Here is a 144179-nt window from a genome sequence, read left to right on the forward strand (position 1 = left end):
GGAAACAGTGGGTGCTCATTTTTACTTGGATGCAGTGAAAATGCAAATGGAGGCCTTTAGGTCTGCTTCAATGCCTGCGGCCATGAAGGATCCAAGCCAGAAACAATGCAAAGGAAGGCAAATATATGTATATGATTTGCCCAAAAGATTCAATGCAGAGCTTGTAGAGTAATGCCACAGCCTGATTCCATGGCTCAGTCTTTGTGATTATCCATGCAATGAAGGAATGAGGAAGCCCATAGAAAATTTTTATAAGCACTGGTTTTATACTGTGGATTCTCCGGTCAATGATTCAAAAAATTGGTGGTGGTGCAGAGGCTGGTACTTGTGGCCTTGGACTATGATAGGAGTTTAGGCTTGGATAGTCTATTCCATAAGTTGTCTGCATTTGTGGAGATACTACAGGTTATGATGATAAATTGTCCTTTTGACCATCAACTGCAAGTTTCACAGTAACAATCCTTCCATCAATGGTTTTGTTTGGTTCCTTACGGGCTCACTTAGTAGCCTCCACAGTCTTGAAAGTCACAAATGCAAATCCCTGTTTGGTGAAAAATACATACAACATTAACCAAGACAAATACAGCCAAACAATCTAGGCCTCGGAAAAGCATGCATAAATCTCTAAGAATAGAGGCATTTTAAACTGCCCATCATAAAGAAATCTGATGTATCTTAGATTTGTAACCTAGATTTGTTGGTATTCTTATCGTATGCAACTGAACCTTCTTCCATCTCTCCATATTTGGAAAAAAACTTCTAGAATATTATCATTGGCCATGTCATATGAAATACGACCAATGTAAAGTTTCCTTTGAGCTTGATTTGGACTTTGACCAGGACCTGTTCTCACCACTGACTAATTTCTTACAGTAATCCCTCTCTTTCTTCAAGCTTTGAACTGGATGAAGAAAAAAACTTGGGCTTCTCTGCTTTTGAAAAGACTCCGCTGCACTTTCCTGTAGAAGACCCCATCCGTTTCCTGTAGAATGTGATTCTGCCTTTGAGTGAGCCCGATGCACAAGTGAAATTCGAGAACAAGTAGGAAACTAGTGGAGGATGACTTAGTTAATCATGTTGTGCAAACCTCAGTTGACGATGTGGCAAGTGCAGATGAACAGCAGTTCGTGAGTTTCAGCCGAGCCTTCTTTAGTTGCTGCGTGATTTGTGGTGAGCTGGCAAAAAAACGTGTGTTGTCTTCATTCGAACTACAGTGATGTTATAAACTGTATGTTCTCCTCTATCTGTTAATTATTTGACGTCCTGTGCACTGGAGTTCAACTGATCTACCACTAACTATGTTTTTCAACTTCCACGTGAATGACTTACCCATGCATGCTGCGTGATTTTTGCCTGGATGAGTGCAATCGAATATGGCTACCTTCCTAACTGAATCTCACCATCTCATTCATTCATGCAATGCTTTAGATTAGATCTATGCAAATAGATGAACAAGGTTTAGTCACGTACCTGAAGTCAAACGGCTGCCTGTGAAGCTTTTTGCTGCTGCATGCTCTGATTCTGCTGCTGCATGCTTGGATCCTTTGATTGCATGAGGCTTGGCTGATGATTTTGATTGCTTTTCCTTGTGCAGGTGTCCTCTGGCCGGATCTGAGCTGCATGCAATTGTTTTCACGTTCAGATCTGCACCTTCAAGCTGCTGCTGCTGCATGGTCACAAAATCAGAACTTGTTTTCGCCATTGCTCTCAAACGGTAAAGCGGATTGATCTGAAACTTGGTGAGCATGTTCCTATCATCATTATGCATCTCCCATAGAAAAATCGTGATCAATGGATGCACGGATTTCGAGAAAAATGGAAAATGGCTGAAGATTTCAAAGCTCGATTTCTCGGAAACCGTGCATCGGAATCGGCTGAAACTGCTTGGGTAGGTTACCATTACTCCCATTCATATCCCCATGAAATAGATTTTGAAATGGATGCACGGATATGGAGAAAATGCAAAAATGGCTGATGGTGATGGAGGCTGATTTCTTCGAAACCGTGCACCGGAATTGGCTGAAACTGCTCAAGCATGTTGCCATCACCCTTGTACAATTCCCCATAAAATGGTTTGTCAAATGGATGCATGGCTTTCAAGTTATGGCAAAAACAAATTTTGTTCTATGTCTTTTTTGCTTCAAGGCTTCTTGCAAATTTTTGCATGGTGAAAAATAATGAGCTTGGGTTGTGATGCAGGCATGGAGATGATGCAGGGGGAGTTGGAAGATTACATGAGGACTTCTGAACCCTCGAGGAAGCTACCATGTTCGCCAAACCACTTTTTGAAATGCATGCCTAGTTTCCCACAATTTCTACAGGAAGTTCCTGTAGAAGCACAATGAGAAGCACAATGAGGTGGAAAGAATGATGGAGAAAGGCAAGGGATGGACACACAAGTGCTTGTAGGCCTAATCAACAGATTTCCACCATTAGATTCACTTTTGAAATTGGGTTTGGCTCGTCCAAAGGTTCTACAGGATGTTTCTTGTAGAAATACAGAGCTTCCTGTAGAAGGCACAAGAAAAATTCCTTTGACCTTGATTTGAGTGCTCCTCCTATCATGAAACGTCCTTCTTGCAACCTGCAATGTCATTGCTGCAACATGAAATTATTCAATGGAGATTAGCTTTATTTTTCTTTTTCTTTTTCTCTTTTTTTTTTTTTGAAAAACAACTAGGGCGCCTCATGGAGGTTTTCACCCTAATTGCCTGCCTTGGGCGCCTCCAAGGGAGGTTTTCACCCAAAGATCTTATTCCCTTTTATGTTCTCCCTTTTTCCAACCCATTGACCGCCTCATGGAGGTTTTCAATCAATGAGCCAATCTAAGGCGCCTCCGAGGAGGTTTTCACCTTAGATTTCTATTTTCCTCTTATTTTCATTTTTTTCATTTCTTTACTTTTTTTCCTTTTTTTTCTTTTTTTCTTTTTTTCTACCCTACCCTACTTGAAAAACAAAATCATTTTCAAGTATAAGAATACTTCCAATGGAGCCATGTGCACATCGAGATTAGAGACAAAATGATGTGAAGGCTCGAAATGCATGCTTTGATAGGTATCCAGATCTCAGAGACCAAATGATCTGACTTTGAAGGGATCAAACATAGCTGAGGAAGAGAGTACTGCTGCAACTTAGTGACTGTCTGGAACCATGTCTCAATATAGCTTTGATATCTTTGGTCCTTTTGCTGATCTGGATCATTCTTCATGTCACCTTCTATCATGACCTTCTCATCTTCCTCTTTTTGCTGATCTTTCTCTTGAATACATGGAAGATTTGATGGTAACCATGAGGAAGCTTTCTCAATCTCTGATTCTGATCTCTTCTCTTCATCAAGTGCAGCCCATGGTTCTTTGATCTCCTCTTTTGAATCTTCTTTTGCTGGATGTGATCCTTCAATGCTTTCAAGATGATCTCTTTTTTGCAATGCTTTTCCTGAGCTATGGTGAAGATCATTGAGCTCAAGAGGAGTCATTTGGATATGTTGTGCCTCAGCTTTGCAATTGGGTTGAGCTGCTCCATGGTATGGTTTTGGAAATGGTGGTACGGGTAGTTGAGTGGAGCTGTGTATTTGAGATGGATGCGGATGAGGTTGTGGTTGGGCAGGCATTTGGGGTTGCCTTGGTGGAGCAGGAGGTGATGGTTGTGGATGAACAGGTGGTGGAGGAAAATGAGCGGGATGAGAGTTGTACTGGGGCCTCCACTCCTGATAAGGTGCATTCCACTGAGGCTGTGGCTGAGCATAAGAGTGAAATGAATGAGCAACTGGTTGGGCATAATATGGATCTGTGAAGGAACAAGGAGAGTATGACCAAGGAGGAGGTGTAGACCAGGAAGGATGAGCAGGGGGACCCCAAGAAGGCATGAAAGTGGCTTGATAAGGGTCATAATAGGTCTCGGGTGTCCCTTGCAGTTCCTGTTGGTAAGATCTAGGTCCATGCGGCCAATTTTGGTTCATGTAATAGAGTGATTCAGTGGCTCCTTTGGCTCTCTGATATGCAGCTTTGAATCTGGGTAAGGAAGGGCACTGATCTGTAGGATGGTATTCTTTACAGACAAAACACACTTCTATGGAGTACAATGGACATTCGTTCCTAGGATGCTTTCTAGTGCACCTAGGACAAAAAATGACCAAAGCCCTCTTGGCTTCCTCTTGCTTCTGTTGGATCCGCAAGGTATCCAGTTGCATGGCAAGAAACTGCCTCATATCACTCTTGAAATCTTTGATCTGATTTTCAAATTCATCTTTGGACAAGATGTTGCTCCCAACATTTCGACTTGTAGCCATTTGCTCCAGAGGAATGTTTTCTTCTTCTTCTCCCCTAGAGGTTCTTTAAATATGCCTTGATGTCCACCCAGGGGTTCTTTAATCACAGCCATCGAAGAAGAGAGAACGTTGGCTGTGTGAAGCAGTGGGGGTGTTGTGCAATCATTTTTCTAACTTATCTCTACTCCTACAAGGCGTGAAATGAAATCTTTTTGGTTGATTTTTTTTTTTTTTTCTACTTCTACTTGCAAAACTGAAATAGATTGAACTGCGACTAACTATCTTGCTAAAATGAAAATGCGGAATTGAAATGAAAGCAGGAAAGGACTAATCTATTTTTCTCAAATGAAATTGCAGGAATGAAATGCTAATCTACGCTTGCATAATTGAAATGCTAATCTACGCTTGCAGAAATGAAATTGCGGAATTGAAATGCTAATCTATGAAAGCGGGAAATGCTAATCTATGAAAGCAGGAAATGCTAATTTATGAAAGCAGGAAATGTCTATGCTACTTTTGTAGAATGGAAATGAAATAAACTACTTAGCAGAAGGTTGTAGTAGAAAATAGAAGAATAGCAACAATCACCAATACTCTACCACTTCCCCAGCAACGGCGCCAAAAAGATGGTGGGCTCCAGTATTGTAGCAATAATGCTACAACTCCTGGGGCTTCCTATCTCTAATTTTATCAACCCGGTAGTTCGTACAAACTTGGAAGCGACGGTGCTGTATGCACAAGTACTAGCTCTTGTCGCAGCTGTCACTTGGTCAGCTGGCACAAGTCCGCTAGGGCTCAAGCCAACTTCTATATGTTCTCAGAAGAAGCTTTCTAAATGATGGACGAAGGCTATCTCAACGGAAAGCAATCTACTTTGCAAAAATGAACTGAAAGCCAACCAAAACATGGAAACCCTAGTAAACCCTAATCTGACTAGTTTAACCTCTATGATGCAATAGTGAGAGTGCAAATGTCTAAAAATGATGCCATTACTTCTAGTGATGTGAAATGCATGGACTCAAACTACTTCCATTAAAAAGAACATTGTTTTTGTATTTTTGCTTGAGTGGATGGAGTGATTATGATTTTGTTTCTTATTAGGGTTTGGCTGTGCAGAGGTGGTGCGAAGGGAGAGAAAGCTTGGGAAAGGTCAGGAGGGCTAGGAGAGGTCCCAGAGGATCCCTAGCATCAGTCCATAGAAGTCCACAACATTCAGGTGCTCGGCAACCAAGTTTGCAGGCTTCTACAGGATGTCTGCAGGGGATCCTACAGGAAACTCAGGGATTCTACAGGAAGTCTGCTAACTTCTACAAGATGTTCTACCGTGGCAGTTTTGGGTGATGGTGAAGTGATGGAGCAGTATGGGTGGATAGGTAAGATGGAGATGGAGCTTGTGATGGCTTAGGGACAGAGATATGAGATGAGGAAAGAGTGGGTACGGTGGGTTGGTGAATAGAAGGGTGGAAGCAAGGAAAAGTTGAAAAGATGGAGCTACGTGAGAAGTAGATGGGTTGGAAGGCTAATGAGCTGAACAGAGGTCGAGCAAGTGGCTTCAGGTGTGGTGGAGAAGAAAAAGAACACGATAAAGTGATGCTATGCAGTGTAAAAGAAACAAATCCTCTATATCTTGCACAAAACCGAGAATTCCATCAACCTATTCTAACTGTGTTATTAAACCAATGAACAACAATGTAAAGTGTGGAGAAAAATCGTGCATGGTGTTGGAACGAAGCAGCAGTGCTCAAGAGCAGAATGCATGGATGGATATACAATTGAAATGACTGTGTGGCAGCTTGCATGAAAGCATAAGACTGCGTTTTTTGGTGGTTGGTACAGCCCACACCCCCAATCTCTAGATAGAGATGGCAGCGAGTGCACTATCAACCTTTTTTGGAGCTCTAATGGATTACAATCCTCCTACTCTAATCTAAACAACTAAAAGCACTTGAACTGTAAACTAATCCTACTCAATCACATAAAAGAAATCAAATCAGCAGACTGTAAATGCTAAAGGCATGTCAAAACAGAGGAATAAAGTGCTGAAAGGAAAGTTAAATAACAATACAAGGAAGAGGAGGTCTATTGCTCTCAGGTTGGGCCCTAACCTGAGAGCTATAGCTCCCTTAAAAACTCAGAATTGAATCCAAATCTGCCTGCCTTTATTAAATAATCATGAGTCTAACATCATGCCAAAACTGGCTTACAAAGAGCAAAAACCAAATTGACTAACTACTAGCTACAAAAATGACTACCAACTAGCTAACCAAAATGAGGCCCTAAGCCTTCTTATTTATACAATTTGAGGACCCAACAGTCCTCCTAAAATTTAGGGACTTGGCTGCCCAAGACTTGTAGTTAACAACAATCCTACTTGACTTGCTTGGCTGCCCTTGTGCTCATTGATTTAGTGGCCTTTGAACTCCGAGCTGATGGTGGAGAATTTGAGGTAAGGGCCCATAAATGAGGGGGACACCTTCCTACAAATCCTCTAGCTTGTTCTCCCACGAATTTGGTTGCCAAGTGCTCATTAAGACCTTCATTTTTGTCTCCAAGTTGACCAAAAAGGCTACACAAAGCACCCATTAGACTTGTTGGCATAATGACTAACCAAATTCACTCTATTAACATAAATATAATCAAAAACATGCAATAAACTAATGAGAATGGTGGATTAAGTCAAATTAGGAGGTTGAATGAGCCCAAATAATTGTCCATTTTTGGGGCTCATCAGGTATTGGTAATTTCCAAATTGAATTTGACCATATCCACTAGGAATAGTGGATTGAATAAGCTGGACATAAGCTCCTTCTTATGGAGTACAAAGTGGATTGACCAAGGCTTGTGAACCATATGGGACATAAACCTGTTGGAGTGGAATCTGAGCCATATAAGGCTACTGATACTGGATGTTACTTGACTCAGATGAACCAACAAGGTTAAGAATACCACCAGAAAAGGTTAGATTAACTCCAAACATGTGAGTTTGTAATCCACTCACATTGGTTTCACCTGACACAAGAGGAATATTTGGATTTCTCCCCAGCCGGTGGCACATTCTGTCCACTTGACGGGGTGGTGGAAGAACTAACTGAAGCCTGACCTGAAATAGTCGGTTGTACTGGAAGGGTTAGTTGAAATGATGATACAGATTGCGATGGAATCGTAGGTTGAATGAGAACTGACGTGACATCAATTTGTACAAAAATTTGAGAGGTCGCATTTGGAATGAATGGACCAGAAGGAGGCATGGAATTTGAAGACAAAATGGGATTTTTATACAAAGATGAAGCACTAGGAGTTCCTGAAACTAACTGGGCTAGGGTTGTATAACTAGATGGAAACATGGGTCTAATGGTTTTAGGAAGTGTGTGAGATGGGACTCTTCCTGTAAAAGGAAAGCCTTCTAGAGGAAATTCATACCCTTGTTCATCATCCACACGAGGAGAATGAGTATAAGAAACTTCTGAATGAACTAGAGAAGAGGTTGGTATCTCACCTTTTGAATCCATGGGTGGAAAAAACTAGTGACAAGGAATCTGAGATGTGTGAGGAGATAACTCTAAAGGAATACTAGGTTGATCGTAAGGGCTGTAAGGACGCTGAGGAGATATCACAATAGAATCAAATAATAGATTCGATGGATGAATAACAAGCCTCTACAAACTCTCAAGGGTCTATATAGGATTGTTAGGGGTCTCAGGATCAGATTGTTGAGGTGACTAGGAAGCTGATGGTGGTGGATGAGAAGACAGGGGTTGGATACTTGGAATAATCCCAAGTTCAAAACCTTGATCTTCAAGTGACTGAGGAAGCTCCAAATGAACTCCTTGGGAAGGCCCTTTAGTATCAGACAATGAAGAGGAACTTTGGGGTGAACTCAATGGTTCAGCCATGATGACTTTCTCTCAAGAGCAGAAAAGGAAAGGAGATTCATTGAGGGATGATTAAATATAAATTTACAATGATTTACTCAAAATTGGGCCAATAAGAAACTACATGGGTTTGACATGTTTATCGTGGGCATTTATTTTTAGAATTTGAAACAAAAGATTTTCCTTTTCATCTTTTAAGAGTCAAGAAAAGGATGGAAAGGTGACTCTAGTCACTTTTGCTGGTTTAGCGAACTTGAAAGGACAAGTGCTCAATGATCTTTTCAAATTTAAGGAGTCAAAAAAGATCAAAATGACCACTCAGTTAACTCTAGGAAAAAAGGAGTACCAAGTAACTGTGAACTGCAATATACACCTTAGAAAATAAATTTACCAAGGACTTGATGTACATGCAAGTAATCTCCCTAAATGCTTTGTTCTGTGTATCACATTTTCATGGCGGTAGACTCAGCTTCCTATGGATAAATTTTTGCAACCTATGAGGGTTTCCCTTTATATACTTGATGGTACAAGGAGAATAAGTTTGTGCTAGCACTATCTAATGCAATAACGAATGACAGATGCTGAGTTTTATAGACACCGAAACACATCTCTAGCCTAGACCACTTAGTATGAACGTTAATGTTTCAAATGCGCCTTAGATTAATTGATATATTTTAAAGTTAATCTTGAAATTGTTTTTTGATTTCAAGGCCTTAAGGATGTCACTTGTTCCTAAAATGCAGCTAAATGATGAAATTGAAATCCTTTCATTTGATGAAGGGTACCTATTTAGGGAAGAGAAACACCCAAATCATCCATCAATGACAACTTTCAAATTCTAAATGAAAAACATGAAATATAATCTTTCATTTCATAAGCAAATTCAATGCCAAAATAAAATCTTAAAGCGATCTACCTTAAGATACAATGATAATTTCCTTTTCACTTTAATGCAATCAATGTAATCTAGTGCAAAAGAGAAAAAGAGAATGAAAACAACTCAATAATCATGAAAATATTTTCACATTAATGATTTTGAATGCAACAAATGCTTCGTAAACTACTTAAAAGATAAACACTTTCGCTTTCGATTTTCAAAACATAAAATTCAAAGCAAAATTTCTATCAATTCAATCGAAACAAACAATTTTGTAATCTATTTCTTCCCAAGTGGAACTAAAGTGACTTTTAAAGCATCTAATCAATTTGACACTAATGAAAACAACTTAATACCCAATAACCAAAATTTATTTTCAAAAGACGTCCAAACACAGAAAGACTCTTTGAAAAACGTGTTGTAGTGGCTACAAACACCCTCCAAAATTTTACTTTGGCTTTGTTTTGGAGCCTCCCTACCAACCATCCTCAGTAGAATGTCATATAGGCTTCAACTGTTTCTCAATGACTTGTCAGCGTATGCATGTTAGTTTTCTTCACTCCCATCACAGGTTGTCTCTCCAGACCTAGATCGTGTGCTGGCCAAGCAAAGCCCCCATAAAATTAAGCAATTTTGGAGGGGAACCAGCCATCCAGACCTAGATCGTGTGCTGGCCAAGCAGCTCCCCCATAAAATTAAGCAATTCTAGAGGGAAACCAGCCTTCCCTCCAAAAATTGCACAAATCAACTGGCCAGCCTGCTGAACTCAAGAATTGCGCAAATCAGTCTGTCAGGTTTTGCTCAAAAAATTGTGCAATTTTAGAGGGGAACCATCCTTCCCTCCATAAATTTCACAAATCAACCTGGCAACCTGCTGGGCTCCAGAATTGTGCAGAGAAGTCAAGCAGTCTTCCTCCATAAAACTACACAATCTGACCTAGCACTGTTGCTCAGCCCAATAATTGTGCAATTGTGGGAGGCAGTCACTTGCTGACCCTAGAAATTGCACAATCCCTCTGGGACAGCTAGCCTAGCTCAACCTAGGAACTGCGTAAATTTTCATCCTAGGCTCATAGACCGATGCATGTGCCTTTAGGTTCACCGGTTCCCTCTGGGATCAAGGAAAAATGAATTGCATGCATGGACTACTTTTCCCAAGACAACAACAAAGGCATCCCTAGATTTAGGGATCCAATTTTAGTAGCTGGAGGTTACATAAAATTCTCATTTTAGAAACCTCTTGCCAAGTGTTGCTTTTCCTAGATTTGTGGAAGGTGCATCATAACCTCGATTTTATCAAAACTTATGAACCAGATGTTGTAGAGCTCATTCCTCACATCGATCTTGTAGCTCTGACATCCCACATCGCATCTAGGAGTCATCAGCACATTCAACTTTGCTGTTTCGGGGTAAGCCTACTTTGCATGACTTGCACTGCGTTTGTGTCACTTTTTGTGTTTCAGCTTGTGTGAATGTTGTCTATGTGATTTTAGTGAGCACCTACTGTCATTTTGATGTATTGTTAGCTTGTAGATGCACCATTTCATTTTTTGTTCGCATCTCACTGCTATCACATGCATGACACTGTTTTTGCACTGATAGTCGTCATTGCGACGACTCGCTTTACATGCATGCATGTTTTACCATTTTCTGAATCCTACACTTGCTGTTTGTATGCATGATCATTCACTCTTATTTACACCGAGTATCACCATGCATTCATACTTCTCATGTTTTCAGTGGCCCATAAGCGAGTCTGGGCTACCTTAGCCTGGACCTTGCCTTGCACGGCTAGCATTGTTCATTTCTGGAAGTGAAGGCTCTACCTTCCCTCCATAAATTATATGAGTCTGGCCCAACACTGACCTCCAGGCTTGCATTGCACAATTCTGGGAGGAAGTGCCTTGTTGGCCCCAAAAACTGTGCAATGCAGTTTGCTGGTATGCATGTCACTGCTGACTGAAATTGTGAATTGTGCAGTTTTAGTCCTCAGTAGGCTAGGCTAGATTGTGCATTGTGTAGTTCCAATAGTCAGTCAACCTCCCAACAACCTAGACTTTTCCTTGCACAATTTTGGTAGTCGGTCTCTCAGCCTCCCGGTGAAAATTGCGCAATCTTCACAGACAATCACAAAGGTATGTTTCATGTCATTCCTCCAGTTTGTTTTGGTTTTCAAATGATAGATTACATGTCATGATTATTGCTAGGTCTCCATGTATCATAGGTGTTCATCTTCTTCTCAGTAGCACAGGTCCAAGAGAGCAAAGTCGATGACACCATTTAGAGCACAACTAGGGATGCAATCGATTGCGTGTCTATGAACTTGCCTATCTATGAAGATGTTATGAAACCAGCTCAAGAAAAGATAGAAAAGATAGATCAACGCCTTAGAATTCAGCCTCTTTGAGGGGGCAACCTCCTTTACACTACATAAATGAACAATTCTTGGATGATTCAAATGACAAAGCCTCCTTTCTATATATAGGAGTCTAAGGAGTCACAATATAATCCAGCCGACCTAACAATAATAATATAAAGCCACAAAAATAACAATAGAGTGATTCTATGGGGCACATTAATAACAATATGGGGGCAATAGGGGCACAACAATATTAATAATGGGTATAACTACAATAGTAATGAGGTAATCACTAGTATTATAGGGACCCAACATGCCCCTCTCCTTCAAAAAAGTGTTGTCCTCAACGCTTGAGTAGTTATGGATACTTCTGCATAAAATTCTCATCCTCCCATGTGGAATCTTCAGCGGATAAGTTCTTCCACTTGATAAGATACTCTAAAATTGATCGATTTCGTAGCTGTCAAGTTCTTGTTTCTGTGACTGCTTCCTATTCCAATATAATTTTTCCTTCCTCGTTAAGTTCTGGCAATATTGTTTGAACTGGGAGCTTGTCGCCTATAACCTTTTTTAAACATGAAACATGGAAAACTGGGTGCAATTGAGAAGCTGCAAGAAGCTCCAATTTGTATGCCATAGTACCAATCTTTTGCAACACCTTGTACGGACCATAATAATTTGGTGATAATTTATTATCCTTCTTAGCTTGCTTGAGGGACATTTGCTTATATGGTTGTAGCCGTAGGAATACCCAATCACCCACATCAAAACTTCATTCACTGCGATGTTGATCTGCCTGTTGTTTCATTCTATTTTGTGCCAACATGAGGCTATCCTTTAAGAGTTGGAGGACTTGTTGTTTATGTTCGATGTGATGTTCCACTGCCTGAACCTTAGAATTTTCTCTTAAATATGATGTGATGGATGGTGGTTTATACCCATAAAGTGCCATAAATGGGGTCATTTTTGTTGTTGTATGGAAGGAAGTGTTATACCACCATTCAGCTAGAGGCAACCATTTGACCCATTGTGTCTGTTTATCAGATACAAAGCAACGAAGATATCCTTCCAAACATTTATTTACTATCTCAGTTTGCCCATTAGATTGAGGATGATAAGATGAGCTATGAGCTAACTGAGTACCAAGACAAGAAAATAATTCTGTCCAAAAATTTCCTATGAAAATGGGATCTCTGTCACTTACAATAATCTTTGGGTTTCCATGTAGCTTTTGAATTGTTTCCATAAATGCAGTAGAAACTGTACTGGCTTTAAATCGATGTGATAATGCACAAAAGTGTGCATACTTGGTAAGTCTGTCAACTACCACCATGATGACACTCTTTCCCTCAGACTTGGGTAAACCTGTGATAAAATCCATTGAAACCTCCTCCCAACATTGGCTTGGAATGGATAAAGGTTGTAATAGACCCGGTGTCTTAATTGTTTCAACTTTATTTTGTTGGCAAACCAAACATTCCGCCACAAACTTTTGAATATCTGATTTAAGGCCATCCCAAAAAAATTCCTTCTTAACCCTGTGGTAAGTTTTTAAAAATCTTGAGTACCCTCATAAGGGAGAAGTGTGCAATTCCATAAGAATATTTTGTTTTAGCTGGGAATTCTTACATAGGTATAAGCGATCTTTGTACCATAACGAATCATTTTTCCAGCTAAATGTATCGGACGTACTGGAATCTTGTTGTAACTTTCGAATAAGTGCCCACACTTCTTCATCATTCTTCCATTCCTCCCTTGCTTCGTTTATCCAATCTGGCTGGATAATAGAAATGGCGCACAACAATGCTTCCACATCCTCATCCTTTCTTGAGAGTGCATCTGCCACCACATTTTTCTTCCCTTTTTTGTAGATGATTTCAAAGTCATAACCCAACATCTTTGTGACCCACTTTTGTTTCTCTCCAGAGGATAGTCTTTGTTCTAAAATGTATTTAAGGCCATCATGATCCGTTTTTACCTTGAAGTGTCTTCCCATTAGGTAGGGGCGCCATTTCTTAAGTGCATGGAGCATTGCCAACATTTCCTTCTCATAAATAGCTTTGCTTAAAAACTTTCCCTTGATTGGACGACTTCAAAAGCAATGGGTCTTTCATCTTGCATTAGAACAGCACCAATTCCATTTCCTGAAGCATCACATTCCACAATAAAGGTTTTTGTGAAGTTCGGTGTAGCTAAGACCGGTGCTTGGCACATTACCTCTTTAAGATGTTCAAAGGCCTTTGTTGCTTCCGGAGTCCATGAAAATGCATCTTTCTTCAATAATTTTGTTAGAGGTGCTGCTATTCTCCCATAATTCTTAACAAACTTGCGATAATACCCTGTCAACCTGAGAAATCCTCGTAGATGCTTTATGGATGTGGGGATTTTCCATTCCTTAATGGATTTAATTTTGCTAGGGTCTACCTTAACTCCTTCATGAGATACAATATGACCCAGATATTCCACCTCCTGGACTCCAAAGAAACATTTGGATATTTTTGCATATAATTGTTTCTCCTCCAATAGTTGTAGCACCATGTCAACATGTTCAACATGATCCTTCCAAGACTTGTTGTAGATTAGTATATCATCAAAAGATACTAACAAAAATTTTCTAAGGAATGGTTTGAAAATTGAATTCATCAAACCTTGAAATGTTGAAGGTGCATTGGTAAGGCCAAAAGGAATGACAAAAAATTCATAATGACCCTCATGAGTTCTAAATGCTTTGTCATACCATTAGAGCTGATTATCTTTCCTGGTTTCCCTTCAATACCCCTTAATTCAACTTCCTTTCCTTCCATAGAAAATTTGATGAAAATTTCTTGCAAATTAAAAGCTATTGTACCCAAGGATTGTAGCCATTGGACTCCTAGTACAACATCAGCACCTCCCATTGGAATGGAAAGCATTGGGCTAGTCAATACATATTCTCCGATGGATAGCTTGATATTATGGCACTTTCCAGAGCAATTTATTGTTCCTCCATTTTCAATCATCACTTGACACTCTGGTGCTGGATATAGGAAGCAATTTAATTCTTTTGCTACCTTACAATGAATAAAATTGTGGGTGCTTCCTGAATCAATCAACACTATTACCTTTTTCTTCTTGATTTGTCCTTCTATCTTGATGGTTTGAGGAGTGGTAATTCTCGCCAATGCATTACAAGATATGGTCAAATTTATTTTTTCTTCATCTAGGCTTTGTTCCTGGAGTATATCCTCTTCTTTTGACCTTTCTTGCTCCTTTTCTTCTTCCTCTTCACAATCTATGTAGAATAATTTCTTCTCAGCACACTTATGACCTTTAGTGTACTTGCTATCACAACTGTAACAAAGCCCTTTTGCTCTTTTTTCTTCCAATTGTTGTGGTGTCAGCCTTATAGGTTGTGGAAGATTGGGGGAAACAACACTTCTGTCTTTATAGTTGTGAGTGGTATGCTTCCTGGTTGCCATAATTTTGCTTTCCATTTTTCTTGCTAACCTGAATGCCTTCTCTAATGAATCATGTTCCCAAAGGCGAACATCATGTTGGATATTATCCTTTAAAGACCCTATGAACACATCAATCCTATGATCCTCTGGAATATCTTTTACCCTTATGTTCAATTTTTGGAATTCCTCAATGTGCTCCATTATTGAACCCTTTTGTTTGAGACTTATCAATTGGCTAAAAAAAGTGTTGCTTTTTGTATCCTTATAATGTGCTATCAATTCTTCCGTAAAAATTGCCCAAGTGATAAATTGTTTATGAGAGCAAAGCCATTGATACCATACAAACTGATTTGGTTCCAAACATAAATTTGCCATACGTACCTTTTGTATGTTTTTCACATTATTGAGATCAAAGAATTGCTCCATCTGTAATATCCATGTGGCGGGATCCTTGCCATCAAACTTTCTCATATCGATTTTTGGAATATGGTGGGTCTTCGATCCAACATTAGAGTCTATGGAATCATGATTAACATTTATTTTGTTCACATCATGAGTTTCCTTTACAACATTTTCACCATTAGTAAGTATTTATTGTAGAAAGTTTGTTAAATCTGTCTTCAAATCTGCCATGTCTGTCTTCAAATCTGCCATGTCTCTCTTCAAATCTGTCTTCGAATCATCCATCTTAGGTTCCATGCCCTTTATCTTAGATTCCACGCCATTTATCTTAGATTCCACGCCATTTATCTTAGCTTCTATTAGCTTTCGTGAGTGTGACATTTGTTGCACTTGTTCTTGTAATTTTGATATATCATGTAGCATTTCTTCCTCTTCTTCATGAGTCATGCTAGAGATTTCAGTTTCCTTACTAGGTGTTTTCATTTTTTTTCCTTGGGGCATCAGTTACCGATAATAATTCTTTACTATGCCCTTTGAATTCCTTCAAACCAAGCTTACGCAAAAATAAAAATAAAAACTACACACCTTTTTTCACTTTGTAGAAGCCTGATATTGAATCTGATGTATCTTTGTAAATTCAGATCCTCCAGTTCTAAAATTGTGACTTATAGTAGCCTTCTACATCCTCTTTCCAATGCCACAAGTCTGACTCAAATTGGATTCTCCAAGGAAGAGTTATGCAAAATCTCCCATAGTGACTTGATTATATACTAGTTCAGTAGAGCGAACTTGTACGACATGCCATGAGTCAATGTTTCGACCTTTGGATCTAAAAAATGCATACACAAAACTACAGTCCGTCCTCTTTCTATACCTTCTTATGAAATTTCAATCCGATCCCCAGAGAGAAAGTTATGGCGATTTTCCCCAGGTCACCTGTTTGGAATGTAATTCAGGAGTCTGCAAAAAGACCAACTTCCTCAGATCATATCTCCGCAAATATAGCGCGAAAAGCTCTGAAATTTGGACCCAAGGTTTAGCGCGATTTCTTATCAAATGGGTTCTTTTTGCAACTTCTGAAACGTCGTAGAAAAAAAATTTATAGCAAAAATTCCACGATGACCTGTTTGGAGCAGCGAAACCCTAGAATCCAAAGCTCTAATACCAAATGTTATGAAACCAGCTCAAGAAAATATAGAAAAGATAGATCAACGCCTTAGAATTTAGCCTCTTCGAGGGGGCAACCTCCTTTACATTACATAAATGAACAATTCTTGGATGATTCAAATGACAGAACCTCCTTTCTATATATAGGAGTCTAAGGAGTCACAATATAATCCAGCCGACCTAACAATAATAATATAAAGCCACAAAAATAACAATAGAGGGATTCTATGGGGCACAGTAATAACAATATGGGGGCAATAGGGGCACAACAATATTAATAAGGGGTATAACTATAATAGTAATGAGGTAATCACTAGTATTATAGGGACCCAACAGAAGACATCAAGTTGTTCATGGAAAAGGATATCAAGATGAAATAACATCGACATCATAGTGAGAAGCACCATCAATAGTAGAAGGAGGTAGCACACCTGCATGAAGCAAATGCAAGAGTAGGTTTGTTGACAGTGCAAAGGAGGAACAAAGTTGCAAGCTCAAGCAGATCTACCTGTGATGAAAGTAGCCTTGAAGATTGAGGCTATGAGGCGATGGTGTGATAAGAGGATCACGTGAAGGAAAAGAGAGAAATAAAGGAGTTACAAGTGCTGAAGTGTCAACTCAAAGAAGAACAGGAACTACACAGACAACAAAAGGATTTGCAGTGGGAAAGGGAACAATAGGAGGCACAACATACACAAATTGATTAAACTATGCTCATACAGGTTATGGATCCACCCACCAGCTAGCATGGAGTAAACAGGGTGAGCACTGTTGATGATCACATGCAAGGGTATTCAGGAACATGGATGTCATTTTACACATACATGCAATCCCACCCATTTAGCACACTCACTGAGGCAAAGACAAGAAGCAAGTCCAACTCGAGCTGAACATGTATTTCAACAAGTTGATGCACATGGTCACCAGCACACACTTGGAGATCCGCATAGACACTATGCATTAGTATGTTGTTGGTCTAGCTGCACTCAAGATGATGATGCACATGTTACCAGACAAGTTGGACAGAGGAGCCATATCAGTGTACCTGGATGCAACAGAGGCAAGAGTTCGCTTTCAGCAAGATGTCACCATTGAGCGCACGGACACCATCATGGATGAACAAGCTTGGCATTAGTTTTCCATCATCAATCATCGCAAGGATGTCGAATACTTGGCCTTACCAAACCTATCCAAGTGTTAATGTTGTCTTATGTTGGTGCACTAAGATGACTATTAAAAGCAACCTTAATACTTACATTAGTTATCAAACTAGGGCAAGTCTGTTTATTTCAAGAGTGTTCAACATTTTCTATGCAAGTGAATTCATAGGCTAATTCATAATGAAATGATTTAGAATTGTTGCAATAATATCTAATTCTTGAAGTTCAATCCAAGCAATCCTAAAAGAAATCTTTAAAGCGTTTTCGAATCTACTTTAATCTATTATGCATAGAACTGAATCAAAATGCAAGTAAAAGGAATCAATCTTAGCAAATCTAACTGGTATAAACAATAATTCGTTCAATATGAAGGAAAGCTACAACAAATGAACAACAAGTAACTATTCAAATATCTCACGGAAAGCAATCAACTATAAGCTTGAGATCTCTGGTAACACTACTTTAGAATGAACAACAATCAAATACTTAAATTAACCTGATCAATTTGGTAAAGATTAACATGTAGATCTAAAATATGGCAAGATCTAGAATCTAGTTTGAACAGCAAAAGAAAATCATAATAATCAATACTCACAACAATCGGAATAATTCTAATTTCATGAACTAAAAGTAATAAACAATTATAAGAATAAGATGAAATAAATATGACACAATTAAAGTAGTAAGTCTCCTATCAACCAGGCCCAAAGTCTCCATATGTCACTATCGAAAGACACTCAGAATGTGATTATAGCTAAAACACAATCTTCTCCATTAAACTTGATAATAGAGTTACATCGTAACAGTAATGGTTTCCAAAATGAATAGTTACAATCTAAAAACTTCTAACTAGCTATTCATTTCACTAGATGGCTTTATATAACCTTAGAAAGATAAATTGATAAAATGAAATCCTCAAGATTAGGACATCCTTAGGATTTCACAACCGACAATCAGATTTCATCATAGAATAGAATTAATCCTCCTAGTCTTCTATTGTCTTTCATAATCAAGACGTTGTCCTTTTCTTTTCTTGGTCGCTACTGTTTTATCGTTTGAACAACAATATTTCAATTTATGTTCCTGCATATAAATATAGCATAAGTAAGTTTTTCATGTCCAAATTTACCCAATTCATTAATGATCGATTTTATCCAGCTTCTACAATTATTTATTCTTAAAACGAAGATAAACACATAAAGACAAATGAATGATTTATGCTATTATGAGGATAAAACATACCTTTTCCATGGCCTAAAATACTCCCCTTCTTACATTTTTTCATGTCCTCATGCAATAAGATGATTGGGGTGCATTTTTTTCTAGGAATAAGCATGATAAACTTCCTCCTTATATAGCCTAAAACCATTTTTTTGTTTAAGTGCTACAAAAGCCTAGTTTACATGGTAATCTAGAAAATTATAATCACTATAATACCCATTAGGAGGGTACTAGATAATTAGATGCCTGTAACGGCACCCTATTCAATTAGGGCCCATGATTAGGACCATATTGTTGTATTTGTGTAGGTGAGTACAGGCAGCGTTGAAATTTCTATACCCAAATGGCTCCTTATTCCTCACATTATTAGGGGAAGCTTCCCATCTTTGTCTTGCTGCTAACAAATCTTCCTCCATAATTTCCTAAAAATATTCTTTTCCTACTTGTATGATATCTGTATGGAGTGGTCCTAATTGAGCCACAACTCCTGTTCGTTTCATGAATTGTTTATGTTGGACAGAAAGATGTAGGGGTTTTGTGGTTTCTCCCATGACCCATAATTCTATACCATATTATCTTTTCCGAAAAGTGTTATAGGCTTTAGCCCATTTAATTTGATTGCTGGAAAAAGAAAGAAAAGCTTGAAATTTAATATCCCCAATTAAGGGGCCAGAATTACTATCTAGTTCGTCCTCCAAATAAACATTGTCCATGTATAACTCACATAAAAGGCGTTTTACCTGTTCATTTTGTTCCTTGAAACATTTGACAAAGTCTAGAGTTGTCTTGAATTTTGTTGACTTACTAGCCCTAACGGATTTAAACTTCAGTAAGAGGCATCTCTCTAACAATAATAATGCATAATTGATGGCAGGTGATCGATAAGACAAAGCATCAAAGTAGAGAGAGTAAATAGTTGCAATTTTCTCCTTGGCCTTTTGCAACTTGGATTGTGGTTTTTCTACTTTCTTCTACCCATCTTTGAAATTGGTGAAAGTCTCATCTTCTGTTATAGTAAGTGCCTCAAGTTTCTTCTGCAATTCCTAGTGTACTTGTAACGACACTACTTCTTCCTTATGTCGAGCCAACTCCTGCTGAGTCTTGGCTAGTTCATTCTGCAATTTTATGATAACAACTTCCCTTACCATAGGAACGTAATAAGGTGTCTCCTTTGTCTAATTTTCATCATCTTGTGTTATCCTTGAATCAATTTGAACAAAAACCTCAACCACTTCTCAGGACATACAAAAATCTACTTGGGCATTTCCTTCAAAATATGTTTTAACAACAACTTCAACTGTTGCTTGGGGCATACATAAGTTTTCCTGAGTATTCTCCTTAGAATTAGTTTGGACAGTAGCATCTGTAGTGGGAAAGTCTGTTTGGGTTTCCATTGAGCAAACACAAGGACCTTCAGTCTGAATCTCAATATTCTTCAAAGGAAATTGCTCTATTTGGATTCCTTTTGAATAAACAAAAGGACTCTCATATAGGCTTCAATATCCTCCCAAGAACAGTGTTTTTTTTGGGTTCCTATGGTCTCCAATTCTACTTTTAGTTTCTGGACCCTAACTACTTCTTTCAACCATTCTCTCAGTTGCTTAACTATTTTCTTCCGCTTCCTACACTTCTTAAGAAAATTTCACTATCTATCCTTATACGTTTTCTTCGTCACAGGGTTTTTGATCGGCGGTGGCACAACTGTGTCTATTTTAGGTTCAGGTGGAGTTGTGCCAATATCAGGATGAGGTTCGAATGGAACTGTGTCTCCCGATGGATTCTCGTCTTCCAGGTCTTTTTCTTCATAGGCTTCTCTCTCAAGAGACTCTAATGGAATAGTGTCTCCTAAGTGATTATCATTTTCAAGGTCTTTTTCTGTATGGGCCTTATCCTCTAGGGACTTCATTAAGACAGTATCCCCATTTTCATCCTCCAGGGTTTCTTCTATAGGGTTTTCCTTCGTTGGGGGTTCCAATGGAATAGTAACCTCTGTTTGATTTCCATCCCTGAGGGTTTCCTCTACATGGGCCTATTTCTCAAGGGGCTCATTCATAGAGGGAATTGGTTCCCTCTGTGTTATAGACATTTTTGGGAACTGCAACCCCAATCAAACATGTCCATAAACCAAGGACTCCTAAGTCCTAAAAGTTTTGTTCCATCCCCTAAAAGAACAAGGTCAGCTGATTACATCATCTCCCAGAAGTTCTCCATGAAAAAGTACTCAGAACTGGTCAAAACTAGACCATCTCACCTGCTCCATGGTCAAAGTGCGCTGCATCCCACATAAATTCACACGAGAGTTGCGATGCATACTAGAAAGCCCTTCTATGGGGTGTGATGGGCGAGAATGGATAAATGGTAGAGTCAATTCGTGAGGTGGAGGATCATGGAATCTTCTAGAAACTTTTCTTGTGACACTTGCCTCTCTGCATTCACCCAGGGATGAGTAAGAGATCATCAATCTCCAAGTGGAATCAAGAACTATCAGAGAGAGGACACTAATCAAATCTCAAAAGCTAACTCACCTCCCTGCAATCATCTATATATGGATCCCTCATCCCAGAGATCTAGAGGTTGGAATTTTGTATCTTGTAAGGAAGTGTTGTTGGTTTCTTGGTGTAACATCATATTGTTGGGTGATCTAAGCTTTTCATGAGGTGAATAAGGGCTTTCTTACTGAGAGGATGATGCTGGGTCAGAACAATTGGTTGTAATCCTCTTTGCTATTCTTGATATTAATAAAGCTATTCAAGTTTTCCTCCACATTCTTGTATGATTGATGATATATGCATTTGTGTGGTCAATATATATCTGGTCCTATATTGTTTATGATAGTAGATCTCTATTCTTGGATAGTGTTATGCTGCTTTGATTCCACAGGTGCTCTTTGAAGCTGGGTAGACGAGGAAGCGAGTGGCAAAGATCTATCGGAAGGGAGAGGAATCAAGCAAGGAACCAAGTGTAAGACAGAGGTTGGTCTCCTTAGTTCCCCTCTTATCTACTTCTCATAAAGGAAAACGAAGGTAGTTTTAGTTTGTTTGTTTTTAAGATAGCTACCAGTCTTAGTGGGACTATCAGCTCTGCATAGACACTAGATTTCCTGATAACACTCTGAACCTCCAAATTATCAATAAATGGCAAAGTTTCGGCATGGCTAAAACTTTTGGCAGAGGCAGACTGGTTAAGGGCATGATTTTTCCCTTCAGAGATTCCAAGCGGTTCCCTTTCCTCACATAATGTCCCCATATTCTCCAATACTCAAGCCGCTTCTTCCTCATATTCCTGCAAAAAGCCATCTTGTGGACTTGGAGAGGTCATGTGGGATAGCCCTACCTCTTCTATTGGAATTAGGGTGTGTTGCTACAATTTGGTCCTCGCAGAGCACCTATGCTTTACTCAGCCCAAGACTAAAGAAGGATCCCTTATTTTTCTTGTCCTTTTCAGACCTGTTATGCTTACCCCCTGCTTTTTAGTCTCTGGGTTTTCTTCTAGTGGGGTCAAAGCAATATTTACAAGGTTATCCTAGGTCAATTATTGTCGGGCTAGTCCATGAATGATGATTAATTAAATCAGCCCATGATGGCTGATGACAAAATGTTGGTCCTTAGCGTTTCTAACTCGACTAGCAACATCATGCAATAAAGAATTTAAATAAAATGGAAAATTAGCTGTAATTTCCTGCTTCAAAATAGCTAACCATTTGAGTTGTCAAGGTTTTACCATGTCTTGACATCGATCACAAGTGATATACATCTGAATAATGGTTTCCAATTCCTTCCATGGTTTCCTTAAAGCTGGAGGGTGAATCCCTTTTCCTTTGCATACCAATTGTTCATATGAGTCTTGGAATATTGCAACTGCGTCCTGTAGAAGAACGTGCTTATCTGTCCATCTCATGCCTTTTCCTGGAAGTCCAAAGAGTTCAGCTATAACTTCTTTAGAAACTATTATGTTTCTGCCTTTCACCATCTTACGTCCATTATGTAGATTCTGCAAAAATTCAAGTGTTATTTCCTCATGGAACCCTTGTAATTTGGTCACATATTAAACCTAGCTGGCCTGCTTAAGAATTTCATGAGCCTGTTCTGATACTTGGAGCACTGTAGGTTCACTACAAATGGATTTTCCTCCCATGGTTGTTGTTTCTTAGTAGCTGGTTCACTTGCACTTTTGCATGCACTCTTCTCACAATTTTATAGTTTGGAACATCACCGTAAAACATTAAAGCTATTAATGGAGCAGTGACAATGTTTTAGAGTTAATATAAAAGGCAATTATGTTGGTTGTCTCATCAGTAGTATTCGACAGAGCTCCATAATTAATTCACATGTTATCCATAACTCTTGACTTCCCCCCTCCAATTAAAAAATAGTTTAATAATTATTACACACGCGCATTCATAATGCAGTCCTTCCCCCCTCCAACCAGAAAGAAGTTTAATAATCATCACACATGCTATCCATAATGCAGACCATCCCCCCTCCAATCAGAAAAGGGCGTCCACACCCACAAAGCATGGGAAAAAGGGAAAGGGCATCAGAAGTCATAAATGTAGCCAGACAATCAATCAAAGTAGCGTAAATACGACAAAAACAGTCAGAGAAATACAGGTTAGAAGATTTGAAATGCCCGTAAAAGGAATAAAACAGATATTAGATCATTATGCGAAGAGATATTTACCTTAGGTGGAAAAAGTGATGACGCATGACCGACAATAAATGTTAATGACTGTTGGTATCGATTGATTGGACAATAACAATATAATGCATATAAAGATATAGTTTACCATGCATGTTGGTTAATTTAGTTATAAATGTTGTTCAAATGGTAAGTTCACCTTTAGAAATGAATCAATAAGGGATGATAGGGTAAGGAATATTTGGAAATGTAACATAGTACTTCAATACCACAAGCAGAGCCACTACTTCCAGTAGGCATTCATAGCCTCGACAGGGGTTTTTTTTAACCCAAAGATGAGCTAGAGTCTCCCTTTCAGTATTTAAATGATTTTCCTTTTCCTTGTTATATAGATATGACTATGCTTCCATGGTAACCAGATAATCATAGTGCCATTCACCAGGATATAAAAAAATGATCAAGCCGACTCGTGATGAGACCTCTTGTCCTTCTAACAGTTTTAACCATCAATAGGGTCATTACCCTGGTATGGTGGCCATAATGGAATGTCACTTGTTACATCCTTATGATCATGGTAGGTTGGCTCGTGATGAGACACCCTATCCTCTTTAAGAAGATGTGTGTTGCATTTTTATATTATCATTGTAAAGGAAGGGAGGCTCATTAAATTCTTAAGAGTTGGGGATTGTGTGAGAAGTAAAAAAATGCCAATGAAAGTTATGCTTTTATCCCTATATCATCACACCAAAGAGAATTATCAATTGAAATTGTGAAAGATAAACCAGCATGGTATTAAGATAGTAAATCATTTTATGATGTGCCCAAAGAGAGGATATTCAACCAGTCATTATATAGATGAAGCAGGTAAGTTTCAGAATAAAGATGACCATCAAAGGTTTTAAAGATCATAATGGTATTAATATTACTATTTTTCTTTTATCTCAAGTACAAATTCCAAATCCAAATTGTTGGTTTCACTAAACATGGAAGAGAGATAAAATGGCACAAAGAATGACTGATGATGAACAGGAAAAAGAAATCACAGCTATTTGTTCTATCGAACAACAACTGTTAAATCGATTGAACAACAACTTTTCAATTGACTAAACAACAAACACACAAAAAGAAATCGGTGATGTTCAATTGATTGAACATCATCTGTTCAATTGATTGAGCAATAGTTGTTCAATTGATTGAACAACAAAACACACAAAAAGAATCAGTGTTGTTCAATTAATTAAACAAAACACACAAAAAGAAATTGGTGTTATTTAATTGATTGAAAAACAACTATTCAATTGATTGAACAACAATTATTAAACACACACCAAAAACAAGATAAATCCTCATATTTACATAGTGATCCCTAAACTAAATTGCAACCAACCGTAAAGAAAATATATACATTATTTATATTTGAAGAAAGATATATTTTTATGAAAGTAAAGCTACTGGGTCACCACTCCCTGCAACTAAAATTTGCATAGTGGGATCATCACGTGCTTTTTGGAAAAAATACTCTCTGGTGAGTGGTTTATGATAAACACACACCCGATGTCCATTCACCTTGAAAGAATGGCCAGACTCATCAATGGTAGTCATAGTGAGATTGCCATTGTTGTGTACCTCTTGAATTTCATAAGGGCCAAGCCACCTTGTCTGTAACTTGCTTGGAAAGTCTTGGAATTTGGAATCATAGAGGAGTGCCCAATCTCCTTTTTGAAATGTCTTATTTTTAATAACATTGTCATGCCACATTTTCCTTTGCTGCTAAATAATTGTGGTGTGTTGTAGAGCAAGTAGTCGAGCCTCATCCAATTCATTTATTTGTTGAAGTCGTTTATTTTGGGCCTCCATCAGATCCAATCCCACTTCCTGGGTTGTTCTGAGAGTCTTTATTTCAAATTCAATAGGAAATATAGGTTCTTTGTTGAAACAAGTTGGTATGGAGAAGATCTAGTAGTATTTTTCCAAGTTGTGTGATAGACCGACAAGGCCTCTAGCAGTCTACCAGCCCAGTCTTTCCGATGTGTCGAAACTGTCTTGGTCAGAATTGCTTCGATGACTTTATTGGTGCTTTCAACTTGCCTGTTCATGTGCGAGTGATGTGGGGAAGTGACTCTATGTGTGATGTGGTGGTTCCATAGAGTGGCTATAATATTATGTCCTAAAAATTTCCCTCCTCCATCTGTTATCACTTCCCTAGGTAAACCATACCGCACAAACAACCCAAAAAGGAAATTAATTATAGCTTCTTCTATGGCTCTTGGCAAATCTAGTGTTCCTACCCACTTTGTTACATAGTCTATAAAAACCAGTATGTAGGCCTTTTGGTTTGATGATAGACAAAATGGGCCAACAAAATCCAATGCCCAGTGTTCAAAAGGTTCTATTACCAATTGGGTCTGCAATGCATTTCAACAGATTGACCAGGACGACCCATCCTTTGGCAACTATCACAAGCCTAGATATTTTTCTTAGTGCCTTTAAAAATAGTGGGCCAATAATAGCCCATCTATAGTACCTTATACCCCATTCTATGATCTACGATGTGTCCTCCACAGAGCTCATCATGGCAAGTCTTCAGGATGTCGTAAATTTCATCTTCATGAATGCATATGCGTATGCACATATCAGACCATGTATGAAAAAGGTATCTGCTAATCCAAGAAATTTAGGCATTGCACTGGACAATCTGTTTCCTTTCACTTGCTGTCAAGTGTCTGGGCAACTTTCCTACCACCAGATAGTTTTCTACATCTGCATACCATGGTGTTTTCACTACTATGGCAAATAAATGTTCATCTGGAAACTGGTCATCTACTACTAATGGATCATTTATCTTTGGAACCCGAGACATAAAATCCACGACTGGGTTTTCCTTCCTTGGACGGTCTTTAATGGTGATTTCAAACTCCCGTAAAAGTAACAAACAATGAGTCACTCGACCATTTGTGATGGGTTTGTTAGATAAGTATCTAATGGCAAAATGATTAGTATACAGAAAAACTTGACAGTCAATTATATAATGTCTAAATTTGTTTATGGCGTAAATGACAACTAAGAACTCCTTTTCTGTTAATGTATAATTAAGTTCAGCAACAGTAAGATTTTTGTTGATATAATAAATAGCATAAGGCTTTTTGTCCTCCTCTTGGCTGAGGACATCACCTAATGCTACATCTGATGCGTTTGTAGAGATGTGAAAGGGCATCTCCCAGTTGGGTCCACGTAATACTGGTCTCGTTGAAACTAATTTCTTCAAATCTGTAAACGTCGTGTCACATTTATCAGACCATTTAAAGTCAACATTTCGAGTTAAAGCATACAAGGTGCAACAATTTGTGATTTTATTTTTATAAGCCTGCGACAATAACCTAAATATCCAAGGAAGCTACGTACCTCCGTCTAAGTATAGGGTGTACGTAGTAGGAGAATTACCTATATCTTTTCTCGATCTATCTATATCCCATCTGCAAAAATGTAGTGTCCTAGGATTACGCCTTCTGCCATTATCACGTGACACTTGACATTGCTTAAACATAGCCTCGTGGCAATGCATCATTCAAAGACCACCTCTAATGTCTATAGCACTTGATCAAATTCATCCCCACATGGGGTAAAGTCATCCATGTAAAATTGAAGTCCTTCATTTATCATATCAGCGAAAATACTGAGTATGGCCCTCTGAAACATAGCTGGGGCATTGCATAAGCCAAACGGTAACATTCTGTAAGCGAATGTACCCCACGGGTAGGTAAAGGTGTTTTTATGTTGGTCTTCACAGGTAATCTGGATCTGATTGTAGCCATTGAAGCCATCCAGAAAGGAAAAGAACTATTTTTCTACCAGTGTATCAAGGACTTGATCAATAAATGGAAGAGGGAAGTGATATTTCTGTGTGGCCTTGTTTAATTCCTGATAATCCACACAAATGTGCCACTTCCCATTTTTCTTGGGAACAACTACCAACAGAGAGACCCACTTTCTATCCGAAATGGGATAAATGAAATTCACATCCAACAACTTTTGTAACTCTTCTTTTATAATATCTTTGAGATGTGGATTCAATCTCCGTTGAGGTTGCCGGGTAGGACAAGCATCCTTTTTGGTGTATATATGATGCGTAAATAACTATGGGTCTATGCCCTTCATGTCTGGATAATCCCAAGCAAAATCCAATTTATATTTTTGCAGAACATGTATGATATTTTGTTGTTTTCCACTATCGAGACTATTATTAATGTTTAAAATCTTTCCTGGTTCAATTTCAATAGGCTTGTTGTTATGAACAACAATTGTCTAGATATGTTGATCATCAATATCTTTCAAAGGGTCTTCCAAGGCTTCATCGTCAAAAATTTCTTTTAACATTTTACAGTTTACATCATTCGTAGTGGCTGGTTGATTGATGAAGTTATATATTCCATCATCTTCAGTCTAATTCATGAACTCAAGTGCCTCTGCTATTGTAAGCGACAAACGAATTCTTTCTTCCAGGTATGAGGGTGTTTGTTTATGTATTTTTACAACGAGCGGACTTGGTTTGGTAGGAGGATATAAAACAAGATTTTTTACAATTTCCACCTTAGCAATGGTCATGCTGCCCTCTTGACAACCTATGTAAGCATCAGCTATTGCCAGCCAAGGTCGGCCCAAAATTAAAGGGTGCCCATCTAATCAAATTTATGGGTTTATGACAAGAAAATATACTAGATACTCCCATGAATCAATAGAAACTTTAATATCCTATAAATTTCCCTCTAGTCTTACCACCAAACGATTAGCAAGTTCTAGCAAGGTGCTGGTTGGTTCCAGAGCTATGATACCAAGTGTCTTACAAGTTTCTGTTTTTAATATGTTAATGGTTGCACCCAAGTCAACTAATGTGTTTGGGAAGCAGTGGCCATATATTTGGACTATAAATATGGGATTCCCAAGATATTCATATTTTATCAGTGTTTCCCTACCCAAGAGAAAATCAGACAAGGGTCTACAACATGAATAGTGGGTGTATCTTTTACATTCCTCATAGTATTTTTCACACATAGTTCTTTAATTTTTTTAGCATAAATAGGAATATCTTGGATGGCCTAGAGGAGAGGAACTTTAATGAAAATATTTTTCAATTCCCCTACAAGATCAAAGTATGGATAAATAACTAGTTTAGGTATTGTTAATCTTTCAGGGAACGAGGGAGAAGTAACTATGAATTTTTCAGGATCGTTATGCTCAACTATATTTCCTACTTGTTTTATTTCTGTGTCTGTCACAGTTGATGGTGTATGTACAGGTGGGGTTTCTAACTCGATTGGTTGCTAGTATCTGTCTTCCTTAGGAGTGATAATGCATCCTTACCTTAGTCTGATTTCATTGCATTCTTTTTGTTCAATCTCATAGTCTGAGTTTTCCACAATTAGTATCAGCTGAACCAACCTGTTATTGGGGTTTGGATTTGGTTGAGCTGGTAGTTGGGGATGCATAAGGGGCTGAGGATTTTTTTGTAATGGGAAGGGGCTGATAATGTAGGTTGAGGTTGAGGACCTATCCCCATAGGCATATTATTTATCCCTAAAGATCATTGCCAATCCGGAGACCAGTTCAAATTTTGTGAAGTAGAGGGAGGCCACTGGGATGGGTATGGATTACCTTGCCAAAAAGGAGTAAAAGGAGAATTTGGCCAACCATTACCCAGAAAGGACTGAGTTGGCCAAGGTGACATACGAAATGGTTGGGACTACTAATTCAAGAAAGGTGATTGACCTTCCCACATTGCTTCAGAATTCTGCTATTGATTAAATGACAAAGAAGGAAAGAACTAAGATGTGTCTTGCGACATACCTATGGGTCAGCCTTTTAACTGTCAATGCAAATTCATTAGGTATATAAGTTCTGTCTCTTCTTCTGCTTCTTTAAAAGCTTCTTTCAGCCCTGGAAGTGATGGACACTACTCAGTGGCATGGCCTTGGTGCAGATAGAGCATGTCTAGACCAAGTCCAATGGACACTCACGTTGGATGTGCTTCTTTCGGTAGCGTGGGAAAAAAATGGCCAGGTTATGTTCTGCTAAGGCTTTTTTTTGTTTTTCCTGTAGGATGTCCAACTACGTTGTAAGGGTGCTTCGGATGTCCGTCTTGAAGTCCTCTGGGAGGTTACCAGTTTCCATTCTTGTTACGCCTCCACTGTGCAGTTTTCTTCCTCTAGTCACAAGATCTCAACTTCCTGACTCGATGCATGTACTTCCCATGAGGGATTCACTCTGTGAGCCTCTGACATATCACATGCTTTCATGGAATATTAAACAATACCCTCAATTCGACTACATATTGGAAAATACCTCTAAACATCACAGTATTTAAACCCCCTACCAATATGAACCCAATAAAAATTCTCAATTTAAAAACCCCCTACTTTCACTAGATATTGTAGGTATCCATTTTTTCATTAACATTTTTTATACCCGTTTATATTTTTTCATTAACTTTAAGCTCCATTTTTTATATTTTCCAATATAAAACCCCTTTACCACCTATATATCCTTGAATATATTATGTCATTTTTTCCTCAATATATATCCCCCAATATGAACCCACGTGGTATGATATTGCACCCTGAGTGAAGCCCCCGTGGTACTTCTTTGTGAACACCTGATACACAAGCGAATGATTTCATCATAATCCTCTTGAGAAATGTGTCCCTTCCCCATCAAATTTACAGTTTCTATCCATTATTCTTTCATTCCTTTAATTAATATGACTTTTAGGTCTTCTTTTGGTAATGTGGAGTGAGGGTATCTCTGCAAATTCTAGTGAAACCATTCGACATATTCTTCTAGAGTTTCATTATCCTTTGCAGACATCTTAAATATTTCATCTTTTAATTCCCTAGTCCTAAAATAGTCCTAATATTTTGTGAGAAAAGAAGTTTTCATGTCATCCCAAGAGTTAATAGTGTGTCCACCTAAACCCATCAACCACCTCAAAGCCACTCCTTTTAGGGTAGAAGGGAACAAATTCAATTTTTGAGGGTCTCTGGTATAATCGTATCCTCTGTAGAGGGCGTCAAACTAGAATAAGAAGGCATCTGGATCCTCTGTGGTCATCCCATGAAAGGTTGGGAGATTTTGCAATGGAATAGCTTTCATCGGGGCATTGGCTACTGGGTTGACTATGGGATATTCCAATGTTGAGGTCTGACCTTGAGGTTGATTTTCCATTTGGTTGAAAATGTGCCAATATCCTTTAGGGACTTCGGGGGATTCTATTTGAGTAAGTGGAGTATTATCAATTTGAGATGGTTTTGCAGCACAACCTAGATCTGGGATCACAGGAGATCCTAATTCAGACAATTGTGGCTCTACCTTAGCAGTTCCACTAGTTTCTCCCTCTCCTTTTCTTAAATTACATGATTTTCCCTCTTGTAAAGGATCATAATGTAACTTTTCTTTAACCTGAAAGCTTTGTTCAGATCCTCCAATTTGGCTATGAATCTTATCATAGGCCGTAGATGGTGAGCCTAGTGCCTAAGGGATTACAGTAGGGATTTTTCCAAATATAATCTAGGGTCGCATTGATGCCTGAGAATCTTCTTTTCTTACGGTTTCATCTATAAAAGTTCATCTCCCAAGGTTCACCGATCCTTGGGTTTTGTGGATTTATGTGGAGGGTTCTGATCTTTTTCTATCTTTTTATTCCTAGTCATTCATAAAACATAAAATAGAAACCCTACTCCTATTTAACCTCTATGCATTTGCTGAAAATCAGGCTGATGAGCAAGCACTTTACTTGTTGGTTACGTAGGTTCTTACCTCCCATTTTAGAAACCCAATTATTTTACAACAAAATAAAAAGAAATCACTTTGAAACACTCTCCCCAACAACGATGCCAAAATGTTGGTGCACTAAGATGACTATTAAAAGAAACCTTAATACTTACATTAGTTATCAAACCAGGGCAAGTCTGTTTATTTCAAGAATTTTCCACATTTTATATGCAAGTGAAGTCAGAGGCTAATTCATAATGAAATGAATTAGAATCGTTGCAATAATATATAATTCTCGAAGCTCAATCCAAACAATCCTGAAAGAAATCTTTAAAGTGTTTTCAAATCTACATTAATCTATTATGCAAAGAACTGAATCATAATGCAAGTAAAAGGAGTCACTCTTAGAAAATCTAACTAGTATAGACAATAATTCATTCAACACAAAGAAAGCTACAACAAATGAACACCAATTAACTATTCAAACATTTGACGGAAAGCAACGAACTATAAGATTGAGATCTCTGGTAACACTACTTCAGAATGAACAACAATCGAATACTAAAATTAACCTGATCAATTCGGTAAAGATTAACATGCAGATGTAAAACATGGAAAGATCTAGAATCTAGTTTGAATGGCAAAAGAAAATTGTAATAATCAATACTCACAAAAATCAGAATAATTCTAATTTCATGAACTAACAGTAATAAACAATTATAAGAATAAGTCGAAATAAATATGACACAATTAAAGCAGTAAATCTCCTATCGACTAGGCCCAAAGTCTCTAGAAGTCGCTGCCGAAAGACACTTAGAATGCGATTATAGGTAAAACACAATCTTTTTCATTAAACTTGATAATATAGTTACATCGTCACAGTAATGAAAGTTCTCTATGTCCAAAATGAATAGTTACAATCTTAAAACTTCTAACTGGCTATTCATTTTTCCAGATGGCTTTATATAACCTTGGAAAGATAAATGGATAAAAGTGAATCCTCAGGATCAGGAGATCCTGAGGATTTCGCAACCGACAATCTGATTTCATCACAGAATAGAATTAATCCTTCTGGTCTTTCGATGTCCTTCATAATCGAGATGTTGTCCTTTTCCTTTCTTGGTCACTGTTTTTCTATTGTTTGAACAACAATTGTTCAATTTATGTTCTTGCATATAAAGATATTAAAAGTTAGTTTTTCATGCTCAGATTTATCCAATTAGTTAATGATTGATTTTATCTAGCTTCTGTGATTATTTCTTCTATATTTATTCCTAAAACAAAGATAAAAACATAAAGACAAATGAATGATTTAAGCTATTATGAGGATAAAAAATACCTTTTCCATGACCCAACATCTTGCATGGCTTGCTCAAGCCTATTTTGTCTCACATGGGTACATGTGCATATTGTACATAACATCTTGTCAAGTGGAAGTTCAAGTGTTGGTAGTTGAATGTAACAATCATAGAGTAGTTGAAGAGTCATGAGGGTAGGTGAACAGTCACAAAGGGGAATGTCAAGGGTCACCCCACCCTTTTCTATTTATAATACCTCATAACCCATTGTAGAGGCTTTTGGTCAGCCAAGCTTCTGATAAGAATATCTTAGAGAAATCTTGGAGAGTATTGTAATGATCCTTGGCTTCTCCATAGTGCAGAGATAGTACATCTCTTTGGAGGAGTAGGCGGAAGTGGCTGTAAATTTCTGCTATCGAGACTAGTCATCGGTCATGGTTATACCGTATGATTGGAACTTTCACTTCTTAATATAATAGAGCCAACACCTTTCATGCATATGTCATTATTGTATTTCAGTTATCTTGCTTACTCCAAATGATATAAGTATATGTTTGCCTATGCATGTGTGTATAGACTCTTTCTGTATATGTATGTATGAATCCTACTAAAATGTGTTGTTGGTTAACCATCACTTTGGATTGTCAACTTACTTGCCTTCCAGTTTTTGATGCATCCTTGATCGTGTGTTCCCTTCTTAACCACGTTCTTTCACAGGTTTCCAAGGGGTGCACTCACCTCAGTCTCCATGTGATATAACTGTTCATACACCTTCCTCGGCTTGTTATGCATGTCACACCCTTGCTACCAGTAGGGACATTTTACTTTCCTCTATGTGTAACCCCAGTCAAGGTGATACTGTACGACCCATTGCTGGACTCCTACACAAAATGGTCTGAGGTCTAGTTGGGACTTCTTATCTGGGAGATCCCCTCACATGTTGGTGGGTCTAACACCATCAACGTTTTGGTGCTAGAAGGACTGCAAGATGACAAATTGTGTACTCTCGTCTTGTTTTGATCCTTTGCACATCTATCATGGATTTGATCACACTCATCCCTCCATGATGTCTTTCGCATGTTGAACCTCTCAACATCACGAGGGATTTTTTTGATCTCTTATCTCAATTCACGTATGATGGTGAAGGTGAAGTAGCCTGGACTGATTACTTAAAATACTTTTATGTATTCCTTGAGAATGTAGATGAGTTCTATGAAAAACAGGTCAATCTGCTACTATCATACACACTTCACGAATCCCCACAATGGTGGTGCTGCAGTCTACCTCCTGGCAGCGTGCACTCACTTAACCAGTTCTGTGATATCATTGAATCTACTTTCCATCATTTTGATCCAAAAAATCTTGAAAAAAAATGGTTACAACAACGAAAGGCCTCGCATGAATCACCTATGTATTTTTGGCAATGCTTCTGTGATTTGCAGTTTGAAGCTCCAAAAATCCAAATGAAATTTCCATATCTTTGGGATATATTTAAATACTATCTTACCAAATCAGTTAATCCCAAGAAGATGTTCAAGATCATGCCCTGATCAACATACTTCGATGATGAAGCTATGCAATCATGGTCATTGTCATAAGTGATTGTCCGTCGTCCCCTCATCAAATACCTCCACCATTGCAGAGTCATGTGGGAGAGCATACACACACATCTGTTAACCCATCACATCCTCCTGACATCGCTCCTTCCAATTTTCATGCAAGATTAGTGGTGAATCCATTGGGTTATCACATGCATTTTGTACCTCAAGCTCCTTCTTTGTACTCAGATGATCCTCCGGATGACATTGTCTTGTGTTCTTCCATTCTGGATTCTACACTTGTTGTGAATGAGGATCAAGCCATCGACATAGTTGGTGTTGTAGGACCAACATGCATTGTCATTCATGAAGAGTATTACTAGGATATTAAACATCTAATGATAGTAGAGGGCCATCCCTATCTGTCTATACCTCCTCCATTTTTTCTTGATGTTATTGATGATCCCGCCATACCTGAATTTTTATGTGTATCTCCATCCATGGATGCACCTATTGTTGATCATTCCCAGGACACACCATATGTCAGCCCATCATCTGACAACAGAGAGGACCAATCATTCATTAAAAATCCACTTGATTTTTCATCTGATTTTTTTGGAAACGAAGAGTGTGCACATCCTTTCTTCTCACATCCTTTCTTCTCATCTACCCCTCTGTGTGATTCATCTAATCATGAGGATGCCGACAAACATCCTAAATTTTCTAATCTTGATTTTCATGATTTCTCTACTTCCTGATCTGATCACAATATTGATTCAATTGTTGTTAATTTGTCTAAGACACTGGTCTGATCTATCCATCGACAAAGTCGAAACCCCCCAAAATTTTGAGGCACTTCAGCCCAAGCTGATGGTTATATTAGGCCCTCGTTCTCCTGAGGTTGGTTTCACTTCCAATCAGGAAATTGTTGAAAACCCCGAGACTCCTCATCACTCATTTGTATGCACTAAATATCAAGCTGACACACAGATTATGCTTCTTCCACTCTAACTACACAATCCCATCGCTCATGCGTTGGAGGAATCTTAGAGAACAAGCATACATGCACAATGTAAGTGGTCCACCTTTCTCACGTTTTCTTGCATGTCATAGTCAAGACAATGCATACACTTAACATCTACACACATTATAGCACAACAATGTGGTAAGTCCACAAAGTGCATGTCATGCACTTTGACTCACTTATGTTCTGTGGATGCTTTTAAACTCGGAGTGTGTTTGTCTTCATTGTTATATCTTTCTTGTTTGCTAGTTCACACAATTGTCTTGTTCACAAACCATGCCTTCACCAACATGGGTTGACCAATACACAATGGTTGCATTGGAAGTACCACTTCACATGAGTAGGCCCATGCACTGTTAGCTTAGGAGTAGGAGTAGTGCTTTCTTTTGGTTTGTTTACTTGCATGCATGTTTGCTTACTTGCTTTTCATGTTTGTTTTTTCCTTCTTGTTTTCTTACTCGCTTTTCTTACGCATTTACTTCTACTTTTTGATTCATTTTCTGGTTTGTTTTCTTGTTTGCATTCATAGGTTAGTTTCACATGGACCATGTGTGACTCTTCAATCAAGCAAGGAAAGGTACAAGAGGACTTGTGAAGTTATCAATACTTGGCTATTTGTCATCCTGCCTCTATATGAAGAACTTTTTATCTTCAGTCCATGATACGCCAATGGAAAATATGTACTGTTCGAAGTTAACCTTGGTGAAAATACAACACTTGCATGCTAACTAGTGTCAACTACTCTAGTCGGTTTTCTTTGGGTTAATCCTTGTCAGCTCAGTTGAAAGGTGGCCCTATTTTGATGGTTCCAGTTGCTGAGTCAACCCAAAACTGTGTTGCGTTGCTGAACTAACTGCCATGCTGGCTAATGTGTTGGCCATTGTCTTACTGCTACCAAATTACCTTTTTAATCTAGTAAATCCACCAATTCTTCCCATATATTTTCATTTGGTATGGTCAGTTTTGTTACCCTACGGTGAATTTCATCTACCTCTGTGTATTTGGAAAAACTTGGCTTCACAGTAAAAATATGTTTTACCTCATTCTGTATGTAGAAATCATTTGACATGGTTTCCAAAAATGTGCTTGATGTCATACTACCCTTTATTACACTGACCTTGATATTACTTCTCGCCATTTCTTTCATCTTCAGGACATAGTCTTCCTAAGTGATTAATTTTTCATTTATTACATAAATGTTGGGCAATCCCTTTTGGATCAATGTGTTAGGATATTTCGACACATAGGATATAGTTAAGTTCAACTCAGTCTAGTATAGAGTTAGGTTAGAGTTAGGTAAAGTGTGTTTCTTTACCATTGTACATTTTGTAACTTACAATCCGACGGTCACGATATGTAGTGATCCGACGGTTCACTCTCACCTCGGTATTACCGACACTTGATCCGTGGCTTGACACCCGATTGGTCCATGAGTTCTATTTAAAGCGCATGGAGGGTCATTGTTTGGGCAATCCATGCATGAGAGAAGCTTATGTAAATTTTCATTCTTTGATTAATAAATTGCCTGTAGTACCCACGTTGGGACAGGCCGTGGACTGTTTCCCTCCTTGCACTTTGAGGGTTTTAACCACGTCAAAAATACTGGTGTATTGATTCGAGATTTGGTTGTGAGCGGTGTCCTTTTGGTGTTCTTTCTGAGGAACTTACCCTGTAAATTCCTACATGGTATCAGATCTATTTGAGGGCCGCGTCCGTTGGTGATCCAAATCTGAAGCCGGTAGAACTGCATGCGGCTGTCGTTTCCTAGATCTGTTGTTTCTGACCGCTTTCAGGCCGAGAGGACTGCTCTGTTGCGTTCGGAGCATCTGTTCTAGTGAGGAACCCCTTTCGTTTCACGCGAAAAGGTTTCCGGTAGCCCTAGCTGCGTCATTTTTCAGATCGGGAGGTATATAGTGTTTTTTTTGCAGTTTACTGTTATTTTCTCTCTACTTATTTCGGTTTCGGTTTATTTAGCCCTTTTTTTAACCGGATCTATACCTTTCATTTCTGCGTATGCTCTTTGCCCTGCGACTCTGTGCGATCTGGGAAAATCAGAAACAGAAAGGAAGGATTTTTCTCATGCGTATGCTCTTTTCCCTGCACCTTAGTGTGATCTCGGAAAATCAGAAACATTGAGAAAAATATTTAGTTTTTCGGCTAAAGCTAACTTTGAGATTTTTTTTAAAAAATTTCTAGTTTTTTGGCTAAAGCTAACTTCGAGCCGCAAGGTTCGTTTTTCTTTGCATATTCGCGTTGGGTTTTGTGTTTTGTGTTTTGTAGGGAAAAAGAGCTTTCTCAAGGCAAGCACGCAAACCAAGGCCCCCCCCCCCCCCCCCCCCCCCCCTCTCTCTCTCTCTCTCTCTCTCTCTCTCTCTCAAATTTTTTGTATAGATCAATTGGTTCAAAGCTATTTTAAGAGAGTAGAGGTCTTGGGTTCAAGTCTCCATTTTGTGGGGGCGGATTTTTTCATTCCCGCACATTCGCGCACTTTGTCGGCAACTTCAACAATTTTTTTTCAAAAAGCCATAACTTCTTCATCCGGAAGCCTTTTTCAGAGCCGTTTTTTTTAAAACCGCCTATTTTTTCGAGATCTATCCATTGGAACACTTACTTTCAGCATCTTCAGCTTCAGTTTTTAAAAAAAAAATGGAAAGTCCATGCCAAGTCATTCTTGACAGCACTAACTACTTCCAATGGGTAGCCTACATGGAAGATTTACTTAGAAGTAAAGGTCTCTTCAGAATAGCCACAGACCAAGAGAAGAAACCAAAAGATGAAGACAAGGTTGCAAAATGGGAAAATAGACAAGATCAAGCACGTGGTTTGATAGGGATGTCTATTTCTCCTGATCTTAGATTCCACATTGCAGACCTTGAGACTCCTCATGAAGCATTAGAAAAACTCGCTAAAGTTTTTGGGATTAAAAATGAAATTAGAGCCCATCAACTTGAAAATGAGTTGCTTACTTTGGATCCTAATAATTTTTCTTGCATTGAAGATTTCTTGTCCAAATTCAAGACCCTTAGATATCTCTTGGAAGGTGTTAAAGTTAAGAAAGAAGATGGTAACCTTATTTATTCCATCCTTACTAAGTTGGGACCAGCCTACTCTGTATTTGTTTCCACTTTCCATTTTACAAGGGAAGCTTTCATTTGTCAAGGAAAAGACTACAAGGCCCCTTCCTTTGACTCCTTTTGTGATTCCTTAATAAGAGAACAAGAAAAACTCTTACACCTTGGTCTTCTTAATCTTGGAAACTCTTCCACGAAAGCGTTAGCCGCCCAGCAGCAACCAAATTCAAAGAATCCTAAGAAGTCATATCCTCAAAAGAATGGTCCTAAACCATCTCAGCCTCAAAATGAAAGATCATTTCAGCAAAATGATAAGACCAATAAAAACAAATGGAAGAAGACTGATAGACATTGTAACTTTTGTAATCGAGATGGCCACTTAGAATCTAAATGCTTTAAGAAGATGGAAGCCTTGGACGCCGCAATGAAGAAACATAACATCCATGTGGAGCCTACTTCAACTTCAACTTCCGGAATGGCACTTTCTGCATGTCATTGTCAATCATCTCAGTCTGGTTATGCATTAAATGTATCTTCTTCTTCTTCTCATTCTCATGAGTGGTTCATTGATTCTGGAGCCTCTTGTCACATGGCCAAAAACCAAGCCATGTTTTCTTCTTTAAATGATTGTAACACCAAAAATATATATGTTGGTGATGATAGATCTCTTAATGTTGTAGGGACTGGAACTGTTCATCTAGACAATGGTCAGTTTAATGATGTATTATGTGTTCCAACCTTATCCTGCAACCTTCTATCTGTCTATCAGATAACTCATTCAGGTGAAGGTAAAATTGTTGAATTTTCACCTCATGATGTTGTAATCAAGGATCTAAAAGATCCTAAACAGATTCTAGCTACTGGTCTTGCTGATGATTCCAAAAGGTTGTATAAGTTTCACAACTTTGGGTCATCAAATCTTCCCTCAGTATTTATTGCTCATAATGATGAAGTGAGCAAACTTTGGCATGAGCGATTTGGTCACTTAAACTATCGCTCCCTTCAGCATCTATGTAAAGAAAATATGGTGACAGGTCTTCCTATGGTATCTTGCAGAGATGGTGTTTGTTCCGGATGTGTACTCGAAAAACATCATCGGGACATTTTTGACAAACGTGCCTCTTGGCACGCCTCAGCCCCTTTACAGCTTGTGCACAGTGATTTATGTGGTCCTCTTCCTGTTGTTTCATTCTCTGGCTGCAAGTACTTCTTAACTTTCATTGATGATTTCTCCAGACGCACTTGGGTATACTTCTTAAAACTCAAGAGCGAAGTATTTAACACCTTTTTGGCCTTCAAAGCCTTTGTTGAAAAACAATCTGGACATCAAATTCTTAAGCTAAGAACTGATAATGGTGGAGAATATGTTAAAAACACATTCATCAACTTTTGCACCGAAAATGGAATTCAAATGCAACATACTGTTCCATACACTCCACAACAAAATGGTGTAGCTGAAAGGAAAAATCGCACCTTAAAGGAAATGGCTAATTGTATGCTGCAATCTAAAGGACTCAGTCTTAGTTTTTGGGCTGAAGCAATTAATTGTGCAAATTATATAATCAATCGCACTCCTACTAAGGTTCTAGAGAATATCACTCCAGAAGAAGCTTGGAGTTCCATTAAACCAGATGTAAGTCACCTTCGTGTGTTTGGAAGTGAAGCATGGGCCCATATTCTAGATGAAAAGCATAAAGCTTTAGAACCTAAGAGTGAGAAATGTACTTTTGTTGGATATTCTGAAGATGTAAAAGGTTATAGACTTATTCCATTTAAGTCCAAAAATGTTATCATTAGAAGAGATGTAAAGTTTGATGAAAATAAATCGGCCTGCGAGCCTAGTCCGGCGGATGTGCCACCTCTTCCTATCTCTTCTACTTTTGAAAAAATTTCTTCTTCAGATGATGAAAGCGAGGATGATAATCCTCCCCCACCTTCTCAGGATCCTCAACTTCCACGATGGGTCCGTGCTACTCGGGATGCAACAGGTGATCTTGCCGGTGATCCTACAGATCAGCGACGTACACGTTCTCAGTTTGAAAGAGCCTCTTCTTTACTGGCTCAAGCTCCAGTAAATCATGATCCTGACACTTTTGCAGAAGCTTCAGGCCATCCACATTGGGAAGCAGCTATGAATGAAGAATATCATTCATTGATGACAAATGATACATGTGATCTTGTTCCTCTACCAAAGGGACGCAAACTTGTTAGATGTAAATGGGTTTACAGAACCAAGTATGGACCAGATGGGAAAGTTGATAAAAATAAAGCTCGTCTCGTTGCTAAGGGCTTTTCACAGGTTGAAGGCATTGAATACACTAAAACCTTCTCCCCTGTTGCCAAAATGAACTCTATCCGCCTTGTTCTTTCCCTTGCTGCCTCTTTAAAATGGGAAGTCCATCAGATGGATGTTAAATCTGCCTTCTTGCATGGGGACTTGCAGGAAGAAATCTATATGGAACAACCCATTGGCTTCATACAAACAGACTCCAGCCTTGTTTGTCAACTTAATAAATCCCTTTATGGCCTCAAGCAAGCTCCTCGGGCTTGGTATGCCAAAATGGATAGCTTTCTTTTAGAATCTGGCTTTTCTAGGTGTCATTCTGACAATACTGTCTACACCAAGAAAGTGGGCAACTCTCTTATCATCCTTGTTCTTTATGTTGATGATCTTATTCTTACTGGTAGTGATCCCAACCTTATAAACCATGTGAAGTCCAGCCTTAAAAAGAAATTTAAAATGACAGACTTAGGACACTTACACTATTTTCTCGGTCTTCAAGTCTTGCAATCCCAGGAGGGTATTTTCCTTTCCCAGTCCAAGTATGCTTGTGATATTCTTCGTCATTTTCACATGGAAGACTGTAAGCCAGCCCCTTCTCCCTTTCAGTCTGGAGTCAAACTTTCAGTCTCTTGTACTTCTCCTAAAGTTGATGCTACCTTATACCGTCAACTTGTCAGAAAACTCTTGTATTTAACCCATACTCGTCCTGATCTTTCCTTTGCTGTTGGCCTTGTTTCTCGTTTTATGCAAAACCCCCGTGAAATTCATTGGAAAGCAACTAAAAGAATACTTCGTTATGTTCGAGGTACAATACATTTTGGGATTCATTACAGTGCCAAAGCAGCTCCTCTGTTAGTTGGTTTCACTGATTCTGATTGGGCTGGTGACCCTGATGATCAGAAGTCTACTACTGGTTATGTCTTCACTCTTGGTTCAGGACCTATTACATGGGCTTGTAAGAAACAGGCTGCCATTTCTCTTTCGTCAGCAGAAGCAGAGTATCGTGGTGCCGTGGAAGCTAGTAAGGAAGCCTTGTGGCTTCGTCAGATCCTATCAGAGTTTGGCTTTGAGCAGCAGCATCCAACCACACTTTGGTGTGATAATCAAAGTGCCATTCAGCTATGCAAAGATCCAGTCCAGCATCAGCGCAGCAAACACATTGAACTACACATGCACTTCATCAGAAAGCTCATTCATGACCATGTTCTTGAAGTGCAATATTGTCCAACAGATGATCAGGTTGCAGACATCTTCACAAAGGCTCTCATAGAGGCGAAGTTCACTAAACTTCGATATATGCTTGGAGTTCAGGAAGTTGTCACTAAGGGGGGATAGGCTCTAGTGCCTCCTTCCTTCTCCTATTGTGTCATATTTGTAAATCCTTCAATCCTATCCCAAGTTGTTCTTAAGGGGGGATGTTAGGATATTCCGACACATAGGATATAGTTAAGTTCAACTTGGTCTAGTATAGAGTTAGGTTAGAGTTAGGTAAAGTGTGTTTCTTTACCGTTGTACATTTTGTAACTTACAATCCGACGGTCACGATATGTAGTGATCCGACGGTTCACTCTCACCTCGGTATTACCGACACTTGATCCGTGGCTTGACACCCGATTGGTCCATGAGTTCTATTTAAAGCGCATGGAGGGTCATTGTTCGGGCAATCCGTGCATGAGAGAAGCTTATGTAAATTTTCATTCTTTGATTAATAAATTGCCTGTAGTACCCACGTTGGGACATGCCGTGGAATGTTTCCCTCCTTGCACTTTGAGGGTTTTAACCACGTCAAAAATACTGGTGTATTGATTTGAGATCTGGTTGTGAGCGGTGTCCTTTTGGTGTTCTTTCTGAGGAACTTACCCTGTAAATTCCTACACAATGCTTCAATTCTGTTAGTGAACCTATTTACTTGTAGCTCCAAGGTTTCACATCTTTCTTCCAACTGATCAATAAGGTTCCTCTTTATCAACACTTTCTTGACTTCCAAAATAGTGGTAGTTCTATCACTGATCCCCACTTCTTCAAGCTCATACTTGGATTTAGATTTCAAGAACCTAATAATGTTGGAGGCTTCTGTGGGCATCTCTCTAAGTTTCTCTCTTCCCGGCACAATAGTTTCTGTAGCCTTTTCTGTCAGCTCTTTCTACTCAAATATGATTTGGATAGAAGGCTAAATCTCATTCATAGAGTCTATTATATTCATTGAAATGGTTTCCTTAGCTTGGGCCAAGGTTTGACCAATTGAAGTGTCCCTTTCCACCTTGTGTAACTTCTTCAACAGTCTCTAGGATTTCTCCATTTCAGTAACCTAAGCAGCTTCAGCTTTGGCCTTTTTAAGTTCTAAAGCTTTGAGTTGGCCCTACAAAGTCTCAATCTCCTTTCACTGGAGTGACATGTTCTCCAGTGTATTTGTTACTTGTTCAACACTCATAGTCTAAGTGGAAGAAGTGGTTGTAGTGGTTGTTCCTGTTGCTAGAAATTGAGAAATAGGTATGGCATCCAGTGGGGCAATGGCCATATTCTGACTTTCTTCTTTCTCCTTTATCATTTTCTCCATCTCTGCCTCCATCTAACTAATATGTATATTTTTCTCTATGATCAGTTGTTGGTTGTGGAGCTTGACTATCTTCTTTGTTTAGAGCTATCACCACATTGGACCCCAGTTCATAATGTGGCGGCAATGCCGCCCATAATATTTACGCTGCAAGGGGGGTATATGGGGGATGGCTGTGACCTTTAGGAGGGTCCCCCTAGCGAGGGATCAGGGGGAGCGCCCTCGAAGCTAAAATTAGATGTAAATTTTCCTTGTAAAATTTTGTAATTTCGTACTCAATCTCAGTCGTTCATTAGGCAGAGATTTGACAGTATAATTTATGTTTAATTTACAATTTTTTTACCCTCGAAGGCAACCCCTCACTGTTATAGACATTTTTGTGCCTTACAGCATTGAGCATGAAATGTCCATAATCTAAGGGATCCAAAGTCCCTAAACATGTTGTTCCTACCCCTAGAGGAACAAGGCAAACCAACCACAACAATTCACAGAAGTTCTCCACCTGAAAACACTCAAAAACAAGCCAATTCTGGATCATGTCAACTGCTCCACTGAGCATCTGCGCTGAATGTCAACTACTCCACTATCTACCTGCGTTGAATGTCAACTCCAACAAAGGCTACCTACGCTGAGCGTAATTGGACAAGTGGCAGGCTCATTCCTCAATGTGTCAATGCCCAGGAAGCTTCCAAAATGACACTTGCATCAAGGAATTTGACTGGTGATGAGTAAGAGGTTCCAAATCTCCAAGTGGAAGCAAGAACCTCCAAGTGGACTCAAGAACTGAGAGAGGGAGAGGACACTAGTCAGATCTCAAGCTGACTCATCCTCTCTCCAAACATCTATATATGGATCTCACCTCCATGAGATCTGGGGAGGCTGGAATTTTGTTATTGCAAAGAATTGCTGTTGGTTTGGGACTGGAAAAATTGGGTGCTTAATGCTTTGAAGAGAGCTGAAGAAGGAATTCCATTCTGCTGGGAAGGAGATGCTGGATTGGAGCCCTATGGGTTGTATCTCTTCCTGAACCCTGTTACTTATCAATAAAGCTATCTTGGTTTGCTCCTATATGCTGGTGTATTTGTATGATTGCATTAGTGTATTTGATTTACTTCTAATCCTGAATCATTTATGAATATGTATATTTGCCTTTGTGTTGTGTTCTTCTCTTGTCGCAAGTAGCTGTTCTCTTGTCACAGGTAGCTGTTCTCTTGTGATCTCGTGGGAATCAAGTAGTTGTTCTCTTCAGCAAGCGAGGAGGCAAGTAGCTGTGAACACCCAAAGAGAAGAGGATCTAGATCGAGGGACAAATGGAAGACAATGGTAAGTCTATCGATCTCCCCTCTTTTACATTTCATAAAGGAAGAAACCAGTGTAGCTGTATTCGTTTGTTGCTAAGGCACTGTCACACCTTAGGTGGATAGGATCGTCCTGCATAGGCATTTTTCCCCACAACAAATTGGTGACTCCACTGGGGAGAACTTGTTTATTCATTTCTTTTTTGTTTCTGTCATTTGTTTACTTCATAGACTTGACAGCAACAATCGAACTGCATCTTTCCCAGATGCAAAGTAGAAAGTTGTTGCTTTGATCCAGTTGCTGGACTTGTCTATGATCTAAACAATAGATCCACAAATGATTTGATGATCCTTTGTGATAGTCTTTAGTACCCTCTCAAAGCATCCCTCTGTTTATACCTTGCTTTTGTTTCTGATTTGGCCTGAAACAGTTGATTTTTGAGCATTTTGTGACCCAGAACTCAGGGGAAACGAGAGTTTCTCCTTCAGCGCAGGCACTGTGAAGGCAGTCTGCATTTCAACGCAGGTCCTGTGAAGGCTACCTGCGCTGAATGTCAACTCCACAGTGTTGGACTTGCGCTGAACCAGTTTAGCCTTGTGCAGCTGGGGTTCTCTGCTGTCTGTTGCCCTGTTTTGATCTCTGTTTTTTGCAGCCTTTAACCAGCATAGGTACCAGTCTGATAACCTCTTTTCTTTGCTTAGATTCCGCCTCCTTTTGTACAAAAAGACTGTGAATGTTTTTATGTGTTTGTGGCGTCATTTACAGTTTTCCTTTGCATGAGTAAAGTAGTCATCCTGTAGCCTTTGATTCAGATCTGATTGATTCTGATCTTAGAAGAGAGTTCATTGGCTGTTTGTAGATTGATTATAGGTTTACTTTTGCTTATTGGTTTGAATTTGTCTCTTTTGAAGTGTCAAAACAAGTCTTTATTTCAAAAATTGTTAAGTAGTGTAATCTCTTCTCTCTTCTCTGATTTCGAAAAAGTGAACTTGTTTGTAATGATCATTTTAAAAGAAAATTCAAAGTTGTGCAAAAAGCTTTCTTTGTAGGCATTTATACTAAGAAAGTGGAAAACAAACACCTGCATTGTGCATTTTGCATTTGATAGTTTGCATGTTGGATTTAGGGAAAGTGCATTAGAGTGTGCTGATTGCTCTTTGAGAAAAGATAGTGTCTTTCTTTTCCCTTAGTAGCTAGGATTTTCAAAGTTGAAAAGATAATAAAGCTTGCTTATCATCTTAGACTACATTCAGGAATTTGTATCATACATCTTATGGTGAACCTTGAAAGGAAAACTTTAAAAAGATCAACCTAAAATAAACTGAATGAACCTAACAACGCTTTGTAACATAACGCACAACATAGAGGTCTAGGCTAGAGACGTGTTCAGGCGTCGTTAAGCCTAGTGACTGTCGATCTCGAAGAAGGTGGGTGATTCCTCCTGAGGGATGGTAGTGCTAGTACGGATTGTGCTCCCACGTACCATCGCGTATATATTGGGAGACCCCTATAGGCATATATCCTTTATCCTTAGGAAGCCGTGTCGGCCGCCCTACTGATCGCAATGCAGTGAACACAGCATTCACGAAGATCGACCACCCGTACCCTAAAAAGTATTCTGCGGTTTTGCAAAAAGTTTGGCACACCCTCTGCCTAGATCTCCAGAGCAGTTCCTTTTGGCCTTTTTCAGACTCTATAACAGAAAAAGTCCATCCGAGCATTTTTCACTTCGGGCTCGTTAAAACATCGAAGGAGACTAGAGTCATCTTTAGCTTTTTCTCGACTCTTTAAAAGTGAAAAAGCAAGTTGTGTCTAAAGCGTCGTTAACAATTTATTTTAAATGGAACAATCACCCTTTAATCCTGCGTTGATCTTTAGGTTGAAAAGATGGAGCACACCAACTAAGGAGTTCCCTTGGGTGGAAATCCTAGTCCCTTCTCCTCTTGGGGAGATGTTGGTGCGCCCCACATGGCCACGTTGTCGCTTCCAGGACTGACAATTGGCCTACCAGTTTGGCTCTTTTCAACCAATGTCGTTCAGAATACCACCATTCCTGAACAGTCGAGTCAACAGTTAGATCAGACAAGAGTTGCCTCCCAGCCTTCCACTTCATCTTCCTCCCCTCCTTCCTCTTTGCTTGACGGAACTGGTCGAACAAAAAACCGGGTTCCTAAGGAGAAGAAGGAGAAGAAGAAGAAAGAAAAGAAGAAGAAGGAGCCTAAGGCGACTGGGGGCAAACAAGTGTCATCTAACAAAAATCCACACACCGCACTCGTAAGGCCTAAATCGCCATGCGTCATATGCAAGGGAGACCATTTCCATAGAGATTGTCCCTGCATCCCCCGGATACTAAGGGACTGGTCCCCCCGTTTGCACAATTCGGTAACATCGACCTCTGATAGCCATGTCGACTGCTCACCGTCAACTAGTGGGAGTGAAGCCCTAGGACAGAGCGGGAAAGATAAATTTCCCTGTAGACTGTGTGAAGGCAATCACGCCATCCACCGTTGTCCCTTCTTAGACGAGGCAAAAAGAGTTCTGGAAGATCGCCCGATTTTACGAGCGCATCTCCCTCCTGGATATCAAAGACTCCTGCCAAGTCCCTCACTAGTTGAGAACCCGGCTGACCCGCCAAGGTGGTCAGCCGAAGCACCTGTCATTGAAGATGAACCGTCTGGATCCATGCCTGATGAAAGTCAAAAGGTTGATATGGCAGTTGACCCGGTTTTGCCTTCAGAGGCTCCATCTTCGAATGACACCATCACAGAAGAGAATAAAGACGACACCGTCCAGATTCTCTTCATCAGCACTGACTCTGATGATCAAGGGGGCAATGCCACCATTCCTTTATCGCAAGAAGGAAGTTCATCAGATCGCTATCCGGCTGTATATTCGGTCCCACCACCAAGCAACCTAGTTGTGTCCTTTGATTGGAACCAACTAGGCAGACCCCGGTTACCAGGCAGTATACCATTCAGAATTATTTGTCAAATATACAGAATGGTAATGGCTGGCACTATCATTGATGAGGGGGCATCTGTGAGTATCCTTTCCTCTATTGCTTGGAAAGCGCTTGGTTCGCCAGTGCTTTTACCTGAGATGAGAAATCTATCAGGTTTTGATAAAGGAACCAGTCGACCTTTAGGGATCCTCCCCAATGTGCCTATAACATTGAAAGGGAAGACCGTTCAAATGAACGTGATGGTTGTTCAAGGACCCTTGGATTATAACCTACTCCTTGGACAAGACTATATATATTGCATTGGAGCTGTAGTCTCCTCACTATTTAGAGTAATGTGTTTTCCGCATGGAGGAAGAGTGGTCAAGCTCGTGGACCAACTTTCATTTCCCGGATCACGCATCGCAAATAGTCATGAACCATCCCTAAATGGTCTGTTCATGCAAGAAGTGTCTCAGCCCACGGTCCGTCCTCCTAATGAGCGCGAGTAATCCGGGAGGATAGGATCGGAACCCAGGGGGCATGCATCCTGGTCTGCTTCGGCAGGAAAAATTTGGGTATAGGGTAGGTTTCCGCGGGAGAATATGACTAGTCCGTACCCCGTCCGTGGTTGGAAGAGGGGTTGTTCTGGAATAGGATTCTTTTTTCAAAGTTACGTGTTTGGCGCCAGAGTCATTCACCCTTGTCTATTTCGGTAGACATTGCCGAGGAAGTGTTTTGTTTGAAAGAGTAACGAGACAATCTTTGGGTAACCTGAAAGAGGTAAGCCTCTCTTGATTAAAACAAATGTTTTGGCGGAAGAGAAGTAGAGGTAACCTTGAAACTCTATTTTATACCTGGGGGCATGCAAACCTTTCGGAGTGCAAGCAAGGGGCAACTATTTATTTTTTTAAATTTTTAGGACCTCTAACCCTTTAAACTCGTAGGATTAGTCGTTTCCAAACTTGCATAAAGAAAGGATGGGGAGCAAAGCTTAGTGAGATGAAGCTCCATAAAAAATAGAATCTTGATGAGACACTCTTATCATATGACTGGGTAAATCGAGCAGTTTTAGCATAAAGTTCATGCTCGTTAAAAAATAAACGCAAGATCCGAGCAGTTTTAATGCGGTCTTCATGCTCGTTAAAAAATAAATATAAGCAGTGAGCAGAGTTTCCTCCAGTGTTTAAGCTCATTTTTAACTAAAAAATGAACCTATCTCGGTAAATAACCACTGTGATCGTAAATTTATCAGCCATAAAAGCCTTGGTCGTGTTTGCACCTGCCACCTCCACTTTTCATTTGGCCGATCGTTCACCTCCATATGATTGTTTACCCATTTTGAGGAACAGCTACGAAGAGTGATTTCGCCTAGCCATCCTTGTGACACTGCCATGATTGGAAAATTCCAACCTGTACCTGGAATCAGCTGCTATCCCTGTTTATCACTCGTTCCTCAAAAGAGGAGTCTTCTTTAAGCTCTTTTTAACTGACTCGTAAAATATGAAAATATTTCCGAGTTTTGGCCTTCCAGCTCGTTAAAGGACAGGAAGAGCTATCCCTCCTCTAGATTTTAATCTTTTTGGACCTGAGGGATTATTGCACAAAAAGATTGAGCGCTTGTTTTGTTCGGCTCGTTAAAACTATCGAAAACTCATCCCTTCTGTATTGTTTTATACTTTTTCGGACTTAAGGGATTAGATGACGAAAAAGGAATTTTGGAGTTGACTTTATGTATCTTTTCAGACTCTCTAAAAATGAAAAGAACCGAGTTATCCTTGTCGTTAGACTCGTTAAAATTATTAAATAGCGACAAACTTGTCTTTAGACGAGAACGAGTTTCACTATCGCTAGGCTCGTTAAAACATAGCGATGGGCTTGCCCGAAGGGCAGGTTATAGAACAAGCATATGCTATCCTGCTCAAGCTTGACAAAAATAAAGAGGTACTGGTCAGCAATGACTGGGGAAAAATTGGGAGAAAATCGGGAAAACTTTGATGGTAGCAGGTCGCTCTTGAACATGACACTTTTCCTCCGTATCACAATCGGGTTGGGTTGTCTCATTCACCGATCACATCACCATGGTCTCGCCATACCATCCATATTCGGGGTAATGCTACCGATCCATCGCATCAGTGTCGCCATATGTTCAAGAGAAGTCGTTCAGAAAGAGTCAACCGGGTCCCATCCACTGCCATACATTATCCTTCATCCATTCATGACCGCCACCCTGAATCATATGTCACAGATCGTTTTCACCTCCATTAAAATCATTAGCTCCGTTCCGTGTCACTGATGTGGGTTTCATCAAGGCCCTCCTTTGACGGATCGCTTCTTGTCGACATCAGCTCATTATCCAAGAAGTTGATCTAGGAACAACCCCTTCAGTACTTTGAAGCTTGCATGCCTCAATGGCAAGTTTCTCACTTCCGGCGACAGGTATATATCAATGACCTTCGACCTGAAGATTTTGCGTGGTGTTCGACACCAAGTCCTTTATTCACACCACGTGAATTGTACTGCAGTACCTTGAGGGTCATTATCATTATCGGTGATTCCTCTCGCACTTGTTAACGGTTTACATCATTGACCGGTAATCAAGTGATGTCTTTCCATGTTTGACTTCAGCGCAATTCTCACATGGATCGACTTGTACTTAGAGTGAAGACCGAACGAGCTTGAAGACCCCGGATCTAGTTTCATCCATTCGGGCTGCGATATATATTCAGGAAAGATAAAGACATTTGACATGTACATCATTGCAGCAGATGATCATCCTACTCAAAGGATGATAATTTCGCCAGAATTATCAGTCTACCATCAGACGATCGTCTGTTCTATGTACAAAAATGAATTTATAAAGCTGAGCATGGGAATGCCCGCCTCAGCTAGATCATGAAAGCAGTATGAATCATAATGTATTGTATTGTATCTTATTACAGGTCTCCTCCCAGCAGATGGATGAACTTCAGACCCTCCTGGATAAAGCATTTCACCCGATAAACGGCCTCATACTTTAGGGGGCAACTGTTATAGACATTTTTGTGCCTTACAGCATTGAGCATGAAATGTCCATAATCTAAGGGATCCAAAGTCCCTAAACATGTTGTCCCTACCCCTAGAGGAACAAGGCAAACCAACCACAGCAATTCACAGAAGTTCTCCACCTGAAAACACTCAAAAACAAGCCAATTCTGGATCATGTCAACTGCTCCACTGTCTACATGCGTTGAATGTCAACTCCAACAAAGTCTACCTGCGCTGAGCGTAATTGGACAAGTGGCAGGCTCATTCCTCAATGTGTCAATGCCCAGGAAGCTTCCAAAATGACACTTGCATCAAGGAATTCGACTGGTGATGAGTAAGAGGTTCCAAATCTCCAAGTGGAAGCAAGAACCTCCAAGTGGACTCAAGAACTGAGAGAGGGAGAGGACACTAGTCAGATCTCAAGCTGACTCATCCTCTCTCCAAACATCTATATATGGATCTCACCTCCATGAGATCTGGGGAGGCTGGAATTTTGTTATTGCAAAGAATTGCTGTTGGTTTGGGACTGGAAACATTGGGTGCTTAATGCTTTGAAGGGAGCTGAAGAAGGAATTCCATTCTGCTGGGAAGGAGATGCTGGATTGGAGCCCTATGGGTTGTATCTCTTCCTGAACCCTGTTACTTATCAACAAAGCTATCTTGGTTTGCTCCTATATGCTGGTGTATTTGTATGATTGCATTAGTGTATTTGATTTACTTCTAATCCTGAATCATTTATGAATATGTATATTTGCCTTTGTGTTGTGTTCTTCTCTTATCGCAAGTAGTTGTTATCTTGTCACATTTAGCTTTTCTCTTGTGATCTCGTGGGAATCAAGTAGCTGTTCTCTTGAGCAAGCGAGGAGGCAAGTAGCTGTGAACACCCAAAGAGAAGAGGAACTAGATCGAGGGACAAACGGAAGACAACGGTAAGTCTATCGATCTCCCCTCTTTTACATTTCATAAAGGAAGAAACCAGTGTAGCTGTATTCGTTTGTTGCTAAGGCACTGTCACACCTTAGGTGGATAGGATCGTCCTGCATAGGCATTTTTCCCCACAACACTCACTATATATGAGGAAATTGTATTGCATCTATGTATATTGGTATTCTAAGCAAGAAAGAGAGAGGATATTCAGGAGAGAGAAGAGGGAATTACGACAGATTTGTTGTAGGTTGTATCTCTTCAGTTTGCTAGATAATATAAAAGGAAGGACTGGCTGTTTCTCCATGGACATAGCCCAAATTGGGTGAACCACGTATATCTACATCTCTCTTGTTTTATGTGTTTTCTGTGTTTGTATTTCTACAATATATTTTATGTGTTTCGTTGCTCTGTAATATATAATTTTCTAACATTAGCTTCATCATGTCTGCTTTCTGTGCTTCACTTTCTTCAATGACCTTGGTCAATGGATCCTTTGTGGCTAGCATCTTGAGTTGTTTTCTCAAGGCTGCAATGTTTAGATTCTTATTTTTAATAATCTCCTCAACAACATTGACATCTTTAGGGTCATACCCTATATTTAGTACCAAGTCTTCCAAAGACTTCATCCTGTTATCCTTGGCTAATGAGGACACTCTCTCAATTTTCAGCTGAGGTTGAACATTAGTAAATGAAACTTGCATAGTACATAGTAGTGTTAGTCAATGTGGAATATATCATTTCATCAGTTTTCTTGTGCATCTCTATTTGATCAATGGGATGAATGTCTTTTGTGTTGAACTCAAAGGTAGTACTCTTGTAGTATGTTGGTAATTTTGGCTATGGAACTTGGGCCTCAAGGAAAGTGATCTGCATTTTTCCATGCTCTCTGTCAAAGACTGACAAAAACCTACTCTGTGAGATGGAAGTATACTTCCAAAACTGATTATAAGTACTGTTTTTTAGAATCTCATTTATGAGCTTAATCTCCCTATACCTGTCAAAAACTATATTCTCTTTTTCTGTTTGGAAATTATGTGGCTTTAGCTCAGTTTCATTCTGACCTTGTGAGGATGAAGGTCTAGTCGGAGATGTTGTGAATTTTATAGTTGCAGGTGGTGAATCTATGATTATGATGGCAACTTGTTCTTTTGTTTCTTTGTCTATATCTACTCTAGGAATCAACTTTGTCCTCTTCCTGTAGCTAATCCTAAACTATTTGGCTTCACTTCCCGTGGTCGAGGATGATCCTTCCTCCCTTTGTCTTGTGCTTGATTTTTCCTGAGGAGTGGGAGTTTGCAAACTAGAAGTGGAAAAGAGTTCTTCTTCAGCTTCCTGCAAAGTGTTTTCTTTCCATTCTAGCTGATTTACATACTGCTCTATTTTAGGCCTTAAAGTATGAATGTGAGGAGTGCTTTTATTCTCCACTCTAAGCTTGGAAATAATTCCACAAGGGTCATAAGACCAAGTAAAGATAAAATTGAACTTCATTTCTTTAAGCATTGTATCTTCTTCTTCCCCTGTTGTCCTTGTGTTACATACAAATGGGCTCACTCGTGTCTTTATTTTGAACTGTGATTTCTCCTTAGCCACTACAAAATCGATGTCATCTAAATTCAACATTTGTCTAATATACTCCAGGGAAAAAATCCTTACGGGGAGGTATTTGGGGAGTTTTTATGGTGCCAATTCACAACCATACACCCTGATCTTTGTATAATTTTGGTATAAATACCAATCCCTAGTCTTTTCCTGATCTGTTGGGTGAAAAGTTCTCTTGATTTCTTCATTGATCCTAGGTTGAATTGCACTGTTAAGGAAGTTCATGGCAGGACGAACAAAATATTCAATGAATTGCTTATAAGAAAACTCATGTTGTTCTTTCATGACCAATGAGGTCCAAAAGATCACTGGCTGCTGATTTCCTGCATCATCAAGCTTTTACATTGCAAAATTGAATTTGTCTACCTAACAGTAGAGGAACATATAAATCAAAATTATGATGTAATTAAACACATGTTATGTGGGAAACTTTATGAATTTTTCATGAATAGTGTCAGCCAAGAATTGAGTGAAATTAAACACAATGGAAGGCTTTCTCTCTATGGAAAATATGGAGAGGAATCCTAAAATGGGTTCATCTACCCACTGATCTGAATAATAACCTAAAATATAGGAAATCATGGATATAATTTATCTAGCTTGATTAGGGAAGATGGAAGAAGGATATGGAGGATTCTTTTTGGGTAACTGGGAATTCTTAGGTAAGAAGATTTCAAAGATTTTAGCTCTAGTAGCGAAATCTAGCATCTAATAAAGCTGGGTGAGGGTCCTGTAATCCTTGTCGGCCAGAGGGGTATGATCTAAGTCTACAGAAGGGGGAATCAAAGGATTAACAAGCTTGTCTTGGGTTTTTCTCTTCGAAGGCATGAATGTAAGAATCTGAAAAACACGCGGAATTGAGCGAAAGACAAGTAGAAATTAATTAGAGGAGTTTATCAAGCAACAATTTGGATGATGAACTATCAGGTGAAAGAAACAGGGAAATGTCAAGAAAAATTATTGTCTGGTCGCAGAATAACTCTAAGAGTGATCATTATGCAAAGCTATTGGTTTATAGAGAAACAGGAGTGAAAAGGGAGGAGAGCGATAGATTTAGAAGCTTTTAAATGCTGCAGCGAACGTTCCGTTGAAAATGGTGCGAGACCATTAGGTCTAAACGGTTACCCGGGAATTACAAATTTAATGCAGAATGATTGTTTGTTAGGAAATCATTTAATTGGCTTAACGGTTATGTGATGTGGCAGGAGGAGAGTGGCAGAGGAATCATGGTGGGACACGGTAGAGTGGGCGAGGGAAAGGTGTTTTTCGGAGGGGGTAGAAAGCGTATGTGGTTTTGGTGGGGGGGGGGTGCAAAATCGCAAGAGGGTGACACATAGGGGATGGGACCTAACGGGAGAAACAACTTCTTGAATCGAGGCTTCTGTGATCCATATTGTTTATGAGAGAATTTTTCGGCGTAAATCACATGATATTTCATTTGTCGACGCGTTTCGAACCAACCAGTGTGGTTCATCGTCAGGACAAGTTGAAGAATTAGATCTAGATTTCATGTTAAATAGTCAGAGCAAAACATCCAACTGCTATAATTTTTGGCTAGGCAACGACTATATTCACTAACTAACGGCTACATTAGACTAGGAAATGGCTAGTTGGATAGGACCTAAGGAAAAGAGGGAAAAACTATATTTTAAATAGAGTTAAGGATTTCAATAATTATTAAATTAATAGTTAGTTATACTATTCTTAAACTAAAAGTAAATGGGAACTATGAATTTACATAAAAGGTATTAAATACTCTATATTTTTTTAATATTTTTTTCTTTTTTATTTTTATTTTTTATTTTTTTATTATAAATATAAGTATAAATATAAATGTTAAAATAAATTAATTTAAGTGTTATATAGTAAGAATAAATATTTAATAATCTAAATTTTAAATATATTAATTGTTTATTTAATTGTTAAAATGTTTAATTATTTTAATAATAAACCAATAAAAACATATTCTCATAGAACGATTTCAATATTAAAGAAATTATTTTCCTTATATTAATTAAGTTAAATTATTAGTATATAGCATGAACTAAATGCTATTAAAATCTTTATATAAACCAATAAAAACATATTCTCGTAGAACGATTACAATATTAAAGAAATTATTTTCCTTATATTATTAGTATATAGCATATTTATATAAACAACCCATCAGAAAACAAAGGCAAAAGAGAGAGGGGATAACAAGGGGAAACTAACTTATAAGAAAAATAGAACAAGCCATAAAAAGAGGGAGGGGAGGAAGTGAAGAACGACTAGGAAGTGAGGGCTGGGATCCAGCAACTATTGATCTTCTAGTTGTCTTCTCGAATGAGATTTCTCGACCTTTTTTCAATCTCAAGGGCTTCCCTAAATTTATGATGATAGAACTGCGAAACTTTAGCAATAACACTGTCCTCCTCGATACAAACATGATGTTTGGTTTTCTCCACATGCTCTGCTAAAGCGGAAGACTTGGTTCTCCTATGTTTAAGGGAGAAAAAACTTTTCAGACCCCCTTCCCGGGTGATAAAGGAAGGATGTAGAGGGGGGGTCAAATGATGATGAGGGTTGTGGATGAGGAGCAGGAGTGGATCTCGAGGCTTCAAAACTATTGTACTTTAACCATAATATGACAAACAAGCTTTGTCACCATGTGCCTTTTACATTTTTCCTATCGGACTTAGGATAAAGGTTAATAATAAAACATATGAAAATACTTTATTCCCTTGTGCCCATTTCTCCTATTTACCTTATCATTTAAAAGTTAGGATAAAAATTACATATGCATATATTCGCAAAATCATCTAATTTACCTATCCATAACTAAAGTAGCATTTTTTTTGTTTTCTAAAGGGTGCACTTAGACTGGCAAACCCACTTTATTTTCTTTTGTACAGAATAAAAAACTATCTAACCTATCCCTTATTTATCCTATTGATTCAGATTAAATAATTGAATCTATGTCATTTTCTATCTAACCACTGATTTACCCATATTAAACTATTGGGCAAATCTTTATTCGCTAACCTGATTTACAGAAATTGAAAGGAGTTTAATCATGATTACACTGTATGACTAAACCAAAAGGTAGTGATTGTGGCATTTTCAACAAGCTGCACACAACCTTTATTTTTCAATGATGAAAAAAAACTCACTATCAGTAGTGCCATTTATACTTGCAACACTTCCAGTAATATTCCTTTTCTTTCTTTCGTTCTTTTGGTTGGGTTCAATCTCTTCTTCTTTTTCAATATTCTTGTATTTTCTCTTTTTTTTCTATTTATTTGGAAATCGTTGGTAGATTGAAAAGTATTTACAAAATAAGATTCCTGAGATACAATACTGAATTACCTTGAGATCCTATAAATTATAGGACCCTAAAAGTTGGCAACGAAGCGATGCTTGTGTTCCTGCTTGACTCAGTCAAGGTACTGTCCAGGCTTGCTGGTAGCAGAGCAACACCAGAGAGGAAACTAAAACTATAATGATAATATGACTTGTGCACCAATATACCCCTCATACCCAATTGAAACAACTGTGTTAACTTAGCTTGGAATGTGTGTCAACTGACCAAGGGCTTGGAAGATGCTACATCTTACAATCAAGCAAGTGTGGAAACCAAGACAAATAGAGAACTGAAGAATACTTCTGGAGGTGTTAGACTTGCTTTTCATGAAAAAGGTGTATTCAGAGAGCTGTAGCTCTGCCAGTGTGTCTCCAAGTGTTGTAATGGGTACAAACATCCTCCAAAATTTTTCCTTAGCTTCGTTTTGGAGCCTCCCTAGCAACCATCCTTAGCAGCATGCCTGGCACGATCAAACATATTTTAGTTGTTTCTCGGTGACTTGCCAACCTATGCATGTCAGTTTGCTTCACTCCCATCACAAGTTGTCTTTCCAAACTTAGACCATGTGCTAGCCAAGTAGCTCCCCCAGAAAATTGTGCAATTTTGGAGGGAAACCATCCTTCCATCCATAAATTATGCAAATTAGCTGGCCAGCCTACTAAACTCAAGAATTACGCAAATAAGTCTATTAAGCTTCCCTCAGAAAATTACACAATTCTAGAGAACTAGCCTTCCCTCCAGAAATTGCGCAAATAAGCTTAGCAGCCTGCTGGGCTCCAGAATTGCGCAGAGCAGTAAGGTAGTCTTCCTCCATAAATTTGTGTAATTTGACCTAACATTATTGCTCAGCCCAGAAATTACGTAATTCTAGGAGGTAGTCACCTGCTGACCCCAGAAATTGTGCAATCAGCTTAGCCTAGGAACTGCACAAATTTTCATCTCAAGCTTGCAGACTAATGCATGTGCCTTCAGGTTGACTGGTTCACTCTGGGACTAAGCAAAAATTATTTGCATGCATGGACTGCTTTTCCCAAGGCAACATGCAAAGGCATCCCTAGATTTATGGATTTATTTTTAATAGTTGGAGGTTACATGCAATGCTCATTTTAGAAGCCTCCCGCCAAGTGTTACTTTTCCTAGATTTGTGGTAAGCATGTCATAACCTTGATTTAATCAAAACTTATGAACCAGATTTTGCGCTCATTCCTCACTTCAATCTTGTAGCTTTCACATCCCACATCGCATCTAGGAGTTGTTGACACATTCATCTCAGTTTTTTCGGGGTAAGCCTGATTTTCATGTCTTGCACTGTGTTTATGTTGCTTTTTGTGTTTTGGATTGTGTGAGTGTCTTCTTCTTGATTTCAATGAGCACTTGTTGTCGTTTCGATGTATGTTATCTTGTAGAAGCAATGTTTCAGTTTTCATTCGCATCTCACTGCTGTCGCAATGTTGTTTTCCCACCGACGGTCACTGTTGCAGCAGCTTGCTTCACATGCATGCATGTTTTCTTGTTTTCTAAATCCTATAGTTTTTTTTTTCATGCATGATCATTCACTCTTATTTACACTGATTGTCACCATGCATTTAGAATTCTCATGTTTTCAGTCACTCGTCGGTAGGCCTGGGATACCTTAGCCTAGACCTTGCCTTGCCTGACTATCATTGCACAATTTTGGAAGTGAAGGATCTACCTTCCCTCCAGAAATTGCATAAATCTGGCCTAGCACTACCCTCCAGGCTTGCATTGTGCAATTTTGGGAGGCAGTGCTTTGTTGGCCCCATAAATTGTGCAATTCAGTTTGTTGGTTTTCATGTCACTGTTGACTGAAATTGCGCATTGTGCAGTTTCAGTCGTGAGCAGGCCAGGATGGACTGTGCATTGTGCAGTTCTAGTAGTCAGTCAGCCTCTTGACAAACTAGAATATGCCTTACATAGTTTTGGAAGTCAATCTCCTAGCCTCTCATTGAAAATTGTGCAATCTTCACAAAAAGTCACACAGGTATGTTGCATGTCAGTCCTCCAGTTTGTTTTGGTTTTTGACTGAAGATTGCATGTCATGAGTGTTGCTATGTATCCAAGTATCACAAGTGTTCATATGCCTCTCAACAACATAGGTACAATGGCTTCCAGGAGAGCACAGTCGATGGCACCGTTCAGAGCACAATTGGGGATGCAGTCAATCGAGTGTCTATGAACTTGCATATGTATGAAGACATCAAGTTTTTCATGGAGAAGGATATCAAGATGAAATAGAAGTAGTGTCACAGCAAGAAACACCATCAAAAGTAGCAGAAGGTAGCACACCTACATGTGACAAATGTAAGAGGAGGGTTGTTGACAGTGCAGAGGCGGAACAAAGTTGAAAGCTCAAGCAGATCCACCTGTGATGAAAGCAGCTTTGGATATTGAGTCTATGAGGCAACAATGCAATAAGAGGATTGTGCGAAGGCAAAGAGAGAAATAGAGAAGGTGTTGCAGGTGATGAAGAGGAAACTCAAAGAAGAATAGGGGTTGCATAGACAAAAAAATGAGTTGCAGCGAGAACAGGGACAACAAGAGGTGCAACATACATGGACTGATTAAACTACGCCCATACAGGTTTTGGATCCACCCAGCAGCTGGCATGTAGTAGACAGGCTAAGCAGTGATAACAATCGCATGCAAAGGTATTTAGGAGAATTGATGTCATTATGTGCATGCATGCGATCCAACCCATTTGGCACACTCATCGAGGCAAAGACAAGAAGCAAGTCTGACGGGAGCTGAACGTGTATTTCAACAAGTTGATGTGCATGGTAAAAAACATAAACTTGGAGATCATCACAGACACTATGCATCAATATGTTTCTATTCCAGCTATACTCAAGGCGATGATGTGCATGTTATCAAACGAGTTGGATAAAGGAGCCATATCAGTGTACCCAGATGCAATGGAGGCAAGAGTTCACTTTCAGCAAGATGTCACCATTGAGTGTATGGACACCATCATGGATGACCAAGCTTGGAATCAGTTCACCACTGTCGATCATTGCAAGGATGTCAAAGAGTTGGTCTTACCAAACCTCCCCGAGTGTTAATGATGTCTTGCATGGCTTGCTCAAGCCTATTTTGTCTCACATGGGTACATCTGTAGATTTTACGTAACATTTTGTCAAGTGGAAGTTCAAATGTCAATAGTTGAATGTAACAATGATAGAGTAGTTGAAGAGTCATGAGGGTAGGTGAACAGTCACAAAGGTGAATGTCAAGGGCCACCCCACTCGTTGCTATTTATAGCACCTCATAACTCATTGTAGAGGCTTTTGGTCAATCAAGCTTCCGATAGGAGTATCTTAGAGAAATCTTGGAGAGTATTGTAATGAGCCTTGGCTTCTACACAGTTTAGAGATAGTACATCTCTTTGGAGGAGAAGGCGGAAGTGACTCTAACGTTCTGCTATCAGGACTAGTGGTCGGTTGTGGTTGTACTGTATGATTGGAAGAGCCAACACGTTTCATGCATATGTCGTTATTGTAATTCAACTATATTGTTTACTCTAAATGATATATGTATATGTTTTCTTACACATGTGTGTATAGACTCTTTCTGTATATGTATGTATGAATCTTACTAAAATGTGTTGTTGGTTTAACCATCACTTTAGATTGTCAGCATACTTTCCTTCTAGTTTGTGATGCATCCTTGCTTGTGTGTTCCCTTTTTAACCATGTGCTTTCACAGGTTTCCAAGGGGCACACTCACCTCACTCTCTATGTGATAGAACCATTCATACACCATCCTTGGATTGTTGCATATGTCAAACCCTTGCTACCAACATGGACATTTTACTTCCCTCTGCGCGCAATCGCGGTCAAGGCAATACCATACGACCCACTGTTGGGAGTCCTACACCAAATGGTTTCAGGTCTAGTTGGGACTTCTTACTGGGGAGATCCCCAGACATGTTGGGGGTCCAACAACATCAACACAAGGGAATTTTGTCTCTAAAGAGAAGACTGATGAATGAATGAGTGGTGACTTAGAATTCCTAGAAGCCTTAGAAGGAAAATCAAGCTCTAAATACACTTAAACCAAATCAAGAAGCAATTGTAATCATAAAAACACGTCAAGAAAGACAAGGACACTAAAATCACATGGGTAAGCCACTGACAGAAGGAAAAATACTGAAAAAAAAAAGAAGACAAACCTTAGTTTTCTTTAACCTCTAAAATCACCGCACCTATTAAAAGAAAAGCAACGATCATCACTACTGTAATCAACATATCTATGATGTCATCATGACTATCAGGGATAAAACCATGATGGTCAATAAAGATAAACAAAAAAGGAAAAATCTTCAAGAGAAACACAAATCAAGAACCTTCAATAAATTACCAGAAAGTGAAAATAGTTAAAGATAGGCAAACAACTTTGAGAATGGACGATTGGTCAAACTCATCACAAAAACAAGGTGAATGATTGAATGGAAAGGATCATAGGCTCCCCAGTGGAGTCACCATTTCGTTGTCTAGGTAAATCCTCTGCTCAGATAGAGACAATCCCTCTATCCCAATGAGTGGGTCTAGCAACCAAAGTGACAATCTACTAGACACTTTCCTATGTTGCAAATGAAAAGAGAGACGAAGAAGATGACCTACCTCATTCTGATGCTATCTCAATCTCCTTTGCTGAAGAGCTTGAATCACTTGCATCATGGGCTTGCTCCTGCTACTCTCAGCATTTATGCACCTGCACAAGAGATCTAGACACAACAAGGCATGCAAATACAAATAGCATATTCAAAATCAACCTACTTAACTAATCAAGGAATGTTAAGCTAAATGATACATGAGCATATACATTTAGGGAAAATGAACGATAAATTGCATATTAATAGAAAATAAAGGGAAGCATACAACCAAGCCTTGATGGTGATAGGCTCTCCTTGAATGAATATCCAAGTCCAAGCTAAGCTCTCCAAGCACTCATTGTCCAAGCCAAATGAGTATCATATAAGCAAAATCTTAGCATAAGGGTGTAAATATATATAGACAAACCATTTGGGAATGGAATAGGATGAATATATAGGCTAGGAAAGGGACTTAAGACCTCTCTAAAGATAAGATTAGATCCTCATCTCAAAGAGGTAGCCCATAGGGATAAGACCAAGAGGCCAAGTTGGGAGAATTCAACCTCATCTATGCCAACCAACCTCCAGCTCGTCGCTTTGGAAGCTTCTAGATCACGAAGCTTTTGATCCTCTGTGGGGAAATTGCCTTTTTGGGATCATCATGGGTATACAAATGAATAGATTGATCCCATCATGGGTCAAGTCCAGTGCAACATGTGATCATTTTTGCTTTTATTCTCATAAGCGTGATGATTCTCAAACTAGGATTTTAAAGCTATTTCTTTCAGGGAAAGCTCAAGGCATTTTCCAATCAATGTCTTAGGAAGGATCTGAGCCACATATATGACTGAGTACATTGCATAATGGTAGGAGGTGTGATAAAATGTTGTGTAACACAAGTGACTGTCCATCGTCCCCTCATCAAATAGCTTCGACACCACAGGGAGATGTGGGAGAACATGCACACACATCTATCAACTATCACCTCCTCCCAGCATCACTTCTCTCAATTTTCGCATAGATTTGGTTACAAAGCCAATGGGTTATCACATGCATTTTTTACTGCAACCTCCTTCTTTGTATTTTTTTGATCCTCTGGATTGTATTGTCTTATGTTCTTCCATTCCGGTCTCTACACTTGTAGGGAACAAGGATCAAGCCATCGACAGAGTTGGTGTTGCACAACCAACCTGTGCTTTCATTCATAATAAGTATGACTAGGAACCTGAACATCAACCTACGACGAAGGATGATCTCCTGTTGTCCGTGCCTCCTTCACTTTTTACTGACCTGTTCGGTGATTATGCTATCTCTGATTTTCCTTGTGTAAATCCACCAATGGATGCACTTATTGTTGATTATTCACAGAACACACTAAATGTTAGTCCATCACTTGACAGAGAAGAGGACAAATTCTTCATTGAAAATCCAATTTATTTTTCATCTACGTTTTCTACAAACGTAGAGAGTGAACATTATTTCTTCTCATCTACCCCTCTGCTTGATTTATCAAGTCATGAGGATGCCGATGAAATCATTGATTTTTCTAATCGTAGTTGTCATGATATCTTTACTCCCATATTCGATCATGATGATGATTCTATCACTATTGATTTTTCAAAGCCACCTATTTATGATGATCTATCTATCGATGAAGTCGAAACCCCACAGACTCTCGAGGCACTTCAGACAGAGCTGATGGTTATGTCAGGCCCTCGCTGTCTTGAGGTTGGTTTCACTTCTGGTTAGGAAATTTTTGAAACACTCAAGGCTCCTCATCACTCATTTTTATGCATTGAAGCTCAATCCCACACATAGATTTCACTTCCTCCACTCGAACTACAAGATCCCATCGCTCATGGATTGGAGGAATATTACATAGCAAGCACACACGCACGACACAAGTTGTCTTTGTTTTTCTCGTTTGCTTACATGTCACAATCAAGAGAATGTGTATACTTAACATATGCATGCAGTTTCACACAACACCATGGTAAGTCCATGGATTGCATGTCATGCGCTTATACTCATCTATGTTCTGTGAATTCATTTAGACTCGTAGTGAGTTTGTCTTCTTTGTTATATCTTTCATGTTTGTTGGTTTACGCAACAACCATGTACGCGAACCATGCCTTCACCAACATGGGTCGACCAATGCACTAGTGGCTGTAATGGAAATATCACTTCACATGAGCAGGCCCATGCAACGTTAGCTTAGGAGTAGGAGTACTGTTTTCTTTTGTCTTGTTTTCTTGCATGCATGTTTTCTTCTTGCCTTGTGTGATTGTTGGCTTGCTTGCTTATTTTCTTACCCACTTTTCTTTCACATTTTGCTTCTGACCTTTACTAGTTTCCCAAGAAATGGTGTGCGACTCTTGAAACAAGAAAGGGTAAAGTCCAAGAGGACTTGTGTAATTACAAATACTTGGTTATTTGTCATCTTATCTCCGTATGTAGAACTTGTTATCTTCAGTCCATGATACACAAATGGAGAATACGTATTGTTTGAAGCTGTTATCACAAAATCTGACCCTGATAGGTTATTGATCAAGTAGACTCTGAGTAACTTTTTCAAACCAATCTTTCGGTTGAGGCTTAGCCTCCTTAGCCTGAGAGGGCTATCTGAAGGGTTAATGATATTGATTAAAGATATGGATAGATGGCTAACTCTATGGTGTATGATTTTATATGTTTATAGGTTGAAAGATGGAGACTTGCTACCATTGGGCTATGGAGTCAGTGACAGAGATAAAGATAACAAATATCTCTTCTTATAAAATTGAGGCTTGTATATACTTCAATGAAAGAGTAACATATTCGGGAAAGTCTCAATAACTTGAAGTTCATAGAAGTTAGAGCATGTGGGCATGAATTATAAGTAATGATACATCAAGGTATTGAAAAGGAAAGTATTAAAAGTGATTCATCAAAGTTTAATACTTAAAGGAAGTCAGAGCATGAATAACCATGAATTCTGAGTAATAAGTATTAAAACATTGAAGAAAAACATCCAAAGATAGGACCCAACAACTCAATTCACCATAGTTTAACACTTAAAGGAAGTCAGAGCATGTTTCTCCATGAATTTTGAGTAATAAGAATTAATACTATGGAAGTAAAACAGGTCAAAGATAAAAGATAAAGCTCACTGAAGTACACTAAGAATTTCAAATTGAGAAAAGTTAAACCGCCTCTGTATATATCAGTCCCTTCACGGCATTTACAAAAGTAGTCCTTTCCTATAACATTTTCCAACCCTAAGGAATTTGATCTCATGCTTCATATATAGTTTTTACAACCTTGGATTATATGATCCATCCTTAGGAGAATTTGAATTTCTAAAATTGACACTTATCTAATCATAGAATGAACTTCTTAATTACAAACTGACAGCTAACTGTCTTTTAGGAGTCCTAATACAAATAGGAGTGAAACTCCTAAAAGATGTTTCAAAAACCTTATCTATGACTTAAATACATTCTTTGAAAGTTTTTAATCCATGTCTTTGACCTTTATGATGTCTCCAGCATTGTTACAAACCTTGCTGATTCATGGCCTAACTGTCATAAAAACAAGGAGACAAAGTTTCTCCTTTTTAGCCCTTAATCCTTTATGCTTATCTTCGAGCAGTTTTGCTGGGATTGATGATTGTTTCATATATGTGACATGTGTTAGAAATCCATTAGAACTTCATTTTCCCCCTGTGCAAAAAGAGAACCCCGAACAATTGGAGAAGAAGATGAAACATGAATGCGCTATGAAAATAGCCTGTTTTCATAGTGCAACTTTTATATCATTGTAAAACACTTCTTTGACCATTATTTCTTCTAATTTTAAATCTGAATCTTCATTTGTGATCTTAATATTTCCATCAGCAACACCAAAATTTGAAAACCAGCAGCCTTTACCTCACAAATACATGCATAAAATGCCCAAAATTCACCTTCAGCAGTTTCATAGCTCACTACAAAACTACTGTGTATGCTCCCTTTAACACAGTTTTCATAAATTTATAGTTTGAAGATATTTAACATTCTTCAAGGATTGGTTTCAACATAAAAAAGCATGACAACTTGACCTTTAAAAGTGCTTTTCCTCAAAATTTGGTCTTCACCTTAATGAAAGACTGACCTATAAATTTATCATTTTCTGCACTGTTTTTATCTGAAAAATAGGTATTGAGATAGAGCTTATACCTTTTGATCCCTGATAGATGCTACAAAACTGGAAGAGCCTTTTTTATATAAGAATAGTTTTAAGAAAAACCTCTCTCATTTTTTTGAAAACCAGCTTCAGTTGTCCGGAATCTGCATTATAAAATCATGTATAAAACAAGAAAAATTCTGAATTATGAAAATAGGTCTCAAAGGAAACTTCGAATCTCCAAATTGGTAGCACTTGGGAGAAATTTGAAAGAGTTTTTTTTTCCTTGTTATGTTATTAGAAAAAGACTCCTTCATATTTTTGAAACTCATCTTCATTTGCCTGAAAATTCCTTTTGAAGCTAACAGCTCAAAACAGTCCAAGAAACACACAAATCCCCTTGCATCTCCTGGTAGAAATACATGTAACCTATCTGGATGAAAGCTTGTGTGAAGCTGAGGTCATCCATGATCAGTTAAATCTCTATAGACTCCTATCCAAACACATAGCCTTCTTTTTATGCTTTCATCTTCATGGCAATTTCCCTTTATAACCCAAACTGCCGTCTTAAAAATATGATAGTTGTAAAGAACTATTTGGACAACAAGTTTTTTTTCACAAAGTTAACTTTTCAAAGGTGATAGTTGACTGACACATGAAAAGGTTGAAAATTAAATTAAAAAGGGGAGCTTGGGTAATTTTTTGAAGAATGATATTCGAATGTGGAGAGAAAGGTGACAAAATGAGGGAATGGAATGACTTCTAAATGGAAAATGTGACCCATTTGACCACAAAGTGAACCTAAAGGACTTTATTTGGAAATGAAAGATCACATTTTAAGACTTAAAACCCTATCACTTACCCTTTTATCAAGACTAAATGACTTTTAGACCTCCTTGAAATCATGACCAAAAGCAGAGTTGACACAATGATGTTTTGAGAATTTTTGGGTGATAACAGTGGCTCCACTAGGGATAGTGTGCCCCAATGGTAGACTAAGAACCGGTAGCTCCAGTGCTACTATCCATCTTTTAGAATAAAACTATGAAATTCTACCCAATCTGCTCCCCAAGCTTTAATGATTTCTGCAAGAGGGACCCAAACTGCACCTACTAAAAAATGCTCAGTCAACCTACCCTGAGCTTATTTGCACATTCCTACCTACCCTATCAACTGCAATTTCCACTTTAGGTCAGGCAACATGATATTTCCAATAAAGCCAATCAATTGTCTTTTCTATTATTTGAGGCTCTTGATTGCATTCAACCTCAAAATAACCATGATAGTGAGATGACCAAATCAACTTATAATGTATCTGATCTTCATAATGCAAATGAAAATGAAATACTGGTGTGCAAAGCTTTGCCATGTATTCAGTTATAGGGTCAAAGAGGACATGGTTAGTTTGATGATCATCATAACATTCTATATCTTCAGACAATTGATTCTCAGCCACACAAGATTACTTTGATATGCTATCCAACTACTTTTCTGAATGATTCCCACAAATAATGTAATTTTCCTCATTATTATGATCATTCTTTGATGTAAGCTGCTACAAAGTATGACATAAAAAATCAACCTTTTCCTCTGCCTGAGGGTTATAAAAGCTATCTTCCAGTATTTCTTCTTGGTGTTTGCAATGATTTTCATACTCTTTATGATCAAAAGACTGGCAAGTTTGCTGCATATTTACATTAATCTCAGAGGATGTAACATGGTTTTCATAGGTAAACCCCTGTTATTTTCATGTTGCATTTTATGGGATGTTATCCTTTCTTCTTGGTGTTGAAATGTATTTTTATGAATAGCCTCTAAAATTTCTTCATCCATGAATTCATCATCATCATAACAATCCTCCAAATATTGAATAAAACTTACAGAATGTTTACAACAATCTTTGACCAACAATAAACGAGCGATGACCAAGAATACATCATGGAAATTAGCAAGAGAATATAATGAACCATTTTCCAAGCCTTTATACCAAGACCATGCTTTTCCTTCTAAAGTGGTCATAAACATCTTCATGAGACAATCTTTAGGGAACTGAACCTTAAGACTGTGTAAATGCATATGGAACCTAACCAAATGAAGAGCAGCATTGTCTTTCTTTTCATCTTTGAATATTGGAAGATCATCTAACCATTCAACCTTTGGCATAGGATTTGGAAAACCAGGGATATGAGACCGATTCATTGGGGCATACCTGGAATTCATTCTTGCAATGGCTCTCATCTTGAAACTTCATCAAGCTACTAATCTTCTAACAATGGAGTCACCTTCCAATTTGTTATTTGATGTGTGGAGTCACCAAGGTAGATGCAGCCTCGAACAACTTCCTAAGCTCCTGCTACCTTCAGAAGTTAGGCTTCTTGATTTTGGGAACACGTAATCTTCAGGCTTCTAGTAGATGCATCAAAATGTTATCACAAAATCTGACCTTGATAGGTTGTTGATCAAGTAGACTCTGAGTAACTCTTTCAAACCAATCTTTCGGCTGAGGCTTAGCCTCCTCAGCTTGAGACGACTCTCTCAAGGGTTAATGATATTGATTAAATATATATATAGATGGCTAACTCTATGGTTTGTGATTTTATATGTTTATAGGTTGAAAGATGGAGACTTTCTACCATTGGGCTATGGATTCACTGACAGAGATAAAGATAACAAATAGCTCTTCTTATAAAACTGAGGCTTGTATATACTTCAATGAAAGAGTAACACATTCAGGAAAGTCTCAATAACTTGAAGTTCATAGAAGTCAGAGCATGTGGGCATGAATTCTGAGTAATGATACATCAAGGTATTGAAAAGGAAAGTATTAAAAGTGATTCATCAAAGTTTAATACTTAAAAGAAATCAGAGCATGAATAACCATGAATTCTGAGTAATAAGTATTAAAACATTGAAGAAAAACATCCAAAGATAGGACCCAAGAACTCAATTCACCATAGTTTAACACTTAAAGGAAGTCATAACATGTTCCTCCATGAATTTTGAGTAATAAGCATTAAGAATATGGAAGTAAAACATATCAATTATAAAAGATAAAGCTCACTGAAGTACACTAAGAATCTCATATTCAGAAAAGCTAAACTGCTTCTGTATATATCAGCCCCTTCATAACATTTACAAAAGTAGTCCTTTTCTATAACATTTTCCAACCCTGAGGAATTCAATCTCATGATTCATATAGATTTTTTACAACCCTGGATTCTATGATCCATCCTTAGGAGAATTCAAATTTCTAAAATTAACACTTATCTACTCATAAAACAAACTTCTTAATTACAAACTGACAACTAACTGTCTTTTACGAGTCGTAATACAAATAGGAGTGGGACTCCTAAAACGTGTTTCAACAACCTTATCTATGACTTAGATACATTATTTGACAGCTGCTAATCCATTTCTGCAACCTTTATGATGTCTCCAGCATTGTTACAAACCCTGTTGATTCGTGACCTAACTGTCCTAAAAACAAGGAGACAGAGTTCCTCCTTTTTAGCCCTTAATCCTTTATGCTTATCTTCGAGCAATTTTGCTGGCATTGATGATTGTTTCATATATGTGACATGTATTAGAAATCCATTAGAGCTTCAGCTTTCCACCTGTGCAAAAGGATAACCTCGAACAAATGGAGAAGAAGATGAAACATGACTCCACTACGAAAATAGCTTGTTTTCGTAGTGCAACTATTATATCACTGTAAAACAATTCATTGACCATTCTTTCTTATGCTTTTCAATCTAAGTCTTCATTTGTTATCTTAATATTTCCATCAGCAACACCAAAATTTGAAAACCACTAGCCTTTACCTCCCAAATACATGCATAAAATGCCCAAAATTCACCTTCAGCAGTTTCGTAGCGCGCTATGAAACTACAGTGTATGCTCCCTTTAACACAGTTTTCAGAAATTTATAGTTTGAAGATATTGAAAATTATTAAAGGATTGGTGTCAACATCAAAAATCATAAGAACTTAACCTTTAAAGGTGTTTTTCCTCAAAATTTGGTCTTCACCTTAATGAAAGACTGACCTATAAATTTATCATTTTCTGCAATGTTTTTATCTAAAAATTAGGTGTTGAGCCAGATATATATCTTTTCATATCTGATATCTTTTACAAAAATGGAGGAGATTTTTGTAGATAAGAATTTTTATAATAAAAACCTCTCTCATTTTTTTGAAAACCAGCTTCAGTTGTCCAGAATTTGCATTATAAAATCATGTATAAAACATGAAAATTTCTGAATTGTGAAAATAGGTCTCAAAGGAAACTTTGAGTCTCCAAATTGGTAGCACCTGGGAGAAATTTTAAAGAGGTTTTGTTTCTTTTTATGTTCTTAGAAAAACCTCCATATTTTTGAAAATCATCTTCATTTGCCTAAAAATTCCTTTTGAAACCAACAACTCAAAACAGTCCAAGAAACACACAAATCCCCTTACAGCTCTTGGTATAAATACATGTAACCTATCTGGAGGAAAGCTTGTGTGAATCTAAGGTTGTCCATTATAAATTAAAGCTCTATAGGCTCCTATACAAACACATAGACTTCTTTTTATGCTTTCATCTTCATGGAAATTTCCCTTTATAACCCAAATTGCCCTCTTAAAAATATGACAGCTGTAAAGAAATATTTGGACAACAAGCTATTTGTCACAAAGTTAAATTTTCAAAGGTGACAACTGAATGATACATGCAAAGGTTGAAATGTAAATGACATAGAGGAGCTTGGGTAACTTGTTAAAGGAATGATATTCTGATGTGGAGAGAAAGGTGACAAAATGAGGGAATGGAATGACTTCTAAATGGAAAATGTGACTTATTTGACCATGAAGTGAACCTAAAGGAATTTATTTAGAAATGAAAGATAACATTTTAAGACTTAAAACCCTATCACTTACCCTTTTATCAAGACTAAATGACTTTTAGACCTCCTTGAAATTATGACCAAAAGCAGAGTTCACACAATGATGTTTTGAGAATTTTTGGGTGATAACAGAAGTGAACCTTGATGAAAACACAACGCTTGGGCACTAACTAGTATCACCTACTCTAGTTGGTTGTTTTGGGTTAACCCTTGTTAGCTCAGTCAAGTAGAGTAAGGTGAGGGGGAAAACCTTAACAAGTATGTCAGAGGTATACACAATATACTTCTCTGATGGAACAACCTCTTCTCCTCTCAATAAGTCAGGATCCCTCTTCGGCCTCTAAAATGAATAAGTGATATGCACAGTTATGAAAAATGAAAATATGAAAAATTTTGAAAAAAATGAAAATGAATAAATTTAAATAAGAGAAAGGCTTCCTATGCAGAGAGGTGATACAAGTAACTCCATCGGGGTACTGAGCAGGCTTGCTAGCAGCAGAGCGATGCTTTTGTTCTCGCATGACTTTGTTGGGGTACTATCGAGGCCTACTAGTAGTGGAGAAACACTAGAGATGAAACTTAAACTTTGACTATCATATTGATTGCGTACCAATATACCCATCATCCCAATCGAAACAACTATTTTGACTAAGCTTGGAATGTGTGTGTCGGGTGGTATAAATGCAAGATTTACACCAACATTTAATTTTTCAATCCAGGTAACTAAACTTAGAGGAATAGCAAAATATGTTCCAGAATACAACATCAGGGATCGTTCAAATAAAAACCAAGGTTTAGGAAGAAATTCAAAAGAAGCATCATTTAGGAAAAATGAACAATACTTTTCGAAAGTAAAGTAAACACACTCCAGGAATATACTTCTGGCTCCTCTTCTTGGTTGAGTTGACTCTTGTAGAAATTTTTCCCGAGTTGTCCAAGGGATAAGGGAATGTAGGCCCCATTAAAATTGACAAACCGTTCAAGAAGTAAAGAATTTGATTCAGGAGATAAAGAATGCAAAACCTCTTAAAAATTATTGCTATGTTGTAAAGATGAAAAAATGAAATAAAACGTAAGGAAACTTCTTTCCAGTTAATCTAATGAAACCATTGAAATCTTTTAAAAGAGATCTAAATTATACTGCTTCTCTGGAAATAATTCAATATTCAAGTTTAAGGAAAGTGTGCATTTGTCTTTGTTACAAGTTTTCCTTCCTGCCCTGAATCATCGTTCCTGCACCGCAACAATGTTCCTGTAATGGAATGTTGTTCCTGTACTAAAACGATTTTCCTGCACCGAAAGTATGTCCTGTTCCTGCACTGAGTATATCATCCTAAAGAAACAGTCAATTATTATGAAGGGATATAACGTTTTAACCTTAAATCATTCCAATAATTCTTGTGAGCAATTCACTTGCCAATAAAACAATATGACAATCTTTCCTTATGTTGATCCTTGCATTTGTTTATTAATATTTCAAAAAAATGAATGTTTTTATTTTAAGTGTAGGAATCAGTTTCACATTTAAAATAATAATTTTAAGGAAATCATGAATACTCAAATGGTATATTCTAAATAAGAATTCTTAATTAGCCATTATATCCTTGTTTTGAAGCAAAAATAACCAGAACAACGAAAAAGAAATTATGGGATGAAATTGAAAATAAAATGTCTGAAAAAAAGTCGTGAATTGAAATTGGAGAGCACACCATGCAACTGAAGTAAAATGCAGAAGAATTCTAAGAGGTTTGGTGCAACAAACTAGCTAGTGGGCTGAACCATCCATCTCGTTTCCCTTGCAACAATTAAATCACAATGCCAGAAGCTTTAGAAAAAAACACTAAAATCATAAATCAATTGACATAGTATATTAATTCTAAGTCCTGTTCAATAATGAATGAACAACCAGCATTGGGCTCTAGTGGTCCCCTCCAAGGATCATCCCACTAGGAAAGCAACTCCTCCCTTCCCTGCATAATGAAATCGATCACTTGTTCTGCAATCAATGTGATTTAAAAAAGATACAATGCCATCCCCTTACATCTACGTGTTGGGTTGTGTTATATTCTTTCCACGACTAGCCCACGTAGTTAACCGAGGGGTTAGAGGGGGGTTAGAGCCCCCCCCCCCATTGCGCCAATTGCGTAGCAGGGGGAGTCACATCAGGTTTGAGGGGTATAGGTAACCCCACTCTATGGGGTCAGAGGCAGCGCCCCGAAATTTTTTGTTTTTGAACCTATATTAGGTTAGGCGGACCTACCTATGGTTTTATGCATGATTTTTGCACATGGTTTTGGGCGTGATGGTTTTCAATCCATGGGTTTGGACATGATGGTTTTCAGTCCATGGTATTGGATGCTTCGGCATGTATAAATATGTATTCTAACATTGAAAGGAACATAATGAAAAATCAAGCTAGTAGTCCCAATTTTGGGATCCAGGGGAAAATATTTGTGTATATGTGTTTTATGTGTTATGTTCTCGCATTGTTAATTTTCTGTGTTTTAGAATTTGTATGCAGGTAATTTCTACATAGGGTTAAAACCTACATTTGGTATCGGAGCTATTTTCTGCTTCAAGGCGACGCCTTTTTTGCTGAGGGGTTTCGCTCAGGCCTGTGGTAAACCTTGTTCAGTGGGAGTTCTGTGAGATCAATTTTGGTGGTGAAAGAAGATGGCAAGTAGTGGAAAGATAGAGATCAAGAAATTTAATGGTCAGAGTTTTGAGTTGTGGAAACTCAAGATAGAGGATCTGTTGGTGGATAAAGATCAGTGGGTTGCGGTAGATCCAGGAATTGAACCAATGGGAGTTTCTGATGAAGAATGGAAGAAGTTGGATAGGAAGGCAAAGAGCACAATATGATTGTGTGTCTCAGATTTAGTATTACTGAATGTATCAAGGGATTCTACGGCGAAGGCTTTGCGGGACAAGTTACAGACTTTGTACCAATCTAAGCCTCTGGTGAATAAACTGTTCCTACGGAAAAAGATGTATAACCTGAGGATGAAAGATGGAGACTCGGTGACAGAGCATCTGAACACATCTAATACTCTGGTAAGTCAGTTATCATCTGTTGCTATTAAAATTTCAGATGAAGATAAGTGCATCAGTTTATTGTGTTCTCTTCCAGATTCGTGGGATATTCTGGTTAATACAATAGGTAGCAATGCAACTACCTTGCAGTTTGATGAAATAGTCTCATCCTTGATGACAGAGGAGATGAGACAGAAAAATATGGAGAACAAAAATGGTGATGCCTTGTCTATACGAAGACGGTCCTAGAACAAAAAAAAAATAATTCATCGAGTAGGAGATCTAAATCTAGAGGGAGGTATAAATCTCCTGGAAAACTTGCAAAGGTGGTGTACTGGAAATGCGGAAAGGAAGGGCACTACAAAAGGGACTGTTAATCTAAAGCTCCTTATAAAAGAAAGGGATCTGATGATGCTCCTTCTGCAGAGGTGAAAACCACCTCAAATGAAGGTGGGGACGTGTACTTGGCTTCTTCAAGTACACATGTAGATCATGAGGCATGGTTGATTGACTCAGGTGCATCCTTTCACTTCACTCCCCATAGAGAGTGCTTCTGCGAGTATGAGAAATATGATGGTGGTGATGTCTTCTTAGGGGTGACAAGAAGGCTAGAATCGTTGGTCACAGAAAAGTAAAATTGAAGTTGCAAGGTGGAAGGGTTAGAACAATTCCAGGTGTTCTGCATATTCCTTCATTAGCCAGAAATATAATTTCTGTAAGCAAGCTGGATGATGTAGGTGTAAAAATAGTGTTCGAGAAGGATACCTGCAAGATGGTTCGGGGAGCACCGGTATTGATGCGGGGAGTTCGGATTAACTCTATACAAGTTGCAAGGTAGCACTGTTGTTGATGGGTGCAACAGCTCTGTGGTTCTTGAAAGTGGAGTAGAAAATCTAGTGGTCTCTGGAGAGAAGACCATGTTGTAGTATCAAAGGCTTGGACATATTAGAGAGAAGGGCCTTCTAATACTTCATGGTAAAGGTATGGTAGAAGGTATGAGTAATAGCTCTCTGGATTTTGATTTTTGTGAAAATTGTGTATATAGGAAGCGGAATCAGTTGAGTTTCCCCTCTGGTGGTAAGAGGGCGAAACATATATTAGAACTTGTGCACAGTGATGTGTTTGGACTTGTGAAGGTTCCATCACTGGGTAAGCCTGTGTACTATGTATCATTTATAGATGACTTCTCAAGGAATACATGGATATATTTCCTTAAGAAGAAATCTGAAGTCTTTGGTAGCTTTAAAGAATTTAAGGCTCCGGTGGAAAACCAGACAGAGAAGAAGATAAAGGTGTTCAGGACAGATAATGGTGGAGAGTTTTGGAGTAAGGAATATGAAGAATTTTGTAATAAGTGTGGTATAGCACGACAAAGGACTACTCCATACACACCTGAGAAAAATGGAGTTGTAGAAAGAATGAACAAGACATTGATGGAAAGGGTAAGAAGCTTTCTCAGTGGCGCTGGATTAGGACAGGAATTCTGGGCAGAGGCGGTGGAGACAACATGTTACTTGGTCAATAGATCACCTTCATCAGCGTTGGAGGATAAAACTCCACAAGAAATATGGACCGGTAAGAAGCTCTCTCTTTCACATCTGAGGGTATTTGGATGTGATGCATATGTACATGCTCCGAAGGAGAAATGAACCAAGTTGGATAGTAAATCTGAAAAGTGCATCTTTATTGGGTATAAGGATGGTTTAAAGGGTTATACGCTTTGGAACCCAGTAACAAGGAAGGTTGTGTACAACGAGATGTGTTGTTTAGAGAGGTAAAATATGTTATTAAAAATGAATTCCAACCAAAGGAACTTGAGAAGATAGAGTTTGAGCTTAAGGAGGAAGAATCAAACTCTGCAACAAAGGAGGAATCAGAAGATGAAGAGCCACAAACTCCGGGTGTGAGAAGATCAGTTCGAGAAAGAAGGCAGCCAGAAAGGTATAGTCCATCTACTTTTTGTTAAAATTTTGCCTTTTCTGTTACTGATGATGATCCTAGAACTATGAAGGAAGTAGTAGATTTAGAGGATGGAAAACTATGGAAAGAGACCATGGTTGATGAAATGGCATCTTTGCAAAAAAATGAGGCTTGGGATCTAGTGGAGTTGTCGGCTGGGAGGAAACCCATTGGCAGCAAATGGGTGTTCAAGAAGAAGACAAATGCAAAAGGAAAGATGGAGAAATACAAACCTCGGTTGGTAGAAAAATGTTATTCCCAGGTGCCAAGAATGGATTTTGGTGATATTTTTTCTCCTGTTGCCAAGGTAGCTTCTATTAGATTACTTTTATCTAGTGTTGCTGCTTTTGATTTTGAGGTAGAATAGATGGATGTAAAGACAAAATTTCTTCATGGAGATCTGGAACAGGAGATCTACATGAAGCAACCTGAAGGCTTTGCGGTGAAGGGTAAGAAAGAACTGGTATGAAGGTTAAAGAAGTCTCTGTATGGGTTAAAACAGTCACCAGGAATGTGGTATTATAAATTTTATACATTTATACGGGGACTTGGCTTCACTAGAAGCAAAGCATATCACTGTGTGTATTTTAAATTAATTGGTGACCATGTTATTTATGTGGTCTTGTATGTGGATGATATGTTGTTGGTTGGAAATGACAAAGAAATTATCCAGGATTTGAAGACCCAATTGTCCTCCAAATTCGACATGAAAGATCTTGGTGCTACAAACTATATTTTGGGCATGGAAATTAAAAAGAGAGCGGGCAAAGAGAAAGCTCTGGTTAAACCAGAGGAAGTATGTTGAGACAATATTACAGAGGTTTAATCTACAGGATAGTAAACTGGTGAAGGTTCCTATTCTTGTAGGTGTGAAGTTATCTGCTGAACAGTGTCCCAAGACATAAGAAGAGGAAGAGGAGATATCTCGTGTTCCATATGCAAGTGCAGTCGGTAGGCTGATGTATGCAATGGTCTATACTAGACAAGACATTTCACATGCAGTGGGAGTATTGAGCAGGTTTATGTCAAAACTAGGGAAGAAGCATTGGACAGTAGTGAAGTAGGTTTTCAGGTATTTCCGTGGCACTAGTGATTATGGTTTGTGCTACCAAGGAAGACTAGGATTGGATAGAGTGTTGGATATTCGTGGCTCTGTTGATGCAGACTGGGCTGGAGATCTGGATTAGAGAATATCTACGAGTGGTTATGTGTTTAACCTATTTGGAGGTGTAGTCAGTTGGATGAGTAAGAAACAATCTATAGTGGCACTATCAACTACAGAGGCAGAATACATGGTAGCCACCGATGCAAGCAAGGAAGCAATTTGGTTGCAGAGATTGTGTTCAAGTATAGGGTTAGTACAGGTAGCCATAAGGATAGACTGTGACAACCAAAGTGCAATTTTCTTAGTAAAGAACCCTGCATATCATTCAAAGATCAAGCACATTTATGTTCAGTATCACTTTGTGAGGGATGTGATAGAAGACAAAAGGGTGTTTCTAGTAAAGATAGACACTTTGAAGAATACTGCAGATGCATTGGCAAAATTTGTGAGCTCTGAGAAGTTCTCTTGGTGTAGAGAAACAATGGGCGTTGCAGGGTTGGATAAATGACTAAGCTCTCTTGTGGCCCCCTATGGAAAGAAAACAACAAGTGGGAGAATGTTGGGTTGTGTTATATTCTTTCCACAACTAGCCCACATAGTTAACTGGGGGTTAGAGTGGGGGCGGAGCCCCCCCCTTCGTTGCGCCAATTGTGTAGCGGGGGGAGTCATAGGAGGTTTGAGGGGTGCAAGTAACCCCACTCTATGGGGTTTGGGGTAGTGCCCCGATTTTTTTTTTTGACCCAATATTAGGTTGGGCAGACCTACCTATGGTTTTGTGCATGATTTTTGCACATGGTTTTGGATGCGATGGTTTTTAGTCTATGGTTTTGGACGCGATGGTTTTCAGTCCATGGGATTGGATGCTTCGGCATGTATAAATATGTACTGTAACATTGAAAGGAACATAATGAAAAATCAAGCTGGTAGTCCCAGATTTGGGATCCAGGGGAAAATATCTATGTATATGTTTTTTATGTGTTATTCTCTTGCATTGTTTATTTTCTGTGTTTTAGAATTCGTATGCAAGTAATTTCTGTACAGGGTTAAAACCTACACTACGTAACTCCTTCCTTTTATAATATTTTTACATGATAATTTCCTTAGAAAACAACTTGTGGATTGAATCGCAACTGATTCTTAGCAAATACAATATCAGCACAACCATTTCCCTATTTAAAGAATGAAGATTTGATACGAATTTCCCAAATCTAGGTGTTTTCTAGAATTCTAGAAAAATTGGTATTTTTAACAAACTACCTCCAAAGAACTCTTTGTATCTCCTTAAGCATTGCAAATTTTAGAAGAAAATTTGAGTCTTAGTTAATTTTTTGTACTGGGACCAAAACCCATGTTCCATAATTTCTCCATTCACCTTCACTTGCACGAAAAATGAGGAGGAATTTGGTAGTTTGGAAACTGCTGTGAATTCAAGGCTGAAGCATTAATTATTCCCTAAATATAAGTCTGTATGACATAGGTGTATCTTGACTTATGTGGAAGTGTTAAAAAAACATTTTTAACAAAAAACTCGTTCATATTTTCCCATAAATGTGTCAATGTATGAAAGCCCCAAATTGGTGCAGGAATGTTGTTCTAGAACTGAATTGGTGCAGGAATGCTGTAAAATATTGGTGCAGGAATTCGATGTGTGGTGCAGGAACATTGTATGATACAGGAAGGTGAATGCAGGACCAAGTCTTGTTGGAATATGCATAAAGACATGATCAACTCAGTTCTAAATAGTAGTTTGAGAAGAATCTTGTGCTGCAATGGATATGGCAATTTCGTGTTACATCTATGGGAAAGTAAATGGTAAGCACGACTTCTCCCGGGGAATTTCAAGGTCCATTCCAAGCTTTCAAATCTAGAAGCATTATTATCTCTTGTACTACTAGTACAAGAACAACTAGTACAAGAACTGCTAGTATAGGAACTGTTGGTACAGGAACTGTTGGTGCAAGAACTGCTGGTATAGGAACTGTTAGTGCAGGAACTGCTGGTACAGGAACTGCTGGTGTAGGAACTGCTATTACAAGAACTGTTAGTGTAGGAACTACTGGTACAAGAACTGTTGGTGCAGGAACTGTTAGTACAGGAACTATTGGTGTAGTAACTACTGGTACATAAACTATTAGTGTAGGAACTACTGGTACAAGAACTATTGGTGCAGGAACTGTCAGTACAAGAACTGTTGGTATAGGAACTGCTCGTATAGGAACTTTTGGTGCAGGAACTGGTAGCACCTGCCACAAAAGAGCCTAACATTCATGACATTTACACATTAAATACTCTTCAAATTAACAAAACAATAAGAGTTCAAAAACCTACAAATGTCAGCTCTAAATGCCTCTAGATAATAACTTAATAATGCGTGAAAAGAATAATTATTATTATAGACACTTAGTACAGGCATAATTTTTTTTAGTAAAATCATGAAAATCTGAAAAAAAAAATGGAGGCTCAACAGTGTGCCGACCGACCAAGAGCATGGCAGATGCTACATCTTTCAATCAAGCTAGTGTGGGAGTCAAGATGATTAGAGAGCTAAACAATACTTCCGGAGGTGTTAGACTTGCTTTTCACGAAACAAGTTCCATGCAGAGAGCTGGAGTTCTACTAGTGTGTCGCCAAGTGTTATAGCGACTACAACCACCCTCCAAAGTTTTACCTTAGCTTTGTTTTCGAGCCTCCCTACCAACCATCCTTAGCAGCATGTCTTGCACTGTCAAGTACATAGGCTTCAGCTGAGTTTCAATGGCTTGCTAGCCTGTGCATGTCAACTTGCTTGTCTCCCATCACAGGCTGCCATTGCAGACTTAGGTAATATTTTGGCTGATATGTTCACTCGGGAAATTGCACAATTTTGGAGGGGAACCAACCTTCCCTCTAGAAATTGCACAATCTTGTTGGGTTCCCTACTAGGCATCAGAATTACGCAATCTAGCCAGGCAACCCTCCCTTCGAAAATTGTGCAATCCAGCCCAACATTAGGCTTCAGCCCAGAAATTGTGCAATTCTAGGAGGTAGTGACCTGCTGACCCTAGAAAATGCGTAATGCCTAAGGGACATCCAGCCTCACTCAGCCCAAAATCTGTGCAAATCCCTCTCCCAAGTTTGCATACTGCTACATGTACCTTCAAGTCGATTAATTCCCTATGGGACTAAGCAATCCTGATTTACATGCATGGGCTGCTTTTTCCCGAAATAGAAAAAAGAAACATGCAAAAAGCATCCCTAAATTTTAGGGATCTATTTTTAGCAGTTGGAGGTTACATGCAAAGATTGTTTCAAAGAATTCCCTCCAAGTGTCACTTTTTCCCAGATTTGTTGCATGCCTGTCATAAGCCTCAAACTTATTTATTCGACACTGCAAATCTCATTCCTCACATCGATCTTGGACCTCTAGCATCCCTCAGCACATCTAGGAGTCTTCTGTACATTCAGCTCAACTGTTTCTAGGTAATTATGCTTTTCTATCACTTTTCATATTTCGCTTTGTATGAATGTTGTATGTTTGCTTTTGTTGAATGCCTGCCGTTGTTTTAATGTATATTAGCTTGTAGAAGAATCATTTCATTTGTTGTTTGCATCCCACTGTTTTCACATGCATGACACTATTTTGAATGGATAGTTGCCGTTGCGGTGACTCGTTTCATACACATGCATGTGTTCCCATTTTCTGAATCCTAAATTCATTATTTGCATGCATGATCATTAACACTTTCTTACACTCAGCCTCACCATGCATCCAAACCTTCTCATGTTTTCACTCGCTCATCGATGGGTCTAGGTTGCCTTGGCCCAGACCTTGCCTTGCTTGGACATAAATGAACATTTATAGAAGTGAAGGCTCTTCCTTCCATCTAGAAATTGCAAAAATCTAGCCTAGCACTGGCCTCCAGGCTTGCATTACACAATTCTGGTAGGTAGTGCCCTATTGACCCAGAACATTGCGTAATGCAGTCTCTAGGAATGCATGTCTTTGCTGACTAAAATTGTGCATTGCACAGTTTTAGTCCTCAGCAGACAGGCTGGACTATGCATTGTGTAGTTCTAGTAGCCAGTCAACCTCCTGATAGCCCAGACTGTGCCTTGCACAATTTTGGTAGTCAGTTTCCTAGCCTCCTGATGAAAATTACACAATCTTTACTACCAGTCACCCAAGTGTGTTTCATGTTATTCCTCAGATTTGTTTTGGCTTTCAAGTGACATATTGCTTGCCATGAGTGTTTCTATGTCTCTAGGTATAGTAAGTGTTCTTTTGTCTCTTAGCAGTACAGGTACAATGGCCTCCAAGAGAGCAGGGTCAAAGGAAATTGTTGGAAGTGGAACTGGAGATGCAGTTGAACATGTGCCTATGAGCTTGCCTATTTATGGAGAGACCAAGTTGGTCATAGACAGAGACATCAAGATGAAATGGCATGAAATCAATGATACATTCTCAGGCACATTTGAGGAAGATCTAGAAGACCGCAGGGTTTATGTCAACATCCAAAAATTTGGCTTGTACCGGATTGCATGCAGATATCCCGTGTTTCCATGCACGGACATGATACATTGGATTGTTTTGCACACTGATCTTGAGACGATGATGTTGAATAGTGTCAGTGGGACAAATATTGCTACCTTCAGGGAAAAGGACTATCACAATATGTATCACTTGTCACAGCTGGTGATCACAATGGAGAAACCCTTCAACACACGTAGCAACACAAATTCTAGAGACATCTTGAAGAGTTGGGTGAATGAGCAAGCTTAGTTTTAGACAAAAGCCAAGATGGTTTACAAGAAAAAGATAATGTGGAAGGCATATTAGTACTTGGTCATATTTTCATGTCACTTATACAATCAAGAGAACGCAAAGACCTTCTTGCAGAGCTGGGTGATTGTGTTGCACCAACTAGCCAGTGAAGGAAGGCCATGCAACTGGTCAGACATGTTTGCTCTCAGGCTGAAGAAACAGGTAACAGAAGCCCAACATCTACCCAAAGTTCAGCAAGAAAATATATACATGCCCACTTACATTCTAGATTCAATCTATGCCCATCAATAGTTCTCATGTTTGAAGTGGGCATGGACACCTTCGTAAACCTCTGTGCATACTTACTTTCTATTGTTCTCCAAATGCAGATTTCATGGAGTCATCACACAATTGTCAGACCATTTTTGACCCTAGTGTACAAAATGATATTTGAGCAGGATCCACCTTGCATGTCACAGGCAACAATGGAGACACTGATTGACATAGCAGATTGGCATGCCTCACCCCTTGACACCTTCTTATGAATGTATAGCACCAAAAAGCATATGTATTTTTTACGGAAGTTTTCCATGGATAAGCTTGTCATGAAAGAAGTGTCATATACCATCTTGATAGGGTTGTTAGCTAGACTACATATGTAGAAGAAGGCACCTTGTCTCGCTCTTCCTTTGTGGATCAAGTTATATGAGATACAAAATCTCAAGCATGTTGATGTTGAGATGGAAGAGTTCAAAAGATTCACTTTCGGTACTAGAAGTTTGAATCCGTATGACCCACATTGCTTTGTCAAGGACCATTGCACGAGAGTGAAATTTCCTTGGATCCACGGGGCATGTCAATGCCCTGAGGAAGACCCATGGAGATATTGTCACAACTTCTCCAAGCTCAATGAATCAGTTGACATAGTTGTGGAATGGTTAGCAAAGCATCACAAAGAAGCATCTCAGAGAGCACAGTCATCAATAGAAACAGAGGGTAATAGACCTGCGCATGGAAAAGGCAAGGGAAAGGTTGATGACAATGCAGAGGTAGAACAAAGCTACAAGTTTAAAGCATATTCACTCGTGATGAAAGTAGCTTTGGAGATTGAGGATGAGTGGTGATAGTGCGACAAGAGGAATGCACAAAGGAAAATAGATAAATGGAGAATGAAGGAAAGAGAAGAAGTTGCAAGAGTTGAAGCAACAACTTTGGGAAGAATAGGAGCTGCACAGAAGGGAGAAGGAAGATGCACCCATATAGGTTATAGACTCATCCAAGTAGATGGCACAGAGAAGATAGGGTGAGCAGTCATAGGAGTAGGACTTAGCTCAAGAGATTGAACAAATGCTAGAATAGATGGACATGGACATGGTGCAGCCAGAGTTAGATTAGGATATATATGCCTAATAACCAAGAGGTCACCCAACCGGCTTCACCAGATTAGGAAGAAGAGAAAGTCCCAAGTGATCAAGGAGACACAGAGATCCTTGAAGATAATCTGGAGGCAGAGATGCATAACATATCTTTTGACGAGTCGCAACATAGAGTTGTGCAGTCACGCATAGTGCCTACTCCAGATGTCCACATATATCTTGCATAGTTTGAAGAATGAGTGATCATATCTGATGTGTGCAAGCATCCAAAAACATTGTCTGATGCTACTAGAGCATATGCTGAAGCCACTAGCTCGAGTGTTCAATTCTTGATAGCATAAAATGAGTGAATGGATAAGGAATTACAAGTGGCTAAGCAGGGAGTAGAACAAGTCACATCATCCACCAAAGTAGAGTTAAAAATAACAATACTGGATGAAGTATCATCCCTCTAAATAGTCATGCAAATGTTGTATTCCAGGTTCAAAACTGTGTGTAAGCATTTGTCCATATCAACGGTTGGTAGCAGCGCTGTGTTAGGAGATCACGCATCTTGTCAAATTTTCACACTGTTGTTGATCACATGTAGACATGGACAATTAGGTATGGAGGAGCCCCATTTCACTTTCCAAAGATGATGAACCCAAAGGTAGAAAGTTGAAGGCATGCATTCGGAGTCATATCCTGAAATATGAGGAATTCCTGCAGCTCATCACCAGTTTGCAGGCTTCACATGCATGGGTGTTTAGAAGCATGGATGTCATTGTGTGCATGCACACAATCCCATCTAATGGCACACTCACTAAGGCAAAATCAAAGAACCAAGTTCGTATGGAGTTGGACATGTACTTTGACAAATTGATGTGTGTAGCCACCAATGCAAACTTGGAGGTTAGCGCAGACACTATGCATCAATATGTTGTTGGTCCAGATGCACTCAAGACTATGATGCACATGTTATTAGACGAGTTGGACAGAGGTGCCAGATCAGTGTACCTAGATGCAACGGAGGCAAGAGTTCGCTTTCAACAAGATGTCACCATTGAGCACATGGACACTATCACAGACTACCAAGCTTGGCATCAGTTCGCCAGTATCGATCATCATGAGGATGTCAAAGAGTTGATCTTCCCACAATTGTCTATGTTTTAGTTATATCTTGCATGGCTTTCTCAAGCCTATTTTGTCTCACATGGGTACATGTACAGATTGTAATGTAACATCTAGTAAAAGTGAAAGACCAAGTGTCGATGGTCGAACTTAATAGTCATGTAGTAGTTGAAAAGTCGTGAGGGTAGTTGAAGAGTCACAAAGGGTAATGTCAAGGGTCACCCCACCCTTTGCTATTTATAAAACCTCATAACTTAGTGTACAGGATTTTGGTGGCCAAGCTTCCTATAGGTGTATCTTAAAGAAAGCTTAGAGTGTACTGTAACAAGCCTTAGCTTCTCCATAGTGCAAAGGCAGTACATCTCTTTGGAGGAGTAGGCTGTAGTGATTGTAGTGTTCCAATGTTGGAACTAGTTTTCGGTCATGGTTGTACTGTATTATTAGATATTTCACTCTTAATATAACAAATCCAGCGCATTTCATGCATATGTTGTTATTGTATTTTAGTTGTCTTGGTTGCTCTAACGATATATTTAGTTGTTTGCTTATGCATGGATGCATGGACTTTTTCTATATATGTATATATGAATCTTATTGAGATGTGTGATTGGTTTAACTATCAATCTAAATTGTTGGTTGACCTGTCTTCCAGCTTGTGATGTATCTCTGCTCGTGTGTTCCCTTCCAAGCTGTGTATTTCCACAGGTTTCCAAGGGGCGCACTCATTCCACCTTACGTGTGTTAGAACCATTCATGCATCTTCCTTGGCTTGTTGTGTTGGTCACATCCTTGCTACGAACAAGGACATCCTTCTTGCCTCTGTGTGCAACTATGGTCAAGGCGGTACCATATGACCCACTTCTGGGAATCCTACACCAAATGGTTTGAGGTCTAGTTTGGAATTCTTATCGGGGAGATCCCTGACATGTTGGCAGGTCCAACACCATCAAATTTCTAGTGCTAGAAGGAGGGCTAGATGACAAGGTGAGTCCTTGCATCCTAGTTTGAATCTTCGCATATTCATCATGGATATTGTTAGACTCATCCCTCCTCGATGTTTCTCTTATGCTAAACATATCGACATCATGAGCGATCTTTTTGATCTCTTGTCAGATTTCACGTATGATGGTGAAGGCGAAGTGGCCTGGCTTGAATACTTATAAGAATTCTATACATTTATTGATGTTGCAAATGACTTCTTAATGAAGATGCCATCTTGCTACTTTCACGCGCACTTCGTGAATCCCCACAACGATGGTGTAGCAGCCTGCCACCTAGTAGTGTGCACTCACTTGACCAATTCTGTGATCTCATTGAATCTACTTTCCATCATTTTGATCTAGAACCTCTTGACAAAAACCTATTAAAACAACAAAAGACTCCGCAAGAATTGCCTATGGATTTTTTGCCAGTGCTTCTGTTTATTTCAGTTTCAAGCTACAAAATTCGAAATGAAGTTTCAATATCTTTGGGATAGATTCAAATATTGTCTTAAAAAATCAGTCAATCCCAAGATGAATTTGAAGTTCAAACCTCACTTAGCATACTTCGGTGATGGAGATGCGTAATCACAAATGGACATAGTTGCTGTCACAAGTGACTTTTCACCATCTGCTCATCAAACAACTTCACCACCCCAGAGTGATGTGGGAGTACATGCAAACACGTATGTTCAACTGTCACATCCTCCCAGCATCACTTCTGCTAATTTTTTCACAGATTTGGCTGCGAAACCCATGGGTTGTCACATGCATTTGTTACCACAACCTCTATCTTTGTATTCTACTGATGCTCAGGATTGCACTGTCTTGTGTTCTTTTGTTCTGGACTCTACACTTGTTGTGAACAAGGATCAAGCCATTGATGGAGTTGGTGTTGCATAACCAACCTGTGTTGTCATCCATAATAAGTATGATTGGGAACCTAAACATCAACCCATGGAAAAGGATGATCTCCTTTTGTCTGCGCCTCCTCTGCTTATTCCTGACCTCTTCTATGATTCTACTATCTCTTATTTTCCTTATGTAAATCCACCAACGGATGCACCTATTATTGATCATTCACAGAACACATCGGATGTCCGTCCATCATTTGACAGTGGAGAGGACAAATGCTTCATGGAAAATCCAATTGATTTTTCATCAGCTTTTTCTAGAAATGTAGAGGGTGAACATTCTTGCTTCTCATCTACCCCTCTATTTGACTTATCAAATCATGAGGATTCTAATGAAATCATTGATTTTTATGATCGTAGCTGTCGTGATATCTTTACTCCCTTATTCAATCATGATGATGATTCTATTGTTGCTGATTTTTCAAAGCCACCTGTTTATGATGATCGATCTATCAACAAAGTTGAAATCCCACAGACTATCGAGGAACTTTAGCTCGAGCTAATGGTTATGTCAGACCCTCGCTGTCCTGAGGTTGGTTTCGCTTCCGGTGAGGAAATTGTTGAAACACCCAAGGCTCCTCATCGTCATCTGTATGCATTGAAGGTCAATCCCACACATATATTTTGCTTCCTCCACTTGAAGTACAAGATCCCATCGCTCATGGATTGGAGGAATCTTATATAGAAAGCACACATGCGCATCATAAGTTGTCCATGTTTCTCTTTTTTCTTACATGTCATGGTCAAGAGAATGTGTATGCTTAACATCTACATGCAGTGTTGCATAGCACCATGGTAAGTCCATGGATTGCATATCATGCACTTATACTCATCCATATTTTGTGGACACATTTAGACCCAGAGTGTGTTTGTCTTCATTGTTATATCTTTCATGTTTACTGGTTTGAACAATTGTGTTGTTTGTGAACCATGCCTTCACAAACATGGGCCAACCAATGCATCGGTGGCTGCATTGGAAATATCACTTCACATGATCAGGCCCATGCACCGTTAGCTTAGGAGTAGGAGGAGTGTTTTCTTTTGTCTTGTTTGCTTGCATGAATGCTTTCTTCTTGCCTTGTGTGATTGTTGGCTTGCTTGCTTATTTTCTTAGTCACTTTTCTTTCACATTTTTCTTCTGATCTTTGCTTTTTTAGTTGTGTGTTTGCTTGTTTACATTTGTAGGTTAGTTTCACATGAAACTATGTGCGACTCTTGAAACAAGCAAGAGTAAAGTGCGAGAGGACTTGTGCAGTTACTAATACTTGGTTATCTGTCATCATGTCTCCATATGTAGAACATGTTATCTTCATTCCATGATATGCCAATGGAAAACACGTATTGTTCAAATTGAACCTTGATGAAAACACAATGCTTGTGCGCTAACTAGTATCACTGACTCTAGTTAGTTGTTTTGGGTTAGCCCTTGTCATCTTAGTCAAGTAGAGTAAGGTGACATGGAAAACCTTAACAAGTATGTCATAGGTATACACAAAATACTTCTTTGAACGAATAACCTCTTCTACTCTAAATAAGTCGGGATCCCTCTTCCACCTTTGAAATGAATAAGTGCTATGCACAATTATGAAAAATGAAAAATGAAAATATGAAAAATTTTGTAGTGGCTACAATCACCCTCCAAAATTTTTCCTTAGCTTCATTTTGGAGCCTCCCAACCAACCATCCTTAGTAGCATGTATTGCACTATCAAGTGCATAGGCTTCAACTGAGTTTCAATGGCTTACGAGCCTGTGCATGTCAACTTGCTTGTCTCCCATCACAGGCTTCCATTCTAGACTAACGCAATTTTCTGGCTGAGATGATCACTCAGAAATTTGCACAATTCTGGAGGGGAACTGGCCTTCCCTCCAGAAATTTCGCAATATTGTTGGGCTCCAAAATTGCGCAATCTAGCCAGGGACCCTCCCTAAGAAAATTGTGCAATCCAACTTGACACTAGGATTCAGCCCAAATATTGCACAATTCTGGGAGGGAGTGACCTGCTGACCCCAGAAATTGTGCAATGCTTGAGGGAATGCCAGCACTGCTCAGCCTAGAAACTGAGCAAATCCCTCTCCTAGGTCTGCAAACTACTACATGTGCCTTCATTTTGACTAGTTCCCTACGAGATTGAGCAATCTTTATTTTCATGCATGGGTTGCTTTTTCTTGAAATAGCAAAAAGCAACATGCAAAAATCATCTATAAATTTTAGGGATGTGTTTTTAGCAGCTGGAAGTTACATACAAATATTGTTTTAGAAAATTCCCTCTAAGTGTCACTTTTCCCAGATTTGTGGCATGCACATCGTAAGCCTCAAACTTATTTATTCAATGTTGTAGAGCTCATTCCTCACATCGATCTTAGAGCTTTGACATCCCACAATACATCTAGGAGTCTTCGGCACATTTATCGCAGTTGTTTTCGGGTAAGTCTGCTTTTCTTGTCATTTTCTGCTTTTATGTCACTTCTCGTATTTCTCTTTGTATGAATGTTGTTTGATTGGTTTTTTTGAACTCTTGTTGTCGTTTTAATGTATATTAGCTTGTAGAAGCACTGTTTCAGTTTTTTTTTTCATCTCACTGCAATCGCATGCATGAAATTGTTTTGCACGGACGGTCTCCGTTGCTGCGAATCATTTCACACACATGCGTACGTTCTTGTTTTTTGAATCCTGCATTCATTGTTTGCATGCATGATCATTCAATCTTGCTTACACTTAGTCTTGCCATGCATCCAAACCTTTTCATGTTTTCAGCCACCTGTTGGCGGGTCTGGGCTACCTTGTCTCGGACCTTTCCTTACCCGGACAAAAATGTGCATTTCTGGAAATGAAGGCTCTGCCCTCCCTCCAGAAATTGTGAAAACCTAGCCCAGTACTGGCCTCTAGGCTTTCATTGTGCAATTCTAGGAGGCAATGCCCCGCTAACCCAGAAAATTATACAATGTAGTCTTTGGGCATGCATATGCTTGCTGACTGAAATTGTGCCTTGCGTCAGTCCTTAGCAGGTAGGCTAGATTGTGCATTGTGCAGTTCCAGTAATCAGTCAGTCTCCTCAAAGCCATGGTTGTGCCTTGTGTAGTTTTGGTAGTCGGTTTCCCAGCCTCCTAGTGAAAATCGTGCAATATTTATTGCCACTCACCCAGGTGTGTTGCATGTCAGTCCGCTAATTTCTTTTGGATTTCAACTAACAAATTGCTTGCCATGAGTGTTGCTATGTCTCCAGGTATAACAGTTGTTTTTCCATCTCTTAACAGTACAGGTATAATGGCCTCCAAGAAATCAGGGTCAAAGGACATTGTTGGAAGTGGAACTGGAGATGTAGTTGAACTAGTGTCTATGAGCTTTCATGTTTATGGAGACACCAATTAGTCATAGACAGAGACATCAAGCTGAAATGGCAGGACATCAACGATTCATTCTCAACCACATTTGAGGAAGATATAAAAGACTACAGGGTCTATGTCAACATCCACAAATCTGGCTTGTACCAGATTGCATGCAGATATCTCATGTTTCCATGCGCTAACATGATACATCGGATTGTTTCGTAGACTGATCCTAAGATGATGATGTTGATCAGTGTGAGTGGGACAGAGCTTGCTACCTTCAGGGTGAAGGACTACCAATAGATGTATCACTTGCCACAACTGGTGATCACAATGGAGAAACCATTTAGCACATGCAGCAACACAAGCTCTAGAGACATCTTGAAGAATTGGGTGAAGGAGCCAGCCAAGTTCTGAAAGACACCTAACCTATTTTTTAGGACAAAGATACTGGGGAAGTCATATCAGTAATTGGTCATCTTTTCATGCCCCTTATATGGCCAAGAGAACACAGAGACCTTCCCACAAAGCTGGGTTATTGCATTGGACCAACTAGACAACGAAGGAAGGCCATGCAACTGGTTAGACGTGTTGGATCTCAGGCTAAAGGAACAAGTAACAAAAGCCCAACATCCACCCAAAGATCAACAACGAGAGATATACATGTCCACTTACATTTTGGATGTAATCTGTGCCTGTAAGTAGTTCCCAGGTTTTAAGTGGGCATGGACACCTTTGGAAACCTATGTGCACACTTATTGTAGATTGTTCTCTGAATGAGTCTTCCACAAAGTCATCACATTGTTGTCAGACCACTTGGTCACCCCAGTGTACAAAATGATATTTGAGTAGGATCCACCTTGCATGTCGCGGGTAGAAATGGAGGCATTGATCAACATAGCATATTGGTATGTCTCGCCCCTTGGCACCTTCATACGAATGTACAATGGAAAATCCCCCATTGATTTATCGAAGTTTTCCATGGATAAGCTTGTCATGCAAGAAGTGTCATATCACATCTCGACAGGGTTGTCAACTAAACTACACAGGAAGAAGAAGGCACCTTGGCCTGCTCTTCCTTTGTAGATAGGGTTGTACGAGATATGAAATCTCAAGTATGTTGATGTCGAGATAGAAGAGTTCAAAAGATTCACTTTCGGCACCAGAAGTTTAAATCCATATGACCCGAATTGCTTTGTAAAGGACCACTGTGCGAGAGTGAAATTTCCTTGGATCCATGTGGCATGTCATTATCCTGAGGAAGACCCATGGAGATACTATCACAACTTCTCCAAGCTCAATGAACCAGTAGGCATAGCTATGGAAAGGTTAGTGAAGTAGTGTGAAGCAACATCTCATAGAGCACCATCATCAACAATAGTAGAGGGTAATAGACCTGCGCATGAAAAAGGAAAGAGAAAGGCTGATGACAATGTAGAGGCAGAACAAAGATACAAGTTCAAAGCAAATCCACTCATGATGAAAGAAGCTGTGGAGATTGAGGCTAAGAGGTGACATCATGACAAGAGGAATGCACAAAGGCAAAGAGATAAATGAAGAATGGAGGAAATATAACAGCATTTGCAAGAGTTGAAGCAGCAACTCCGGGAAGAACAAGAGCTACGCAAAAGGGAGAAGGAAGCGCAGTAGGGACAGACACAGCAGGAGGCATAACATGCACATATTGATGAAACTGTGCCCATACAGGTTATAAACTCATCTGAGCAGCTGGAACAGGGTGAGCAGTCATAGGAGAAGGAATTAGCTCAAGAGATTGAATAGATGCTAGAACAGATGGACATGAACATGGTGCAGCCAGAGTTATATCAGGATATAGACCTCATGCCTCATAACCAAGAGGTCACCCCACTCGCTTCACCATATACGGAACCAAAGCAACTCCCAAAAAATCAAGGAGACACAGATATCCTTGAAGACAATCCTGAGGCAGAGATGCACAACATATCCTTCGAAAAGTCGCAACACAGAGTTGTGCAATCACGCAGAGTGCCTAATCCATATGTACACACATCTCCTTCATAGTTTGAAGAACAAGTGATTGTATCTGATGTGTGCAAGCATCCACAGCATTGGTTGATGCCAGTGTTTTTAAAACCGGAACTGGTGACCAAACTAGTCCACCTAATGAACTAGTTTACCAACCGGAATCAGTCTAACCAGGACTGGTTTGGTCTAAACGAATTGGTTTTAAAAAATACATTAAATAATTAATTTTTAATGAAACAAAACTATTTTTAAGATTTAAAACTATGATTCCAAGCCAATAGAGACAAAATATGCAAATATTGCTCATTTATATACCATGTAAAGGTGAATATATCAAAATGGCACCAAGTGCAATACATATCATCGACAAAATAGCAAAATACATAAGCAATGAGGCTCTAAATGGCCTATAAAGTCCAAAAACAATGCTGCTCAAATTCCCCTCTCCACTGTGTTTTAGTTTGCACAAATTACTAAGTACCTGAAATGAATATGGGTGTATAAAGATTTCTGTGTAATTCCTGAAGTTATATTTCAATGAGATCAGAGAGAGTAGTTACTGACTATCAGTGTGAACATTAGTGTCATTGATATTGGTTGAGTTCAATATAAATGTGAATCTGATATTCTGAAGCGACTTCATTAGCATCTATTTCGGTTTCCAGTGGCTTTATGTAATAAGAACCTAGGAAGGCATCTAGAGCAGTTAGTAGACCAACGGTTTGACGAAAGTATTCACAGAAGTAAACTACAAAAAATCAGAAATTTACAGGGTATATCTGGGAGATTTCCAAGGTGGGATTTATATCAGCAATCTGTGTTATTTCTGAGCATAAGGTGTCATTCTAGTTGCTGGTTACAATCTGATTATACCTTCTTATCCCAATATGCTGATGTATAAATTGAACAAGCAAAAATTTACACCTACAGCAGCATGCCATTGAAGTGCTTGACAAAATAATGCACAAAAAACATACTAAACTCAGAAAATTTAGTGACATTTTGGGCTCACGAAGGGCTTGCCTCCTAACCGGCTGGTTTAGGATGGAACCAGCTGGTTTAATAAAAAATGGCCAGTTCCGTCCTAAACCGGCCAGTTAGTACCGGTTTAGGGCAAAAAAGGAGAAATGGGCTACCTAACTGGGTTTTTTGGCCGGTTTTGACTGGTGGGCTTGCTAACCGCCAGTTAGACCAGTAACTGGTTAGCAAGACTAGTTTTTAAAACTATGGCTGATGCTACCAGAGCATATGTCGAAGCCACCAGCTCAAGTGTTTGATTCTTGATTGCAGGAAACAAGTGAATGCCTGCGGAATTACAAATGACCAAGGAGGGAGGAGAACATGTCACATCATCCACCAGAGGATAGTTGAAGAGAGTGATACTGGATGAAGTATCATCCCTCGAAACAATCATGTAGATGTTGTATTTCAGGTTTGGCATCGTGCATAAGGCAATTGTCCATCTCAACAATTGTGAGTATCATTATGCTAGGAGAGCACGCATCTTATCAAATCTGCACACCGATGCTAACCACATGCATATATGGACGATGAGGTACAAAGGAGCCCCATTGCATTTGCCAAAGATGATGAAGCCGAAGGTGGTAGAGTTGAAGGCACACATCAAGAGTTAGATCTGGAACTATGCGGAACTCCCGCAGCTCATCATCAGTTTGCAGATTTCACATGCACAGGTGTTTAGAAGAATGGATGTCACTATGCACGCGCACACGATCCCATTTATTTGCACACTCCAAGGCAAAATCAAATAACAATTCTAAACAGAGCTAGGCATGTACTTTGACGAGTTGATGCGTGTAGCCACCAACGCAGACTTGGAGATCAGTGTAGACACTATGCATCAGTATGTTGCTAGTCCAGCTACACTCAAGACTATGATGCACATGTTATCAGATGAGTTGGACAGAGGTGCCAGATCAGTGTACTCGGATGCAACAGAGGTGAGAGTTCACTTTCAATGAGATGTCACCATTGAGCACGTGGACACCATCACAAACTACCAAGTTTTGGATCAGTTCACCACCGTCGATCATCATGAGGATGTCGAAGAGTTGGTCTTCCCACAACTGTTCGAATCTTAGTGATATCTTGCATGGCTTTCTCAAGCCTATTTTGTCTCATATGGGTACATGTGTAGATTTTAATGTAACATCTTGTAAAAGTGAAAGACCAAGTGTCGATGGTCGAATGTAACTATCATGTAGTAGTTCAAGATTCGTGGGGGTAGGTGAAGATTCACAAAGGGAATGTCATGGGTCACTTGGCTCTTTGCTATTTATAGAACCTCATAACTCATTGTATAGGCTTTTGGTGACCAAGCTTCCCATAGGTGTATCATAAAGAAATCTTGGAGTGTATTGTAACAAGCATTGGCTTCTCCACAGTGCAGAGCTAGTACATCTCTTTGGAGGAGTAGGAAGCAGTTACCGTAATCTTCCTCTATTAGAACTAGTGGTTGGTCATGGTTGTAAAATATGATTGGATCTTTCACTCTTAATATAATAGAGCCGGTGTGTTTCATGCATACGTTGTTATTATATTTCAGCTCTCTTGGTTGCTCTAATGATATATGTAGTTGTTTGCTTATGCATGGATGTATGGAATCTTTCTATATATGTATGTATGAATCTTATTGAGATTTTCTATTGGTTTAACCATCACTCTAGATTGTTGGTTCACCTATATTCCAGCTTTTGATGTATTTTTTCTCATGTATTCCCTTCCAAGCTGCATGTTTCCACATGTTTCCAAGGGGCGCACTCATTCCACCTTCCATGTGTTAGAACCCTTCATGCACCTTCCTTGGCTTGTTGCGTTGGTCACACCCTTGATACCAACAAGGACATCCTACTTGCGTCTGCATGCAACCGCGGTCAAGGCGATACCATACGACCCACTGCTAGGACTCCTACACCAAACGGTCTGAGGTCTAGTTGGGACTTCTTGCCAGAGAGGTCCCCTAACATGTTGGCGAGTCCAACATCGTCAATAATAACCAATAGTTTTGTCATGTAATTTCATGTTTTGTCTCCTTTGAATATTTTCAACTTAAGCATGTTTCAAAATGTTTTTTTTAGGAAGGATATTTTGGTTACCCTGTTTCAATTAACATTACGAGGAGGAAATGTCATGGTGGTAGAAAATTTGGAAAACATGGAAATATTTTAGTCTTATAGAGTTAATAAAATCTTGGAGGGGAGCACCTAAAAGGGCTATGATACTATAAGTGTGAAGGTGATGAGTCTAAGAGAATAATATATGTCTAAAATCATATTCTACCATATTACTAATTTTTTTATTAACTTTTTAATTGTTGGATTTTAATCTATAGTTAAAATTTGAAGTGCATGCAAGCCTATTGTAAACTCAAACCATCATCTCCTATATTTTTCGAAATATGTTCCCTATATTCTTGGATACTTGCTCCCTATATTCTTGGAACTTAGTTCAAATTGGAAAAAACACTCATTGAACTATTTTCAATTAACAATTCGTTCATTCATTCATTGAAAAAAAATTGAATGAGAGAGGGAAAAGAACTCTTGACAAAGAATAATAAGAACGGATGGCAAAGCATAGTAAGAACTCTTGACAAAGAATAGTAAGAACAGATGGCCAAGAACCAATGTTTTGACCTTTCTATTCACATACTGAAGAGCTTAAGAGAGACAATACTTCTAAGGTAATGTGGAGTAAATAAAGAATATCTCTATGTGTTGTATTTATAGTTATCATGGGCATTAAATAGTTTTTCTATATATAATAAAACTCTTAGTAATTGAAATAATGAAATATATGTTGGATTCTAAATACATCAATTTAGGACTTTGACATACAGAAAATAACTAGAGGGAGAATACTTTTGAGGGATTATTGGGTAGAGAAAGAATTTTTCTTTGTGTTGTATGTGTAAGTATGCTAAGTCACAAATAGTTTATTTCTCTTTAAAAATATTTATAGTAAGATATTGTTTTGATAAATTCTCTTCCCTAAGATAAATATTGGTCCTAATTTGTTCTTATAATACCCTTTCATCCTAGTGATATCATAGCTTGGATGGGGTGGCATGTAGTAGAAGGATTAAATGAAATGGAGTCTATGGTTGGGTGGAAAAATAATTTAATTGTTTGGAATATAGATATTATTTATGAAATTAACATTGTAGTATGATGAGTATGATTAGTTTATTATTATTTTATTTTTTTATAAAATATTGTGGCCAATGATGAGAACATAACCCTTGTTAAAAATTTTCCATTAGAAAACTAACATTTGGAATATTTTTCTTGCAGGTGAATGTTATATTTCCTGAATAATATTTATTGGTGTTTAAAGGTGTAATAATTAGTGTACACTAGTTTTGATGTGTTTGAAGGATTTCTTAACGTAAAATATGTTCCTTTTATAGACCTATTGAGTTGATATAGAATTATCAATATGCTTCTATGGAACATTTATAGATTTTGATTTCCTTATAATTAAACATATGATCTGGGTAAATGTGGTTTTCAGTGCATAGGAACCTTATATCTAGATGGGCATATCCACCAGAAGACTTAGATACAAATATTTTACCTACAATTTTATAGGTTTTTTTAACAAACCTATAGAGTTTATTATGGAACCATTAGGGTTTTGCTATGCAATGCTTCTAAAATTTTATTTTTTTATAATTGAAAATATATGACCTAGGTAAATATAATTTTTAATAAATTACAATCTTATATTTTGATGGATACATCCACCAAAATACCAGCAAAACCATTTAAGTTACTATTGGTTAGCATCAATAGGTATTGGTAATAGAAGCTAAATTGTTTCCATCTAGAGAATATGCAATGTAGCCTCTAAGCATTGTCTGGCTCCACAAGTTGGCCATGCTCAACTCCATCCTTGTGTTTCAACAAAAATAAATGGATTAAATTGACGGCTATATTCCCACTAGAATAATCGGCACTTGGCATTACTTAAATACTTGACACCTCAACCTAAGAACATGTTGGTAAAGCCATGGGAGGGAAATTTTAATCATTGTTAAAGCTATGGAAGGAGGTAAAATTTGGAGTGGTTTTAACTCTTGGGGAAGTTTAACATTGAAAAATGAGGATTAAAATAGAGGATGACAATTGAATGCATCCGCACCATTCAATTTGGAAGTTCCCTTAAAATTGTAAAATATACACTCCAAATGACCCAAAAATACCTAGAATGTACTTTTAGAAATTAGGTTTCTTAATAGAACTGTAAAATTTGATACAAATCTATTAAGATATTTTTGTGAGTATTTTCATATTAAATACCTACATTAATATAGATACATGTGCCAAAACTCTTAAGTACCCAAACTATAATTTCTAAGATACACGTTATTTATGATAGGATACTCGCATATATGTGTGTGTGTGTGTGTGTGTGTGTGTGTGTGTGTGTGTGTGTGTGTGTGTGTGTGTGTGTGTGTGCGTGTGCGTGTGCGTGTGTGTGTGCGTGTGCGCGCGCGTGCGTGCGTGCGTTCGCTCATGTTATTTATGAAAAGTGGAAGAAATTAGATCCATTGCATTTTTTTAGATTAAAGATGATGTACAATGTTTTTTTTTTAAATGTTTTAATTGAAATCAACTTTTGAGACCCTTCTTTTTATTTTATTTTATTTTTCTTTGAAAAATATTTTTAAGCTCTCTTTTTATTATTTTTATTATTTGTAATCATATTAATTTATTGATGTTGAAATGATTTTGGCATGTGAATCGAAAAGTCATGAAACTTGATAAGAACCAATATACTAATATTAAGATAAGAAAAAATTTCCCAACTATAATATATATCATGAGGTTTTAATGTGTAATATCTTAGTGTGGTTTCTTTGAATATATTGAAATTGAATATATTTATATATTTTGTTTCTACTAAGCATATTTTATTACTATGTTTTATTTTGTACCATGAAGAGGAAATGTGATGGTGGCCAGAACATTTGGAATACTTGGAAATATTTCACCTTTTGTGGATTTAATAAAATTATAATATTTACTGAAGAATGAGTGCATAAAGAGGCTATGATAGTTCTAAGGGAATCATATATGACTAAAACCATGTGTTATCTTTCTCCCTATATTCAAAGATATCTTTTCCCCTACCTTATCAGAACCTAATTTGAATTGGGAAAATGACTAATGACATTATTTTATTTATTAATTATTAATTTTTTCATGGAGAAGAATTCAAGTGGGGGAGCAAGGGGGCTTTCTGAGAAAGAATTGTGAACTATGGATGTCCAAGAACTAATATTTCCTTGCTATATCTTGGTAGATATCAGTCTAGACCTTTCTATGAAGATATTGAAGAGTATGAGAAGTAGAGTAATTACAAGGTTAGGTGGATAAAATAAAGAAGATCATTTTTTGATGTGTGTTTTAGTATTATGAGTGTTAGATAGATACTCTATGTATAGTAAAACTTAGTAGTGAAATAATTAAATATTTCTTGGATCTTAGAGATATTAGTCTAGAACTTTCAATGGACATACTATAGTTAGAGGGGGAATCATTTTGAGGGATTGTGAAGTAGAGAATCAAGATCTCCTTGTGTTGTATGTGTAGGTATTATGGGTGTTAGAATGTTGATTTGGCATTAGAAATATTTATAGTAAGATACATGGTTGAGAATTTTTATTTCCTAATTATTTGGATTGGATCATTATATTAATTTTCATCCATATTGATGCTTTTAAAGTGGAAAATTTTGGAAGAATAAACTTATAGATCCATTTTTACTAGTAGGTTCCAATTTGGAGAATTAGTCTTTGAAACCTTCCAAATGAAGTTTTAGGAATTAAATGGAGTTTTTTAATTTCCAAAATATTTTTCTTCCACCAAAACTCCCTTGTGCAATTCTACTCTTAGATATCTCTCCAATAACTTAATAAAGATATCAAACATAGTCGATATGAAAAACTTAATCTTCTGAGAAGTTGACCTTCATATTTTGTATAACATGATTTGAGAGGATGGCATGTAAACCCCAATAGTCATGGAAAAGGGGCTACCCATGTGTATATTGTGAAGAAGACTCTAAAAGGGTTGAATTTTTTACTTTGGTTGAGAATTAATGGAATCAAATTTAACCCCTAGTTGGTTGTTGGGTTGTGTTATAATCATTCCACTAGGAGGAAAAGGGGTTCCATCATATTAGAGTTCATTTTTGTTCCATAGTAGAAAATATTAGATAAGAGTGGATAGGGAGAAAACATAGTAAAGAGGGTTTGTGTGATATAGTATCCCATAATCCATAGCTTTAAGGAAACTCCATAGAGAGATTCTTCTCCTTTAGGTTTACATCATGTTCATTCCAAAAAGAAAAGCATAGTTGCGTAACCCTCCAAATGAATTTTCTCCCATAACGGTTTTCCTGTAGAACATCTTGTTGGAATTATGATTATACTAAGAGGGGTGAGGTGAAATAATATAATCACCAATTAAAAAATTGAATAAATTTATAACTTGAAAGATATGATGCACCAATTAATCAAGCACCACATGAGAACACAAAATATACATGGAAACCCTTACCAAAGAAACCCACAAAATTCTTTTATTTTTATCTATAAATGTAGGCCCCAACATACTGTTACAATAATTTATAGCACTAGCCTATTGTTGCAATAATTTACTGGAACCAACAAGAAGGAGACACATATCCCCTGATTTATAGGCACCAACCTAATTCCCTTCCTAAATTTATAAGAACCCACCTACAAGAGACACCAAATCCTCATATATGAAAGCACCCACTTGTTGGAGGCATTGAAATCCTTATATTTGCAATAAACAAACCTATTGGAGGAACCAACCCCCTATATTTGTAGGTACCAACCTACTGGAGGAACTAGCCCCCTTATATTTGTAGGCACCAACCTGGTAGAGGCACCTACCCCTAATAGTTGCACCATAAACCTCCTTTTCATAACATTTCAAACTAGATCCACCAACATTCTCCTTGACTCTTGATGCAATATGGTCTTCCTCTAGAATCTGGTTCATACCTCTAGTCTCAGCAATTTACCTTACCTTTCTAAATTAATATGTTATATACATCTCTAATAAAAAACTATGATATACTAATCTTATATTTTCAAATCAACATTGGTCAAACAACAACACTTTAGCATTATATCACAAAATATACATGCATGCATACATACATACAAACATACATACATACATACATACATACATATATACATACATGCATACATACATACATACATACATACATACATACATACATACATACATAAATGCATACACACATACATGCATACATACATTATGTATGTAATAAACAACATCAAACATCAAACTTCATAGACTTCATATTTTCTCTACACAAATTACTCATCTTATTCACACTTCATCATTCTTGTCAATCCTTTTTTTCACTTTCTGTGTAATCCTCTCTCTAAGACTAATTGCATATATGGCCCAAAACATAGTCATGTAGACTCAATCCACATCTCCATACTCACTTAGCTCACACACTTTTTTTCTTTGTGCAATTTAGATATGCATGCACACCATCCATGTTTCAATCATCAACTTGCCTATGTATTTATACATTGTGGTTTGATTAGGGATGACAAGGTCTTTTGCTTTTCCACCCATGGTAATTTAATTTCCATGGATGTTTAATTAAACTAATCATCCCTAGTAATTTAATATTATTCTTTGACCTCAAATTTGGTGACCAACACTTTAAAAGCATTATGACTTGGTCTATAGGATCATAGCCCCATGACTAGATATTAACTTCTTTTAACATTCAACCACAACTTCGTAAGCTCTAAGAGATATGATTTGTATCCCTTGCAACTGTGTACTATAACTAAGTGCTAAACTACAATCAGGGAATTATGTATCTAACCTTAACCAACAAATCCGCATGCTTTGATTGTTAAATTCTTGGATAGACTAGATATGACGTCCATCCCTGCCTTGATAATCATGCTATGTTATGGATCTAGAGATCTAGGATTGAGACGATTCTCAACTCTCAAACCACTTGCGTCCATCAACCCTTTGATACCACATCACAACCATGTCATCTCTCTACCACATTTCATTCCCAATAGGGCCACTTAGCCAGAAAAAGTTGAAAAATACGCGTACCACATGGGATGAACACATATTTCCATATCATCCTTCATGTCGCATACCTACCACATAGTCTCTTCCATGTCAACACATTGTCACATCATCTTTGTCATGTCAATGCATCACATTATCAACCTATCACCCTTCTCTCATGTTCATATACCATGTTAGTATTTTGGGTTTCTTCAACCAAAAGTGTTTCCGGTGTGGTTACTTGTCTGTCTTTGGGACCCTTTATTATGTCACATGGATAGGTCAGAGGAAAAACCACTTTAATCCTCCCATGATATTTCTCCCCCCAAGTGGCTTTGGATTTTTAGGAAGTGGGTCTCGTAGTAGACCTATGCCATTTATCTTTAATGAATGGTTTAATATTACCACCGACTACACCTATCTTCCCCACACTAAACATTGACTTGGGGGGGGGGGGGGGGGATGCACACACTCTTTTCCATTATCTTATGCACTCTACAAATTGATGGCACTCTCCACTATTGGATTATACACCAACTAACATGTGGGATAACTTAACTACCGCGCAAATCAAGGGATCTTTTGGCCATTGATATACTGATATTGTGTGATCCATATATGATCACCTTCTAATCTAAACATGTCTTACCATTTTGGGGTTTTCCTTCATGCACCAAAAATTTGGGATTACTCTTCATACATAAGTGATTTGGGGTGGTTTCTATGGCCCAACAAAATTTTGGGTTTGATCCCTTTTTCCTTTCTTTCCTTTGGGACCCATTATGCATATTCTCATTGTTGAAATGTGGCAACAAGAATATTCCAATTTTAATTTGTCCTTGAATTAGAATTCAAATTTAGTCTTAGCAGTTGTTTGAAATATAATTAATTAATTCGTTATGGATTAATTAGTTGGAGAAATTCAAGCTAGAAGTTTTTGTGAAGTCATGCAACAATTATCCCTTTGATTGAGGAAGTTATCCCATAATTAAGGAGATAAGGATGATTTGTATTTGATTTGTAATTAGTTAGCTCAGTTAACTGAGTTAATTCTAGTTAAATTAGTTCCAGACAGTTTGAGGAACTTGTTATCACTTTTGAAAAAATTTCTAAATTTTGAGCATCAGTTTGATTCCAAAGAATTGATGTTAGTCTTGGTCTAGTCCTTCCATGGTTTTTTAGTGTCTAAGTTCTAGAAAAGAGTCTTGTTGGTATGGTCAAATAGGGTCAACACTCCGTTCTTGCCCATCACTAGTCCTACAACACACATAGATTCCATGTATCAAATTTGTTTCAAGGTTCTCATGCGCTATGAAACTGTCTAGGAGTTTTCGTAGCGCAAAACCCAGAATTTTCACTGGCTACGCTATGAAATCAGCGATTCATGCAGATCTGTGTCAAATGTCATCCAATTGTAAAATTTACTAGAATTTATTAGATTTTCATCATCAAGTGTCAGTCCATGAACCTTACCACTTACATTCAACGATTCATATCCATCGTTAGATTCATTAAGGGTCATTTGTCCGTAGTCATTTCAAAATTTCAAAAAAAATGGGAAGGGTTAATTGATCTTGGACATATTCATGTTGATCTTGGTCGTGTTCATGCAATAGACATTTGATAAACTTCTTAGTTTGAGCAAACAACCCCATGGTGAGTAGATATCAGAAATCTTCATCAAATTCAAGCGAGGCAGTTCCTCAATTAAGCAAGGCATTTTCTTCCAGGTTGATTTATCTAAAGAAATTTCAAAGGAGAAAATGTCAAAAGAAGGGAAGATATCACAAGAGATGAAACGGGACTTAGCCCTAGGGCTAAGGAAATAACATCACCAATGCACAAGAATGACAGAAACAAGGCAGTTAGCAGTCAAGAAGAAAGACAGAGCTTTGAGGAGGATAAGGAGAAGTTGAAACTTGCCAAGCATGAAATCACCAGACTTGAGAAAAGGGCAAGAAGACATGCAACTGAAAAGGTCAACTTCAACAAAATGAAGGCTGAGTGGGAACATGAGAAAAATTCAAAACCTCAAGCAGTGAGCAGAAAAGCTCAATATTTCACTTGGACCGTCCCTGCTATTAAGGAGGCAAGATACATCAGATGGATTAATAATAGGCTCAGACCCAACATCAAAGTGATGAAGAGGCAAATTGAAGACTTGGAGATTCAGCTGAGTAAACCTGAAGGGCATCCTTAGCTAAAATAAACCACACAGTAAGTGAGAAGTCTTAATACAATTTTGATGTAGAAATTAAATTTTTTTTTTTGGATGGATGATGTCAGTTTTGTATGGCCTATTAGCATATGGCAAAGCCGTTCAAAAATCCCAAGAAAGACAATTTAAAAAAAAAACTATATGTTTTTGACTCACACAGCAGTTTCTTAGCACGCTACGAAACTGCTGAAGGTGACAGTTTTGGTTTTTGAGGATCTACCTTGAAAGAAAATGTTGAAAATGCAACAAGATGATGGAGCTTGGTGAAAAGGAGTCGCCTTCACTAAGTGGGCACGTAGGGTATTTTTTGCGCAAAGTTTATTTTTAGACTATGTCTATTTTTAGACATATGGATCATGGTCTATGAGTTGCAGGAAGCTATTTATGGATGATTGGTCATGTTGGGAAAAATAGATGGACTTCTATTTTTGGTTCATAGCGGAGTGATCAGAGTCTATTTTTAGACTGCCAGGCTAAAAATAGAAACAGTCAAATATTATTAGCCCTTAGTAATATTTGGACTCTTATCTTATTCTCTTGGAGCACTTCAGTTCGAGCTATGGATGTGGCACATGCAACGGAAAAAAGGAATCACGTGGTTTCTTATGTGTTAGTTGAGCTATTGCATGGAGGACTTCAGTTAGAACTCATGCATGTGAGTTCTGTCGAGTTGGATGTGGGGTTGATGGAGTTGTGTTCAGTTTGACTTAGTCGAACTAGTTGTATTTTAGTCTAACTATAGAATAAACTAGTGATGAGTTGTGTGAATTAAATGTTAATTAATTCACTAATTATTAACTCATAAATCAACTAAATAAAACATCAGTTAACTCAGTGCATGGACAGTTCAACAGAGACAGGTGTTAGAGGTAAGTGAAAGGATGAGTTGTGACTATCAGTTGTGCATGAGATTTGCACATGCATGGATTGAGTAATGCCAATGAGGATTGTGCAGTGTGGGCCAATATCAAGGCAATTGTAGCTTGTGCTCACGTGATTTTCACTTAGTATTGTTCAGTGGAGGCAGGCAAAGCAGCGAAGGAGATTTGAACCTATGATTGATTCAGATCTGAGCTAGTTTTGTGTGTAACAGGTGGAGATAGTACTGAGTACTTGTGAGGAGTATTGTACTATGTATTGTTACATGTTCTCTATCATTAATCTACAGATAGTGTGGGGTTTTCAGCTGTAAGCTTTCCCTGGGTTACATACTGTGTTAATGTGCACATGCGATTGATGTTTCATTGTTTTTAATGCTGCTGAATTGATGAGCAACATAGAGGAGGTTATGTATTATGCATGTATTCCACAATAGTGTATAATCGGGATAATCTATGTGAATAAGTGTTTATTATTCAAAGTTTCTACATGGTATCAGAGCAAAGTTGATCATCAGATCTATTATTCAAAAAGTGATTACATTTTATTTCTTCAGGTAGAGTTTGTAATTGGGCCAGGTAGCCTCTGGATTCATCCTTCTTTTGGAAGGTGAGATATTCGGTGAATGCCCATACAGTCGATCTCTGTATAAGAAATACTTTGTTCTCACGAATTTTAGATTAGATTCGGTTGAGTTTTCTTTTAGCTGTGGAATGGCGCTCAAGGATAAAACTCAGAAACATTAAGTGTGAGAATGGAGATGGTATGCCCCAGTATCTCACGAAGTTCACCCAATGCCGGATGAGCTGGGAGTGTGGGGATGGTTGTTGATGATGAGGACTTGGTGAGCTTGGCTCTCCTTGGTCTTCTGAAGAGTCGGCATTCCTATCAGGACTCTGTTAATAGTCGGGAGAAATTGCCAGGATGGGAGAAACTTTGGTTGGATCTTGTGCAAGAGGAGATCAGGCGAAATACCAGGGACGGATCTTCATCAAAGGCATCCGATGAAGAAAATTGTTCTTTGGCTGCCAAAGAAAAGAAGGGGAAGGAGAAGGGTTCTCTTTCTGAATCCAGTTCTTCGAATGATGGGAAGAAGGTTGACAAGTCGAAGGTGAGATGCTTTTGTTGTCATGAGTTGGGCCATTATGCTACAAATTTCCCAAAGAAGAAGTCCAAGAAGGGATCCTGGGAAGGATCTGAAGGTGAGGCACTTTCTTCACAGTTTGAGTTGGATTTCACACTCTTCACATGCATGGTTTCATCCATGGTGGGAAGTGGTTGGTTTCTTGACAGTGGAGCTTCTTTCCGCATGACCAGTGACAAAATTTTGTTCAGTACTTTGGAGGAGAAAGATCTCCAGATACTCATAGCGATGGGTAATGATGAGAAGTATAGTTTCTCAGGTGTAGGCATGGTTATTTTTTAGAGGGAGCATGGAGCTCGCCTTACCTTGACTGATGTCAAGTATGTACCAGGACTGAAGAGAAACTTGGTGTCGATCGCGATGCTGGAAGATGGAGGCTATGAGGTAGTCTTCAGTAAGGGAAAGGTTTTCCTTAGACACATCATTACTAGACAAGTGAAGCAGACTGGTTCACGGGTCAAGAACCTGTATGCTCTTGAGGTTCAAGATGCACGCAAATCCTTGAGAAGCGAGGCAACTGATGGAGACTTGGTGGTTGAGAGGGAGTGTATATTACCTCTCAACATGCAAAGCCAGAAGAAGTCTCAGACGATTTTGGAGGAGCCACGATTGGTGCAGCAGCTTCAGGAGGTTGTGGAGCAGCCACAACAAGGGAAGCTGAGAGGAGATCAAGTAAAGACATCTACTCATGCAAAGACCTATAGTAGGGGGAAACTTCGAGACAGGTGGGCTGAGGGATCACATGCATCCATACCTCCAGGTAGGAGGTGGGGTGATGTGGATTGATCGTCCCAAGGAGGAGGGGCAGGATCCTTGAGGTACCCAACCTCTTGGATGAGACCTTGCTACGGGAGCCCCAATGTGGAGTAGAAGGAACTGACTGATTGGGTAGAGACAGGTGTGGATGGAGCATCAGAGAGAGCGATAGTGTAGGGAATCCCAAGACAGCGCATAGCTAGCAGGCTGCAGCAATGCGAGAGGCACAAGTGTTTTGAACAGTGCTAGGTGGCACAGAGAGGTGTGCAATGGTGCGAGATGCATGGAGATGTTGCAGTAGCGCAGATGTCAGAGAGGGAGCACTTGTCAGCAACAGGTAGACCTTCAGCATCAGAGTATGTTCCTAGCCCAACAGAGTGGTCAGTTGGGAGTGTTTTTGTTCCAAGTGTTGTTGGAGCAAGTGGACCGGGCAAATGTGTTGCATGAAGAACATACCATCGAGGCAAGATAAGGCTTGCAGATAATCCATATATTTTTGAGAGGGAGTGTTGAAAATGCAACAAGATGATGGAGCTTAGTGAAAAGGAGTCGCCTTCACTAAGTGGGCCCGTAGGGTATTTTTGGCGCAAAGTCTATTTTTAGACTATGTCTATTTTTAGACATATGGATCATGGTCTATGAGTTGTAGGAAGCTATTTATGGATAATTTTTCATGTTGGGAAAAATAGATGGACTTCTATTTTTGGTTCATAGCGGAGTGATCAAAGTCTATTTTTAGACTTCCAGACTAAAAATAGAAACATTCAAATATTATTATCCCTTAGTAATATTTGGACTCTAAACATTATCTTATTCTCTTGGAGCACTTCAGTTCAAGCTACAGATGTGGCACATGCAGCTGACAAAAGGAATCACATGGTTTCTTATGTGTTAGTTGAGCTATTGCATGGAGGACTTCAGTTAGAAGTCATGCATGTGAGTTCTGTTGAGTTGGATGTGGAGTTCATGGAGTTGTTTTCAGTTTGACTTAGTCGAACTAGTTGTATTTTAGTCTAACTAAAGAATAAACTAGTGATGAGTTGTGTGAATTAAATGTTAATTAATTCACTAATTATTAACTCATAAAGCAACTAAAGAAAACATCAGTTAACTCAGTGCATGGATAGTTCAACAGAGACAGGTGTTAGAGGTAAGTGAAAGGATGAGTTGTGACAATCAGCTGTGCATGAGATTTGCACATGCATGGATTGAGTAATGCCAATGAGGATTGTACAGTGTGGGCCAATATCAAGGCAATTGTAGCTTGTGCTCACGTCATTTTCACTTAGTATTGTGCAGTGGAGGTAGGCAAAGCAGCGGAGGAGATTTGAACCTGTGATTGATTTAGATCTGAGCTAGTTTTGTTTGTAACAGGTGGAGATATTACTGAGTACTTGTGAGGAGTATTGTACTATGTATTGTTACATGTCCTCAATCATTAATATACAGATAGTGTGGGGTTTTTAGCTGTAAGCTTTCCCTGGGTTACATATTGTGTTAATGTGCGCATGCGATTGATGTTTCATTGTTTTTAATGCTGCTAAATTGATGATCAACGTAGAGGAGGTTATGTATTATGCATGTATTCCGCAATAGTGTATAATCGAGATAATCTCTGTGAATAAGTGTTTATTATTCAAAGCTTCTACAGAAAAAGAGGATTATTTTGAAGGGGATGTTGCTACAGAGGTGTAAAAAGATCACTTGAGAAGGTTTGAGCCCTAATCAAAAGGTAAATTCAAGAAATGAAGACATACAGACATACCAAACCTTGCGCTACGAAATCACTGAAGTAGCCTTTTAAAAAAAAAAAAAAATTGTTTTAAGTAGTCAACTTACAGGAGGTCTCTAGAACAACTGAAAGCATATTTTTGAAAATTGAAAGAGGTTTTATTCCTAACATAATGAACTAGAAACAACTCTTTTAGTTTCTTCAAATACATTATTATCTTGGAGAAATGGATGACCAAACTTACGCTACGAAACTGTTGTAGGTGCAGTTTTTCACAAACATATTTCTCCTGTTTAACACCTGTTTTTCAAAGATATATTATGGGCAGTAGGAAAGATATTTCAAAAAAACAAGAGTGTTTTTTTCAGCATGGATTGGTTCACAAAAGCCTCCTTCAGTTTTTCAAAATAGAATTCTAATGAGAAGATACGAGCTCTGTCCCAACACCTATTTTTCAGCCAGAACAGTGCAAGGAACTGTCTCCTAGTTTCCAGGAACAATAAAAGGATGAGTCATCAAGGGTCAGATGGAGGGTTATGAGCACCAGAAAATTCAAATTCATGGATTTATAGGTGTCAAAAAGAGTGTTTAATTCGTAGATAAGGTCGTTTTAATCATAATGAGGAGTTACACTCCTAATTGTTTTAGGTCTCTAAAACTACCAGTTAACAGTCAGTTACATTAAATAGTTAGCTTTAAGTGTCAATAGGTGTCAGGTCAGGTAGAATTCAAATTCTCATCATCCTAGAGGAAGGAATCTAAGTCATGCAATAAACTCTATATATGGGAGAAGATGTAAGGCACTAAGGGTTGGAAAAGGTTATAGAAAAAGACTACTTTTGTAAATGTTGTGCAGGGACTGATATATACAGAAGCAGTTGGACTTTTCTAAAGCTGAGATTCTTAGTGTACTTCAGTGAGCTTTATATTTTATCTTTGATATGTTTTACTTCCATATTATTAATGCTTATTACTCAGAATTCATGGAGGAACATGCTTTGACTTCCTTTAAGTGTTAAACTATGGTGAATTGAGTTCTTGGGTCCTATCTTTGGATGTTTTTCTTCAATGTTTTAATACTTATTACTCAAAATTCATGGTTACTCATGCTCAGAATTCCTTTAGGTATTAAATTCTGATCAATCACTTTAAGTTCTTTCCTTTTGAATACATTGATGTATCATTACTCAAAATTCATGCCCACATGCTCTGACTCCTATGAACTTCAAGTTATTGAGACTTTCCTGAATGTGTCACTCTTTTATTGAAGTATATACAAGCCTCAGTTTTATAAGAAGAGTTATTTTTTATCCTTATCTCTGTCACTGACTCCATAGCCCAATGGTAGCAAGTCTCCATCTTTAAACTTATACACATATAAAATCCAAAACCATAGAGTTAGCCATTTATCCATATCTTAAATCAATATCATTAACCCTTTGAGAGAGCCCTCTCAGGCTGAGGAGGCTAAGCCTCAGCCAAAAGTTGGTTTGAAAGAGTTACTCAAGGTCCACCTGATCAATAGCCTATCAGGGGTTGATTTTTAGATAACATTTTGGTGCATTTGCCGGGAGTCTGAAGATTAATCATTCCCGAAATCAAGAAGCTGAAATTCTGAAGGTAGCAGGAGCTCAAAAATCTTTTGAGGTTGAAAAACTACCTTGGCGACTCCATTGTTGAAGAATTCAAAATTCATAGATTCATGGTGATTCCACTGGACTTATGAAGAACTCAGATGCTACCATTCTTATTTCAAGGTATGCATGCATTAATTTTTCAGGAATTCATGGTTTCCCAAATCATTTTCCCAAGGATACATATTTTCTAAGGAATGGTCCAAAATTCAATGGAGAATATTTGAGTTTAACTTTGAAGCATATATCAGATTTTTGTGATTTTACCGAGCTTCTTAGAGTCAAACATGAGGATATTTGCATTATGTTGTTCTATGATTCATTTCAAGGGAAATGTAAACAGTGGATTGAAAGCTTTCTTGCCAAATCTATTAAGTCATTTGAAGACTTTTGGCTTATGTTTTTGGAGGAATGGATAGATAGATCAGATTTGGTGGCAAACTCTCCTTCATTTCAAGGTTTCAAACAATGGAATGATGATCATATTAATGAAGAAATAGATGAATTTTTTTCCTTGTCCTTGTCTTCTTATCTAAAATTATTTGAGTGCAAGATAGAAGATAAGATGAAAATTTTGGATGAAGTTGCTAAGGACATTGAGAAAGACATTGAAGGTTTACAAGGTCAAATTCAATCATATAGTCTTCATGATCATGATCATACTTTTCAAAAGCTTTCTATGGCAGAATACAAAGAGAGGGTGTTGCTTCCTTTCTCTTTTGAGATTGAGGAAGAACACATTATTTTTGAAAATCAATTTGAGGAGTAGTTTGAGAGCACACAGCTAAAGCCTTATGCAGATGATCAAAGTATTGGTGAGTTGTCTAAAGATGCAGAATATCACAAGAAACATCAAACTCACCCTGTGTTTTTTGACCCTATAGCTGACTACATGGAAAAGATTTACTGTTCAGGCTTCCAGTTATATTTTCATCTTGAAGAACAGTTACACCTCATGCTGCCTTGGTTATTCCAGTATCTGGTTTATTTTTGTTTCAAGCACAGTCAAAAGATTCAAGTGTCAGACCAGATTGATGACTGGCTTCATTGGAAGTTTCATGTTCCTTGAGCTACAAGTGGAGATTGCAACTGATAGGGTAGGTAGGTTGATGCAAATAAGCTCAGGGTAGGTTGACTGAGCATATATTCCAGTAGGTGTAGTTTGAATTCTTCTTGCAGCAAATCATTAAAGGCTTGAGGAGCAGATTGGGCAGAAGTTCAAAGTTTTGTTCTAGAGGATGGATAGTGGCGCTGGAGCTACTGGTTCATAGTGTACCACAAGGGCACACTATCCCAAGTGGAGCCACTGTTATCACTTTTGAAATTTTTTCTAAATTATGAGCTTCAGTTTGATTCCAAAGAATTGATTTTAGTCTTGGTCTAGTCCTTCCATGGTTGTTTAGTGTCTAAGTTCTAGAAAATAGTCTTGTTGGTATGGTCAAATAGGGTCAACACTTTGTTCTCTCCTATCATTGGTCTTACAACACACATAGATTCCATGTATCAAATTTGTTTCAAGGTTCTCATGTACTACGAAACTGTCTAGGAGTTTTTATAGTGTAAAACCCAGAATTTGCATTGGCTGCGCTACGAAATCAGGGATTCATGCAGATCCATGTCAAATTTCATCCAACTGTCAAATTTACTAGAATTTGTTAGATTTTCATCATCAGGTGTCTGTCCATGAACCTTACCACTTACATGCAACCATTCATATCCATCATTAGATTCGTTAGGGGTCATTTGTCCGTAGTCATTTCAAAATTTCAAAAAAAAAAGGGGAAGGGTTAATTGATCCTGGACATATTCATGTTGATCTTGGTCGTGTTCATGCAATAGACATTTGATACAATTCTTAGTTTGAGTAAACAAGCCCATGGTGAGCAGAGATCAGAAATCTTCATCAAATTCAAGCGAGGCAGTTCCTCAATTAAGCAAGGCATTTTCTTCCAGGTTGATTTATCTAAAGCGATTTCAAAGGAGAAAATTTCCAAAGAAAGGAAGATATCACAAGAGCTGAAATGGGACTTAGCCCTAGGGCTATGGAAATAACATCACCAATGCATAAGAATGACAGAAATAAGGTAGTTAGCAGTCAAGAAGAAGGGCAGAGCTTTGAGGAGGATAAGGAGAAGCTAAAACTTTCCAAGCGTGAAATCGCCAGACTTGAGAAAAGGACAAGAAGACATGCAACTAAAAAGGTCAAATTCAACAAAATGAAGGCTGAGTGGGAACATGAAAAAAATTCAAAACCTCAAGCAGTGAGAAAAAAAGCTCAATGTTTCACTTGGACCATCCCTACTATTAAGGAGTCAAGATACATAAGATGGATTAATAATAGGCTCAAACCCAACATCAAAGTGATGAAGAGGCAAATTGAAGACTTGGAGATTCAGCTGAGTAAACCTGAAGGGCATCCTTAGCTAAAATAAACCACATAGTAAGTGAGAAGTCTTAATACAATTTTGATGTAGAACTTACCTTTTTGTTTTTGGATGGATGATGTCAGTTTTGTATGGCCTATTAGCATATGGTGAAGCAGTTCAAAAATCCCAAGAAAGACAATTAAAAAAAAAACCATGTGTTTTTGACTCACACAACAGTTTCGTAGTGCGCTACGAAACTGCTGAAGGTGACAGTTTTGGTTTTTGAGGATCTACCTTGAAAGAAGAAGAGGATTATTTGGAAGGGGATGTTGCTGCAAAGGTGTAACAAGATCACTTGAGAAGGTTTGAGTGCTAATCAAAAGGTAAATTCAAGAAATGAAGACATATACACATACCAAACCTTGCGCTATGAAATCACTGAAGTAGCCTTTTCCAAAAAAAAAAAAAATTGTTTTAAGTAGTCATCTTCAAGGAGGTCTCTAGAACAACCGAAAGCATATTTTGGAAAATTGAAAGAGGTTTTTATTCCTAACATACTGATCTAGAAAAACATATTTCCATTTCTTCAAATCCATTATTATCTTGGAGAAATGGATGACCAAACTTGCGCTATGAAACTACTGTAGGTGAAGTTTTTCACAAACATATTTCTCCTGTTTAACACCTGTTTTTCAAAGACATATTCTGGGCAGTAGGAAAGATATTTCAAAACACCAAGAGAGGTTTTTCTTCAGCACAGATTGGTTCACAAAATTCTTCTTCAGTTTTTCAGAATATAATTTTTATGAGAAGATACGAGCTCTGTCCCAACGCCTATTTTTCAGCTAGAACAGAGCAAGGAACAGTCTCCTAGTTTGCAGGAACAATAAAAGGATGAGTCATCAAGGGCTAACTGGAGGGTTATGAGCACCATCAAATTAGAATTCATGGAGTTATAGGTGTCAAAAGGAGTGCTTAATTCTTATATAAGGTCGTTTTAATCACAATGAGGAGTTACACTCCTAATTGTTTTAGGTCTCTAAAACTACCAGTGAACAGTCAGTTACATTAAATAGTTAGTTTTAAGGGTCAATCGGTGTCAGGTCAGGTAGAATTCAAATTCTCCTCATCGTAGAGGAAGGAATCTAAGTCATGGAATAAAATCTATATATGGGAGAAGATGTAAGGCACCAAGGGTTGGAAAAGGTTATAGAAAAAGACTACTTTTGTAAATGTTGTGCAGGGACTGATATATACAGAAGCAGTTGGACTTTTTTGAAGCTGAGATTCTTAGTGTACTTCAGTGAGCTTTATCTTTTATCTTTGATATGTTTTACTTCCATAGTCTTAATGCTTATTACTCATAATTCATGGAGGAACATGCTCTAACTTCCTTTAAGTGTTAAACTATGGTGAATTGAGTTCTTAGGTCCTATCTTTGGCTGTTTTTCTTCAATATTTTAATACTTATTACTCAGAATTCATGGTTACTCATGCTCTGACTTCCTTTAGGCATTAAATTCTGATCAATCACTTTAAGTTCTTTCCTTTTGAATACCTTGATGTATCATTACTTAGAATTCATGCCTACATGCTCTGACTCCTATGAACTTCAAGTTATTGAGACTTTCCTGAATGTGTCACTCTTTCATTGAAATATATACAAGCCTCAGTTTTATAAGAAGAGCTATTTGTTATCCTTATCTCTGTCACTGACTCCATAGCCCAATGGTAGCAAGTCTCCATCTTTCAACCTATACACATATAAAATCCCAAACCATAGAGTTAGCCATCTATCCATATCTTAAATCAATATCATTAACCCTTTGAGAGAGCCCTCTCGGGCTGAGGAGGCTAAGCCTCAGCCAAAAGTTGGTTTGAAAGAGTTACTCAAAGTCCACCTAATCAGCAGCCTATCAGGGGTTGATTTTGAGATAACAGAACTAATTGTGAGTTCAGTCATTTAATGCAGGCATGCACGAAACTAGCGTACTCTAGATAACTGAATATTCTCTCATAAATAACTCATGCATGTCAGTTCAGACAAAGACCCAGTTGAGATTAAAGGCATGGACAGTGTACTATCAGTTGCAACAATTTTCCTATAAGAATATATCTTGCATCCAGAAGTAATTCATTCCTTTAGATTTGCGCATTTTGCAGTATGTTGGAGCAGTGTGTGAGATCAATGTCACACAAGGCTACAGCTAGAACACCCAAGGAAAACAACACAAGGAAATAGGAGGCTTGGAGGGAACAAGAGAAGGCATATGAGTTGTCTAGTCTGTCAATGAGCAGTGTGAGGGATTATACTGAGAGCTAGATAGCTGTGAGAGCTAAAGCTTTGTGTAATCCTGAGATATTTCCACTTGTATGATAGTACAGATAGTGGGGTTTTTAGTTGAGGCTTTCCCTAGAGTATTCTTATGTGTTTCATGTGTATTGATTCTTCTTCTCTATTATATGTGTTATGTTTCATCTTTGTCAAATCGATTAAGCTTCTGAAAGTTTAATTGTAAAAGTAGATTAAGTATTTTACTTTAGTAAATCACATTATCAGGTTAATCTACAATGAGAATTTATACATGGTATTAGAGCAAAGGTGATTAAAGCTATGAACAGTATACTGAGAAGGGAAATTCAAGTGTGAAGTTCTTGATTGTAGGTACAAAATCGAATGCTTATCACACCTCAAAGTTCACCAATGGCATTCAATGGCTTGAGACTCAAGTATGCACTCGATGGCAGCTCAAATTACATAGCATGGAAGGATCACATGGAAGTGGTATTAGAAGACAATGGTTTGAAGGATTTCATTGATCAAGAAATCCCCAAGCCAGCTACAGCTAATGCACAAGAATTGGATAAATGGAAGAAGTGTGTGTGAAGGTGAGAAGAATTCTTCTAGATGGAGTTCAAGACCATATTGTCTTGAGTCTCCATGGGAAGGAGACTTTGTTTTCAATGTGGAAGACATTGAAGGACCTATATCAGAACAATAACGATCAGAGGAAACTGGCACTCAAGGATAAGCTTCGGAAAATCAAGTGTGAGAAGGGTGACACTATTTCTACATATCTAAACAAACTCACCACCTGTAGAGATGAGCTTGGTAGTGTGGGAATAAGGATAGCCGATGATGATATGGTGAGCCTTGCTCTCCTTCGTCTTACAAAGAGCTGGCATAGCTACCAGGACTTTGTGAATGGAAGAGACAAATTGCTGGATTTGGAACGACTGTGGTCGAATCTGATGCAGAACAAGATCAGGAGGAGCACAGGAGATGGTTCTTCATCTAAGAATGATGATGAAGAAAATCTAGCCTTAGAAAGTAAGGCAAGGAAAGGGAAAGGGAAGGCTTCCCATTCCAAATCGAATTCTTCTCATGGAGGGAAGAAGATTGACAAATCTAAAGTGAGATGCTTTAATTATCATGAGGTGGGCTATTATGCAACTAATTTTCCATTGAAGAAATCCAAGAAGGGATCCTCGAAAGGATCAGAAGGTGAGGCACTGGCCTCTCAGTTCGAATTGGATTTTACTCTCATCGCATGCATGCTTTCATCGATGGTGGGTTGTGTTTGGTATCTCGACAGTGGAGCCTCATTCCACATGACCAGCAATAAAAGTTTATTTAGTACCTTGGAGGAGAAATACCTCAAGACGTGCATAGAGATGAGCGATGATGGAAAGTACTATGTTTCAGGAGAAGGCACGATTGCTTTTCAGAGGGAGCATGGAGCTCCTCTCACCCTTACTAATGTAAAGTATGTGCCTAGACTAAAGAAGAACTTGGTATCAGTTGTGATGTTGGAGGACAAAGGCTATGATTTTGTCTTTAGTAAAGGAAATCCGTTCTTGAGATACATTGCCACGGGTCAAACCAAGAGGATTGGGATTCGAGTGAGGAATCTCTATAAGCTAGAGGTAGACGACTATGCTTCATTGAGTTAGAAAGTAGAATTGGTGCAAAGCCAAAACATTGGCAAGTTATGGCATATGCACTTGGGCCACTTGCACCATGGGGCCTTGAAGATAATGCAACAGATCTCTACCAGACTTCCCAAAGGTAAACTTGAGCTAGTGGACATATGCAAAGGTTGTACCTTAGGAAAGTACACCAAGTCTTCCTTTCATGATCGAGACAGTCGAGCTGAAGCAATCATGGAGCAAGTTCATATTGATGTGTGTGGACCATTGTTGATAGAATCCAGTGTGAAACAAAGGTATTATGTGATCTTCATTGATGATTTTTCTCATAAATGTTGGATCTATTTCATGGAGAAGAAGGATAAAACCTTCTCAAATTTTTGTGAGTTCAAGGGTTTGGTTGAGAAAGAATCAGGGAAGAAGATCAAGGCCTTGAGAAGCAAAAATGGTGGAGAGTATGTCTCTCAAGAGTTTAAGGACTTCTATGCAGTGGAAGGAATTAAACGAGAGTTGACAACACCTCATAACCCACAACAGAATGGAGTGGCCAAGAGGAAGAATAGAACGACTGTGGGGGCAGCTCAAGCGATGCTACCTGACCAAGGCCTACCACTTCATTTGTGGGCTGAGGCATGCAACAAAATGGTCTATTTGCATAATAGAAGCCTGCATCACATTCTTGGGATGAAGACACCAGAGGAAGCTTTCTTCGGGAAGAGACCAGATGTGGGTCACTTCAGGATCTTTGGATCATCGGTATATTTCCATGTGACCAAGGATGTCCGAAAGAAACTTGAGCTAAAAACTGAGTTGGACATACTTGTGGGGTACACTGATACACCCCACAACTATCGGGTGTACTTGCCTACAAGTCGGAGGATAGTGGTTCGCAAAGATCTAAAGTTTGATGAGTAGAAGGCCATGCGAGTTTCCCTTGAGAGGGAGCTCCAACTACAGGTTGTGGAGGAAATTTTGGTTCCTAAGGAGGAGGAGCCTCATACTAATGTGAAGCAACCACATGCAGAGGTTCCAGGAGTGGAGACATCCACTCAAGCAAAGTCTCCCACAGAGGGATGGAAGTGCACAAGAGAAGTTGACAAATTGTTGTCAGATACGAGAGAGAATGTGGGAGAGCCATCTTCTTAGCGCAGACAGAGGAGGTCACCTGATAGGTACACTGGATACATGGCCCTTATTGGGAAATGCATTGAGACTAAGCCATCTTCCTTTGAGGAAGCATCCCAGCAGCCGATTTGGGTTGATGCTGTGGTGGAGGAGTATGACTCCATAGTTCGGAACAATGTTTGGCATGTGGTTCCAAGACTGGAGAACAAGTCAGTTGTGAGTTCCCATTGAATTTAAAAGGTAAAGCAAGCTGTTGATGGTAGTGTGAAGAAACATAAGGCAAGATTTGTTGCCTGTGGTTTTTCACAGGTTGAGGGGATCGACTATAATGAGAATTTTTCTCTTGTAGCAAGGTACTCATCTATCAGATCGATGTTGGAACTATTAGCACAGATGGGTTGGAATATCCATCAGATGGATGTGAAGGCTGCCTTCCTCAATAACAAGATTGAGGAAGAGGTGTACATAGAGCAACCGGAAGGTTTTGAGACCTTCGATTGTGAGTTGCATGTTTGCTGACTCAAGAGAGCTTTGAACGAGCTGAAGCGAGCACCTTGTGCTTGGTACACTAGGATTGACAACTACTTCACTAGGTTGGGCTTCAAAAAGAGTGAAGCATATGCGAACCTGTACCACATCATGGTAAAAGGTAAGCAGATGATCATTGTTCTTTATGTTGATGATCTCATATTGACAGGTGATGATCAGTTGATCATGTCTTGCAAGGACGACCTTGTAAGAGAATTCGAGATGAAAGACATGGGTCTCGTGCACTACTTCCTTGGCATGGAAGTGTGGCATTTGGATGGGGAGTTGTTTGTGTCTCAAGGAAAGTATGCCAATGAGATACTCAGGAGATTCCACATCGATAAGTTCAAGCCCATGCAAACTCCTCTAGCAGGTAACTGGAGGAAAGAGGATGCTACTTTAGGAGAAGTAGTAGAGGCTACTATGTATCGGTAGCTTGTGGGTTCACTGATGTATTTAGTGAGCACATGACCAGATTTGTGCTATGCTGTGAACCAGCTGAGTCAAGCTATGGTTCAACCTAGCAAGATGTTTTGGAAGGAAGCTAAGCATGTTTTGAGATACCTTAGAGGCACATCTCAATATGGATTATGGTACAGATGGATAGAGGGAGTGAAGCTATAGGGCTTCACAGATGCAGATTGGGCAGGAAGTCCATCAGATCGGAAGAGCACATCAGGAGGAACTTTCAACCTTGGGTCAGCTGCAGTTTCTTGGTACAGCAGGAAACAGAGGTTGGTTTCACTCAGCTCAGCAGAGGCTGAATACATGGCTGCAAGTCAGGAAGCATGTGAGGCCATTTGGATGTAGAAGATTCTAGTTTGTTTGTTTGATCAGAGGATGGATCCAACTGTAATCTATTGTGATAATCAGAATTATATCAAATTCTCTGAAAATCCAGTATTTCATGACAGGTCCAAGCACATCGACGTTCAGCATCATCATCTCAGAGACTATGTGGTGAGGAGGATCATGTTGTTGTAGTATATTTCAGTTGAGGAGGAAGATGCTGGAATTTTGACTAAGGCATTGTCAAAGTGTAAACTTTTGTTCCATAGAGATAGGATTGGGGTGGCAAATAATCCCTTTCTTGTTGAGAGGGAGTGTTGAAATGTGGCAACAAGGATATTCCAATTTTAATTTTTCCTTTAATTACTGTTTGAAAAATAATTAATTAATTCATTATGGATTAATTAGTTGGAGAAATTCAAGCTAGAAGTTTTTGTGAAGTCATGCAACAATTATCCCTTTGATTGAGGAAGTTATCCCTCAATTGAGGAGATAAGGATGAGTTGTATTTGAGTTTTAATTAGTTATCTCAGTTAACTGAGTTAAGTCCAATTAAATTAGTTCCAAACAGTTCGAGGAACTAATTGTGAGCTCAGTCAGTTAATGCATACATGCGTGAAACTAGTGTACTCTAGATAACTAAATATTCTCTCATAAATAACTCATGCATGTCAGTTTAGACAAAGACCCAGTTGATATTAAAGGCGGGGACAGTATACTATCAGTTACAAGAATTTTCCTATAAAAAAATATCTTGCATGCAGAAGGAATTCATTCCTTGAGATTTGCGTAGTTTTACAGTGTGTTGGAGCAGTGTGTGAGATCATTGTCACACAAGGTTACAGCTAGTTCACCCAGGGAAAACAGCACAAGGAAATACGAGGCTTGGAGGGCAGAGGAGAAGGCATATGAGTTGTCTAGTCTATCTATGAGCAGTGTGAGGGATTGTACTGAGAGTTGGATAGCTGTGAGAGCTGAAGAGCTGTGTAATCCTGAGATATTTCCACTTGTATGATAATACAGATAGTGGGGTTTTTAGCTGAGGCTTTCCCTAGAGTATTCTTCTTTGTTTCATGTTTATTGATTCTTCTTCTCTGTTATGTGTGTTTTTTTTTATCTTGCTCAAATCTATTAAGCTTCTACAAGTTTGATTGTAGAAGTAGATTAAGTATTTTGCTTTAGTATATCGCATTATCAGGTTAATCTACAGTGAGAATTTCTACACTTGTCACTTACAAAATCACATCATTTCCATAAGGAGGGACATTGCATATTCTTAAAAGTCTAATACACCTTTTGAATCAATCAATAATGATAACACATGCACTGATACAATATAAACCCTACAAGATATTCCTTGGACAACAATAACAATAGTTTTCATTAATGAAAACACACTTCCTAACAATTTCCCCCTTTTTCATTGATGGAAATGCTTCCAGACATTGCTAGTAATTAATGGTTGTGGACTGAACTCCCCTTATCAAGTTTTCATAGCTCTAAAGATCCAATGTATGCTCACTCTCCCCCATTTTACATTAAGGGAAAAGGAGTTCTCTCCCTTGCTAACTTCATTCGCCTCCTTTCAAATTTCAACAAAGAGTGATATTTCAACATAATATTACTAATGAGATGTCTAGTGTATTGTACTCCTCTTGAGACTATGATGGTTCTTTTTTCTTTGAGAGGATACCCCTGAGATTAATACTTTTCAAAAAGCCAAGTTATTGACCTATGCATTGATGAATTAAGTTGGGTTACTTCTAAATCTAATGGTTTTTGCTAGCTATGGATCTACCCTCCTCTGGGAATTTATAGGGTAAGTTCCTTAGATAGAACACCAAAGGACACCACTCATAAACAGATCACATATCGATACACTAGTATTCTTGTCATGGTTAAAACCCTCAAAGAGGGAAACAGTCGACATCCTGAGCCAATGCGTCCACTTCGGGAAATTTATTAATATAAAAGAAAGAAAATTTACATAAGCTTGTCTCATGAACGGTCACCTTACAAATGACCCTCCATGCTCTTTAAATAGAGATCATGGACCAATCGGGTGTTAAGCCACATATAAAGTGTCGGTAATACCAAGGAGAGAATGAACCGTCTGATCACTTCATGTCTAGAACATACCGTGACCGTTGGATTGGAAGTTACAAAGGTACATAATAAATAAGCTTATGTAAATTTTCTTTCTTTTATATTAATAAATTTCCTGAAGTGGCCGCATTGGCTCAGGCCATGGATTGTTTCCATCTTTGAGGGTTTTAACCACGTCAAGAATACTGGTGCATTGATTTGTGATCTATTCTGAGCAGTGTCCTTTGGTGTTCTATCTGGGGAACTAACCCTATAAATTCCTACACCTCCCTACTATGTTATGAGGCTCCCCCCTAAGCCCATGCATTTATTTATTATTATGTTAATAATGTGATTTTTTTGTACTTTTGTATCAAGATTCACCAATAATTGTTCAAACTCTCCCCTTGAATATATGCTTCTAAAAATGCTGAAATTAATCATCTTGATTGTAATTTCTTCCAATAAGTTCACGCTTCCACCAGACTTCCATAACCGCTACAATCATACTTCCCATATGAATGGGCTCTAATGTGAATTAGTCTCCATAAGAAAATGTCTCTTGCTTTCCTTCTGTTTTTTTGATGTGCAAAAATATATCAGTTTAATTTTTCCTTACTACATTTGTGCTCCCCCTGTGAAAGTTGTGACATGTTGTTCTTGCATGCATCCATATTATTTCTTGTGCTCTAATTTTGAGGAATGATTCCCTTATGATTTGGGTTCCTTTAATATATACAAAACTCAACAACATAAGTATTCTCATTAATAATATTATCCTTTGATTAGTAACATGATCTTGTCATGGTCAACAAGCATAATATAATTAAACATGATGAACCTTTCACTAGTTTCGTGAATGGACTACTCTCTTGATCTAACTACTTTCTCTTTTGTCTGCAACATCCTTCTAACAACTACTATTTAAGACCTCACTAGTATTATTCCTTGTCTTTAGCCTCACTAGATCAAATTTGATGCAATTTTCCATAAACTTCATCCTGAGATTTTCCAACAATATCATCAATATGTAAATCACAACCTTGTAGAGCAGAGAGTATTTTGATATGTAGGTAGCTCACAAATTTTGATACTTTTTTTTAATGGGCTTCAAAATATTCTTTGGAAATTTCCTTCCTCATGCCAAATTGAGTTTAGATTGCAATTTTATACGACATTCCAACTTTTTCTTACAAATGCACACCCGGTTCACATTGACTCCTAACCTTGCAAACTTCAAGGCTATCAAGGCTATCCTCAGGAACTGTGGATTATTTAACTGGAATGTATCTCTTAAGTAAGTTAGCAAACTCAAAATGGGGAAGACCATTCTCTTGCTATATCATCCAAGCTTCCATATCCTCACCAACATGTCCAATCACCTTAATATTTTGTATATTAAATAAGAGAGTAGTCAAAGTGTAGAACATAACACCTATTATTGTTGTATTCAAATTCCAGCAATAAGTTTTCACAAATTCCAATGATTATGTCATATACAAAACTAGATAAACAATTTTTTACTTCCTAAGGACTAAAATACATTTTAATTCTCACTTCAACAATTACCATTTTCTTATTCTTATAAAAATAGAGACACGATCATCAATATGCATGGTTTTTTCACGCTTGTAATGTAGTTGTTCTCTCTTCCTTAGTTCATTGTCTTTTTCAAGATGACATTATATCAAATTCGAGAAGGCCATTAAAGTGCAGTTTAAAATATTCATAATTGTTTTTTCTTTCATCAAGATACAATTCTAAACTATTGCATGCATGAGTTCCTTTTCCATGCAAATATCTGCCCAGACTAGAAATTTAGTTTGGATTATGCTGATATTTCTACCATTCTAGAAATAATTCATAGTTTCACTCAAGTTTTCTTCATATCTATCTTCCTAGCTAATCCTTAAAGATACCAGATCCTTATACATCTTCAAGTTTGAACTTTTCATCTACATCTTCCGCTTTATATTTTGTATTTGTTGTACTCCTATGATCAGTTATGTAGTAAAAAAAAATACCATATTGTATAGTTCAAACTTCCCTTCTTTATCTGTGTCAAAGAACTCCACCTTGCACTATAATTGAAGAAGATTTCATTAGCATATTATACTCGAGCATTTAGATCCATCTTTAGCTCTTCTTATTTTCTTTTCCACGCCTTGGTTTATTTTTCTTTATTCCCTGTAGAAATATATTCTTCCTTGATTCTTTTATAGGACCATCTCATGTTGCTTCTACAGTCACGTGCTATGTGCCCAAAATTGTGTCATTTGTAGCATTTCATATTGTATTTGAATAGGAGAGTAAATTAATTATGATTTTTGTTGATGTAGCCATTAGGATTTTTAACCTGTTTGCCTACAATTTTTCTTCTAGGGATTTGATAAGGGACTCTTCTACAATAAGCTCTTTTTTGTCCATAATTATTGCAATTGCAGCACTCGATATTATTCAATAATGGAACATATGAGTTATAACTTCTAATACCTCGTTAATGTATACTTCTAGTTTTACTTATTGCATGGTTATTTATTGAGGCTCTAATGAATTATTTTCTTTTAATATTAGTTCTAACCTAAGCTTTGTAGTTTTTATCTTTGTGACAAAAATGGGTGCATAAATAAGAATGGCTATAAAATAAATTTTGATACCTGGTACCAATTGGCCTTCAATTAGGAAAGATTATTCTACATTTTCTTTTATTTTCTTTATGAGAATATTCAAATCTTTGCTACTTATTTACTCCCTCAATCCTATTGTATTCTTCTAATTTATTTTTTAGAAGAATAATTGATGATGATCACACTCATTCTCTTTCCTTTCATGCCTCATCAACTAATCATTGGATTTTTCTACTCAACTCATAAAGAAACAATCTCAGCTTCTAGATCCTCACAATGACCTCTCTTTCCTTCAATTGGCTCTTCATCACCTCTCCCATCCCTTTTTCTTTTTCTAGTTAGGTCTTTAGAATTAAATTTGTTTCTTCATAATGATCCTATTTTTCATATTCCTTCAATATATTTTTCTTCCTTTTTTTCTCTTCTATGGTTCTCTTCATTTATTCTAAAGCACCAACAAGCTCACCTTGGAAATCTTCCTTATCCTCGACTTTTTCTTTTGAATATAAATTTTATTTTTGGTTATTTAGAAATTCATCTTCATCATCATTTCCTTCATATGGACATCTAGAAGTAAAGCGAACTTCATACTGCATGGAAATAGTAGATAGATTGTACTACTCATCTAATTTCCTTTTTTGATTGGCTTCTGCATCCATGATTAGGAAGAAATGTCTTCTTTGGAATCTCCTTTGCATTTTGTAGTTCTTCTTGAGGTGGATTCCACTTCTTTTGCATCTGATATATTTCTAGTACAATCACAGAGTTTGATATGATATTTCTTGTTTTGGGATGACTTCTTCTTACTCTTCCTTTGAAAGATATTTCTTCCAATTGTTAGATTATTTCTAAACAAACCTTGCTCTTATACCAATTGTTGGAATTATGATTATACTAAGAGGAGGATTGAATCGGTATAATGACAATTTAAATAGTTTGAATAAATATATAAACGAGAACAAATAATGCACCAATAAATCAAGTACCACATGAGAAAACTGGATATATGTAGAAATCCTTACGGGAGAAATCCACAAAATTCTTTCTTTTTCTTTATAAATGTAGACCCTAACCTACTATTACAATTATTTAATAGCACCAACCAGAAGGAGACACATATCCCATGATTTACAGACACCAACCTGAATCTGTTTATGAATTTATAGGAACCCACTTGTTGGGGGAAGTTATTCATGATAAATTTATAACATAAATATGTCAATTTTGGAGTGTAATCTTAAAGGAACTAAACATTATGTGTGGAGGTATGGAAATTTGAGGTTATATTATTCAACTACTATAATAGGGATTCTATCATGTATAATATATTTGGACTATGGACAATAGACATAGGGACACTTTCTTCTATAAGGACAGTCAATTTCCTATAGGTTGTCTCTATATCTTGCCTTTAGTAGAGCTTACCTTAGCACTTAGCAACAATATGATTGAAAATATTACTCTGAAATCATTATGGTCAACTATGTACCTATTATAGGGTTGTAATGTGTCACAAATCACTCTATAACCACTTATCACCAATCACATATGGACAATTACCTGCACTTAGGTTCCTTTAGTGACAAAATTATTAATCTACTAATTTAATGAAAAACCCTAAGATATTGGGACCATTGAGTTATTGTTGTAAGTCCCTTCCCTTGAGAATTATAGTATTTCACACTCAAAGATATAGTGTGTTCCCATAGCCTTGAAATGTTACAATTCTTCAAAGATATCCTTCAATGATCAACTTCTCTCTTGCAAATTTATTTAAAAATTGGAATAAGGAAAAAGTAATCAAGTGATGAAAGAAAAATTAAGACTACCAACTATGGTAAGTGTTGATAGTATTAGACTCACAAAATAATATTCATAATAAAATTGCATATTTTATCGATTTAATGAATAAAAACCAAATTCACAAATGAAACATTGTTGCATATATCAATCAAAGCATATTGTACATAATCAAGTATTTGTAATTCGAAACATAGCAAGGCTATATGATAAGTTCAACAATTATGAAATAGATATTTGTATCATACATAGAAAATGAAAATACTATGAGTCAAATTTTGCATGCTATAAGTTAAATATGATCATAACACAACCAATCCACACATTCAATGTCTCACAAAGAAGAGTGCTCTCCTATATGTGGAGTTTGATCACTACAAAATATATTTTTTGGTCATGTATAACTTTATGAACCAGATCCTTACTTTACAAATTAAGCATGACTATTTCAAGATCAATCCACACATCTATTATAACACAAAGCTATTAGTAGAAACTCACACATTGAATACTAAAAGAATAGTTATGTTATGAATCAAAATAGGTCATACAATAATATAGAGTTCTATTTAGTAAACTTTATGGCATAGAACACTTGTATTGAGAGTATACAAAAATAATAAGGTCACACACTAGGTTGGTGGGCCCTTTCCAACTAGCAAAATTTCCTTGAATAAACACTTAACTCAAACCACAATTTGTCTCGAAATGCACAAATTAAGCATCAACAAAAAGCTTTATTTCCACATTCCATGGATTTCATTGATACCATGTGTAGGAGTGCTCTTTGGGGTTACAATATGCAGGTTTTATTATATACTTAGAATAAAAACAAAACCTATCACTACTAAAAAGGACTCAGAGATGATGTTAAGTTTATATACATGACAAAGTAAAAAATAACATCATTATCCTCCATGGTTGAAAACTTAATCTAAGTAAAGTTCCAAGAGATCTAATGACCTCTATCTAGATATGAAATGAGAAAGTAATGAGATTTAAAGATAAGCTTGAGTGGCCACATCCAAGATGAATAAATCCAATACATAGTACCTTTAATGTCACCCATATCTTGCTAGGGCTGACCACTGAGGTGGCAAGCCAATTAGGCACTTGGTGTGAACTAGATATTTGATCTAGTAGGTGGAAAATAATTTTGAGGTTGACTATGAGAGAACCCATGTGTCCATTCCAATTCAGGAGGTGTGTATCCATATCAAACATGGGGCCTAATTACAAGAACCCTCAAGGGTTACAATACTTTCTCAAACTTCATTAATATCCTTTAATTATGATTTAGGACTTGTAGAGGCCTCGAAAATTGTTGCTTCAACACAAGGGGAAAACCACCCGATCTAGACCTTAAGACAACTCATTTTCCGTTTAGGTAGTCGCTCCGACTGGGGATAATGGGACCAGTTTCCCAATGAAAAGTTTTTGAGTGAATGTGTAATGCTTATAGTGGAGTGAAATAGATTTATTTGTAGTAATGAATCAAATCGAAAAATATATGCATTAATCTACTCTATAACCTGGGATTGATTAACTTTTATCTAGGTGCGATCCATAATGCTTTTTCTTAGTAAATGACAATATAGATTGCTCAAACACCAATCCAAATGAAACTATTTCGAGATGATTAGTTTGATTAAATAGTTAATCAAAATAATGTGTAAATTCATATCACATTTAGAATATCAAAGAAAATTTCTTAACATGTATAAAAATATCAATGACAACATGATCAGTAGTGAATACATGTAACATTGTTCTTTAAATTTCAAGTAATAAGCAATCAGAAAAGATAAATTTACTATTTAATTATGAAAAAAATAGAGGTACAATGATAGAAATACTAGATACACTTCACTTGGCTCATAAAAGAAATAGCAACAATTTATTCCTTCCCACAAAGTTGATTCTAGGAGTACAGTAATGCAACTTCTCAAAATTCTTTATGAAAATTCCTAAAAAATGTTTCAGTCATTCTATTGAGAAAAGGATGAAAGTATAGTAGTGCAAGCTTTCATAATCCTTTCTTCATAGAATTCAGGACCTTTCTTTGATACAACAAGTAAGCTTAAATGGCAGAAAACAACTAAATCTATTGTGCAGAACGATGAGGGCATTTAAACAGATCCCTTCAACAACGCTTAAAGGAAAACTGTTTTTTGGTATAAGTTTCTGAAAGTGATTTGTTGTCTTCACCAGCTTCATTTGTTTCATCAAATTATCTGGATGTTTGTTTGCTTGTTTGAAATGATCTACCACTTATCAGCACAACTGTATTTCTCTGTCATGAACCTGAACAAGAAAAACAAGAATCGATAAGCTGTAAATAAATGAAATTGATAAGCGAGTTTTATTTGAAACAAATCACTTTTGCAAGAAATCAAGAAAAATGTACAATGTAATAAATATGCACACAACCATCATAGAGAGTAATGCAGAGTGAGGTCTGTGGTAATACAAGTCGGACTTTACGGTCTTATTGCAATCGGAAATCAGAGGTTGGGGTAGATCATAAAATAATAGCAATCGGATTAGAATCAGGGTTAGAACTCAGAAAAATCACAATCGGATTAGATGAGGAGTATTCAAAATAACATCCGAAGGACCCTTCTTAAATCACATCGAACTAGCAATTGAAATGGGTGGAAAAGGCAGGAATGGCTTAAGTTTTGCGACTTTTGTGATAGCTGCGAACGCAAGATTTTCATGACTTGACATGTAATTCTTATCAGGTCTGGGGTTTTTCGCAAATCACAATTGGCATCAGAAGGATTGAGGTATCGAAAATCGTTGCTTCAACATAAGGAGAAAACCACTCAGTCTAGACCATAAGACAACTCCTTTTTTGTTTAAGTAGTGGCTCTGATTGGATTGTATGGGAGCAGTTTCCCAATGAAAGGTGATTGAATGAGTGTTTCATGCTTATAGTGAAGTGAAATGGATGGATTTGTAGTAATGAATTAAATGGAAAAATATATGCATTAATCTACTCTATAACCTGAGATTGTTTAACTTTTATCTAGATGTGATCTATAATAATTTTCCTTAGTAAATGACAATATAGATTGCTCAAACACCAATGGAAATGAAACTATTTCAAGATGATTAGTTTGATTAAATAGTTAATAAAAATAATGTGTAAACTTGTATTGAACTTAGAATATCAAAGAAAATTTCTTAACATGTATAAAATATCAATGGTAGCGTGATCAATAGTGAATACATGTAACATTGTTCTTTAAATATCAAGTAATAAGAAATTTAAAAAGATAAATTTAGTATTACTTATGAACAAAACAAAGGTACAATGATATAAATACCAGATACACTTCACTCATCTCATAAAAGAAATGGTAGAAGTTAATTCCTTCCCACAAACATGATTTCAGGAGTACAATAATGCAACTTCTCAAAATTCTTTATGAAAAATTCTAAACAATGTTCCAGTCGTTCTATTGAGAAAATGATGAAATTACAATAGTATGATCTTTCATAAGCCTTTCTTCATAAAATTCAAGACATTTATTTGATACAAGAAGTAAGCTTAAATAGCAGAAAATAACTAAATCTATTGTGTAGAGTGTTGAGGGCATTTAAACAGATCACTTCAACAACGCTTAAAGGAAAACAATTTTTTGGTAGAAGTTTCTCAAAGTGATATGTTGTCTTCATCAGCTTCGTTTGTTCCATCAAATTCTCTGGATGTTTGTCTACCTGTTTGAACTTCACTTATCAGCACAGTTGTCATCCTTTGTCATGAACCTGAATAAGAAAAATAGGAATCAATAAGATGTAAATAAATGAAACTGATATGTGAGTTTTATTTGAAACAAATCACTTTTGCAAGAAATCAGGAAAAATGTAGAGTGTAATAAATCTAAACACAACCATCATGGAGAGTAATGCGGAGAGAGGTCTGTGGTAAGAAAAGTCAGACTTTACGGTCTTATTGCAAAATCACAATCTCTTTTTAGGCTAGGAGTTTAATTATCGTCATATTTCAAGCAAGGAGAATCCTTATTGAAAATAGACGAAAATATGAATAAGACCAAATCGCAATCAAAATGGGACGAGGAGGAATGGCTTAAGTTTCATGGATTTTGTGATAGCCGTGGACGCAAGATTTTTATGAATTGACATGTAATTCTTATTGGGTCCGGGCTTTATCGCATATCACAAGTTGGTTGGGGTGAAGGATTTATTATAAGTTGTGTCCCTTTGAAACTTGCAATTACGGGATCTCGGGGTGACATGGTAGTGATGTCATGAATGATATCAAGATGTGACATGGAAAATGACATGGCAGGAGACGTGGCGATGACAAGGTAGATGACATGGATATGACGTGGATCTGACATCACTACTGGCATCATATCACAATCGGCGTTGGGATATATATCACAATCTGCATTGGGATGAGGCATTACTTTTTTATTACTTTGTGATTGTAGTAAAGGCTCCAGACGTGATATTAATATAAATTGCAGTGAATAATCACAACAGTTCCTTACCTTATCGCATATCGCAATCAGTTCGGAACGGGGTAAGACTTAAGACTTTGAAATTTGTGATAGCTTTCGAATGCGGGATTTTATGGAATGTCATTAAATTTCCCGTCAGGTCTGAGCCTGATCACATATCACAATTGGCGGTGTGTAGCGGGGCAGAACCTTTAGACTCTTGGAAACTACGATATCTTTGGACATGAAATTTTAATGAAATGGATTTTATAATCCTGTCGGGTCTGAGCTTAATCGCATATCGCAATCAGAGAAAGGTGGAGTATGGACATAAGCTTTTTTTGAACCTTTGTGATAGTCACAGACACGGGGCTTTATGATTTGTATTGGATAATCCCCGCGGGTCTGGTTTATATCGCAATCTTAATGGAGTTGGCGAAAGGGTCTTGAGCCTTTGAAAACTTTGTTTATTTTTGATGTGGGATATAGCGAAGTGTCGGAGTTTGTGAGGATTTAAGCTTTGGGAACTAAAACTCTGATTATTTTGTTTTTTTAAATTAAATATCCCATACTGTTTAATACTTAAGGTTTTTTTTTTAAGCCTAAGTATAAGTCTTGGTTTTGGGGGCTATTTAATTTGTTTTTTTGGGATAATCAAGGTTTAATACTTGGATTTTAATTAAAAATCCTAACTATTAAACATTGATTATAATATTTTTCTAAAATTGAAGGGTCCCTATTTTAATATAATAAATCTCATTGGAAATTTTTAATGTATTAAAATGAGGGACGTTGAATAGTACAACAATTGGCGATTCACTGGAAGAACCAGTTATCTCTGATAAATGAAATTTTCCAAAAATTCAGTGAAAATAATCTATGAGGTGAAAACTACATTCTAAAATATTTAAATAAAAATATTACTCTAACTATAAAACTCATTAACTTTCAATTTCTTTTAAAAACCTTCCGTGAATGAAAAAATCATATTTACTTGTATTGGTCATTAATCAATTTATAAAAATAAAGTAGGGGGACTTTTACGACTCAGTTTGTAATGTACTTGTTTCTCATAGCTAAAGCCATTGCTTCCAGCAGGCATTCATAGCCTCGACAGGGCTACCTTTTATCCAACAACAATCCAGTGTCCCATCCATTTAATAGTGCGATAATTAGAGGTAAATTTTATTTTTCTTTTCTTTTCTTTTTTTATGCTAAAAATCCATTGTCCTGGTTTGGTGTCCATATAATGACAATGCCATTCATCAGTAAAAATCAAACTGAACACGTTGGTTCGTGATAAGACCCCATGTCTTACAATAAAAAATCGTAAGTCACTACCTTGATTTGGTGTTCAATGTGATAATGTCAGCTTAATTGGTTCCCTATGAACATGGTAAGAAGGTTCGTTATGAGACCTCTTATCTTTTTAGAGTTTTTATATTTTAGAACTACACTCTAAAAGATTCCCTTTTTAATGGATGTGGAGGACTATTGACTCCTTAATAGTTGTGAATGACAAATCCAAGTTGAAAGTTTTAAGTCATAAGATGGTCTTTACCTTTTAAGGATAACCTTTTTGACTGAAACTAGAGTAAAAGGATATAACTTTTTGAGGTTTTTAAAGATTTTACTACTTAATGGAAAATATTTTTAGAGTTCTATAATTTTTATCTAATTTTCAATTTTTGTAACCACTTCCTAAAAATTTCTACCTTCAAAATGAAAAATAAAAATAACTTCAAGAGACATTAGAAAAGTCAATATAATACTACTTAACATTTTATTAACAAAATCTGTAAAAGGAAAAATAAATTGCAGCAAGATGTACAATGGAAGTGATTTTTTACAGAATTTATTCTTTATTCTATTTTTTTTGTAAAAGAAATTAAGAAAAGAAATTCTTTAAGATGATCCCATTTACAGGAAGAGAATATCTCTTTCCTGATAGATCTTGAATTATAAATGTAGATGGGCTTATTTGTTCAACAATATGAAATGGACCAACCCATAATTTCTGAAATTTGGTATGTTTCCCTTTTTCTTCGTGTGCTTTGTCCCACTTGAGAACTAGATCTCCAAATTGGAAGGATCTTTGTGTGACTGAACTTGCATCGAAAGAATCTTTCACCATTTGTTGATGTTTGGTGTGAGTGAGATTGGCCTTTTCCCTTTCTTCTTCTAGTTTTAGGATTTGTGAATTTCTTAATTGTAATGAAGAAGAAGATGTTTCTTCAATAAATTGAACTAGGGCTAATGAAGGAAGAGATAAATGTGATGGAATAATGTCTTCCTTCCCATAGACTAGGTTAAATGGAGAAGTTCCTATAGAAGCCTTCTGAGTTATCCTATCAACCCATAGAAAAAATATTAAATCTTTGTGCCAATTTCTTTGATTTTGATCTACAGTTATTTTGATTATTCTAAGGAGATTTTTATTAGTGGATTCTACCAAACCATTTCCCTAGGGATAGTAATTAGCAGAATATTTGAGTTTAAAACCTCTCCTAATTGAAAATTCAATGATATTGGTACCCAAAAAATAAGATGCAATATCAAATATAAGTGTAGAAGCAAAACCAAATCTTGTAATGATAAATTGATCAATAAATTCAATAAAAGATTCAGAATTGACTACCTTTAGAGGAATTTCTTCCACCCACTTAGTGAAGTAATCTATAGCAGTGAGAATATATCTATGATGTTTAGAAGAATGAGGAATGATCTCACCTATGATATCCAATCCCCATTATTCGAAAGGTTTTTCGATGTTGATTGGTTGCAGAGGAAAATATGGTTTCCTTTGTCTTGCAGAAGCAGTTTAGCATGTTTTGTATTTCCTCACATATGCATGGGTATATTTGAAGAGAGTGGGCCAGTAATATCCAGCATGTATGATTTTGTGTGTTGTAGTATCTCCTCTAAAGTATCCACCTGCTGGTCCATTGTGAAGTTCCTATAAAATTGTTTGTGCTTCAGACTTTTCTAAGCATCTTAACAATATGGAATCATAGTTTCTCCTAAATAACATCCTATCAACAATCTCATAATTTTTTTTATTTTAATCGTAAAGCTCTTTCTCTTTTATAATTGAGTTCAGGAGGAGCATATCCATTTTTCAAATAAAAAAATAAATCAATGTATTGGAAATCAACATCAATTACACTTACCTCATAAATGTGTTCATTGTTACCTGTGTCCCCTTTGGCTGGTATTTTGGATTCTCCTATAAGAAGCTTGCAGAAACCCTGCCCTCTAACAAATTTGGCTGGTTTTATTTCGATATCGTATTCCTACAGAGATGTTACCCAATTTGCTCTCTTTTCTCCTAATTCTTTCTGCATTAGTAATTTCCTCACTGCTGGGAATGGGACTATTACTTTCGTGTGTGTTTTTAAGAGAAAAGGTCTAAAATTCTTTATAGATTTATATACATCAAATGCTTGTTTTTCTATTTTTGAATAATTCAATTCAACACCTTGAAAATTTGAACTGAAAAAATGAGATGGGTGCTTCAATTTTATAATTATTAATTTGTGTCAAAACAACGACATATGACGTTGAAGAAGAAAATGTCTATAAGATGAAATGATTGGAGAAATTCACGGTATTTAAAGAAGGAGCATTGATAATTGCCTGTTTGATTAAATCGAATGCTTGCTTTTCATGATGACCCCATTTAAAAACTACATCTTTCTTAATCATTTGTTCTATCAACAAAATAATTTGTGAGAAATCAGGGACAAACCTTCTGACAGAACTAATCTGTCTAAAAAATGATTACATGCTTTTTTTGTTATATGGTGGAAAATTTTCTGAAATTTCTTTTATTCTATCATGGTCAATGTAAACTCCATTTTTCGACACAATGAATCCTAAAATTTTCCCTTTACTAAGAGCAAAAAAATACTTTTTTCAGATTTAATGAAATCCCATATTTTCTACAACGTTCAAAAAATTGTTTTAAGTCCTGTAAATGACTAATTTTGTTGTTTGAATAAATAGTAATGTCATCCAGAGAAACAACAATTGTTTTGTTTAACAAACCTTTGAAAGCTATATTCATGGCTCGTTGGAAAGTGGCCCCTGCATTTATCAAACCGAATGGCATTTTTTGGTAGGCATAAGTTCCCCATTTGGTTTTGAAAGTTGTCTTTAGTCTATCATCTAGATGGACCATATTTCCATTATATCCAGAGAAACCATAAGGGAAAGACATAAGTTCGAAACCAGCAACTGATCTTAAAATCTATTTCTTAGTGGGTAGAGGGAAATTATCTTTCTGATTGCCTTTATTAAGAATCCTAAAATATATACAATTTCGGATATCACCATTTTTCTTCCTAACAGGTACCAAGTTGGAAACCCATCTTGAATGTCTAATAGGAAAAATGGTTTTATCTTAAGGAGTTTATTCAATTCTATTTTGATTTGATTTTCTAAGTTCGGATCAATTTTCCTTAATTTTTGTTGGACATGTTTATCATTTAGTATCATCAGAATTTTATGTCGAATGATGGAAGTATCAAACATTTTGAGATCTTCGTAACTCCAAGCAAAGATATCCTTATATTTCTTAAACAAATGAATGAAGGATAATCTTTCTTCAAGCAAGAAACCAAGTCCTAAATTAATGTTTTGAGGTTTAAGATCTGTCCCAAGATTTATTAATTCAAATCTTAGAGTTGAACTCTGTAGTTTTGAATTAGTAACTCTTTTAAATCTGTCTTTTAAGTCATAGAGATCCTCAAGTTTAACTACATATTTGGGTATGGGATTATCATCAATTTTCTATTTTAATTTATCATCGTGTTCATCTTCATCAATTATTTGGTCATTGTATGATTTTTCAAAAGTTAAGAAGCTTAAAATGTCTTCATCATCATTGAATACCCACTAGTTCGTGATATTATCAAGAATGGATGGTCTAAAGATTAATTCTACAGAAAATATATGGGTACTGTAATCTTCAGATGGGATAAGGTTTGATTCAACATTAGCAAGAAGGTTAGCACTGGCATTCTAAATCCTAGAAATAACAGAAGTGTTAAACGCTAAAAAATGTGAAGTGAGAGACTGAACCAAAGACTGATAATGCTTCAAGTGTGTAGAGATACAATTTATCGTGTTTCTTACTTGTTTAACTATAATTCCTGAGTCTCCATAAACTTGAAGGTATTTAACCTCAAGGCTAATTACTTTATACATACCTTGGACTAATGCCTCATATTCTATAATATTATTTGTGCATTAGAATTCCAACCTGCAAGTCAGCATTATCTTCACACCTTTAGGATTAATCAATATGCAACCTGCTCCTGCACCATCGCCTGATTTCGACCCATCAAAATATAATGTCGAGAATAAATAATTAACTAATGGTTTTTCTAGCATATTTACACATTTGGAAAAATCTGTCTATGAAAAATTTTCAACTTGAGAAGTTACAGAATTACTGAGAAATGGTGATGTTTATGCTTTAAATTTCTCACAAAATTATTCAGTAGAGTAGTTTCCAAGAATGTTGTTATTAAATGATACTGCCTGATTTTCACCTTTGAAATCTATTACTAAATGTTTCATATGCTTTTACAGTTGAATTTGAGTTGATTCAGCTTTCCATTAAATGGGAACCATAAATGAGGCCAATCAATGGAAAAATAACCGTGTAGTTTTTCTGACCAATCTCTACTAAGAATTAAACCATATAAATCTGGGATATCAACAACAAGTATATCAATTATTTGACAAGCTTCATGATTCGAAGATAATCTAATAAGAACTGAATACATTTCTCCTATGACTTTGACTTTTGTCCTATCGAGTTTCACAATGTGAACTGGGGTTTTCTGGGGTGACATGTTTAATTTCAAACAAATTGAATACGGCATGATATTTGAAGAAGCCCCTGAATCTACCAAGCAATTATGTACATTTTTATTAAATATTTAAAAATACAAAAGAAAAGGAGTATGTGAGTTAGACTTGTCACCTATCATAATAGAATCAGAGGAATCAATTAATGGATGGCCAGGAGGTTTACCCATTCCATGAGAAGCTTTGGATGCCACAGTAGTAGGAAGAGGAGAAGAAGGTACTGCATTCAATTCTTTCATTAAAAATTTATGTTGTTGTTTGACTTTAGTGAACTCATGAAGGGAAATGTTTGATTTTATTTCCTTCATATCTTCAACTATATTGTACTCAATAGTATCTGAAACTATTAAGGTTTTGGGTGAAGATAGAGAATTGTATCAAGATGGAATTACTTGGGGAGAAGTGGAAATGGATTTTTTAACAACAACTTTATCTTTAATAGTGGAAGTTGAAGGTTTCTATTTTTGAATTGGTTGTATAGGATCAACTAGACTTTTGCTTCTTGTGCTAATAGGTAATGCTTCATATTCATTTTCACTATCAGAAATAGGAAGAATAAAATCCCACATTCCATTTAACTCAGTTATTTGTTCATCTTGGGATTCATTAGTAGGAAATGTTTCTTCTTCCTCATATTCATCATCAGTTTCTGCATTAGAGATCATGTTTGGAGGTTGTGGATTAGGTGACTGATTTCTTCCAAATGGTCTAAATACTTTTTTGGAAGAGGATTCATCTACTTTTTTTTATCTCTACCATCTCGTTAGATAACATTTTAAGGACATGTTGTAAGCCTTCAAGATCAAAGGGATCTTTAGGTGCTTTCTTTTTAGATTCATCCTTAAATGTAACTCTTTTAAATTTTTTGTCTTCCTGATCTTTTTTATTTTATAGTGCATTTATCCCCTTCTCTACAGACACAACTTCTTTTATGTTTTCTACCAAGGTATTTTTATTAGCTCTACCTACAAAAAATGCTATGTTAGAAGGAAGAGATGAAATACACCATTCAATCTGTACATCAACACTAGCTCTAGAAATAGCTGGGATTTTATTTAACAATTTGTTAAATCTGGAATTGAAATATTTTATCTTTTCCCCTGAACTGGTTTTTTAAATTAGAAAGGTTATTGATAAGAGATGTGGTTGATCGATCATCACCAAATTTAGTCAAAAATAGTTCTTCAAAAATATCCCAACTAGTAATAGAATTGGTTGGTAATGAAAAGTACCAAGACCCTGCTGATCCTGTAATAATGTATGGGAATAATCTAACAACAACATATTCTTCATCTACCTCATTGAGATTTATGGCTAACATATAGTTGTGAAGGTGCTCTTCAACAGGCAACCCATCATCAAGATCGAATTTGGGAAGCCATCTTTCAGGATGTTTTGGTAGAGGATGAAGTGGTGTTGGCATTTGAACAACTCCCCGATTGGACCATGGTCTAGTTGCCATTGTACCAGTTGGGGAGGTGGATGTGATGAAAGAAGAAATGGCAGTTGTGATAGTACTTCTTGAGGCAACACTAGTTGTTTGTGTAGAGGAAATGGAAATAGATGAACTGATCGATAGAGAGAAAGGAAATGAAAAAGGGAGAAATGGAGATGTTGGTGAATGAGAGAATGAGGTAATCTCACTAGTAGATGTTTGGGAATCTGATGTATCAGTTTGCATTCACTAAGATTGAAGTGGAAATTTAAATGGTGATATGCCAAGTTTTGCACTTTGGGACCGAGTTAAAACACTAGTTCCTTGAAAAATAGAAGTTATTCTTCCTTCAAAATCTTCAGATGATTCAATATTTTCTACTGAAATGGAGAATTCTTCCAATTTTTTTATAAAAGTTGTAATTTCTGGTGATTTTGGAGTGTAGTTTGCAGGGATTACCTTAGGAAGCATTCTAGGAGACTTGGGATGTGATTGTACAACTCCTAATATAAAAGTAGGAGATTCTAGAGGGGATCTAGAAGTTGTATGAGATTTGGAGGGAGAATGACTCTTAGAATGGCCTTTTGTTTCTGGTTTGGACTTACTTTCCATTCATAGTCTACATGCCCTTGTTCTAGCACCAAAAAGTGTTGAGGCCTCGAAAACTATTTCTTCAACACAGGGGGAAACGACTCGGTCTGGACCTTGAGACAACTCCTTTTCCATTTAGGTAGTGGCTCCAACTAGATTGTAGACCAGTTTCCCAATTAAAGGTGACTGAATGAGTGTTTAATGCTTATAATGAAGTGAAATGGATTGATTTGTAGTAATGAATTAAATGGAAAAAAATATGCATTAATCTACTCTATAACCCAAATTGCTTAACTTTTATCTAGATATGATCTATAATAATTTTCCTTAGTAAATGACAACATAGATTGCTCAAATACCAATGGAAATGAAACTATTTCGAGATGATTAGTTTGATTAAATAGTTAATCAAAATCATTTTTAAACTCATATCGCATTTAGAATATCAAAGAAAATTGCTTAACATGTATAAAAATATCAATGAAAGCATGATTAGTAGTGAATACATGTAACATTGTTATTTAAATATCAAGTCATAAGAAATTTGAAAAGATAAATTTAATATTTACTTATGAAAAAAACAAAGTTACAATGATAGAAATACCGAATACACTTCTCTCAGCTCATAAAAGAAATAGCAATAGTTTATTCCTTCCCACAAAGATGATTCCAGGAGTACAGTAATGCAACTTCTCAAAATTCTTTATGAAAGTTTATAAATAATGTTCCATTTCTTCTATTGAAAAAAGGATGAAATTAAAATAGTGTGAGCTTTCATAGTCCTTTCTTCATAAATTTCATGACCTTTATTTGATACAAAAAGTAAGCTTAAATAGTAGAAAACAACTGAATCTATTATGCAAAGTGTTGCATGCATTTAAATAGATCCCTTCAACAACTCTTAAAGGAAAATAGGTTTTTTATAGAAGTTTCTAAAAGTGATTTTCTATCTTCATCAACTTCATTTGTTCCATCAAATTCTCTAGATGTTTCTCTACCTATTTGAGTTTATCTGCCACTTATCAACATAGTTGTCTTACTCAAGGATAATTTTAGGGGCGAATGTTCGCCCTTTGGCGAAATTAAGGGGTTTTAAATTTTTAGTGGGCGAATATTTTGTATCATAGTACATTTTTACAAATCACCTCAAATAGCCCACCTTATTTTAAGGGAGAGGGTAAAAAAGGTAAATTTAGCCCTTGAAATTAGGACTTACAACCTTCCATTCGCCCATTTTCAAGAATAGGTTTTATTTAAGTGAATCCATTCGCCCATTTTCAATAATAGGTTTTATTTAAGTGAATCCTATGGGCCAAATACCATATTTATAAAAGAGGTATGGTAAATTAATAAAAATATAAATAAATGAGAGGTATGGTAAATAAATAAAACATTTTTTATATTTACTCCATAAGTCACCTTATATACATGTAAGGGTGTAAACAAATAAAAATATAAGTGGAAGTATGGTAAATAAATAAAACGTCTTTTTATACTTACTCAAAAGGTATGGTAAATAAATAAAAATATAAATAAACTAGACCTATCGTAAATAAATAAAACCTCTTTTTATATTTAGTCCATAACCCTCGTTCTATTTATGAAGGCTCAAGAAAGAGGTTTTATTTAAGTGAATCCTATGGGCCAAATACCATATTTGTAAAAGAGGTATGGTAAATTAATAAAAATATAAATAAACAAGAGGTATGGTAAACAAATAAAACATTTTCTTACATTTACTCCATAAGTCACCTTATATTTACGAACAATCAAAAAATGGGTTATATTTTGGTGAAACCTATGGCCAAAATACTATGGGGCAAATACCATGGACTAGATTGTTATTAATACCATGCAAAAAACCATTATTAACCCTAATATTAGAATTAATAAAAATAAAAATGGCACATGGTATTGACCCATGGTATTCACCAAAATGGCACATGGTATTGACCCATGGTATTCACCAAAATGGCACATGGTATTGACCCATGGTATTCACCTGGAATGTAGCCTATTTAAATGGGGGAATTAAACCAGCATGTAGCCTAGGAATTTACAAAGTTTTATTATTTAGTGAAAGACTCGCCGAGATTTTACAAGATTTTATAATTGAGTAAAATATTCGCCATGCCTGGTGAGAGATTCGCCAAAAAACTATATATACATATTATATTATTGATAAAATCGCCTTCCATTTTTCCTATATACCATGGAGATTCGCCCATTTATTATATTTATAAATTTAGGGGGGGTTCTTAAAATTTTCCCTGGTCTTACTCTACCATGAGCCTGAATGAGAAAAACAAGAATTGATAAGCTGTAAATAAATGAAACTGACAAGCGAGTTTTATTTGAAATAAATCACTTTTGTAGGAAATCAAGAAAAATGTAGACTGTAATAAATGTAAACACAACCATCATGGAGAGTAATGCAGAGTGAGGTCTGTGGTAAGACAAGTTGAACTTTACGGTCTTATCGCACAATCACAATCACTTTTTAGGTCGGGAATTGAATTATCGTCATATTTCAGGCAAGGAGAATCCTTATTGAAAATAGATGAAAATATGAATAAGACAAAATCACAATCCGAATGGGCCGAGGAGGAATGGATTAAGTTCCATGGCTTTTGCAATAGCCGCAGACGCGAGATTTTTATGAATTGACATGTAATTCTTATCGGGTCTGGGCTTTATCGCATATCGCAAATTGGTTGGGGTGAAGAATTTATTATAAGCCGTGTCCCTTTGAAACTTGTGATTGTAGGATCCTAGGGTGACGTGGCAGTGATGTCACGAATGATGTCATGATGTGATGTGGAAAATGACATGGCAGGAGACGTGGAAATGACGTGGCAGCTGACATGGATCTGACGTCACTGCTGATTTCATATCGCAATCGGCGTTGGGATGTATATCACAACCGACATTGAGATGAAGCATGACTTTTTTGGAACTTTGTGATTGCATTATAGGCTCCGGATGCGATATTAATATAAATTGTTGTGAATAATTCCGGCGGGTCTGGCCCTTATCACATATCGCAATCCGTTCGAAACAGGGTAGGACTTAAGCCTTTGAAATTTTCGATAGCCTGCAAATTTGGGATTTTATGGACTATCATTAACTTTCCCATCGGGTCCGATCCTGATCACATATCATAATTGACAATGTGTACTAGGGTAGAACCTTTAGACTCTTGGAAATGGCAATAGCTCCGGAAGTGATATTTTAATGAAATGGATTTTATAATACCGTCGGGTCTGGGCTTAATCGCATATCACAATCGGGGAAAGGTGGAGTATGGACTTAAGCTTTTTTTAACCTTTTCGATAGTCACAGATGCTGGGTTTTAAGATTTGTATTGGATAATCCTTGCGGGTCTCGTTTATATCACAATCACAATGGAATTGGAGGAGGGGTCTTGAGCCTTTGGAAACTTTGTTTATTTGCAATGCGAGATTTAACAGAGTGTCGAGTTTGTGAGGATTTAATATTTGGAATTAAAACTCCAATTATTTTGTTTTTTTTTTTTTTAATTAAATAACCCATAATGTTTAATTCTTAAGGTTTATTTGTTAAACCTAAGTATAAGTCTTGGTTCTGGGTGCTATTTAATTTTGTTTTTTGGATAATCAAGGTTTAATACTTGGGTTTTAATTAAAAATCCTAAGTATTAAACTTTGATTATAGGATTTTTCTAAAATTGAAGGGTCCCTATTTTAATATAATAAATTTCATAGGAAATTTATAATGTATTAAAATGAGGGATGTTGAACAATAGAAAAGGACTTTACATGTATTCAAAATCATTAATATTTGACATTAAATAAAAAATTACCTTAAAATATATGATTGACATGATTTTCCTTCATTATCCATAAAATAGGAGTATATGGGGACAAAAATGGGGGTTTAAGAGGGGTTAAAAATGGGTAACTGACAATATGAATATTGTCAATTCCATGCCTCAACACCACATGCAGGAGACACTAATCCCATAAAATATGCAAGATACCACTTGTTTGAGGCACTAACCTCCTTAGATTTGGAGTCGTCAACATGTTGGAGGAACCAACCCCCTTAGTTTTGTAAGCACCAACCTATTAGAGGCACCAAACCCTAATAGTTCCACCATGGACCTCCTTTTCATAACATTTTCAAATTGGATCCAGTAGGTTTCTCCTTGATTCTTAATGCAATCTACTCTTCCTCTACAATATGCTTCATACCTATGATCTTAATAATTTGCCTCAACTTTCTAAATTAATATGTTCTCTTCATCTATATTTCAAAACTGCTATATACTAATCCTATTTTTTCAAATCAACATTAGTCAAACAACACTCTAGCATTATATATATTAAGCAACATCAAACATAAAACTTCATAGAATTCATATCAACAAACTTCATATTAACATCAGATAGAAAACATACTTCATATTTTACCTACATAGACTACTTATCTTCGTTGGAATTCATCGTTCATGTCAATCCTACAACTATCTAATTGAATTATTTTATCCTTCTATCACAACTTTGTAATCTCTAGGATATATGATTCGTAGCCCAGGAGGCTGTGTACTATAACCAAGTGTAAATCCATAATCTGAGGATCTAGTATCCGACCTCAACCAACATCTTGTGCATGCCTTAACCCCTATATGCCCATATAGTTTAGATATGGGGTTCACCTTCACCTTGATAATCATGTTATGTCCTTGATCTAGAAATCCAAAGTCTCATCCATTCTAAACTCTCAAACCACTTGCATCCATCATCTCTTGGATCCCATGTCATGGCCACATCGTCTCTCTACCACATGTCATGCCATGTCACTACTATATCACTACCACATGTCACTTGGAAAAGAGCCACTTGGGAAACTAAAATGACAAATCTAACTGCCATTTTTCATGAACATATAGTTCCATATCATCATTTTTGTCACATCACTTCCATATCATCATTTCCATGTCAACACACTATCATGTCATCTTTGCGACATTAAAAAGCTATCATATCATCTCTACCTTGTTAACATGTTTTCACGTTATCAACCTACCACTTGTCCCTCCAATTCATATGCCATGTCAGCATTCTAGTTTTAAGTGTGTCTCGCATGGCTTCTTATCTATCTCCATGACCCTTTGTTAATGTTTTAGGTTTTGGGGTAGGGGGCCTATAGTATATCTAGGTCGTTGATATTTAATGAGAGTATTAATGTTAACATCGAGTATGCACCCCTCTCCCACTAAACATCAACTTGTGGGGGGTCTTCACTCACTCTCTGTCATTGGATTATGCACTTTGCAAATCAACGACTCTCTCCATCATTAGATTATGCATTGACTGACATGTAGGAAGGTCTTAACTCCCATGCAACTCGGGGACCCTACAGGAAATTTAATCTATTGTTGTTCTCAGATCTACCTATTATCACCTTCCAACCTACATATGTCTTACCAAATTTTGGGTTTACCTTTTTTCACCCATAATTTGGGGTTACTCTCTATACATAAGAAATTTGGGGTTTTTGCTATGGCCCAAATAAATTTTGGGTTTGATCCCTTTTTTCCTATACAACCCATTAGTCACATTCTCATCACTTATATACTCACATTATTTACACAAGCATGGCTATTGGATCTTCTTGAAACACCAAGCTACTATTTGAATCAATCAATAATGATAACACATTCATTGATAAAGCAACAACCCTACAAGATCTTCCTTTGAAATCAACAAAAACACTTGCCATCAATGAAAATACGTTAGTTGACACTTCATGGTGTTTAGTGTGGCTTGTTAGTGATTGTATTTTCTAACCTCTCTAGATTTATTGCATGCATAAATAGAAAAACAATAATAACAAATTTGGAATCTAAAAATAATTAGCACTCTAGATTATAGAACTTAGTTTATTTATAAATATTTGTTGGGACAAACTAACCATTGGAATATCCATGAAAGTTTACAGATGATATTGGTATAAAAGAATGTTTCTTTGGGCATTTTATGGGAATTTGCATGGGATCAGATTGTTTTAAGAAGAAAGTCATAAAATCTTAGCAACAGTGGATGAATTTATTTATGATAATCCTTGAGATTTGATATAGCAGAGTTTTGCATGGTCAGAAGAGAAATTCATAGATATAAATAGTAAAGTAAACATCCTCATGGTAGCCCTAACTAGTATGTTCAAGCTTATCAGAGAAGATGGGGGTTCCAACTCAAGGGTTTGATTATATGGAAAACTAGGGATCATGAAGAATTCATAGTATCTCTTCAATATGGAAGTGAAGATGGATATCAAGTCATATCAAGTTGAGATAGTTTCTTTGGAATTAAATCATTAGTTGCAATAGTTAGAGGTTTATTTTAGTGTTCATCACAGAGAAGAGGAATATAAAATTCCATTTGGTCATTTGAAATTATAGGGCCATTCCCTAATTTGGTTAGAAATCCAAACAGAAACCCTTAGGCTAGAGGGATATCCTATAGTAAGTAAGTGGGAGGATCCAATTCTATTCTATATGTATGTAAAGGACCAATGGATCCAATTTCATTACTTGAAGCATAGATAGGGGAGAGCATACAAGAGTACACCACAAAATTTAGGAAGATGGAAATAATGTTGGGTATCTCTCCAAAGAAACTAGATATAATAAAAAAAATTTCCCATGGGATCTACACATCCATTTGTGAAAGAAAGTGATTTTTTTATTCCTATAATGGTGGATGAGGCTTAGGCATAGGTGCAATACCTAGAAAACATAGGCCAAAAGAAAGGGAACTTAAGTGGTTCAATGTTGAAGGAACACTAGGAAGCTTCCAAGGAGCGGATGAAGAATAACAAATGGGGAAAGGAAAATAAGATAGCATCCACATCACATTAATGGAAATATCCCAGAAACCATTGCAACCATTACAATATTGATGGCCACGTATATGAGAAGTGCTAGAAATTACATCCAAATCTCAACTTGAAGAACCAAAAGAAGAATGGAAAGAAAAAAATATCATAGCTACAAATTTGAGAAATCAGGTGGAAAGAATATTGAATGTAGATGGGAATATTTTTCGCACATCAGTGCAGAAAGGGGTGAATTTGAATATCCTTTAGAAACAGAGAGAGAAGGATATGACCATATTCTTTCATATAAAGATATAGGTCAAAGAGATAAAAATTGACGTTATTTTAAATCAAAGAACACATGTGAATTTCATAGCATTAGAGTTGGTCAACCTACTAGGATTGGAGGTTCAGGATTGTCCTATTTCATATCCATTGGTATGGGTAAAATAATGAGGTATAGATAAAGGTAACCAAATAGGGTAAATTAAATTTTCTATCAGTGTTGATTTTATTGATGAAGTAGAATTGGATGTAGTTCCACTTGATGTACGTGGGTTTTGTTTGGGATTTTCTATATTTACATGTGATATTTAATATTCATGTGGAGATCCAGCCAATACTACCTCATTAAGGATGAAAAATCCTTCATCATCAACGTGGACAAGGGAAAGTCAAATATTTCACTAGTGAGTGCCAACCATGATAAAAATTGATATATTATATCAATAAGTATGTTTTGTATTATTAGGAGAAAATTAGTTTGTAAAATATTTAATGAGAGTAAAGGCATTCCTTAAGGGTGCACTCAAGGTTAAAGACAACAAGTAGAATACTTTTTGTAGGCATATAAAGGAGTGTTCTACGAGCCTAAAATGATACCATCTAAGAGGGAAGTGGAGCATGAGATCTAATTATTGCAAGACTTCCCATTACCAAATACTAGGCAATACAACTAGTCCATTATACAAGAAAATGAGGTGAAGAAGCACTTGTAGCAATTATTGGAGTAGGTTTTTATTCAACCAAGTACCTCACCATGTGCGTCACCCATGATAATTGTGACAAAGAGCTAAGGTACATAGTGAATATGGATTGATTGCAAGGAATTAAACAATATTAAACTTAAGATAAGTACCTTGTTCCTAGTATTGATGACCTATTGGACCAATTTTAGTAAGTGAATACTTCACCAAGCTATATTTAAAATCAAGATATCACCAAGTACACGTTATGTAAGAAGATAAAAATAAGACCATGAAATTTTTTTTGTGCAATGCACCAACTATATTCATGAGATTAATGAATGATATATTGCACCTATATCTAGAATCATTTGTAATTATTTATTTGGTTGATATACTAGTATATAGTGCTATGAAGGAGTATATATCATATTTGAAGTAGGTGTTAGAGACATTGAATAAGCACCAACTATTGGAAATATCTAGAAGTGTGAGTTTTCACAACAGTATTTGGTATATTTAGGATATGTGATTGGTTTATGGGAATTTCCTGTTTTTGTCCAAAAAAATTTGCCTGTGACCAAAATTTGCCCAAATTTTTTGAAATTTGGGCTGGAGGTTCCCTATGAAGTGTTGTGCTTTTCCAAGGAAGCCTCAACCAAGATTCGAAGTCGATCTTGCTCCTTTGCCTCCTTTGCCTCCTTTGCCTCTTTTGACGCTTTGCTCAATTTTTCCTTTAGGCTCCTAATTCTTGCTTTGGAGCTCATGTTTCGGGCCTGGTAGGGTGAGTCATGCGCCTCAACATATCTTTCTCCCTGTTAGATTTTTCCAACCGCTGCTCCAAGTGAACGTTCACTTTCTCTAACACACACTCCCAGTCCTCATCTCTTTGCTTCATATGTCTGCCTTGTGCTGCCAAGATGTGTCGCTAGTTTTCCTTGATCATTTGCAACTCTATCTCAACTAGCCGATCCTCA

This window comes from Pinus tabuliformis, chromosome 5_2, assembly GCF_031772625.1.
Source record: "Pinus tabuliformis cultivar Carrire ecotype Pingquan chromosome 5_2, CPIR1, whole genome shotgun sequence".
Taxonomy (NCBI): domain Eukaryota; kingdom Viridiplantae; phylum Streptophyta; class Pinopsida; order Pinales; family Pinaceae; genus Pinus; species Pinus tabuliformis.